General features: G+C 35.0%; 1 protein-coding gene across 1 annotated transcript; it reads left to right on the forward strand.

Annotated features, from left to right (window-relative positions):
• The first annotated feature begins 17060 nt into the window (after window positions 1-17060).
• LOC140749238 (zwei Ig domain protein zig-8) lies at window positions 17061-88884 on the forward strand. Its single transcript, XM_073082284.1, has 6 exons — window positions 17061-17177; window positions 62196-62380; window positions 82280-82490; window positions 83569-83668; window positions 86860-87017; window positions 88664-88884. Exons 1-6 carry the CDS (start codon window positions 17138-17140, stop codon window positions 88882-88884), a joined length of 915 nt encoding a protein of 304 aa, XP_072938385.1. The 5' UTR covers window positions 17061-17137.
• The last annotated feature ends 55295 nt before the right edge of the window (window positions 88885-144179 follow it).

Raw genomic sequence — 144179 nt, forward strand, 5'->3', positions numbered from 1 at the left:
GAGCATTAACATCTAAATGCCTGAAAGCAGCAAATATTTTAAGTTTTTGAATTCTTATTAAATAATAATTAAAGTCAAACCTTCGAAAAATGTCTTTGTGACGTTATCTTTATAGAATAAGGCATTTTAGAGTTGAATTCTTTAATAATCCTTAAAGTTTCAAATCATCTTATCTCAAAATAATCTAGGCTCTCTTAAAACATTATTAAATCTGCGAACCCGTTATAACAATGTCGTGGCTACTTGATTTGTTATTTTTTTGGTTTTTTGTTTGGGGTAGGTTTTGAAGGTGGTTGAATCTGCGGTTTGATTTCAGAGGCACAACCGCCACACCTATTTCTGCCTTTTAAGCGGTGCTGTGTTCTTGTTTAAAATGTGTGACAAGGGAGTGATCAGGTGAACTGCGTGGTTTTTTGTCTTAATGCTACGAGTATGTTTTAAAAAAATAAGTACTTCATTTTCGATCAACACCACAAACGCTAAACTTCATACATTGAACACATATAAGTAATTAATTATCTAGTAGAAATTGACTTGAAATTAACCGTATTTCGTCCCCTTTTAGTGCCTAAGAAGATTAAAGTTCCTTTTAATCAGCCAGGCATTATATTTAATTAACCGCAGCATCGGCAGGGTTAGAGGGATTCTATTTATAAGTAGGGGGACAAGTCTCGCTGAGTTTTCGCTACGCATAAAGGAGGCTGTTTGAATATAAAGGCACTTAAGGGAAATAATAGTAATTCTTCATGGAGAATATAATTGTTAATTTACTGAATAGAAACCGTCAGTGCGAACAAGGCACTCTCTTAAGCCTGCTAAGAATATTGTTTTTTTCGTCATGATTGATAATATTTTAGGACATCTAGTAGGTGATTAGTATGAAATTAAATTTAGTACACGATAGTATCGGCTTAATGCAAGGCAAGTTTTATGAAAAAAAGTCCTCAATTTTTCGCAAATTATTATAATTGAATTTTGAATACTAGCGGGAAACTAGTATTTTTTACGTCTTTTGTTAGTGATAATTATGATGATACGATTTATCGTTCTTTTCAATAAGGTATTAAAATAGTTTCACTTTAGTATACGATAATAGTGTAAAATCTACGCGTCCTATATTTATCAGACGGGATAAAATATAGGTTTTAGGCGAATCTGTTCAAATAATACGTATCTATCGTGATTGTTTGAAACATCCATTAAACTTTTAGATTTATAATGTTAGGATAGGATTAGAATAGTTTGGGATAGACTAGATGATAGATGGGGGAGAGCGATCCCGCTAAGTAGATAGTATTATGTTAGCTAACACTAATGCATATAAATAGGCTTAGGTACCCACACAATGTGTTATCCCATTTTGTGATATTCATTAGATCTGTTATGATTCTGACACGAATATTATTAGAAACCAATTATCGTTTATACAAAGTTTACAGCTCCATTTACACATTATATACCTACAATAAAAATATTATGAAAATGATGTATTCTAAAAATACATTTCTGTACATCACTTCCCCGCTGAATAAAAATACAGTTAGTAAAGAAAAGCAATGTTTCCATTTTCGAAAGACTTAACTCGATATAGAGTTCCCAAGATCAGTTCGAAAGAAAATAAATCGATAAGCACGAGTACTGACTTATAAACAGATAAAGAACAAATTCTTTTCTATTATATTTTGTATAGAAACAATATACATGATACATAATCGAATGACTTTGATATTCGTAAAATAATATCAAATACAACGATACCTCATATTAAAATCCATTAATCTTTTAGGGCACAGAGCCTACGCAGACATAAACAGACTGTACATTACCCTCCTTCCGGGCAGTCGGATAAAAATAAAAGCTTTTACTATTCCATTATCGACAGAGACAAATAGGCAGATAATAATCTCAGCCTACATTGGTGCGTCAAATTAACTAATACATATAGATAGATACTATATACAACCGTCGTGAGATATTGCTCCCCAGGGAGCAGTTGAATAAAGCGTTTCGGGTATTGCTCTGCTCTTTCCGATGTCTATTTATATACGACTTTGTGAATTATTCTCTTAATGTATAAACTCTTTGTAACCGTGGATTAAGTAATATTTTATATATCACTAGCTGGCCCCGCAAACGTTGTGTTGCAATATAAATAAAAAATGTTAAGGGTGAACAACCCTTATCACTTAGGGATTTGAAAAATAGATAGTAACTGATTCTCAGACCTACTGAATATGCATATAAAATTTGGTGAAAATCGGTAAAGCCGTTTCGAAGGAGTACGGTAACTAACATTGTGACACGGATTTTTTTTATATATAAGATTTATATAGCCTTCAAAGATGATAGACCATTTCGTGGTTCGGTTCAAATACGGACACCACTCCTACACTTATTTCTGTCTCGTAACAGTTTGTAACAGTTTCGAATATGTAATACGAAGAGCCGACATACGAGGCATTATAATTTATTCCTCAGAGGTATTTGAGGACGACATCAGTAAACGCACAATTCTATGAATTTGTACCGCATGCTGTCTTACAGGACCGGTACGATACCGATGCGACCGCAACATGACGGTATCGGCACCTATAGTACGAGTATGTGTACACATAAGTTCCCAAGTGTGAGGATTTATTACATACTTCAGACTTCACTTGTTATGTCTTGTCATATTACGTCGGTGTCGATCATAGACTAAGTAACTGCGGCTGTCGTGTTCCCGGTGCCAGTGCCACGCCGTCTCATGCCAATAAGGAAGTGCCCTATCCCTTATATAATTAAGTTTGCCTTACCACATTTCAAACAAGATCTCAGCGCATCTAAATTGCTAATATACGGCAGACAGGGGTGGCATTGGTGGCGGAATCACAGTTTGTGCCATTTAATATAGGTTAGAATACTTTGAGACCCTTGCTACGCCTATACAATTGTTTCAAATTAATGATGTTCTTGTGATTTGATCCCCATGACTATCTCGACGGGTCCTACGTAAACTGGTGCAAGTGCGTTTTCACAACTTTACAGTAGAGCGATTTGAATGTTCTAATGCGTGTAACTTTAACATTATTCACGTATAATGCAGTTTTTTTTTCAAAAGGACTCAATTATACCCTTTTAAAATTTTAACTATGTACGTTGAATAATGTTATAGTTACACGCATTAGAACATTCAAATCGCTCTACTGTAAAGTTGTGAAAACGCACTTGCACCAGTTTACGTAGGACCCGTCGATCTGTTGATTCATTCTCAACGCATTAATGGCCACTGCTGGGCGTGGAGCTCAAAGAATGAGAAGGATTACGCCATAGTCAACCACGGTAGCAAATGCACATTGATAGACTTCACATACCACCTTTTAGATCTTTTTTTAGATCTCTCGTGATGCTGGCTTCCTCACGATGTTTTCCTTCACCGTTAAACCAAGTAATAATTAATTTATAATACGCACATAACTTTGAAAATGCCTAGGATTTGTACCTCGGACCCCTCGATTGAACGTTTCAAACTAGGCTACCCTTAAATTTTTCTTTTTACCCCCGAAAATAAATAATAAAACCGCGTTTGACGACTTTGAGACCCTGAGTAGTAAAGAACCAGAAATCGATTTCCCAATATAAGGTGCTATAAAGCAGTAATCTATTTGGCATTATCAAAATGGAGAGGATACTTTTTCAACGAGGTTTCGGTAGAGGCGTAAACCGTAAATCATATCAGAGTTGATAAAAGGAGGGTCACGTAATAGGTCGTATAGACTGATGGTACGAAAGATTTCCGATGCCAAAATATGACTCCCGGGGGTGTTTTTAGGATGCTTAAGATACGTGTTGTGGCGTCTCTTTTTAATGTCCCAATATTATCCGTAAAAGATTTAAGTAAGGAGGATAGGAAAATACCGAATGTCTCTCATTTTATTAAACGTTAAATACTTTATCATCAAAAGTTTTGTTTATTTAGACTTCTATGCGATATATAAATAGGTATTCATATATATAAATACTATAAATATATAATTAATTACAAACATAAACACACACATTTGTATAATAATGTATATACCAATGATGGTATGTAAATAATTGATAATTTCAATTGTGTGTTTACTTAGTCACTAATATGGAGATTATAATAACTTTATGTACCTCTTTTTTAAAACTATTTTTATTGTAACTTTTTTGTAATCTAATGATGAGTTTTTCCCGCGTGCCTTGTACGCTTTTTAGTTGAAAATCTTTGTTTGTAGCATAGTTATCAGTCCCCATAGTACGAGTATGTACGGTGTAAAAAAACGTCTCGGTGACGCGATGTCAAAAACGAGTGATGGACTCGTTCAGCGGTTGTTTCCGATCGATATTTGTGTTTTTTAAAAAAGGTCGTTGGCACTCTTTTTAGGTTCTTCTTTTAGCACGTTTTGTGAAAAACCCTGTTACGTTTTACAACTACATAAATGCATAATATTCAAACTTAATGTGTTTATTTTGTTTATATTTGCTAATTGTGATAAAATATTCGTATCATGTTCTCTTAAAGGCTTTTAAAAACCTTTATATTTCATATACTGATTTACATAATCTTTTTTTACTTTTCATATACCTTTTATACCTATGTCAAGAGAAACCGAATGTATGTACCTACATACTACCTATACATACATACCATGTACTTACATTGTACTACACCAAAGTTTAAAACATAGTTACAAGTTTCATTACAGTAGGTACAAACTCCAATATAAAAAAATCCGTACACTTTTCTATTTTGTTTTTAAACCGATTTTTTTATCAATTAAAAATTCCTTAAATGTTCTACAATGATTATGATGGTAGAGTCTACCAGCTGACGAAAACTTGTAAATTGAAAAAGGATTACGTTGGCAAACAAATTGTGGAGGCGATAACTGAAAATACGCGATACAAAGTTTTTCCGCTATCTGCGCGGATCAGCCTAGATACGGTCTGATTGTAAAACGCTCCTGAAACGAACGAGCATTTTTTATGGCTTTCGACAATCGGGTAAGCCACTGATTGGTAAAACAAACAGAAAAACGACTAGGCCGAGTGCTTACGAGGTAGATACCAAATAGGTAGTTACTGCATAATATTGTAAGTCAAGTTGATTGAACTTCTTTCGCTCTAGAGTGTATCACACTTAAATTAGCACACTTAAACTATCATATCCATTAATTTGTCACGCAAATAATTATTTTTATTACCAAAATGTGAATATTAGATACTGTCTACCAAAAACCGCAATTTGACAATTTCTGGTAGGTATGATGTCGATCTTTGAAAGGTAAAGCATTGGATAGATTGATTATCGATCGGTTTTCTTATTTTGGTACCTATTGACGAGATATTATTTATCAATAAAAAAGTCTTCAAATTTTGTACAATATTTATTTTGCATTTTTATATAGCGTTTATTGATATTTATTAAAATAATATACAAACACTCTACTCTATTAAACTTTTGCAACGGCGTACGAAACTAAAAACAGATTTTTACAAATGACAGCCGATTTCATAAAATTGGATCCAATTTTGTTTGTAACTTTGTATAAAAACGTAAAATAGGCATTTTAGGAAGCAAACTGTTTTCCGGGGCAAATTTTCAGCAAAGCCGGTCAGCTCCGAACAGCGTTGAAACGTTAAATTGGTAAAATTGCGTTCACGCTATTATTATCGAATAAGTGTTACTGTGGAATGAATGTTTAAATAATAACCGGATAGTGAAAAGTTATAGTTCTGCTTCCAAATGGAAATTCTATCAGTATCAATAGAATAGTTACATTCCTACACCAATTATGAGGCTAAAACTGGGTTCAGCAGTGGGACATAAAAAAGTTACAACTAATGCAGTTCATATGTTATAAAGATTATTTAGTGTATAAGTAGTAATTTTCTGTAATTTAGGACAAATAAAAAAGTTTTTTTAGTTTTCAAGTCGTTAAAAGCTTTGCTGCCTCGCAAAACTAAATTGGAACGCCTCACATAAGCGTATCTCCCTACCACAATGCTGTTATTGGGCAGAAATAGGTAAAGCGGTGGTGTTTCCGGACTAGAACCACGAAGGCATTAAAAAAAATAAAAAAACGTTACATACATTTAAAAAATATATGATTTGCGGTCATACTATCTGCTTGTATAATCTTTTATAATCCTCTATGCTGGTTGTGCACTATAAGTGTTTTTCGAAGCAAACACTTTTCCGCTCAGCGCAAATCAGCTTAGATCTCAACACAATCCCCTCTGATTGCATAAACGCTCTCAAAGCGCTAAATTGTTACTGCGTTTACGGTAAAGATCGGGGAAACCGTTTTTCTGGATTTATATTGTGAGTGGACTCACCTATTTAAAAGAGTAAACAAACGGCTATGATTTTTTTATAATATAGGAGTAGCAGACGAGCATGAAGTTCACCTGATGGTGGCTACTGCCGCCCATGGACATCTGTAATCCCTGATGTTATTAGATATTCCTACCTGAGGTCCGCCACGGATGCGCCGCTACTCCAGAGGTTTAAACTGGTACGCCTCGGAAAAGTATGTCTCCCTTACCACACTCTTAAAATCAGAACACAGCAGCGATTAACATTACTTTTATGAGGTAGAAATAGGTGGTTTGAATATCTTTTTATCTCTGTAAATACTTATATAACGCCGAAGTATTTACAAACTACGTGAATGTGTTCCGATATCAGCACTATTCTTTATCAATACACAAGTATATGTGAGCCCGGAAACCGATATCTCGCTCGAAGGACCAAATACATGATTTGGGGTGAGTAGTTTGCATCTGAATGACCGCTCAGAATCTTGTGCACGACTTTACTGCAGACGATTTAACACGAATTAACCCTAACGACTAAGTAAAACACCTATTTTTGTTTTATAGATGTTTTTATTTACAATCTTCGTGTTTCGAGTACCTTGGTAAGCCGTCTAAGGATGGTATGGTTTTTTAAAGATAATTCGACCACACTTATTTAACTGAGTCTTCAATATTATCAATACATGTGTGGTCGAGCTTAGGAACAAAATCGACACTATTTAGGTTTAAATATCTTTATTAACAAGTTGCTTAAGCTATTTACTGAAGGGCTATTATTTTGTAACTTCAATGGATAAAAAGTGACATCTTGTAAAAATAAGCGATTAACATTACTTCAGAAAAACAGCAGCGCCTATATAAGTTTATATTAGAAACACGTTAAATGGGGGCAGCAATCAGGATGGTAATGATCCCTCATTACCATACTTCGTTTAAAGGTATTCGCTTCGGCTTTTCGTTGAGTCAATAAGTTATTGATGGGACGGATGCGGCAAGAGGAATTTACCCGGCAAGCACCCTCTTCGCCAAATACCTACACAAATGTGTAGATAACTCTTATCCTACTAAAACTTACACTTTCAACTATAAAGGTAGGTAATATGAAATTCGTAGTATCGCAGGAAATTTCGAATATTAACCTAGTAAACTTACTCGAACGCTAGAACGAGTGTGGTCCGATCGGGGAGGTACCACTGCCACAACTATTCTCCGTGGAAGGGTCTTCGGTGATGGGTGTAGACGCCGGCTGACTTTAAGGATGGGCAAGGCCCCATTGGCTTTAAGTAGAACTACCTGTATACGAAGCTAGATTACAGATGTACATGGGCGGCATTTACCATTAACCATCAGGTGAACTGCGTGATCATTTGCCATTTCAATGGAATATAATGTATTTTTGTGGTACAGTTCATATATATTATAATGGTATGAGATTATAATGATATATTATAATGAACGATGTTACTCATTGGAAAGATAATGTATGGACTCGATGGACCCTCCAACCGTAAGAAAACCTAAAATTGACAGTGGTTTCAGTGGTGAAAGTCAAAATTTACTTTTACAGGGACCCAAAACTTTGTTGAAAAGTACAAAGTAAACCTCCAGGTTCGATACTTTCCAATAAATCATTTCCCACAAATATTATCTAGGTATATAGCAGAGAAACCTGTTTTTGCATAAGCATTTTTCTTTGAAGCTTCACGAGGGAAAATGCGCAAAATATTGTAGCTTATCCAACGTATAAGATCTGAAAGATATTTCCATGCAAAAATTTAAGTTTGGTGACGAAGCTCACAGGGTGATGAGTCACTGACGCTCGCATTTATTCAGATTAGGTAAACGATGGAGCTATTGAAGACAGCAGTTTGCTAATACTCGTATATTTCATTTTCATTTATGAAATACGATACTGGTTATATATATAAATGGCTAAAACGTCTGTAGTCTTTAATACCTACTACATTTTCGCTTAAAATGGCAATGTTTTAAAAATAAAAATCTTTAAGGATACTTTGTACTATAAAAAACACCAACATTAAAATTTCATAAAAGAAGCGTGGGGTGTTACTTAATATCTTTACATCTAGATTATTAAAATTCACCCCACGCTTTTTGGGTTTAGATTACTTAACAAAAACAAATCAAAATCTTTAGTTAATTTTTTTTCTCCAATTGGTCATTACATAAAGAGTAATTTTAGTTATTTTGGACAATAAGCTATTTTCAATCACGTAATTGTTGTTCACTGGAAACCAAGAAACTTTTTCAACATTAACAAATATTGATTTATTTGGCATATCAATCAATCCATCCATCCTCCTTTTAAATCCACTGCTAGGCATAGGTTTACCTAGATTGGCGCCACTCCAACTGCTCATGTGTCTTATGTTAATCCAAATATAAATTAAATCAGTGCTTTAGTATAAATTATAAACCTTGTTTAATACTTTAAGTCTTTACTGAAACACCAGAGTTACTTCAATACATTTTTATAAGAGCATGAATACTTTTAAGTATTATTCTCGCAACAAAACCTTTTTTGCATAATCCAGAGCGTCGAGTATGGAAATTTGTTGTAAGAGGTCTTAGGATGATACACGTATTGAAAATACAGATTTCCTGAGTGAGAGTGATTGCGCAAACACATAGGAAATAAGCTGTGAAGTGCGACACCGATGATCGCCTGGCGCCATCTTGATTTTTTATAAATTGCAACCCTACTCGTAAGTAGGACTACCTACCAGATCTAGATTTATCTACCAAAGAATGCAGGCAATATTGAAATTTAATCGGGAAATAAAATTTGATTTTAACTCTAAATAATGGTATAATATGGCCACAGATGCGCCGCTGAGAACTAAGCTGGAATGCATCGGAAAAGTATGTCTCCTTTACCACACCCTTCAAATCAGAACACAATAATGCTTCATAAATGTATTATTTCTGAATTCACATACTTCAATACAATATGTTAGGTTTCCTTTACAATCCATATTTGTTTTTTATTCGATTCACAAATATTATTTTACGTACCAATATTAAAATGTCTTTATGGTGTTTCATGAACAATACGGCTTTCATTATGTGTGTAGTCTCAATTCAAAGTTCCATCTGTTTATTTTATTTTATTTTTACTTTCAGAAATTTTCCAATAAGCAATGATGGTTCTGATTATGATTAAGTTATAAGATGATGTTGACGATGATGATGATGATGATGATGATGATGAAGTTATAAGATGTTGTAGTGTAGCTTAGTTTTATGTTTAATTACTATTAGTTAGCAAAATATACCTTATATCAATTATGGTTTCTTGTTATTCAATATTATTAATGGCAAAAATTATACAGAATTGTAACTAGAAGAAGTATTAATGTTTTTAAATCTGTGAAGAAGTTAATTATGTGCATGATAGGACATCAAAATTTTAAATATACCTAAACAATGTGTAAAAAGTAACAATAAGATGAAAGTGCACGGACTCATAGACACATTTGGGACTCATATACACATTAATCATAGGTAGAAATTGTAGTATTTAAAAACAGAGAAAGAGGTTCCCGACTAAAGTCGGCAGGCAAAGGAGACGTAATAATTTAAAGACATCATAATTTGTTACCGTAATGTTACTCATGTTTCTCTTAATAATATTTTGTATTTTAAATTATAGTAACGATACCTGGAATAAGCATGTCCGAGCCCCAAAATGAAATCATGTTTGTAACCGTAATTTGTTTTTATAACGTTGTATCACAAAGAAAGGTGAACTATATTATGAAAGGACCTTTCATCTTTTATTACAGAATATTTATTACAGCAGGTACGTGAAATAAATCTCTCTTTCAAATAATTTATTTATTGGCTGTCCTACTTACACTGTTACGAGTACATAATAGTATGTACAGTCAGCTTCAGAAGTAGATGAGCTGATGAAGATTTCAAAAATAATATACAAACAAGTGTTCATAAGTAGCTAAGTACCGCTAGCATCTTAATTAGATGAACATCGTAAATTGTCAAAAGTAATTGAACAATATGAAATGTTTATTTTATTTGTTTCATGCATAACTAATTACAATGTGAATATTAATAATTGTTTTACTTATATTTTCATTCTGATATTATTTATTATTTGGGAAGTAAATTATAAAACTATTTTAGTGAACATAAGATTAACCGAGAAAATATTCATCTGCTCGTCTACTTCTGAAGCTGACTGTTCAAGATATGTAATTACATGAAAACATCGTAATGTACAGTCCTGATAATTACGTATCGTATTATTTACTTGTTCGGTACTTAGTTTCTACTGGTAATTATTTTTGAGCTTTTCTGTAACTGAATATGTCGGAATAAGTACGTAATCATTTTATTTCTAGATAATTATTAAGCAACAATGTTCGTGAGAGCTATATAATACGCATTTTTTGTTTTGATTTGAATAGCATTTATGGATTGGCAGTGGTTAAATCTCTTTAAAGGATTGTTTAAGAACTTTTGATGAGAATTGGCAACTAATTCGAATATTCTACCTGCAGTTTGCATTTAAGCACTACAGATTTAAAAACATATATTATAAAAACATGAAATACAATAAACGGTACTTAAGTACATAGTAATTATCTCTAAAAATACCTACAAAAAATATACACAAAGAAAAGATAACTTATTTTCTTTGATATGTTGAAAATACAACAGTATTTATTTTATACGAGGCCATTGACTTTTATTCCTTTTAGCTTTAATTGTATTTGTAAATAAAATTATTGTTCATTTGTCGCGTTATTCGCTGGAAATTTTCGCTACATCGTAATGTGGAGGCAATTTCAGAAAAAGTTATGTCGCTCAATGACGTCATTAAGTTAAATGTTTATTGAAATGTTTGCTTCGGTTACACAATGTGTGTGGTGCGCTTCACTTGACAAGGTTAACTTTTGCGTTTTTAAACGAACATTTTACAATATAACGGTATATTAATTAATTAACATTATTTGCAATACTGAGAATTTGTGTCTGTATTCTATATAAAACGAGCTTTCAAGCTTTGTTTCAATCCGCCAGGGTAAATGATTTTCCAAAAACCGTGCAAAAGTTATTTTATTATTTCTAACCAGTACGGTACATGCTGTTTTTCAAAATGATTGCTTTCAAATCAGCGTATTTTAAAACGTATTTAAAACTAATTTTCATCCCTTATTTTATCCTCTTAAAAATATCAAAAAATCCTCCCTGAGGTTTAGTCTTAGTCACTTACGTCATAAAAGCAATGCACCCTCCAAAAGATTCTGTGATGATGAATCAGTCAGGACAAGTCTTTTTATAAATATAGATTGACGATATATTCACGAAGCACTTAATATAATTGAAAATTGCAATTCATACAGTGATTTATGCTTGAACACTATATTTGATACCCAATAATTGAACACTAATCATACGTGAATTGGCTCCACTTCACCGAGGCGATGATCGAATGTAGTCGATAATTGCAACAAACAAGGATCTAACCACCGTTTTGTGGCTGTTGCGGTTATTGCAGATTTAGAAATAACTCAATATTTGAAAGGCTGTTTTCAAATACAAAGTACATAGAACATCATTATTTCATTAAATACCTATTGTGATAGTCAGCAATAATAGTCTAATGACTATTTCAACTATTTCAATTTCTATCCATTTTTTCATTTATTTCATTTATGTTATATTTAATTACATTTTATTAATTTTCTATTTTAACTGAAACTTGGCGTCTAAATCGGGAAGACAGAGGTTCTAATCCCACACCCACTTTTATTTCAAAGTAATTAGTCCATCTTACAAGTTATTTATCAATTGGTAAAACTGAAAAGGAAAACATCGTGTGGGAAACTAATGCTTTCTCATTCTTTGTATCGTTTTAAGTACATTTGTCCACCCGTAAAAATAACGCGAACTTGCTTAATTTTATCCCTTAAATTTTATAAAGAAAATATTATAAACGAAACTCGAAGACACTTCAGCTCCAAGAATAAAATGTCAGTTTTCCTGATATCTAAGAAAACAAGTTAAATGTGAAAAAATAAAAGTAGAACTTAAACAAAATTCGGGTGAGGGATGTTAACAACCTACGGCTCTTGGGATGTCTTTTATCAAGGAACATTTTAAATATTATAAGTAAGATGCTCCGAAAGAAATTTTGTCAAAGCTGATTAACATAATAATGCTTTAAGAAAGTAATGTTATGAAGTACGTGGAGTGAAACTGAATTCTAAGTGGCATAGGGTAGGTACTTGTTATTATGAATAGTGATTTACGATAATTTTCTTTGACGTCTACGAAAATTGTCCGATTTAAATTTACTATATAGACTTAGCTAACGAGCATGTAATCTATTTGATAGTAATGGACATCTGTAAACAGTTACAGATATGATTGCAGTCACAGAACTTTTTTGTATAATATAGGAGTAGTAGACGAGCATGCAGTCCACCTGATGGTAAGTGGCTACTGCCGCCCATGGACATCTGTAATCAACCCCAGATAGGATTAGATATTCCTACCTGAGGTCGGCCACAGGTGCGCCGCTACCCCTGAGGACTAAGCTTGAACGCCTCGGAAAAGTCTGTCTCCCTTACCACACCCTTCAAACCGGAACACAGAAGCGCCTAACACTGCTGTTATTAGGTAGAAATAGGTGTGGCGGTGGTGCAGCCGGAGTCGAACCACAAAGGGTTCTACCACCTTCAACCTGAATTGTAAAAAATAACCTATATCTAAATTGTAGTTTACATGACGTCGGCCACATAAATGTTGCTATCTCTAAGATCTAAGTTAGAACGCCTCCGTAATCATGGCAGGGGCGCCGTGTAATGTACGATATTCGAGCAATTTAATTATCCGTAATTTTCGAGGCCTGATATATTAGTAATTTCAATACTTTCTATACTACATACTAATCAGAGTATACTACAGTATCAGGCTCTTACATAGTACCACACCCTTCAATCGAGAATTCTGATACTCCTCAAATCCTATCAGGCTTTAAATTTAAATGTCAAGTTGTCACTTATCATCAAATGCTCATTGTCTATTTCTAAAAAATATACAGACAGAGTAAAAACGTCATTAAATAATAAAAACAAATAAAATTTCATGTCTGTTATAACGATTCGTTTTGAATACATTAACGTTAGCATATTGTTTACTAAATTGAATATAATGTTTAAATAAACAATTTCAATCTGTCCGTCAGCCTGTCTGTTTACACTAACGAGCTTAATTCTAAAATAGCTGATGCTATTGATATGAAATTTCAGATTTCTGAAGTTGTAGCGAGCAGGTGTAGTCATACAATTTGCTATGGCGACGCGATTCATTTCTATATTCAGAGTGGACTAGCAGTTTTATGAGGACTATACCAGGTTTATTATATTAAAATATTTCCAATAATGATATCTTAAAAGGTAAGTAGTAATGTAGGCTGTGGTACTCACGCAATTCAATGCATCGAACGACACCAGACATTATGTTAAAATTCGCCAACACGTTTACTGTAGAGAGTGCTAAATAATAAAACATACATACACACATACACACATAAATAAACGCTATTTACACTCACAGCCCCACACTAGGACTTCCTGTGTCGTGGGTGCCATGGACACACACATAGAAAAATACACAAACACCCTGACCCAGAAACAAAAATCTAAATTCATTAGTCTTAGTCATTTACGTCATAAAAGCAATGCACCCTCCAAAAGATTGTGTGATGTTGTCAGGTCAGAGTCAGGACAAAGTCACGAAGCACTTAATATAATTGTACATTGCAATTCATACAGTGATTTAGCTTGAACACTATATTAATCATACTCAATAATTGAACACTAATCATATCTGTCTGGCCGGGGATCGAACCCGGGACCCTTTGCGCGTCAGACCGGCATGGTGACCGCTCCGCCACGCGGGTCTTCATAAAGTCGGGTAAAAAGTGTTACGTTCTAATATTATTTCAATACAATAGTATTAATTTTATTCAATTGAAATATCGGTTTGTTCCAAATTGCAATGTTCCATTTGACAATTTTATGATTCAATTTACGGCAATGTTTTCAATTGTTTCAATTAACAAAATAGATATCTCGATATGTCGATATACGATAAATAGATATGTCAATCGTGTAGATACGATTCGAATGAGTTGAATTATTTGGCATAGGGCAAATAATTTTAATGCATAGCAAAGAATTTGAATAAATTAATATAACAACTATGATAAGTTTAGATAACTGAAGAAACTGGTGGTAGAACCCTTCGTGGTTGGACTCCGGAGTTTGACCTTCCTTTTAAGCTAATAATAGCAATATTAATTAATCGTAACGCATCTGATGGACGACAGTGACTCCTAGTAGATACCATTTCGCTCTATTCGCTCTATTTTATAAAAACAAAACACAAACAGTATCAAAAATGATAAAAAATGTTTTGTATGGACATATTGCGTTGTAGTTACAGATCATTTGATACATTTTTCATAAACAGAAGTACATGTAAAGACCGGTCGCTTCATAAAATGAAATCTGAAGACGAAGCAGCGTATTCATCTATAACTGTAATAATCATCCAACGTCTAACTGAATTGTCACATGTCGAAAGTTAGCGATAGGCGATAAACTATTATTCTGTTGAATGTATGAAATATTATTTTTCATGCTTACGTATTCAAATATTGGCTATCTATACTGATGAAGCTTACTGGCGAAGCTAACAGAACTATTATTATAAACGTAAAAATATAATAAACCTTAGCAGTCTTCAAAGTAAGATGCTTAAAAGATAATCTCAAAAACAACGCGATGTGATATCAAATTCTATAGGCGCTGTAATTCGAAAACGTATATGAGACAAAGTAATGTGTGTGAAAAATTGTCATATTACTATTAGAGCATCAAATGTTAAGTCTAACAATTTTCTATACACGACTTCAATGTAATTTATTTTAGATGTCATAGAATAAGATTGTGTAATGTACCTATCGAATTTAGAATATATGCTGCTTTTTACAAGAGAACTATTTCATTTTTTATAATGCTGTGTGATAGAAAACGTTTTTTAAAATAGTTGTACAGTTAATCTCTTAAAGCTCTACCTTGCCATAGAAATACAACTCGCTTATTCGCTTCTGGCTAGCTGTAGTACAAGTACCTATTGATCACCCGGAAGATATTGCATTGGAAAAAATGCTGAAAATGTTGATATAGAGATATTACATCGTGAAGAATATTTTAATATTATGATATAGCAAAGACGGGTCGTAAACGCAAAGAATTTGTTTAATAATAACATCATATTGACCAGAATCATATTGATATTGCTACTACTGCTCTGTACTTTATTAAATGTTGCCTCAAAAGTGAATATTGAGAAAACACTTTTAAAATATATATTATTATGTTATATTAAATTTATGTGTCATATTGTAGTCATGTTCGTCATTATTTTTCTATCGGACAGTTGCACGCAGCTTTAGGCAACCTACTTATAATAGTTCAAGCTTGCACATGATTAACTTTTCCTTTCTTGTCCTTTATTATCTTGAAAATAATTTATGCTTTAAGCAAAGTATGTAAGAAGATATGTAAGGAAGATCTAAATTTTATCTTCAGGCAAAATGAATGTGAATGGTACAACGAGATTTTACCGGGGACGTACCACAGCCACATCTATTTGTAGCGTGAAGGTGGTCGCTCTTTCGGTGAAGGGGTGTAAACATTATGAGGTAGTATTATAGCCTTCAGCATGCCATTAGCATAGCATCTGTGAACGGCTACAGGTAGAACCTTGTTTATATATGGAGTTGGTTACAGATGTATATGGGTGGCAGCGACTGATTATCATTAGGAGAACTGCAAGGTAGTTCGCTACTTAAATCTTATTAAAAATATCTACATTTCTGTGAGTCTGTACCAACCTCACTACAAGAAATCCTTGCGTGACATTATGAGTGAACAATAAACGTTATTAATATGGGGGATAAAATATTTGAAGGCAAAATACTGTCGCCCCGTTTACGACATTATATAATGTGGTACTTGGCACTTGGTATTTGGCACTTGTCGTCTATTTATCTAAGTAAAAAGATAAACATACAATGCTACCCATGTGTATAAGATAGTGTATTTTATACGTGATCTGAATAAAACTCGTAAATTTGATTTAGTAGAGTTATACACCATATGAATTATTCTCTGATTAATATAAAATCAATGTCACATGCATTATTTTACTTTTCTGCAGTTATAGCCGACGTCAAGACAGTAAAACGGATATAAGCAAGAGTAGTCTAAAAACATTTACGACATTTCTAAATTTTCGAAATCGTTAAGTTCCAGTCAATGTAATATTATGTAAAATATAATTAAGTAATAATATTACATATTAATGCTGATGGAGACTCCAGTAAATCGTAATATTACTAAAAATCTGTCTAATAATAAATACACAGCCGACTAGTGGCCCTGTATTTATGAAGTATTTTTTTTATTTTTAGTATTTACAAATCGACTTTTATAATATCATTATTAACCATCGTCAATATCACCACCCACATTGGAATACCAAGATTTAAGCTGGTTTACTGTAATAATAAACGATCAAGGCATGTCATGTCCAGCACATAATAATATTTGTAACACAGTATTTCCACAATGAACATTTTCTGTTTCCAGATAATCGCGGCGCTTAAACAGGGAACAGGCATGAAGTGAGAACAAAGGAGTGTGATAAGTGAGTGTGTTCGGTAATGATGTGAAAAACGACAACAGTGATGTGGCTCGTGGCGCTGCTGTGTGTGTTCACTCAATTAGGTACGTACTTGTTCGTGATAATTTAGTCTGTAGATGTGTGTGGAACATTTAATCATTGTGTAACACGCTTTTCAGTTGTTTCATAGTGCTGATAAGTTTTAAACTACTAATATCTTGTTGTTAATTAAATTATTAATGTTTTGTAGGTGGTAGAACACTCTGTGGTTCGACTCCGGCGGTACCATTGCCATACTAATTTCTACCTAATAACATCAGAGTTAGACACTATTGTGTTCTGTTGTGAACGGAGACATTATTTTTTTATGTATTCCAGCTTAGTTCTCAGGGGTAGCGGCGCATCTGTGGACAACCTTGGGTAGGAATCTAATCTTAACTGGGGTTGATTGTAGATGCCCATGCGCGGCGGTGGCTACACTTACCATAAGGCGAACTGCATGCTCGTCTGCTACCCCTGTATGATAAAAAATGTAACACATGTTGTAACACGTAACACAAATATATGAAGCTTTTTGTAGTAAGTAGGTGATCACAGGTATAATATTTGTAAGGAAAATATCGTGTTAATATTTTGTACAAAATGTTTTTTCTCATACATAAAATTTCATACGAGTAATTTTACCAAATCCCACTTTATTTAAATGGGACTTTGGTTAAACATAAACAGAAATTTAGTCATGTGTGTGTAATTATTTACTTTTCTTATTTTATTGAGGTATGTTGTTGTTTAAATGCTTTACAAAAACCCAAAAATATTTTAGGCGTGAATTAGACAGGAGTATAACTACAAAGCAGGCCTTAAAAGCTTTTAAATTAAATATCACTGAAAATTACCTTATAAATATAAAATGACAAATAAATATCGCAGACCTTATTCCAGAATACTCGTTAGAAAAACGTATTTGACAGTGAAGAAAATTTAACAGAAAAATATTTTAAACATATTTGTGACTTTCGGTTTACGAGCCAAAAATACGAATGCTCCGAATTTACATACATTAAAACCTGCAATATGTCGTGCTTAACAAGTTGAAAAGAGATAAAGTGCGCTCAGAGATATTTTTTCCCCTCCACATTTATGCATTTCAGTAAAACACATGCGTTATTCTCAGTAACATTTTCTTTCATAAATATTCTTTGCCAGTTCTATAAAATGAGAAAATGGTTAAACTGAGCGAAAATGAATACTTTCAGGCTGTTGTGTTATGTATGAATATAATACGTAGTTATGTGCTATTGTTTATTACATAAGATTGTTTTTCTAAGTACATAATAAAAGTAAGTAAGTAACCCGGTCTAAGTTATTCTTAACATTAAATCTGTAAGTTACTCTAAGTAGAATAAGATTTCCATCCGAAGTAGATCCAGTGCTACCAATAGAGACTGAATAAAAGATGCCTTTCTTAAACCATTAACCAGATAATTAAAGCAGAATACATGATGCTTACTAAAAATCCAAAATTTTGTAAGGATCGAATGAAAAAGAAAATAAAGAATTGCTTACTAAATACTTGTTTAGGAACACGAATATTAATTATTATAATGTTTATATTTATGAGTGGTATTGTTTATAGTAAACACATAAAGGCCAAGGGATATCACAGGGTCATGTCTAACTCGGTAAACAACGGTTTCGTAGGTTTATAAAACATTGTCCCTGTAACTCCGGGACTAGAATAGGGCTACAGTAGGGCTGCCTGTCGTAAGGCGACTAAATGGGGGCTCCGGGGGTTGCGGGCGGGCGAGAATGGGAGATCGAAGCGTCTAGCAGGCGACCCCGGGAATGACGGCGGTATGTGTGGTCGCATAGCGTCGCAAACACCAGACGGTATGCCGAGCCCTGAAGCTCACCTGGGCGGAGCCAGAAGGGGAAACGCGTTCAGAGGACTCCGGTTGCGTTCCGTAGGGGATCCCGGAGTCCTCTTAGTAATGCTGAGGACGGCCACCGGTGGGGTTTTAGTACGGGTTAGGGGTATCTTTTAAAGGTTCCCCCTCGTCAACAAAGGTTTATAAAACATGAATGTATCCCTATCACGATATTTTATAAACTTTTTTTGGAAATAAAACATTTCTATATTCTCCCAGTTTCTTCAGTTAGTTACCAATTCTTTAATGCATTGAAACTTAACTTTCAACATATTTTAATTTTAACATATTTAATGTTTAGTTATTTTTATTTAAATTAGACAGCAATAGTTAGCATATCGGTCAGGGAATCTAATTTTATTTATAGAGAAAATCTGCAAATCACCTGACAATAAGCGATGACGGCAGCCCATAAACATTCATCGCTGACATGAAATACGATAGGAATCTTATCTGAAATCGATCTTTCAAGCATTGCTTCCAGTATAAAATATGCAGAAAATATTCCGTGTCATATTTGACTTATGAAATCGTTTTAGTTGATTTTTATAGTAGAAGCACGAACATTGAACATATAGCCCAGCTGGTATTAAATGGTCACTAACGCTCGTGGACTAAAGAGGCTCCTAGATATTTTTATTCAGGGGCGCTTAAAGATGTCCACCGGGTGCACATGCTATTATGCTACTAGAGATTATTCATGCGGCATAGCTGCTCTTTGAGGAATTTAGGTTTGTTATGGAGTTCCTTTCACCGCTTCCTCTTCGTAAAAACCTAGTGAAATGTGAGATTACTGAGTTTCACAAATAATTCTATAAACTTTCTTGCATACAATATTTTGATTTTATTTTCGACTAATTTGAAACGTCTCGTTTAATTATTTTGACAAATTTGGAACGTCTTGTTTGATTAATTTTGACTAATTTGTTACATCTCGTTTAAGTAACCCTAAACATGCCCTTAAGACTAGAAAATAGCAGCTTTACACCGTTTAAGTACGTGAAGCGAAGGTTACCACCGAATCACCGAGTTCAACCACCTTCCGGAGGTGTCGTGCTAAATGTGAGTTAGACACATTCTTAAATATTTCGTAGCTTGTTGGTACCTCGCAAACAATAGGCTAACAAACGGGCAATAACGAGACTGTGCAAACGGGGTCGCGTGTCGTGAAGAAATGAATATATGAATAATGTTAAAAGGGCACTCACAGTTTCCAGGGTTCGCCGCTTAGGCAAATGAGTCCGACGTTGGTCCTTGTATCGGATAAGTAACTAAAAGTGGTGACATTTGACTGAGGCGTTGGTGTTTGAGAAACGTTATGTAAGTTCAGCAACATGGTTGTACCCATAAATAATGTGGATAAAAAAGTATTTTTTTATAAAATTAGTGCAGCAAAAAAACATGAGCCAGCAGAAGGTGGTAGAACCCTTTGTGGTTCGACTCCGGCGGCACCACCGCCACACCTATTTCTACCTAATAACAGCAGTGTTAGGCGCTGCTGTGTTCCGTTTTGGAGGGTGTGGTAAGGGAGACAGACTTTTCCGAGGCGTTCCAGCTTAGTCCTCAGGGGTAGCGGCGCATCTGTGACCGACCTCAGGTAGGAATATCTAATCTTATGTGGGGTTGATTACAGATGTCCATGGGTGGCAGTAGCCACATACCATCAGGTGGACTGCATGCTCGTCTGCTACTCTTATGTTATAAAAAAAAAACATGTAGTCCACCTGATAAGTGGATACTGCCACCCATCGTCACCTGTAATTAATTTGATGGCTAAGATTAGATTCCTACCTGAGTTTAGCCACAAATGTGTTGCTAACCCTGTCGAACATTGTATAATATGTTACATTATTGTGATAAAAATATCTAAAATTTAATTTGATGCACATCTCTTAAATGTTTAAATACCAATTCCTGGATTACCAAGATCCGAACCCGACCACATCTAACTGTTAAAGGTATTGCTTCCGTACCGCGTCTCAGTAAAGGTAGAGTGGCACCAACTTGTTTGAACAACTTGTTTTAGTTGCATTTACGTTGTCTTATATTACTTGTGGTGCATTTGTGTAATGGTGTTTAATAGACAGATATCGATATTCTGATCAGTATTATACAAAGTGTAACAAGATCAGTGAATAATCGGTAATATTTTGTGTATGCTATGGTGTATTACAAGTACTGCATATGCTATTAGACATTATTTGTGCTATGAAATTATCAGAAATTCAATTTGATGATAATGCTAAGAGACATCTCTTAAATGTTTAAGTATCAATCCTGGAGTACCTAGATCCGAACCCGAACACATCTAACTGTTTAAAGTTATTGTTTCCGTACCGCGTCTCAATAAACGTAGCGTGGCAGGAACTTGTTTGAACAACTTGTTTTAGTTTCATTTACGCTGTCTTGTGTTACTTGTGGTTCATTTGTGTATTGGCGTTTAAGAGGCGGATATTCAGTAATAGCAAAATTATTTGGGTTTTTTAAGAAACCTCTATTTTTGTCTATGGTTCGAAAAACCAAACAGACTATCATAATAACATCAGAAGTGATCGACTTCAGGAAGTACCCCTGTTCTATGCAGAGTTGGTAACGGACGTCTACGGGCGACAAGGACTAGACGCCAGTTACCAGTACTAACGGGTGGACTGCCTACTTATTTGCTATTTCAACGGTATTAACAACATCATATCAATCTACTACCACCACTCGACATTGAATAGCTTTGTAGAAATACGATATAACCATAATATAAGTCCATTCATTAACCTACAATTACAGAATGGAAGATCTCAGTACATAGTTAACTTGTTGAAATCCTAATTAAACACATTTCGAATACAATTCCTCTTTCCACACAAAGATCACTGCGATTCAGTACGGTCTCAATAAAGGTAGCGCAGCAAGGAACATGTTTGAACAGCTTGTTCTAGCTGCAATTCGTCTTGTGTTTGAGCTCGAGGCACATTTGTGTGTTGGCTTAGTTTAACAAAAGCGCTGGAGCTCTTTGTACTTTGATCGGATTGTTTTATTTAACGTATAGCTATTACGTCTAGTAAATGTTATTGCTAAATTCGATTAACTATGACTATCTTTAAATCATTGAAAGTATACAAAATATTTTAAAATGTTGTATTTTTTAATGCTGAATACTGCATCCAATGTTGAATCTCATATTTTTATGAAATAAGCAGTTAAAAACAGTCCACCTTGTACCAAGAAATCACTTCCATCTATCAATCTTAAAAGACATCTTAAATCAATTGGTCTAAGTAGGATTGGTCCTTAAAGGCAATTTCTATCACACCAATTGAAAAAGTTAAGCAGCAAATAAGCTTGATGTCCGTCTGGTAGAAGGTAGTTACTGCTAATTTTTTACTGTAAGTAAATTCAAATAAAATTGTAGTCCTACCTTAAATCTTCCACAAGAACGTTACTACCGATGAGAAGTTGAAACCCTTTTAAATGTCTTATCAGTTACCACATACTTCTAATTAGAATGTAGAAGCACTCAACAAGGCTATTAGATGGTAAATGTATGCTTATAACCAAATCCTAATGGATTCTAATAGTTTCAAAATAACTACAGTTTACAAGAATTACAATTCCTTGAGAAATAACCACCGAGAAACCTTTTGAACCATTTATAAACAGTTCAAAGCACAAAAACCAATTTAATTACATTTTTATTTTATTTTCAATTCAATTCTATTCCACGAAGACGTATTGTGCTTTCCTGCAGCATCTCAATATAACAAAAGCAATGCAACTAGTACCAAGAGAACAACTTGTTTAAGCAGTAATTCGTCTTCTAGTATTTGCGCTTGTACTGCGTTCCTACATTAGATTAGTTTAATGGACGCTTTGCTGTGTCTTGGTCATATTTCTCGGTCTGACTTTCACGTGGGATCCTATATCTTTTACGAGGGATATCTACTGACTTCTATATTTTAAAGAAAACGTGGTCTTGGTATCAAATTGAGAAAGTAAATCACAAAAATACAATATGATCAATGAATCTCACCCTAATATGTATCTACCAAGCTCATGTACGTAGCTTATAATTTCATTACGAATAGTATCAATTATGAAAATGTAGAGATATTTCAAAGCACTTTAGGTTTTTGGCAACAGTATCACACTATAGAATCGTACATAGTTCTTAATATAAAAGAACTTACTTAATACTTGAGAAATATATACTTACGTTAGTTTGTTCTACAAAACAATATAACTTTATCGGTAATTACATACAGATTATTATGATACAATGTATGGTTGACTGTTATATGTGTCACTACACGCTCGTGTGTACGTGGCCTAATATACAGGCATTGGTATTAAATTATGTTATGCCGAGTGAACATTATTGCCTCTCACGCAGTTAAGTGGCTGTGGCGGTGGCATATTTGTGTTGGAACAAAAGAATACTATAGGCTGTTTCAGTTTTATTATCAACGTTATTATAAAACGATATGATAATAGATAGGTTTGAAGGTGGTAGAACCCTTTGTGGTTTGACTCCTGCGGTATCACCGCCACACCTATTTCAGCCTCATATCAGCAGTGTTAAGCGCCGCTGTGTTCCAGTTTGAAGGGTGTGGTACCGGAGACATATTTTTCCGAGACATACTCGTACCAGCTTGGTTCTCAAGGGTAGCGGCGCATCTGTGGCCGACTACAGGTAGGAATATGTATACCTATCTGGTGTTGATTAAAAATGTCCATAAGCGACAGTAGCCACTTATCATCAGGTGGACTGCCTGCTCGTCTGCTACTCCTATATTATAAAAAAGCTACACGACGAATATAACGACGAACCTATTTTTTTTGGCAAGTACGTTTAAAACAGCACATCACTTGAATGGATCATGAATTTTTATCTCATAACTTTAACTTACTGTCTAACTTAATATCTGTTCAGTTAAATAAGTAATAATTTATTTCTAGTACCTACGTATAAAACTTAAAAGATTCTACTCTGGAATTTGGATAAATGATTAAATTAAGGTTACTTTCAAAACATTTACGGTTTATAAAATAAACTTTTTGCTTGTTTTTGATGGCTCTATTTGATTTATGCACGATTGGAACGGATTTAAACGGACGCTGGTTATCGAGTTATTCCACAAATAGAGCGCTTGATGACCGTAAAATGTATTATTTTTTTATTGAGACTTACGAGTCTTTGTATTTGTATCTCTATTTTTACGAGTATATAAATCCTTTGATATCAAATTATTTTTAAAAGTATAACTCGAGGTATTTTTGTAGGTCTTTCTGTAGAAACTAGATTATCCTTTATTTAATATCTGTTGCACTTTAGTAAGAAATCGTTGGTAAGCAAAACATTGGATAGATTGATTATTAATAACAGGAGATATTCAACAATTTCTAATCATTCTCAAGTGAAGCCACTTCTATTTAAAATCGCTACATAATCAATGACAACCACTTAACATGCTGGTATTCTATATTTATCAAAAAGCTACGATATCAGTTACAAAATTGTCTTTATTTTCAAACCATTCGTTACTTATTTCGTATTTTCCGAGACCGTCATTTGCCTGTCGACAATAGCTCCGGATTTCAGGCTAGGCGGTTATCGAATTATGTCAAACACAGGCAACCGACGAGCGAATTACGCAATCACACTGAAAGGGTTTTTCCAGTTTACAATTCCAAATTTGTGAAATAGGAAACTTATTTTCCTATTTCTTGATTAGGTTTATCTTTCTGTCAATGCTGTTCACTTGCTTTGAAAATGATTTATCCTCACAAGCGATCCGCTTTGAAATTTTTTTTTAAGATTAGTACATTTCTTAGAGTAGATAAGCAAGTAGATGAAACAAACCGCGGATATTGTTCACAATGAATTCATCGTTCGTGTACGATTTCAGATATAAATCACTATCATGCAGTATCTAAAACATTAAAGGTGGTAGAACCCTTTGTGGTTCGACTCCGGCGGCACCACCGCCACACCTATTTCTGCCTCATAACAGCAGTGTTAAGCGCTGCTGTGTTCTGCTTTGAAGGGTGTGGTAAGGGAGACATACTTTTCCGAGACGTTCCAGCTTAGTTCTCAGGGGTAGCGGCGTATCTGTGGCCGACCTTAGGTAGGATTATCTAATCCTATCTGGGGGTTTATTACAGATGTTCATGGGCGGCACTAGCCAATTACCATCAGGTGGACTGCATGCTCGTCTGCTAGTCCTATATTATAAAAAAGAAAATTAAGTCAACATACAACTAATATTAATGTTACGTATTTGTAACCGATTTGTAACGAAGACCTGAAGAATAGTAAATAAAGAGATAGATCTGACCAAACAAGCAGTAGGTATCTAAATTTTCGTTTTAGGGTCCCCAAAGGGTATCGATTACCGCTTCATATGTTTGGAACTGTGACGTTTCCTGAATTATACGGGCCTGGGGTGAGCGTCCAGACATACCCTTCGCTGTAAGGAAATAAACGGGTAATATATGGCCGCCGCTTATAGCTTTATTTTGTGGCGAACAGCGTTGCTTACTTAGGGGTTTATGAAGTAAATACGTTTTGTTCTGTACTTTGTGTCTTATCTTGCTATGTTGGGTGAGAGCTTAGAAAAGCTGTTAGATTTGTTGTGTGATTGTGAGTTTCACTGAAAACTGTAGGCACCTTTGGTTTCTTTCATATCTGTCTTTTAGAGAATAGAAATAACAAAATAATGAACATTGTGACAGATATCTTTATAATAGCTGCAGGCACGTGTCTTTGGCGGCCCTACAATGGCGGATAGTCTGGAGCATAATCTATAAAGGTAATTCAATGCAAACGTTAGTATTATATTTTGATACTAGCTGACCCGGAAAACGTTGTGTTGCCATATAAATAAAAAAATGTTAAGGGTGAACAACCCTTATCACTTAGGGGTATGAAAAATAGATAGTAACCGATTGTCAGACTGAATATGCATATAAAATTTGGTGAAAATCGGTAAAGCCGTTTCGGAGGAGTACGGTCACTAACATTGTGACACGAGAATTGTATATATAAGATTATCTATAAATACATCACAGCGTTCGATCCCACTCAGTGCACTAAGTGATGCGAATACCTACTGTTCAATTAACCGTAAACGATACTACTCATGATCCAATAGCATTATAGCCGTTTAAGGTGGTGTCTATAACACTATAATCTATAGGCACTCAATAGAATAGAAAGGTCGAGTGTCTCATGGTAATCTTTAAATTTTATGTACTTGCCCTCATTCATATTATAAACACTTTCTACACTCACAGTCCTACACTAGGATTCCTTGTGTCGTGGGTGCCATGGATACACAGAGACAAATACACAAACACCCAGACCCAGAAACAGAAATCTAAATTCATCATTTAGATATCTGTCTGGCCGGGGATCGAACCCTTTGCGCATCAGACCGGTATGGTGATCGCTCCGCCACGCGGGTCACCATAATAATAAACAAGATATACGTTGTAATAATCTAATACAATGCTTTAATGTATACTGGTGCAATTATTTTTTAGTTTGATATTATTTATAAATAAATCATTACTTTCGATTCCAGTCACTGTACTAAGTGACGGGAGCACTGTTCAATTAACCGTTAACGATACAACTCGTGATCCAATAGCATTATAGCGGTACAAGTAGACGCCAATCTCTGTAGGCACTCAATAGTGTGGAAAGGTCGAGTGATTCACGAAAATCTTCAAATCTCTACTATTACAGTAGGCTTATAAAGCTATCAGCGAAATGATACTTATTTTTGTGTGGTATTTGTAGATTTTTATTTCTTTAAATAATCTTACTGTATCTTGTAACTTATTTAAATCAACCTACTATTTTTGAAAATAAACTATATATTTACCCGTTTTTTCATTTATAATTTTTTTGTTAAAGTTGCACGTGTTTTTTAATGTATACGAGTACGTATAATATACCTAAAAACGTACATATATTATTTACTTAACTAAACTTTTTTATTTTATAAAACGAGCTCAAATTCGTTGAATAAATGAGCTTCAATAAATGTAAGAGTGTGTTGCCTACGAAACATTTTCATCATGTTGAAAATTTAATAAAATCCGTACTAAAGAGATATCCGTCAGCGGCCATCTAGGGAGAATCGTAATGGCGGTGACAGACAGTAATAAGAGAAAATGGATGTTGCGTTGATGCGGGCGGTTCAGGATTCTAGCGGTTTATTTCACATATAAATATATTTGAAAGGTTTTGACGGTTTCGAACACTTTGTGTTCCTGAGGAACCACCGTCACACCTTGGTCTACCTAAGAACAGCAGTGTTCAGCGCTGTTGTGTTCTGGTTTGAAGGGCGCGGTAAGGAAGATATACCTACACGTACGTATCCGGATTCCAACTTAGTCTGCAAAGGTGCATCTGTGACAAATCTCGGGTAGGAATCTAATCTTATCTGATATTGATTACAGCATGCTCATGCCGCATGCTCGTTTACAACTTTCATTTAATAAAAAATAATATAGACAATTTATAACCATTCAAAGCCTATAAATCTTTATTTCACGGAAAAGTAAAATAGCAAACTAAGTTGTTGTTTATTCATTCCTTTAAAGTTGTAATACGTACACTTTCCAACAACGGTTCTTATGAAGAAACGTCTTATTTGTAAAAGAAAATAACGTAACTAAATGATAAGGTCGGGGATATTTTTACCTTTATGCTATTACTTTTAGATTACTTTTAGATCATTATGCTATAATCTCCTTAATTATATTAACTACATGGATGAGTGGCTAGTGGCTATTACGCTCCCTTTCCTCGGAGGGCACGTTAAACCGTCGCCTCCTGTTGATATCATAGCCTAATCAAAATCAAAAATGTAATAAAAATATTTTATTCAAAGTAGATTCTTTACAGAATTATTTTTGAATGTATCTACTACCATTCCGCAAGGAGTTTTGCTATCGAGAAGAAGTAGAGTATGAAACTCTTTGTATCTTTAAAAAATGTCTACAATGATAGTTACTTCAATTTTAGCAGTCGTTAAGTCGTGGGGGACTTGGATGGTTTGAAGAGATCCTACAACATATGGTCAATATATCCTACCTCTCTCCACCAATAGATCCAATATATCATTGTGCTCATCTATTGGTGGAGGCTTTAGATCTCCTCTACATCTACGATCTAGATAGTTGTGGTGAAAACCGCGCCCAGCAGTAGAGTACAAAAAGGGTTGAAGCCGTAATAACTACGGTCGTATGATAAACTTCCCAAATTAATATACATTACAGTTACCGCTTTCAGTCCCTTAAATTTGTACGTTTCCACATTTAGCGGAAATTTGAAGTGGTATTAATTAAGAAGTTTGTGATGTAGTGTATTTAAACTTAATAGTCACAAAATATACGCTCTAGCCCTTTAGATCTAGGCCATACGGAAGCGACATAAATCAGAATACACAAGCGACGTGGCACTGACGGGCCGATTCTGAAATAAATAATAAAATTGTGCATAAAAATAAACGAATCGGTCTCGCGTCAGCGTTTCGTCCGCGACACGCGTCGCTTTTATCCGATCACATAAATGACATTCATTGTTCAAGAGATTGGATCTCTAGTATACATCTTTCTATAACGTTCTGTAGTTGAGTTCTTGACATAAGTTTTCTTAGTTGAAGAATGGAATATTGAAATAATTTGGACATACCGCAGCTATTTTTAATGCAACAATTATTTAGAATTTAGAATGAGTTTTTTTATAATGTAGGAGTAGCAGATGAGCATGCAGTCCACCTGATGGTAAGTGGCTACTGCTCCCAATGGACATCTGTAATCAAGCCCAGATAGCAATAGATTCCTATCTAAGGTCGGGCACAGATGCGCAACTACCCCTAAGGACTAACTGCTTAAAACCTCAAAAAAGTATGTCTCAGCGCTTAACGCTGCTGTCATGCGGCAGAAATAGGTGTGGAGGTGTTTCCACAAAGGGTTCTACCACCTTTCGAATGATACTTATACTGATATTTAAGTCTAAAATACGAATTACCTTTAACTTAAACAACATTCAGCTAACATTCAAGTGCTATTAGGTTTGTACAAGCCGAGAAAAAGGACAGTTACAAGTTGTTAACTTCTTTACGCAAGGAACCACTAACCCAATTCCAGCCCAACTTGTTTAATCGCTTTACGATCCTCGAGAGAATCAAGATAAGTACTTGTATACGTACTTTTGATTTCACACACAAAATATAATCAAATTCAATTGATAAGATATAATTATTGCAGAATAACTCAATTGCCATATACGCAATTTATTTAAACAATATTTATTATAATAACTTATTAGAATAAGTATTACGGATACAATAGCAATAAAAAAGTCTTATCCCATATCGACAATTACAATATAAAAAGTACAATCTAGTATGCAAATTAGTTAATATTGTAGAAAACACGGATAGGTTTCATTGATCCTTAATAATTGTAATAAAGAAGCCGTAATAAACGTTACAATTTTGCGCACAGTTTATTTCACGAAAGCTACATCCAGACTTTTCACAATTTTCAATTGTCTTTTCGTCGTATTCTATTTATAATTTTTTATATTTTATATATATTTTTTTATTAGTGTCACATTTTGTGCGTGCTACAAATAATACATTATACAGGGTGATTTTTTCAAAACGACCTTCAGGGCCACATCCCAAACTATAAGGATTAGCGAAAAATGCTGAAAAGATTTACGAGCATTTCGATAAAAACTGCATCGTAACTTTTTAAAAATATTATTGTCTCTAACCGGGAATCGAACGAGTTCATTTTGAAAAAAAATACACCCTCTATATTATTCCACTATCTGATAGTTATTCTGCTGCTTATAAGGATCGAATTCTGGGAAGTAATCATAAATGACAAGCTAAAGGACAAACCTCAATTTTAAGAAAATACATATTTTTGGCTGAAGGCCTATTTGAAAAATTCACAATAAAGTAAAAATAAGCTATAAAATAAACAATTCACAGTTAAAAATAACTTTTGACAATGTAATTAATATTTTGTACACTAATACATATTTCAAATAACTTAAGTATCAGCATGTACTTATAATCGTTATCGAACTTGATCCAAAGCACCACATTACCAGAAACTCTTGAAATTTTGCTATTAGCGGTAACTCATCCACGAAACAACTCGCCTCGGTATTGCTATGAATAGATCCCATTTCAGGGATCGTGGTCACAGCGAAGCAGTGTGGGTCAATATATTGTCATAAATGATCTTGAGTGCGGTCACTGCCTTTCCGATACAAATTGAAATGTATCCATACTTCGGTGATATTACGTCATAACGTAACTTAAAATAAGAATGTATTACTTATACGTTGCAGAAACTTTTATAACATTTCAATGTAAAGTTCGTAGAATTCTTCATTGTTCTTCATTGTCCTAAGAACCATTGATACATTTTCATATTTTTTTATTTAAATAGTGTTAAGTGCTATGTAATTACGACTACAACAGTCGTAATAAAGGCAAAGCATTCTAACTTAATCTTCAGAACTTGGGTAGGACTTTATTCTATTATGAGTTACCGATAAACTTCAGGAATACCTTATTACCTCATGCTTCATAGATAAAGTTAATCAAGATAAACCTACACAACTCACCCATAGTAATCTCCTTCATAATACACAATAACTTCAACAACTTTTTCTTTTCGATACTAACAATATATCAAGTACACGTACAATCTAAAACTAAGAAAAAAGTCCACTTATGGGCAAAGTAATCCACTTATCAACCGATCCGAAAAGTAATAACCAAGTGACTAACCCTCATAAAGATGAATGTATACTTTGTTTAAGTAAAAACTACGATGAATGCCGTCGAACTTTACTTCGCGAAGTTCCAGACAAGGTCGATTGCAGCAACTTCTTAAACAACATGGATTTAATTAAAAATAGTATTAGTAGAAGCAACAATAATTTAGTAGCATGATTGGAAAAATGAGTTTGAAAATAATTATGATGATGAATATTATTTATCCCCACCAACGTGAGACAGCATGTTTTTTTTTTAAATACCGGAGTAGCAGACGAGCATGCAGTCTTCTTGGTGGTAAGTGGTTAGTGCCGCCCATCTGTAATCAACCCCAGATAGGATTAGATATTCCTAGATGAGTTCGGCCACAGATGCGCCGCTACCTTTGAGGTTAGTCTGTTAGTCCTCTGAGGCTGGAACGCCCCATAAAAGTATCCCTCCCTTACCACACCCTTTAAACCAGAACACAGCAGCGCTTAACGCAGCTGTTATGAGGAAGAAATAGGAGTGGTGATGGTGCCGCCGGAGCTCAAAGGGTTCTACCACCTTAAATTATGATGGTATATAACAGGAAAAAGTATCGATGCAATGACAGGATGCGCAATGAGGAGGAGGCTCGCGTGATAGGAAAAAAGCCCTAAATCTTTTCATTTAAATTAAGTTTCTATTTAAGGAAATAAACAAATAGAAGATATAAGAAAAAATGTCATAGTCATTTAAACTCGGTTTGTATTCAAGGAAATAATAAGCAAATATAATCTTCGCTCTTTCCATATAAAAGTAGAAACATTGTGCGTAGTAATTCTATTGCAGAGTACTTTATTAAATACAGGAGGACGAGAGAGCTTTTTAATTTATATTCGTAGTGTTCTGACTTGTCAGGGAGCTTTTTACATCACAGCTAAGATTCGCAATATTAAAATGCCCCTGTATATTATAAGGTCGAGGCTTAAAAGGACAGATAAAAATACTTTTCTGAAGAAAACATCCTAAGGTAATTCAACGTTCATACTTTTCTGAAAACAACTTTAAATAACTAACACGCTTAGATTTAATCTGCTCTTTTCCAACACGATTTTTAAAAAGATGCTCCATTTTAATGTCCTTATTTTATTAAGAAGTCGCTTTTGTGTACTTGTTCTAAGAAGTTTCTGTTGAAAAAGACTTACTGTAAAATGTACAGTAATTAAAATATATTTATTATTTCTTTACGAAAACAGTTATTACGTATTCTACCTAAATATTTGTTTTCATTATGTCTGCATTGAAGAACTTCAATTGTTTTCAACTTCAACTTTCATTGCTCATGCTATTGTATGCATGAGCATTACTATGGTGTTACAAATAAGGTATTCTGCATGCATGCACCCTGATAGGGCATTACAATCTAATACATTCACATTAGCTTATATTTATCTTAACTTAGTATCGTCTTTGTTTATATAAAATGGAAAATACATTATTATTACATTTTAATAAGTTCACATCAATACAATGGCAATATTTATATAAAGTCAAATTAATTATACAAATATATAAAATTAATATTAACATGTAAATTGTATTTTATTAAGTACAAGGGGGTTACTACCATCTCTTAACACAATATTATTTTATTCATACTTTTACTTTTTGTGCAGGAAATTTAACTTTTTAAGCGAAATATGACAATTTCAGTTGGTTTTATACAGTGGATAAGTGAAAAATTAATAAGGGTATAAGTTTGTTCAACTGTGTATGACGGAATATTTTACTGTTTTAAGGAGGAAATAAAACTTTCCTGAACTATGATGGTTATTAAAAGATAGTGGTAGGCTCCCAGGAATGTCAATATGAGGATACATGAGGTGCACCATTACAAACTACACACAACATAAAGCCAAACACATAGACAAACAGGGACCTACAGAAAAGTCTCCAAACATATTTGAAATACACGTATTAAATCGCAATATCTTATCCTGAACAAGCTATTTAAACACCTATGTAAATTCTGTTAATGTTTATTCAACATGTTACGACTCAGAAGTGAACGAAGGTACAATGCAGCAGCACAGTTTCCATCCGGTAATAAATATTATGCTTGCAGGTATGTAAACGGAAGACATAATTCATTGCAGGCGGTGCTTCTGTACATAAAACTGAGATTTACAAATCTAGTCTTTGTTAATGAGTTTCTCATAGAAAATGGAGTGAGTGAATGTTTTTTTCAAAATAGTTATGTAGTTAAGTATGAAATTATTACGCAGTATAGATAGTAAATGGTCACTATCGTCCATGGATATAGTGACTCTGCACTCAACCAGTGATAGTATTGGACTCTTGTCTTAGGCAGGCCGCAACAGCTTCTATTAGATGATTTAATTACAATATGGAATGACTCCTACAAATATCTCCCCTAGACTTAATGTTGCTGATATTAGGTAGAAATAGATATGACAGTAATAGCACCAAATAAATACGTCAAAGAGTTATGAGAATGACATCTTTTACTGATTGCTTTCGTGTCATTTATATAATCCCCTCTACTAAGGACAGAATTAAAATAAAATATTTCTTGCAAAAGTAGCTGGAACGAATAATTTAACTTCTAGTTGAACGACACTTGTATATTATTATTATAGGTACCCTAAAACAAAATTTAATTATACCATCAGTATCGAGTTCGAGCACCCATTACGATACATTGACACCGCATGGCAAATGGAGTGAGACGCGCTAATGTATCATAACAGATGAAATGGAATTTCCCTGAATTTCCCGGTCGACTGAACTATTCTGGACGGGATGTCTGTGTGTGATTCACGACAAGCTCGTTTGAAGCAGATTTCATCAGGGGTTAATAGCCCCAAGTACTTTTATTTAAACAGAAATAAATATCTATATACTACAAAGAAGATTTTAAATAAACTTTTATCGTATTTTTATCAAATGAAATGGGGGTTTTGAACTAGTCCGCCACGTCTGAAGCAGGATGACATCATCCTGCTTCAGTAAGCTAATCGTGCGTTGTCATCCAATCTAAGCATAACTTTAGCTTAAAATTGGCCGCTCAGTGAGTTAAGTAGGTTAAAATTCTTGTTGCGTGATTTGACCCATACATACCAACGCACTAAAAAGTTAGTAAATAAAAGCTTGTAAAACTGGCCAAACATTTTATGATCTCTTACTTTTTTATCAGCGTCTAAGTAACAATAACTGTACTTTCCCAGAATAACAATTAACTTATAAACATGAGTATTACAAGACAATAAATAATAGTTAAAAAAACTAAAAAATACGCTTTTGTAAAAAATTCGACCAAAAAATGAAAAATAAATAATAGTTTAAAAAAAACTAAAAATATACACTTTTTATAGAAAATCCAACTAAAAAATAGAAAATAAATTTTTTAAAATTTGAATTAAGAATAGTGTAAATAAGATAAAAATATTTTTTATTGTAAAAAAAGCGTGGGGTGCATGGTGTCAATAGTTATAAATATTTTATTGATAGATATTGAGTAGAAGGATTATCATTTTGATAATATCTTAAAAAGCACCCCACGCTTTTTTTACAATAAAAAATATTTTTATCTTATTTACACTATTCTTAATTAAAATTTTAAAAAATTTATTTTCTATTTTTTAGTTGGATTTTCTATAAAAAGTGTATATTTTTAGTTTTTTTTAAACTATTATTTATTTTTCATTTTTTGGTCGAATTTTTTACAAAAGCGTATTTTTTAGTTTTTTTAACTATTATTTATTTTTAATTTTTTAGTAATTATTTTAGCGATTATTTTAACGATTATTACGTAGCATATTAACAAGTTTATCTTTCGAATCAGCATCAGCACCTTTGCTTAGCAGTGCAAAAATGAATATTGGGTCATTGTTTAACACAGCTGTATGAAGTGGTGTTTTACATTGGTGTTTATTTTTATTGTTAACGTGAAAATGCCAGAGGAGTTGTTGAATGACATCCGAATTGCCAATGCTAACTGCTTTCTTTCATAATTTATACCATATCCCAGGTCCTCTATCTTGGATAAAAGTAATCACGGAAAAAGGATGATAGAGCATCTTTTAAAAACAGGCGCTGATGGCAATACTCAAGAGAAAAACGGTCAACTGCTTTACATCTAGCCATTTCAAAAGGACGTCGTCCAATCATCGATTTAATATTACAGCATGATGATGTTAATATCAAAAATAATTCTAGAATTTCGTCTCTTTGTGTTGCTGCTGCCTGCAGAGATTTTAAAACTGTTGGTAGTTTAATTAATTTTACAGCTCGAGTTAATAATATAAGTTGTGACTATGACGATGAGCTGAAATCATATATGCCTTTACATAAGGATGATGAGACACCGCTTCATGATGCTATTAACAACGGACGCGTCGAAGTTAAGGTCAGGTCAGGCCGGTCAGGTCAGGTCAGGTCAGGTCAGGTCAGGTCAGGTCAGGTTAGGTTAGGTTAGGTTAGGTGATCGGCGCGCCTGGTAGATTCCTTTATTGGTCTTAACGCAGACCTTCCGGGTCTCAGGAAAACAAAAATCGCTGATCCTGATTATCCTAGTAAGGATAACGGGTCAGAATGTTTAAAATATTGAATTGTCATCGGTCCTTAATAAGTATGCCAAATTTCAAGTTAATCCGACGTTTTGAAGGGGGTTAAAATCATGTTCAAAGATTCCGTTACATACTAACATACCAACATACATACGTCTGAAGCTAATAAAAGCGTATTAAAAATAGACCAACTGGTTCAAAATATTAGACAAATTCAACGTCACCTTATGTATGAAAAAAACCGTCAATACGTTTAGCTTGTGGAGCTTGCCAAAGAATTACACATACACACATATGCTTAAAAAACGTTATACCTCCACAGTAAAAAAGTCTTGCGTATTAAAGGCGTCATAAACGGTCTACTTTTCAAGCAATATCTAACTTCAATTGCGTAGCGGTCTTGTTACCGTCTTCACCGCGTAACATAGTACAATACTTGCCACAATCTCGGCGAAGCCAGATAATATTGCAGTTATAGTTCGATGTAGACTCATAGCGTTCGATTTGTAGCTATATTGCAAAGTATTGTACAATAATACACAGGGTATTGTAGCGAAAGTGTATGCTAGCGATATTGCTAAGCTATATTTTTGTCAAAATTAAATTTTTATGACAAATTCTCAAGCTCTATAAAGCTTTGCCGACATCTAGTCAGATACTTTATACAACAAGGACCCTTGTTGTTATAGGTATTTAAATAACATTCGAAAGATCTTAAAAGGAATTTAAAGAACTTGCTTTTTTGGCATGAAACATTATAAGATTTCTAATAAAAAATTGAAATGTGGTAGAGCTGGTATGGTTCGATCGGGGAAGCATGACCACCACACTAACTTCTAATGTGTAACGGTTCTGAATTTCAGTGGAAAGGTCCGGATACCGGCTGTACAATTGTACATACCAGACGACCATCTTAGTAATCAGGAGTGCCAACGTAGATAAGTTAATCAGTGTAAAATGGAATCTGTTATATATAGAGTTGGTCATGGCTGATGTCCATTGGCAGCAATGACCATTACCATTGTTGCACCAATCCAAAAAAACAATCCACGGTCAAGTAAATTTCCAAGCGATATTACGTTCATCATCATCATCATCATCATCACCATCGACCCATTACTATCCCACTGCTGGGCACAGGTCTCCTCTCAGAATGAGAAGGGTTAGGCCATAGTACACCGCGCTGGCCAAACGTGAATTGTTAGACTTCATATACCTTTGAAAACTTTATTTTTTAAGGTTTCGCAGGTATGCAGGTTTCCTCACGATGTTTTCCTTCGCCGTTTAAGCAAGTGATAATAAATTTGTAATACGCACATAACTTTGGATAATCAGAGGTGCCTGAGTTGAACCTCTGACCCCTCGATTAAGAAGCCGAGTTTCTTAACCACTAGGCTATCAATTTTTATTACGTTACTCCTATTGTATAAAAATAAACTAAACTAAAACGTATAGAAACTCTACCTATATCGTTTCCTCTCAAGCTAGTAACTATACACTTACGTACAACGTATATTGCTGCGCGAGTGAAATTGAATTTAACGGGAATAGCCGCGTCCTATGGAAGCACTCTATTATCTACTTTCTAAATTGATGCCTTTACATACTCCAGCCTGGAAGTGACATACTCAAGTTACTTGGTTACATACAAAATATGACCCCGTTATCGCAAAATATGGTTAATTTTGTTTTTCATTAAATTTTTACTAAATGAGATTGCATAGCTTGTCCATTAGATATTTCATTTTAACATTCCAGAAACTAAATAACCTACGCTTATATGAATTATTTTCATTTAATTAACTTTCTTAACAGCATTTTCAACGAGTAAGAGAGACCAGTCAGCTGCTTTTCTTTAAGTTATTATTCTAATTCTAAATAGTTTTGGAGCAGGACAACGATTTTACAATGTTATAGAAAGATAAGTGTATATATTCAGGGTTTCTACATTTTGTAATACAAGTAGCGAAAAGGCTTTTACGTTACGAACGATAGTGTGGTCACTGCGGTCATATACAATGAGAGATTTCATAAAAGGAAAAATGCCTTTTCACATTTTTCAAACCTAAATAATGATGTACCTAATGAATGATGAAGATATTGATATGGTATGGTACCGATGCAATCAAACTCAGTACATTTTCCATATCAGTGTACCTAGCTAGCTAGTAGCATTTTATGTTAAGGAAATATAAAAGTCCTTCCTTATTATTCCTTATATTCGTGCTTGAAAACTTAGTTGGAACATTTCGTATGCCACGTTGCACTACATCTGAGATGAACATCTTCAGCTATAATTCCAGATCTGCATCAGTTAAATTATACGTGACACAAAACAAAGTATGCTAAGGAAAATCGTAAATCAAAAGTAACAGTTGAGTCGTAAATCAGCATTTTCTTATCTTTACTATACATTTTATACATTCGAGTGCAAGTTGGCTGGACTGGGTCCTAAATATTTGCAACACGACTCCCGACAGTTACAGCGTTTTTGGTTTAGATGCGCGAATAATTTCCCCGAAACCTGAAACGTAGCCAACATGGCCGCAGGAAGTTGCAATAAAAAATAATGTTCCACCATAAAAATGTTACGTATGTGGGAAATAAATTCCCTCCAAGGTTTTCTGAAAATCCACTGTTTGAAGTTTTATATAATATTGGCTTAGGCGGCAGGCTAAATTATTATGATAAAATAAGTTATTATAACAAGACTACTAAGTTAAAACGTCATACGGCACCAACTGTCTGGATTTTTTAATAACTCAATTTGCCACTTCGGGCTTTCTTTTACTTACTTACCTACGTTACACTATGTGTACCACATTTCAACTTAATAGGTTCAATTCGAAACAAATTGGCTGTTACGACTAAAAGACAGATGAACAGACAGGCAGTCACACGAGTATTCATATAAGGGTTCCGTCTTTCTTTTTCGTACGGAACTCTAATAATGGAATATTAATATTGACGACGATAATGCTGATTACGTCAAATCCTGAATAAATCATGAATGTTTCTTCATAAACGTTTGTATTGTTGCAATAAATTTTCACGTAAGTACATAGTTATAAAGCGAATAAAATGTTTCGAATGCGAATAAATAATAACAATAAATCTAGTAGTAATTTAAAATCTGCGCTAGACCGAGTATCGTGACCGAAGACTATAATCGTACGGAAGTTCGCCATTTCACAAGACAGTAAATACATACATGTACTGTATATAGGTAATGTACTCTTGGCAATAAAGAGGAGCACAATGTCCCCATTCTGTGCAACTTTAATGCTATTTCCAGAATGTAAAGAATTCCAAGCCGTTTTATAAACTCGAATATTGTGTCTTTGAACCTAATAAAGACCGCCTCTCATATACGTACCATGTAACTATGCCGTGTTATGTGTTCGACTGAAATATAGATCATCATCATCAACCCATTACTGTCCCACTGCTGGGCACGGGTTTCCTTTTAGAATGAGAAGGCTAGAGTCTACCGCGCTGGCCAAATGCGAATTGGTAGACTACACATACCTTTGAAAACTTTTTTTAGACATCTCATCGTCAAAATATCGTGAGCAAACCCCTCACGATATTTTGTTTCCCCTTTTTAAGCAAGTGATAATTGATTTCTACTATAACTTTGAAAAATAAGAGGCGTGCCTGGGATTCGAACCTCGGACCCTTCGATCAAGAGGCCAAGTTTCTTGATCCCTAGGCTATCATTGCTGAAATATAGAATAACTAGTCTCTCTCAAAACAGGGTAACGTTACGTAAAAATAAGCTTATGTGTATATTTACTTTTATTTAAGTTGTGCACCATAAATAATGGTTGACTTTTTGTATTTACTTTGTATGATATAGATATTGCATTGAAGTTAAAGTAACGTCAAAATCTTAAAATTGCAAATGAACAGATTAGGCGACATTTGTTAAAAAAATGCTGCTAGAATTGACATATACAATGTAAGTAATAGCAAGTTAATAAAAACCTTTTTAAAATAAGACCTATGTTAAGTATATCTCATTACGTAATTCTAATATAATTTCCATACATGAGCAGATTTCAACCGATATACATAATTATGACGATTCCATCACATATCTATTCTGCATACATTATTATATTCCCGTACCGTAATTGTGTGATTCATGGAACTCCCAGCTTGATTGCTTTCAGGCCGCGGGCATTAGCTATGTCAATTACACTAGCATTAGATGCCAATCCTGCCAATGATAGCTTACCTTAAGCAACTGTCGCGAAATTATTTATTCTAGCTCGGTTTAGAGAAATAGATAAAACATTGACATGTATTACACTTACTTGTAAAACGTCACACTTATTTTAAATGAATTAGCAATAGTTTAGTGTTGTAATTATAAGTAAAGTGAAGTTACAAGCACAATTTGGACCCAGATGCTAACCACAAGCACACAACCACATTAAACGGTCGAGTTACTTATTCGCGCAATAATCGTCCAATCTTGTCTCTGACATGTCAGTCAAATCAAATCAAATTAAGACAGTTCGAAAATTTTACACAAATAGGCTAGTCAACTAAGCCACAATGGACAATGAAGTCTGCGTCAGGCCTAGCTTAAGTAAGATACTCCTTTTTTTTGTTTTCGAGGGGGAAACCTTCGAAAGGTACCGTGTGCCGTGGGAGCGACACAGTTATGTGGGATTCTTACCGCACTAAACCCCCAGGGTGGTGGGTGGTGGTAAAGGACTCCGGGATCTCCAGAGGAACGCTACCGGAGTCCTCTTAGCGCGTTGCCCCGTCGGGCTCCGCAGAATACAACAATACAGGATACTCCTACTCAACGAGGTATATAGAATAGCTATAGACAGCCAAACTAAATATAATCACGGAAATATCAAATAACTTAGAATCAGACTTACATAAAATAGCTTTCAGTAGATTGCGATTGCTCGAACGTAGCGTAGATCTCAAGCGTTTTCTGCACGAGAAAGTAATTATATGAGGTTTTACTTCAAAAAAGGATCTCATTCCGTTAATTGCTATTCAGAAATTCTTTGCCGACTCATGCCTAACGAACGAGGATTTAATAAAACTTTGAGTTCTCATCGTCATCTTCATCGCCAATTTAATTATATCGACGTGATTTTCATAATATCATACCTCCCGTTGTCTTTGAACTCGCTAATATTTTGATTTTAGGGATTATATGTAAGGGTTTTTTGGCTTTACGTTTGAATATTTTTGGTGTGAAAGTTTACTTTAACTAAGACATATCTCTATGTTACTATACTTATTATATTATTTATTATAAACATTTTTGTGTTGAACTCTTCTTGGAAACAAGGGGGAGTTTCCACCGGCTATCTACTACTCAAGTTACACTCTGTACACAATATGATTTCGAAATCAAAGTTCTCGTTTCGATTCAACCTGCAACCACAGCTTTGAAAACTAAAATGCTTCCTATGTGACTACTAAAATAAAGTTAAGTAATTAATAATTAACATTTTTAGGTGCTTGTGTGAATTTGATATTAAAAGTATTTTTTTATTTTATACGAGTACATAAAAAATAAGTTTTATTGGTCTAGTCATGTCTAGTCAATGTATAGTAAAATTTTACAAGTTGGGTTTATTACAGCTATTACTCGAAGCAAAAAATATTTTTATTTTGGTCTCTTTTATTAGATTGTAATTCACTGAAGCGAATAATAGATATGGAATGAATGAAGCGGCGGCAGCGTTTTTAGAAGAAATATTTTATATAGATACGTATGTTTTATGTTTACTCATTACAGGAAATTTATTAATATTATAACCATAAATTATGTACATACATAATATCTTGAATACTGTGATAGAGTATTCTGAAAAAAAGAACTGGAAGTTATTACATTTTTAGATTAAATATCAAATGAACTGCTTTGATTTTTTCATCATTCTCAACCTCTACAGATCACTGTCATCATGTCCACTTAGAATAAGAAAGGTTTATTGCTCACATTACTCAGATGCACATTGGTTTTTGAAAAATTCGCATTATCCTTTACCATTTAAATACTTGAACTTTACATTTAAGCAAATAAAAAATAATTTCTAATGCACACATATGTCATATCAAAAATTAATAGTGCCTGAGGTTCAAACTTTGGACTCCAAGAAAGGGAAGATAAACTACCACTGTTTCTCTTTCATCAAAATTTATATACGTAGACTTTTCCGAGGCGTTCCAGCTTAGTCCTCAGGGGTAGCGGCGCATCTGTGGCCGACCTCAGGTAGGAATATCTAATCCTATCTGGGGTTGATTACAGATGTCCATGGGCGGCAGTAGCCACTTACCATCAGGTGGACTGCATGCTCGTCTGCTACTCTTATATTATAAAAACAAACGTAGGAGTAAATACAAAACTACAAGACGAAAAAATATTTTACATGTATTTCAATATTTACCATAAACCTTCTGTATTTTTGCTAAAATAACCCAGAATTTACATAACGACAATGACATCATTCTGTTGAAAATAATGATGTGCTTAGACTTTTGTCTTAAAGAAACCCTCTTCTTTTGTGGAGTCGAGGTTATGACATCGGGCACTATTGTCAAGGAAGTTAATGTTAGTAGTTAGTGATAATAAAACAGCTGGTATGACCTGTTTTATCTTTACCAGATATAAAATATTTTTAACCGATTTTTGGTGTGAAATTATGTAGGTAATTTTTTAGCACTTACCCTTTTAGACTACAATAAATCATTTCTTGGAGCTTAACTATCTTATAAGAAACTCCTAAAAATACAGATTTCAGAAAAACCCATTGGATTAAGTTTTGCTAACTTTATTTTTCACTGTTTATTTTTTGTGGGGTTCAGTATAGACCGCGCCAAACTGCTAGTCCACTCTGAAGTTGTTGCGTGCAGGTGTAGTCATACTATTTGCTATGGCGACGCGATTCATGTTTATATTCAGAGCGGACAAGCAGTTTTACGCGAACTATACCAAAAGACTAAAAACAGATCCATATTACTAAGCCTCCGCTGTCTGTCCGTTTACTATTATGTCACAAGGCTCTATCTGTTGAACCGTAATAGATAGACACTCAAAATTACAGGTTGTGTATAATTATAACCGCTATAACAACATATACTAAAAATAAGAAAATTATACACGAAACTGGTATTTTTGGAACAAAATGTTGAAACGTAATAGTAAATTTTCACAATTTACTATTAAGTATATACATAAGTAGATGCTATGATATACTACTGTAATGTCGTAATAATTGTCCATAGATTAGTAAAGATTACTCACTCCTAACAATAAAATGTACCCAGTTTTGAGAATTGAAATAGTTGCGTAAAAAAGTTTTGCCGCGTCTCCGTGCTAAAATGTCCCTAAAATATTTGAAATAATTATTTATTTATTCCGTAAATTACGTAAATTAGTTATTTATTCGTAAATTTTCTCTAAAAATATTTTTATTTGTCAAGGATTCAAAAAAAGAACTTATTAAAATAACCCGTTTGTGGCTTCATTCAATTTCAAGGCGGCGAAGTATCTTTACTAATCTATGTAATTGTCTATAATGATGCAGGTATGGAAAACATTTACTATACAAAACTTTATCACACATTGTTCCTTTGTTGTGAAATAAATTGCGATCTCTCGTCACTTACCAATATGTAGGAAATGGCAAATGTTATTGACAGCTGTCGAAATGATGTATGACGCGTATTCGCATCTCTTCTTTTAAAAGTAAGTGATCTATGAATTCAATATTTATAATGTGTATATTATATTATATTGCATTTAAGTATATATTTAATTAAGTTATTCCTTTTTAACTAAAGTAAATAATGCATTTATAGTTAATACACTATACACTACATTAATACTAAAGCAGTGATAGCCTAGTGGTTAAGAAACTCGGCCTCTCGATCGAGGGGTCCGAGGTTCAAATCCCAGGCACGCACGTCTGATTTTTCGAAGTTATGTGCTTATTAGAAATTAATGATCACTTGCTAAACGGTGAAGGAAAACATCGTGAGGAAACCTGCATACCTGAGAGATTTATAAAAAACATCTCAAAGGTATGTGAATTCTACTAATACGCACTTGGCCAGCGCGGTGGACTATGGCCTAATCCTTCTCATTATGAGAGGAGATCCGTGCCCAGCAGTGGGACACTAATGGGTTGCTGATGAGTTAATACACAATATATGGTTAAAGCTGACTATATTTTAAAGTTATCGCGTATTTAAACGAAACGAATTATAATTATAACAATAAATATCATTTTGTATTATAAAGGCACTGTAGCAATTACTATTTGAGAAAATTTACCATGTTATTTACTTTAAGCACGAATTTGTATGATTATAGCTCTACAAGTAATATAATTTGGTTGTATAATTAAAGGTGTTCTAACTATTAATGGTACAATTATGGCGGTCCCTCCGGCCCATTTATTTATTCCCTTAAGCAATTTTTAAGTAGTTGTATTCAGTTTTGCAGGGTTCAATTAAGTAGAAGTTGAAGGTGGTAGAACCCTTTGTGGTTCATCTCCGGTGGCACCACCGCCACACCTATTTCTAACCAATAATAGCAGTGTTAGGCGCTGCTGTGTTCAGTTTTGAAGGGTGTGGTAAGGGAGACAGACTTTTCCGAGGAGTTCCAGCTTAGTCCTCAGGGGTAGCGGCGCATCTGTGGCCGACCTCAGGCAGGAATATCTAATCCTATCTGGGGTTGATTACAGATGTCCATGGGCGGCAGTAGCCACTTACCATCAGGTGGACTGCATGCTCGTCTGCAGCTATATTATACCTATATTATAAACCACCTCCTATATTATAAAAAAAAGTATAATTACTTGTATTGAGACGTATTATCCTAAAAACGCTTTTTTTATTCTTAGCCGCACCCTAGGATTCCCTATGTCGTGGGTACCATGGACACACACATAGACAAATACACAAACACCCAGACCCAGAAACATAAATCTTAATTCATCATTTACATATCTGTCTGGCCGGGGATCGAACCCGGGACCCTCTGCGCGTCAGACCGGTATGGCAACCGCTTCGCCACGCGGGTCGTCATAATCAAAGTTAAGAAATGTAATGTATTTGTGGTCACCTTATACTGTCACTTTAAATTAGATAAAATTACCTTAGACATCAAAGGTACTCGTAATCACTTCATGTAAACTCTAGAACAAAGAGAATTCAATCATTAAATAAAAATCATCTATAAATAAGTTTACTCAAATAGAAGCACCCGGCGTCTCATCAAAAAGCAATAAAAAACAATCAAACATCCATTCACAGAAATGTATTCACGATATATTTCATCAGTGCAACTACCATTTGGGTCACTGGAAAAACTTCAGTTATATTCTGATCTTTTGTTACATTATAAATTGATTCACATCAACGCTACGTAATGTGTTCTATGAAAGAAAAAATGAGTGTTATTGGCAGCCGTCAGCGTGATATACGATACCTCCACGAACCCTTGAAGTGGAGTAAAATTGAAGCGTTTTCATTTACCCCTGATCTGAAAGCTTCTGAAATCTGAACTGGGTATCTTTTATCAATACAAGTAGCATAGATATAACACTGTTTTTAGGTGTTATGTTACATTGTTAGATAACAAAGATTTTAGAGAAAAAAGCCTTGTATATTAAAATTAGAATAAGTAAGTATATAACTATACGTATTTTTTCAGAGTAAAAAAAATTAAAATTTAAAAATTTGTCGTGAGTAACAAACTTAAAAAAAAAATAGTTTCGAATGAATGAAGATTCCACATTACATTAATTTTGAACTAAGTTTTGCTCTCAAAGTGAAAAAGTGTATTCCAAGATACACATTGTGAGCCAGGTTTAGATTCTAAGGCTTCACCCCTTTGAGAACCTTTAGACCCTCGAGAGGTGTAGCTTGTCATACGTAATGTTTCTTTTACATTTAGCCGAGGTTTACTTCACCTTTCCTCGTAATGATCCTATTTACTAGATTTATTGAAGCGTTCATAGTAGCCCACCGCTTCTTTCAATGTAGAAAATTAAACAGCGCAGGGAATCGTATGGGTGACTGTAGTGGTTAAATTTCCCGCTTCCGGGCCTAAGCCGTCGATCACGGTTATTATTACCATAATAGTAATAGGGGTAATATAATAATAGTAGTAGGGGGGTGGGAGGGATCTCATGCCCAGCGGTGGAACATAATAAATGGTTGCAGCAAATATTTACGGTGAAACATAATGAATGATGTCCTACTCACAACATGACGCACTTCATCATGTTTCACTTGATAGTCATTAATATAAAATCGGTACACGAGGGCTACAATTTTTCATTTATTTAATAAGCATCATACAGAGTATCGTACAATTTTCAACATAAAAGAAATAGTGCGTCAAAATGATGTACGGTACACGTCAACAGCGTGAAGTGAGTTCGAGCCCCCAGGGGCCAGCCTATCAACGGACCCATATCAACGCTATTATAACTATCAAACAATGGGAGCGTATACTTTTATGCTCCAGTAATAAAGGGACAGCGTAAAATTAGCCGGACACAGAACTTTCTTTGAGAAATATTAGTATTTGGGTAGCTGATAATGCAAATAAGTTTCATGTTATTAGGTTATAGTGTCAAGCGCTGTGTTCTGGTTTGAAGGGTGTGGTAAGGAAGACATAGTTTTCCGAGGCGTTCCAGCTTAGTCCTCAGGGGTAGCGGCGCATCTGTGGCCGACCTCAGGTGGGAATATCTAATCCTATCTGGGGTTGATTACAGATGTCCATGGGCGGCAACCACTTACCATCAGGTGACTGCATGCTCGTCTGTTACTCCTATATTATAAAAATATATATATATTACTTTACTCTTTATAATTGCTATTTGCATTAGATTGTATTTGGAACAAAGAAAAGGAATATATTTTAAGAGATTGTTTTCCTGTATTTTATAAGGTTTAGCGCAAAGCAAGACGCCTCAAAATTTGTAATTCAAATCAACATTGAAACGTCTTAAAATTGCGCACAAAATTCAATTTGGTTAATTTTGTGCTTTTGTAAAAGGTAGTTTTGATATTTCAAGAATTTTAAGATGACTTTTTAAGGAAGTAAAATTTAATTGTTTACTTACTTAAATAAATAACAAAAACGGAGTCCTTTTAATTTTATTTGTCAGTTTCTTTGTCCGTCTGTTATTTTATCCGGAGATTTGGCACTCCATAGATGATCCGAGGTTCGGCCATAGTTCACATAGGCCATAGTCCACCGCACTTAGCCCGCGCGCTGGACTATGGTGGCCTATAAACAAATTTAATTCTGATATGAGACCCATGTCCACTCTGCAGGTTGACGAAGAGATGGAGGGTGTAAAACAGGTTGCTTTGTTAAAGGTTTTAGGGTCGGTACATATTTTCCGTCCGAAAATGCGTCACGTATTATCGGTCACGTTACACCAGAACAGACAATTATATAATAAAACATTCAACCTTTCACACCTAACCGGTGATGCGTTAGTGCGTCGAGCATACGACGTCTATTCCGTTTCCGTCAACGCATTATCAGTCGGTCGGCCACGCGCCACGTGTATTTTGACATTTTTTACTAGCAAGAGATAGTTTGTGTACAGGCAAGACAAGACGCGTAATGAGGCAGGTCTAATTTAACCGAATAGACGCGACCGATGATACGCTCGGCGCATTTTCCGTCAGATATGTACCGACCCTAAAAATATTCCACACAATTATTACGGCTATTATACAGTATTAGTAAGTATTTCGTGACCTCAAATGATAGTGTTAACAAATACCTGTATCCAACTATAGGATATTACCTGCCATAAAGAAAAATAAAACTTCTTAACTTTCTATTTTTCAACAACAATGTTAGTACGTCTATCGTATTTTTTTTGTACAGAAAGAATACAGGTCAAAGTTCGTATCGTTCGTTTCAGAATGGAAATTAGGTACACGACTTGTTATGGTTTTCGTAGAGCCTAATTAATGGAAAAGTTGAAAAGTACACGGAAAGCTCAATAATTGATTATTCTGTATATTTATTTCCTTTATCAATCTCTCGTTGGAGAGTTATCTTTATCTATGCTGTTCTTTTCCCATTGGTTGGCACAAGATAGTTGACATAAGAAGCTTGGCACGAAAAAGTTTGTTTTAAAGGTGGTAGAACCCTTTGTGATTCGACACCGGCGGCACCACAGCCACACCTATTTCTGCGCTTAAGCGCTGCTGTGTTCTGGTTTGAAGGTTGCGGTAAGACAAACATACTTTTCCGAGGCGTTCCAGCTTAGTCCTCAGGAGTAGCGGCGCATCTGTGACCGACCTCCAGTACGAATATCGAATCCTATCTGGAGTCGACTACAGATGTCCATTGGCGGCAGTAGTAAGTTACCATCAGGTGGACTGCATGCTCGTCTGCTACTCAATATTATAAAAAAGTCGGTTAATAAATATTACTGTACCGATACAGTTACGACTTTACACCATTTAGACGTTATAAATTGAGAATTGTGTTGTTATTTTCATTAATTGCACGATAAATTATTTTATTTTATTTCAGTGGAACAAATGTCATAACATTACTTATTCCATTATGAACTGTAAGCTTTATAAAACTGTGCCTTTGCGTGGAGCTAACAAGTCAGTTTCTTTTATCAAAGCGTCGTGTGTGCCAGATTGCAAGATTAGCGTCTGCAAAATTACCACCTTTCCCCTAAGCTCTATATTAGCCTTTGTACACAAGCTGGGCTTTTTATTAGAATAATGAGTTAAGGTTTTTTATTTGGCTAAAGGTTTAAACGCTTTATTAATACGTTTGTCATTCACTAAGCTGTGTTAATTAAAAATATCAATCAATGACATTAGGTACTTATACTACTTGTCCCTGTAGTTCCGGGACTAGAATAGGGCTACGGTATCCCCTGCCTGTCGTAAGAGGCGACTAAAAGAGGGCTTCCGGGGTTGTGGGTGGCAAGAGTGGGAGCTCAAACCGTCCAGTATGCTACCCCGGGAAGGACGGCGGTATGTGTGGTCGCATACCGTCGTAATCACCAGATGTTGTGGGAGGAGCGAACGCTCCCCTAGGGCAGAGCCCGATTCGGGCATCGCGCTTGGAGGACTCCGGTCGTGTTCCGTTGGAGATCCCGGAGTTCTCCAACAAGCGCCGAGGACGGCCACCGGGGGGGTTTTAGTGCGGTAAAAATCCCACATAACCCGACGTCGCTCCCACGTCGTCGGGTACCTTTTGAAGGTTTCCCCCTCGAAAAGAAAAAAAAAGTTACTTATACTACTGCTATAGTGAAAAATAAATTAGGGAGTTTTTCACACACATTTTTTTAGCATATATGCTACTTAACATTATACATTAGTTTGCGTTATCGTATAGTGTGGTATTTAAGAAAAGTGATTTTTGAAGAAGCGGGATACCATAGTTGGGATCTAAAAAAATATATAAATATAAGTATAATTATTATAAGTGATAATTAATTTATTTTACTTGTGTCCAGCAGTGGAACAACAATATACTCATAATAATAAATATTTTTAACGCACGAGTTATGTAATTTAAAAGAAAACATTTTAATTACATTTTTGCGATCATTATTGCGATTAAAATGGTACTATTAATTGCAATCAAAACCGATCCCTACCATCCTTTTAATAAAAAAAATCATGTACATAGTTAAAACTTACTATATATACTAGTAAATTTTATGGTGTCGATTTTTATTTGTCGGTTTGTATTTAATCACTTTCATATTTTTCCAAAACATCCCAAAAGAAATATAACTTCAAAAATATCCAAGCAAATACTCGTAGATATTATATCAGTTCTACGAGTTTATTCAGGCATGATGGTTGTTCATAAAACAATAGAGTTTGGAGAGACGCGATGTATAGAAGTCTTTTGTCCTAAACAAAAGATAGTAAATAATCGAACGGGAAGCAATGTTTTGTTTATTTTATGTATTTCTGTAGCACTACCATGAGTTGGCATAGAAACGCCACTATAGAAATAGTAAATAGAAAACTATTGTCATTTTGCTAGTGAATAACATAACTACTATCGTTACGGTATGTCTTGACAACGTCTGTCAAATTAATGACTCATGGGACCGAATTTGTATGGCAATAGATCATAATGACATTCGCTAGCGATTTGATTTCGATAGGTTTTTTACTTATCGAGTTACGCCACTACGGATTTTAGTTCTACGAGTAACCACCAGAGGCGCTGTACAATTTTTCATACATTTATTTTACGCAGTCGCTAGCGAGTAATACTTTTGTAAACTCATGGTAGTGCTACTGAACTATACGGTACATAGATAGCATACTTACCGCAATGATAAGCGACGAATTATAATTCATTCCTTTTTTACATTTGACTAACAGGAAGATTATGTAGTACGTTGGGGACTGTAATCTATAATCTATAATATAAATCTTATTGGTATTAGTGATGCAGGTACTATATCCTGAAACTACATATTTCCACGAGGATATAGTACCAACTTCAAAAGTACCAATACTTCAGCATAATGTTCACATAAATACCTTTTTTTTCCTTTTTTTTCTTTTCGAGGGGGAAACCTTCAAAAGGTACCCGACGACGTGGGAGCGACGTCGGGTTATGTGGGATTTTTACCGCACTAAAACCCCCCCGGTGGCCGTCCTCGGCGCTTGTTGGAGAACTCCGGGATCTTTAACGGAACACAACCGGAGTCCTCCAAGCGCGATGCCCGAATCGGGCTCTGCCCTAGGGGAGCGTTCGCTCCTCCCACAACATCTGGTGATTACGCCGGTATGCGACCACACATACCGCCGTCCTTCCCAGGGCAGCGTACTGGACGGTTCGAGCTCCCATCACATAAATACCTACAAGCACAACACAATATGCACTATGTTAAATATTTTTGCTCTGCACCAATATAAGAATAATTACGACTATAGCCTTCGTCTCCCCTACCGAATTGTTTATCACCTTATTGTACGTCTATATGCATTTCAAAACTCGGATATTTATGTATATTTGCTTCTCGCCATTCAAGCATCCTAAAGGTATCTAAAATACCCTAGTAGCACTTCAGTGAAATGAACGGTTCACACTCTAAAGGTCAATAGGATTTTCCACGGTACACATACAGAAATGGAAACGGTACCAGAATAAATCACTTTAAAGGTATTAGAACTCGTCGATTTTAGCAAGGGGCACCTCCTCCGGGTCTTTTTTTGCGTCATAAGAGCAGTGATATGATGCTGTGTTCTGATGTATAGTAAGGCGGATTAACTTTTTAGAGTATTCCACCTCCGACATTAGGAGTAGCTGGGGTACTTACTACTTTTGACGACCCGCGTGGCAGAGCGGTCACCATACTGGTCTGACGCGAAGAGGGTCCCGGCTTCAATCCCTGGCCAGACAGAAACCCAAATAGTGAATTTAGGTTTCTGTTCCTAGGTCTGGGTGTTTGTGTATTGTCTATGTGTATGTCCATGGCGTCCACGATACAGGGAATCCTAGTCTGGGGCTGTGAGTGTAGAAAGCGTTAAAGCGTTATTATCTAAATAGGGCACACAATGAGAACTACGCCATAGTCTACCACACTGGCCAAGTACCGGTTGATAAACTTCACATATCTATAGTCTGATTCATAATTAGGTGTCCGAAATGTAAACAAACAAATGTCACTGTCAAAATTAACAAACTCAACAAAAAACTAAAACTTTACAATTATTCACAATTTAACAAACGCGCTATGAAAACGATAATACATTCGAGTTCGATTACAATCACGAAAATGAATAACATCAGCTGCGAAACTTAAAAATGACGGCACAAGAAATGTTTTGGGTTCCGATTGTGTTACCATTATCACATTTTAATTTTCTACCATAAACCTTGTTTTTTATTATTATTACTGTATGGAACGAAATTAAGGTAATATAAACATAAGAAAATGTGAATTGATCTTAATTTATTCAGATTATTATTTTATTATTGTTGTATTAATTTAATATTGTCAAAAATAAAAAATTACTGTTTGAAACGTATTTTCTTGATAGGTCAACACCTTTGTTTACATTTTAGACACCTAATTATGAATCAGACTATAGAAGAATATTTTATAAAGAATTGTTAGATATGTAGATTTTCTAACTACGTTTTCCTTCATCGTTAAGGCAAATGATAATTAATTTATATTACGCAAATATCTCTATCTATCAAGTAAGAATCTCCGGCCTCTCGATCGAGATGCCGTGTTTCACTATGCTATCGCCGCGTATTTTAAAGTAATCGTTTATTTAGTTGATATTTCATACAGCATACTATTTTATTCTGAAAAGTGTGCACAGTTTACTTCACGTATGTAAATATACGTGAAGTACTTTTTACCTTTTTCTCTCGTATCTCGCTTCCACAAACTTTGGGTCGGCAACAAAAACGCCAAAGGGCAGCCGACCACATGAAAGTCGAAAGTCCTTTACTTCCTCATTTACGTGGAACTTTTTGGAGTAAAACATTTAAACATTTGCCTCTGGCACATATGATTTATTCTCAGAAACATACGTATGAAAGAGATAAGCAATTATTTTCGTTAATATTAATATTCGAGTCGTGCGTATTCCGTCGGGAAAAAGGAAAAATTTAATAAAACTCTTCAAAGCAATCTGTTTACCCCCAAGCAATATTTCGATGGCAAAAGAAATCCACTGTTTATTAAGATAATTCCTTGAGAAAGTCGTAGACAAAGGTCATGAAAACGTATTTACTGTAGGGATGTGATGTAGTTCTTAAGGAGCCCCAATAAGCTTCGACATGATGTGAACGTGATTTCGTTACAAAGAAGCGCTCTTGAGTAAACGAGACCGCAAATGAACTACGAGTGGGTGTTGATAAAACCAATCTTAAGTTATGTTTTATTAATGTTTAAGAAGATGCTTTTTATACTCGCAGCCCCACACTAGGATGCCCTGTATAGTGGGTGCCATGGATACACATATAAACAAATACACAAACACCCATACCTAGAAAAATAAATTTAAATTCATCATTTAAGATATTTGTCAGCCCGGGGATCGAATTCGGGACCCTGCGCATCAAACCGATATGGTGACCAATCTATGGTCGTTACCGCAGATGTCTTACTACTCTAAAGGAAAACGTTGCTTATATAATGCAACTTTACAGGTATGTTTTTTTTTTATATGTAACCTAACGATAAGACAGACGGGCTGCCTGATGGAAAGCAGTCACCGTCGCCTATGGACATTTGCAACACCAGAGGAGTCGCCAATGCATCGCCGGCTTTGAAGGAGAGCTCTTTTTACACCCCTCTTGAAGAGCCCCATGTCTTAGTCCTGAGGGAATACCTCAGGAGGAAGTTCATTCTACATGTGTACATAATGCCCATTGACGATTCATACAAACTGCTTACATATAACACATACAAGTGGATTTTTATGTGTCAAAAACTAGGAGCTTTGCCAGCGTTAAAATTTTTCATAACTATTATACCATACATTCTATTAATACTAATGAATAGTAGTACAACAGGATTTTTAAAGGTTTTTTTTATGAGCCGTTAAAGGCTATACCGCTTATTTCCAGGGCATCCACCGATCTATTTCTGACCTCGAATAAAATTGCTTCACAAGTTTGTGGTAAGCGCGTTAATGGATTGCCACGACCATAATTATAACGTTCTACAAACCGACACTATGTAACATGAAATAAAGATTAATGTAATGAATACAAATGAGAATTGTTTACTATTTTCATACAATATGATGCGATAATTGCATTTATGCGGCATTGTGTACATATACGACAATTTATTCATGTTTGTGCATGGTTTTAAATTATTCCATTTAAACTCAATTATCGAGAGAAACGTATTATAAAATTATTTTATTTTATAGGTAAGTACTTACAATAAAAATGATATTATAGTAGTGAAAGTTTAGTGTTTTAAACTTAGTCTCTTAATGAAGAGTAGCGACGTTCGAATCTCTCTGATTATTCGAATTTACATGCGTAATAGAAATTCATTATCCCTTGTTCAAATGACGAAGGAAAAACTTCGCAAAATCTGAGCCTGAGTCCTAAAAAAAGTTCTCAAAGGTTCGTGAATTCTACCAATTCAAATTTTGTCACCTGTAAAGGAGACCCATGCCCAGTAGTAATGTTGGGCATGTTTACAATCAAAATAAATATTTTATTTATTTTTATTGTAAACATGCCCAACCATTGGATTGTTGGATACCATTATAAAAGGCATGCATTAGGTTGACAGCGTCACTTAACGATTAACCGTCGTAGAGTCAACTTACCCTGATGATGCTCCGTTTTGGAGCGAAACACGTGTTGGTGGTGGTATGTATGGAGGTGTATATTTTTAATTTTTGCATCTGCATGCATCCTTTGAGGGAGGGAGAGTGGTACATACTGCATGGTTTAAAATATATACCATCATACATATTTGTAGCGGATTGTTGCAAAGTAGTTTTAATCTTAACTTAATAAATATATATTTTTGTCTGATACATATTTAGATATGTGCAAAATGCCAAATTATAATAAGTTTTTTTTTTTTTTTATTTCGATGGGACTTTCAAACAGAGATAGGTCAAAGTGCGAGGGACATAGCTATGTCCCTCGCACATTGACTTTTTATCTGGTACAGTGGCTATTGTGACGTTACTCTAAATAGAATGAAAACACCTAAAATAAATTACAGTTACATTGTCTCCCGGACTAAATTGAAACGCCTTGTTTTTTTATAATATAGGAGTAGCAGACGAGCATGCAGTCCATCTGATGGTAAGTGGCTACTGCCACCCATAGACAACTCAAGATAGGATTGGATTCGCATCTGAGGTCGGCCACAGATGCGCCGCTATCTCTGAGGACTAAGCTGGAACGTCTCGGAAAAGTATGTCTCCCTTACCACACCCTTCAAACCAGAACACGCTTAACACTGCTGTTATGAGGCAGAAATAGATGTGGCAGTCGTGCCGCCGGAGTCGAACCACAAAGGGTCTACCACCTACAAATCATTTTATCAGAGTAATACGTCTTTATTCAACTCTTAAAATATTGTTAAGTGTAGTTGTAGTCCTCAAACCTTGAAGAAAAACCTTTTAAAATTTCACAACAAAATAAAAACAAGTACTTAAAACAAAGAGAAACCACATAATTCTACCACTTGGAATATTGATTTAACGGACAAATAACTAAACAGCAAGGATCTCGGGTCGAGATTGAGTTCATAAATCTGTTTTATTGTATTTAGCTGGAAGTTGTTGTTTTGGTTTCGCGGTAAAATAACATTACCCTTATTTAATATACGGTCAGAATGTAAATAAGTAACTATTTACTGATATGTTTCTCTTTAATTTTCATGTGTGTTAATTAATTTCTAAGATAGATTTACTCAAATCTAAAATGAACTCTCATTTCTAGAAAAGATTGTAATTATATGTAACATAGTGATAACAACAATATCACATATTGTTGTATTTGTAGTTATTTTTGTAATTGTAATTATATGTTTACAATATCTAAAATCTATTTGTGTTTTTGTCATATTGTATTTACGCCAAACTTAAGTATTACTATGTATGATGTTAATAATCACACTAATCTATGTTTTGTGTGTCGATTATGGAAATTTGACAATTTCTATACAAAACTAGAAATGTCAATTTTTGATCTTTGGTAAGCAAAACATTGGATAGATTGATTATTAAAAACACGTTAACTATGTAGTTTTTTATTATTTATTGCATATTATTCATGAGTTTCAAATTCCTAGAGGAACAGTAGAATTAACATTCTAGTTATCGCATAGCGAAACTTACATAACAAAAGCAAACAATTGATTATTTGTAAAAGTATACTTCCATAAAAGCTTTTAACAGCTGTATGGTAATTTAATACTTTAAATGTATCAGGAAAACCAAGTATCAACATTGAATTAAATCAACAAATTGGCCGAGAGCTCCAATTCCGCTCCTTTTTCCGTTTGTCGTACGAGAACGTGATCTGAATTTGGATTCCTGCAATCACTGTTTGACCCATATAACTGGTTCGTAAAGCCAAAACAGTAAATAAAATCTATCGTGGAGTAAAACTCACAGGGCCCGGGCAACGGCACGATCAACTTTCGGAATTGCATTAGAACTTAGACCGGGTATTCGTCTGATTTCGTCTTTGATTATCTGACGCGACTTTGTCGACTTTGGTCCAGTTGGATCTGGCTGGCCCACTTTTATTTCACTATTTTCTTTGGCAGTAAATGCAAATGCCAAATGAGAAACCAGTCGGCTTCCAAATCCAATTTTGAATCTGTTCGTTTAATTTATATTATAGTTTTGGGAATGCTTCTTATGTCGTAAAGACTACCTTGGATCTTATTAATTCCACTATATTTACTAAAACCATCGAACTTCAAAGTTATAAGTGAACAATAATGAAAAAAACATTGTGCTTATAAGTTAGATTTCTTTTCCAATACGAATTTATACGAATGTTTATTTTAGATAGTGCCATCCAAACAATAATAATCTAACGAAAGTTATGAAATGATTAAATAAATACAGACGTTGGTTCAAATAATATAGCTATTTTTAGGACTACAATAAAGAAAATAGTATGTAGGTTCTAATTTGTTTGTTTTACTTAATCGAATTCTTTCGACGTAGTTAAAAATGAAATAGAACCGTTTTACCCCCGAAGGGCATAAAACGGATATTTAGGTTTCAGCCGTAGCTTGAACCACATTGAGATTACCCCTTCAATATTCGTCATAATTATCTGCTATCTCGCTCTTTCTATAGGTGTTCTTCAACATTATTAGTATCCTTGTCTCTTTCTCGCATATGACAGGCAGCGCGCGGCGGCCATTTGATTCAGTACACAAGCCGGCAAGGCCCTTAAGGTGTGGTTCAAGCTACGGCTGAAACCTAAATATCCGTTTTATGCCCTTCGGGGGTAAAACGGTTCTATTTAGGTGTTCGAGCCTTCGCTTGAACCACATTGAGACGTGTTTACTATCTGCCGGCGCTGCCTAAGCGTACTGTGAAATCTCTAGAAAGCTGTAATAATCTTGCCATTTTATTATACTTAATAAAAATAATTAACAAGCTTATTGAATACACAGAACAACATAAAATTGAACCTGGTTACCCAAAATTAGTTCAACCAAACGACTTTTAACGACTAAGGATTTTAACTATGCAATGATTTTGCTTTCAGCCGAAAACGAAATCCTATGTCACAATAGTTGGAATAAACGAGTATGATTAATTGCTTGTTAAAACGAATTTATAATTATAAATAATCCGTCAATTTCTCCATATGAAAAGAAACTCTCTAATTTTAGTAGCGTTAAAATTTATATTATGTGGGTATATTTCTATTACTTGTATGTTATTCAATATGAAAATAAATTAATCCAATTCTATTTTGTTGAGAAATATTTTAAAATCTTGGTGCTAATTGCTCCATACAAGAAAAATATTAATTTTAACCTGTCTATATGTTAGGCTTCAAACTATGAATTTCGTAAAATACTGTGTACAGAGAGTCTTTTAGATAGTTGACTACTTTAGTGTCTCATGAGTTTTATTTTCTTAATTACCAAACCAATTATGTTTTAAGTAGCAAGCACAAAAACTATGCATGCGCATATTCTTATCATGGTAGGTATGCGATACAGGTCTGATAATTCCTATTTAAGTTAAGAAATATTTATGCCTTTTTGTTACAATATTCCTTATAAACTGTTATAAATCTTAAACTCTCCTTACTTCTTTCCACCTTTGGGTAAACATCCAGACCATAAGAAATCAAATCGGTTTTCAAATAGAATTTTGTAGAAAATAATATTTCATCACATCTTTCATTGAATAAACACTGAAGTATAAGGAAATAAAATTTCTTCTTGACACTTGACTTCTTGAATAAGAATAAACCGCACGTGTATCTATAAACGACGAAGAGAAGAGCATATAAAATCTTTCCTCTATTCTCTACTTGATTATTATTTTAGCTACTGATAGATAAGAAGCAAAAATAGCTTTTTAACCTTGCCAACTTAGCAAGCTGATTCAATTAACAAAATGATAGATTAATGGCGGGTTAAAATTTTGGTAACTAACTTCGGAACAGTATTGAACTATTGAGACCTTGAGCTACTTGATCCATTCGATTTGATGTCTACAATGTTTGAATAACTTTAAAATGTTATAAACTATAACGCATAAAAATTTTAGAGTCGACTTCCTCTTATAAACTCTCATTAAAAAGTTTTAGGTCTTAAACAATCCTTCCACATGAAACCGTCAGTCTAAAACTACCCAAACTCAGGCCAGTGGTTTAGAGCAGTCTGTTTTATTTGTATAACAAAAATATTTTCCCATCAATTGGGAATCAAGTGCAGAGCCTACTTGACATTGAAGTTTCGGTAATCCAAACTGATTCTCCTACAATACTTCAAAAGCGGAAATACGGAATGCGGAAAAGCGACGTGTGCAAATATTCTATACTATACCAAACATTATGTTATTAATGATGTATCTGAGGCGTTGGTGATGGTAAAGGAAATATACACTACAGTCTGGACCGTCACTTCTTGCTGAACGCGTCAATATATTATCTCACTCAAATAACGAGATTCCGATGCATGTAAGTCTATCTCGGGTTTTCTTCATTGCATGGATACTTTCTTCTAGATGCATCTTTCGTAGAACTTTTCCTCTCAACGGCGATCTCATCGTATAGTCAATAGTGTATTCAGTCATTTTATAGTCATATCCGTGTGTTATTCCACTGTATAGGTCAGGAATACATCGAGCTACTAAATGAAATAGGTGGCGCAGAAGCAGCTAACTTCTCAACTTCTCAATTTACTCATAATAATTTTAGTGATATCGTACTCGTTGATATGTAGCTTGTTGATGTAAATCATTGGGTTGTTCAATTAAAGCATTATTATATTATGTCCCCATCTAGACACCGGTAAAGAAGAGCACTGATGAAGTTCCTGCGAAAATAATTGTCTAAATCTTTCTGTAAAGTTCTGTAGAAAGTAGATAGGAAGTTCTGTAAATAGAAAAAAAATCTAAAATTTTGTAATCTATTTACAGACAGATGTAACATTTCTCTACCTTAAAATTTATTTTAATTTTCTTCAATTCCGACGATTCTTTTGCAGTAGATATAATATACTATTCCTTATTCGATTCACATTTATCATTATGAATGACAAGTTGTTGGTATTTTCTATCGTGTCCCAGATAATTCCCAAGTATTCTAATCTGGTTGCATTTGCTCAGGATGATTATACCTGATTCATTTGCCACCACAGTCTTCCTAACTAATCTTTTGTTAAACACAACATATTCTATAGGGTTAAAGGATCTTCGTGGGACTCCCGAAAGTTGTTCAGATAGACGAGTCGTAAATATTGCTTCCAAATTTAATGCGCGACTTAAGTCGTCGCGCTGATGTTGCGCTCGCCGAACCCAAAGGAAGAAGTGACATTTCGTAGGCCTACCTACAGGTCAGGTGTACCTTTACACTATGAAACCGACGATCCTCCGACATTAGAGAAATGTGAAAATGTGCCTGAAAGACATCCCGTCATATAATGTATTTAGTACCTACTGTTTTTGTATTGCTGACTGATCAGGCGAAAGGCTGGTGTGTAGAAGCACTTGTTGTGACAAGCCTACGTTAGATTTCTTCCTAATAGCCAGGACTGAGGAAAACAACTGTGACAAAATCGGATTAAATTTTGAAAGACGTAATCAAATAAATTCCTCAGCAACAATACATAGATATATGTGTAAATTAATTTCTCATAGAAGAGAGATATAAAGTACTTCTATACTCTTAAAGTCATCTTAAGTCGGTACTATGTCAACAAAAGCAAATTTGAGCTACAAAGTTTGTGAATTATATAATTATATACCTCATGTGTTTCTAATTGCTCTTAGGGGGTATTTTCCCATTAAGGCCGGTAAGGCAAGGCAAGGCGAACTAAAGGGAGCCATAGGTTTTGCTTACGCCCCCCCCCCCCCCCTCTGTAACTCTCAATTGAGTGTCGAGTACTCTGAGATCAAATAACTTTTAAGAGCGATTCTCTGTGACCTCTGGAATGTGAAATCTCTTCAAGAGCTTTGATTTTTATTAGGGTAGGGTAGAGGCTTTAGGCTTTTGTAATGAGAAACAAAAATATTATTGGCCTATATTACTCATTTTCATTTATATAACCTTATATATAATAAGTCATTTTATAAATCTCTTTGCGGTTTTCAAGGACTTTTGCTCGACATCCGCAAACATAATACAAACTAACATAAAACTAGGGACCATCGTGAAAAACTAGTTACTTTTTAATTACTGTGGGTGGAAGGAGTACCTGAACCACCATAACCACATCTGGATTTATTTACTCATGATTGTTCCCAAAATATAGGTTCTTTTTTTTTTTTTTTTTTAACCGTGTATAGTCTTTGGAACAATACACTAAAAATTAATAGGTTTAAGCATTAAAAAAAACTGAAATAGCCTGCAACCGTTACTGTGTCCCAGCGTTCTAATACAACAGTTACGAATTTATGACACAGTATACTGATCTCTATTTACAGCCTCTGGTGCATAAGCAATTGAGACACAAAAAAATTTGCCGAGTAACATATGATGTAACATTAAACGTGCGGCTCGACGGTCGCCGCTGAGCATTAGCTATTATAGTATAGTATAGCTCCGTTTCTTTAGCCAGGACCAAATTCGTGCCTTTTCTCATCATACAATTGTCTCTGGAATGGATTCAAAAGATGGACCCATATAGACTTCAGTAGAACAAAACAGAACTTTTGTTGCAATCACAATTTAATGTTATTTTTTTTTTTTTTTTTTTGTTTTGCCTGCATGACCGTGATTTTATTTGTTGACCAATTATTGTATTCCCTGTCGCAATGGTCTTGGATCCACTAAATTGTCTTTGAAGTCCCTAATTAGTTTAAAGGATCCTTCATATTTTTAAAAGTGATATGATAGAATATAAATTCCCTTCATCACATTACGAGAAGAAAACGACAGCCAAGAGGACATTTTAAAAATTTTACCTCTTATAGATTTATAGCTAGGATAGGCTATGATAAAAGTTGCAGATGCATTCCATCAATAAATAATTAATCTTTCAAAAGCGTCATAATAAAGCAGCTAACTCTGAAAGCAATGTTGTAAACTTGCGTCTACGGTAGTAATAACAGCCTTAATTAGCACGACTATTTCGCTTGGACATGTTTTAGAAGTAAGCGTATACAAAGTAATTAGTAAGAATTTCTGAAACCAAGCCCTGAATATGACAGAGAGCAACCAAGTCGTGAAGGCATCTTATATGCATTGGTAGGTATGAAAATCGTGGAGTTTCATATATCCTAAAACGTCGGATCACTTCAATGCAGGCGACTCTCATCCCGATATCTCTCGGCGAGGTATCTCCTTATGAGAGAGTATGTCGTCTCATGTACCTATGCCACATCGTCGTGTTATATGACCAAGGGCGACATATTGCTTTATGAGAGAAAATGTCGTATCTCTAAAAGATGCATGAAGCATCTAGGCCTGTTTATCGTTCCACCCCCGCCACGGTGGGATTCGAACCCACAATCTCCGGTACCAACAACCGGGCCGTTCCCATTGGGCTACAAGGCGGGTTAACATATCACCTCATATATACCACGCGTCGAACTATTTGTGACTTGAGACGACATCACAAGGCGTCGTTTCGCGAGAGAACATGTCGTCTCAAATATGCCAAAACGTGAAATTATCTGAATGAAGGCGTCGCCTCGCGAGACGACGTGTTCTCACATGACATAAGTTTTGTGAGGCGACTGGCATAAGTTGTGTCAGTTGAGACGACGTCGTCTCAATTAAAACGACACGTCGTCTGACATATTTGATTATCCAATCAAGGCGACATGACAATGTCATGCTGTCGCCTGATTTTTGGATGCGTCGAAAGAAACCATACTAAAAGTATGTCTCGACTCATCGCTGGGCCAGTAGGCGCCGAGCGGCAATAATTCATCGCTGAGCATGAAGCGTCGAGCGGATGAATTACGTTAGGTATTTTCTTTTGACAATTCTTCACATACGTGTTGATAGCATGAATATTGAAAGCGTACTGAATCAAATGGCCGCCGCGCGCTGCCTGTCATATGCGAGAAAGAGACAAGGATACTAATAATGTTGAAGAACACCTATAGAAAGAGCGAGATAGCAGATAATTATGACGAATATTGAAGGGGTAATCTCAATGTGGTTCAAGCGAAGGCTCGAACACCTAAATAGAATCTAAACATTATTTTAGCGGGCCCTATATTTCTGCCTTATTAAAATAAGGCTAGATTAGTATAGTAGGTACCAAAAATAAACAGACATGAAAATTTTGACATAAAGTAATTAAAAACCTACATGAATACTTATTCTTTAAAATACGTGTTTAAATAGTTTACTATCCTAATCTCTTAACCCACCATATATTTATTTTTATACGTATAGTCACAAGTATCTAAAAGGTCTATTTTACAGGTCACTTGTCAGGACCAAGACCTGTATTTATTTTATTTTACTTACATAAACTTTCAGCAATATTCTTGTTCTTAACTTTCTGAACTTCTTATATTTCTCGACCCTTCCTCAACTCGAGTTTCCACGTTTCTTGATTAGTTTGCTTATAACTTAGTCTTATCAGTTGGTTCTTCAAACTCTGCACTTATTCACAGATTGCTAATAAATTCCTTGTCTTCGATAGGTTCTTCGGTGGATGGAGGGAACAGCGAGGATGTCACAGACACCTTCTTCCTCAGCAACGGCACGATGTCTCCCGACATCGTCGTGCAGCCGACCTTCGACAACTCCACCAAGAGGGAGTACACCGCAGCAGTGGGCCAGCCCGCCTACTTGCACTGTCGAGTGAAGAATCTGGGTGATCGATCGGTAAGCATGTTTTGAGGTCTTTTTTAACTACCACATTTAGTAGTACCACCACACCTATTTATATCATCAAGCACTTGTTGTGCTTCAGTGGAAGGGGGTGAATACCGGTCCACCTACATATGAGGCAACATCTTAGTCCTCAAGACTGGCAATACATCGGCTTCAGGCAGAAGCCCTCTCCTGTATGAAGTAAATTAAAGATGTTCCTTTCATTATATTATATACAATTAAACATACACACCACATAGGTAAATATGTACTGGAAAACTCAAACTTAACAGGTAAATCAAGATATTTAACCACATAAGCAATTCATATAAAAAGATCGAAAATGAAATCACATTGGGACCCTTGCTTACAAAGTAATTGCGTTCTTTGATCTCAAAGCTGTGTTTTTGCATTTCTTTTAATCGATATTCCAAACGATTCACATATTTAGAAAACGTGTTTTAATACAAATGCAAATATATATAAATATATCGTCATATTTATATATTTTATTTTTTTATTAATATTTTGGTGATAGCGATGCAATATTTTAAGGGTCAAATTATGTTCATTTGTAGTAAGTGTAGAATAAAAAGTGCAAATTTAAAGGCAGAGTATCGCTTCAATGGCTCATTTTGAAAATTAGCGCATGCTTAACAAGACCCCTCTGTATGTCAATCCTTGACCCAAATACCCTTAGGCACCGTTTATGGAGTCGCGTAGCGTAGAATGTGGAGTGCAGCTATTGGCCAAAGATGCATGTTATAGTAGCTTTTAGATTTCGCTGTTTGCCACACAGGCAAATAGGTCGAAACGTTGATATAGGCGCGTTATAAATGCTCAAATCTATCCAAATTTTGTATAGATTATTTGAAATTTTGTATAGTGTATGAAAGATCGAAATTTGACAATGTCTAGTATTGAAAATATTGTCAAGTGTCAAAAGATTGATTAATTATAATAATAACTGTGAATATTGGATATAATTATGTTGCTCACGAATAATACAAACAAAAAAAACCATTTAAATTTTAATCTTTCAGTACCTACTAGTATTTTAAGTAAAATTTACAACTTGACTGTGATAAAGAAATACGCAAGACTCAATAATCTACGTTAATATTTCAAAAAATAGCTTCCGTATGTTTCTTCGTAAAAGTCAAAAACTTGTCGATAAATTGACTTGTTTTACACAACGTGTTTTATACACTTTTTCATATAAGTTTCAACGGCAACGAGAACGAAACTTTTATTTACTTCCCTAATAATTAATATCAGACTGAGCCCCGGCGGAGCGTGGCCCGGTTTAGTTAGTGGAAAATAAAATTTCGAAATAGATTCTTGCCATTCATTTGTACTTTTTGTCATAACTACTTTCTCGTTAGGTTTAAAGACTCAGAAATCTAGCAAAAAATCACTTATCACGACTATTATGAACGTCTCCTACGTTTGTTTGGTAGCGATAATCGAAATTAAAATTTACCTGAAATGCATTTTCAATTTTCATGTTTATTATATATTTTACTGCTCTATTTCAACTATAACTCGACCACGAACCTAAATTTTAGAATAATGTCTAAAAATTGTCTATTTCATGCAGAATATATTCCCGCGATGCTCAGAGCAAACAATGTACAGGAAGTACCAGGAAACCCATCATTTCTCTGAGAGCAGAGCAAACAGACAATCAAATCGACAGTTTCGACGAAAATCCTGTGAAATTTTATTTTTCCGTTAGCATGGTCAACAGATATTCCATTAAAAGACCTTAATCGTTTTGAATCTTTCATGTGCCACATGAAATTTACAATGCGTTCAATTTTCATTATGTTTGGTCGGCTCAAAGAAGATTTATCTATTTTTCGAGCAAAAAGTCTGTTAAAGCTTTTCGCTTTTCCCTCTGTCCTCATTCTCGAGTTGCCTGTAATCTGCGAGAATCGGGGTTTGTGTCAAGAAAAATGAAAATACCCGCCGCCGAATTCAGAGAAACGAGTTTTCTCACAAAGAACTTTAGCCAATATACGGAATAACAGTTCGGGCCTTGATTTCCTTTCTTTGAACTTAGTTCACCAGAAAAAAATGCGCGGTTCTAAGAATAAAACGTATGTGAATATCGGCTCTGAAACCTAAAGATAAGCCTATTTTTCTTTATTTCGAACACAGTATATATTATAAGAAATATGATATTATTATAAAATTTGTGTGCAATTACAATATACTGAAGTTGTCAGGTAAAATAATGCGCCTTCTTTTATGTGTAGATATGTATTAACTTTAACAATACAATTGTACAGAAAATGTTTACGGCTCAACGTCTCGAATCGCAATGGCCGCCCGTTCCGTTCCCACCCTCGGGTTTTAACAAGGTCAACAATTAATATTTTTATACTAAATGTGTAGGTATTTGGAAATATTTTTACGTAGGTATTCAGAATGATTTAGCCATGTAAATTATTACTTAGATGTAGGAATCTCTAACAAATGCAACAGTTCAAGAGTAAGCAACAATGCAAGTAATTTGTAAATGTATTCAGATACCTTAAATTTGAAATAAGGAGAAATGTTCTTTGCCTTATTTGTTGCTTTAATAATGAAACACGTTCAAAATGTTAATTGTTGTTGGTTTCCAAAGTTTAAGCCCGCACGGACTGAGTATATGAAAATTCTCACCCAAACACTCCGAACTAGGAGAAATTCGCAGAAACCCATATGAAAGAGACCCTCTGTTAGTAAAATTAATTAACGTCACATATAACCTCGTACGGTGTGTTTTGTATGGCCTAGGCTTGTATTATACATGCCCTAAGACGCCCTAAGACGCTGGCGTGATAGGCTCCAGGAGCCACGGGGCGCACGCCAACGCGTGGTCCGTGCGATCCTGCCCAGCTTCCGAGCTTGGCTAGAAAGGAAGAAACGCGTCACCTACCGGCTGACACAGGTGCTCACCGGACATGGCTGCTTCGGTGAGTACCTGCACAGGATAGGCAGGGAGGCCTCAGCGCAGTGCCATCATTGCGGCCATGCCCAGGATTCTGCGCAGCACACCCTCGAGGACTGCCCAGCGTGGCAACCCGAGCGGCAGATCCTGGTGCAGAATATAGGGCCGGACCTCTCCCCGGAGACTGTTGTTGCGGCAATGGTCCGTTCTGGCGAAGCGTGGGATAGCGTGGTCGCGTTCTGCGACCGCGTTATGCTCGCAAAAGAGGACGCCGAACGGGCCAGGGAGCGCGCTGATCCCGCGCGGAGAAGGAGACGCCGAAGGCGTAGATAGCGCCCCCCGGCGCGGTGTCCCTGTAGTCTCGGGAGTAGAATAGGGCTACGGTATCCCCTGCCTGTCGTAAGAGGCGACTAAAAGGGGGCTTCCGGGGTTGCGGGTGGCAAGAGTGGGAGCTCGGACCGTCCAGCAAGCAACCCCGGGAAGGACGACGGTATGTGTGGTCGCATACCGTCGTAAACACCAGATGGTGTGGGAGGAGCCAAAAGTGCTCCCCCAGGGTAGAGCCCGATCGGGGCATTGCGCTTGGAGGACTCCGGTTGTGTTCCCTCGGAGATCCCGGAGTTCTCCAACAAGCGTTGAGGACGACCACCGGGGGGGTTTTAGTGCGGTAAAAATCCCACATAACCCGGCGTCGCTCCCACGTCGTCGGGTACCTTTTGAAGGTTTCCCCCTCGTAAACAAAAAAAAAAAAAAAAAAAAAAAAAAAAAAAAGGCTTGTATTATACATACTCGTGATCTTTATTATTTATAACTCGCAAAGATCGCAAGTGAAATTGCTCAAAGTAAAGATAATCCGTAATCAACCCTTGATAGGATTAGATATTCCAACCTGAGCTCGGCCACAGATACGCCGCTACCCCTGAGGACTAAGCTGGAACGCCTCGGAAAAGTATGTCACTCTTACCTCACACTTCAAACCAGAATACTGCAGCGCTTAACACTGGTGTCATTAGGCAGAAATAGATGTGGCATTGGTGCCACCGGAGTAACCACAAAGTGTTTCTACCTTCAAAACTTCACATCACGTCGTTGGATTCACACAGATGTTAGAAAGTGCTTATGACATAACGTAAGTTAGTAATCGTAATGTTAGTAATCGCTAACAGATGCACGTAGCACCACATTGAATAGGAACACAATCCATACACTATAACCTTTCCACTTGATTGATATGAATGATAGGAACGTGCCAAGAGTAACTATATCACGTTGGGCTTGTGACGTGATACGTTTCAAAACGACAGATTAAAATCGTAAGACATGTCCTCGGACTAATTCTTGTAGCTTTTGTACTAATACCTACTAGTACTAATTTTGTAGCTTTCAATGATGATGCAAGAAGTGAAGTTTATTATAGACACAGCTTAAATTAATATACTATACTATCTTATATATTTATTTCTGAGATACTAAAATAGTATGTTATTGGCCGCTTTTATAAAAATATAGAACGCAAATATCGAGGAATTTTCAAAAATGAATATCGCTTATTTTTAGCCAAAATATATATATTCGAGGTTCTATTATAAAGCCGAAAATAAATAAAAATTGGTCAATTAGGCGCTTGCTTAGTATTCCATACAATATCTACATGAGCTCATATAATATATTTTTGTTACTCATTTCTCAAAAAAGAGTCGTCTTTCATTTGTATGAGTCTGATTTCTTATTTTGCGCTCACATAATTACAGATTTGACGCTTGCAGATATTTGTTTCTTTTTGAGGACAAAAACAAACAACGTTAAAGTCGTTTGTTGTATGAAGATAGAGGTCCCTTAAATCTAAATTTTTGTTTTCGTTTGTATACCTTCATTACTAACACAATTTCGGGGAAAATTTTAAGCAAACTATAAAGTTTTAAAATATACAACCCATTAAATATAGGACAGACCGCCAAATAAAACAAAAATGGTTACACTAGCGATGCCGTGAAGCTCTTTCATCATAATAATTATAATGATCATAGTAGCTCTTGTGCTCGAAACACTAGCCCATCAAATTATGTTAGGGGCGAGGCTTATGTTATTCAATTAAGCATCGAAAACATGTTGATGACTTAATCGGTCTGGTACGCAGAGGATTCATGGTTCGATTCCCGGTCAGGTATATATATTTTTAAAAGTTTGAAATAGCAACCAATAGTGGTCACTGCCTCTGATGAACATCTATAAAAGAAACTCCCCGTAGGATAATCATTCTATCTGAATCCGATCACAGTTGCGTTTCCATCTCTGGGAACTCAAATGGTCGCCTCGCTAAGTAAATCAAGAACTACTTCACGCTAGGTGTGGTGGTAGTAACTCTCTGGTCGAACTATTAACTTCGATCTAAGTAATCAATTTAAAGTACCATTCTAAGTTTCAATATTTTATACATTTCTGTATATCTGTGACAATCAGAATACACATAATGCTGTTTGGGGTCTATCAGTCTAAAAAATGTCAAGTTCATTTCTCTTGAAATCTCAGAATTTGTACAATTTCTTTATCAATCGGATTGAGAGGTCGATCTTTGCGACAAATTCGGTTCTGACGTACATACAAAACATGGTATATCTATTGATTTACTATGTACAGAACGCTACAATGTGGTTCAGACGAGTCACATTCATCCATTGAGAGGCGGAAGGTTCGGGAAAACGAGGGTGCATGATTTATCGTTCTATTACAGTTTTCCAACTATTTGCTGATAGCTTTCCTTTCGAGTAAAGTTTTGAGCGAAACCTTTTATCGCTTTCAGGCTTACGGATTAGGCGTTAAGTAATGATCTACCTATACAGTACGTTTTTTTACTTATAGAGTTTATTAGGTACAGTAGGTTAGGTTAGGTTAGGTAAGTGTATTGTATTGAGAATTAGTAAGGATGTGGAATACAGATTACAGTAAAATTGTTTTAAGCGGATTATCGGATTTTCGTATTATACTTTGATTACAATGAACATAGTAGTAATCATAAATAAAGCTTTAAAATTAAAGTCAAAAAAATGTAAAGACCACATACTATTTTACTGCATTTTTATGTAATAAAGTGTAGCATTGATAAAACACACAGGCAGGTGAAACAGAATTAATTGATTCTTGAGGTCAGCAAAATATATATTGCTTCTCCAAGAGAATAAATTGAAATGCCCATTGTGTATATCATATCCCGTGTACCATATAGAAACCCTTTTTATAATATGGAGTAGCAGACGAGCATGCAGTCCATCTGATGGTAAGTGGCTACTGCCGCCCATGGACATCTGTAATCGACTCCAGATAGGATTAGATATTCGTACCGGAGGTCGGCCACAGATGCGCCATTACCCCTGACAACTAAGCTGGAACGCCTGGGAAAAATATGTCTCCCTTACCACACCCTTCAAACTAGAAAACAGCAGCGATTAACACTGCTGTTATGTAGGTGTGGCGGTGGTGCCGCCGGAGTCGAACCACAAAGGGTTCTACCACCTTCAACACTGTTGTTATAAACAGAAAACAAAAGCGAACTTCGGCGCATACAAAAAACACAATTTAAATTTCCAGGGGCTTACATATGAATGGAAGCTAAAGTTTATGTTAAAGCGTCTTACACGTGAAGCGAGTTCATGAATACTTCGTATGTTTAAGTTAAGACGTCATTTGCATTGTTGTTTCGTGGAGTTTTGAGAATCCCAGGAGATTTCACTGTATTAAGTTCGGGAACTTCGTTTGTTTTGGTCTCAAAGTTTTCTAACAGAAGTCTAGTATACACATACTGTCTGGACTTCGTGTCCATTTTACAGACAGCAGTGTTTGGAAGAGCCACGTTAAAATGTGAGGTAAATAGACTAAAACCAGTGTATATAGTATCAACGTTTTATCTTTCTGAAATTATTTCTATATAACTGTTTCATTGTATTTTTGGTTTCCGTTATAGTTAGTAGTAATGAATTACTAATACGAATATTAGTATAAAAATCAGATGTCATATCTACCTAAGCTTCGAACCTTGGATCTGCGATTGAGAGGTGGAGTTTTAACCATTAAGAGATCATTGCCTTTGCAAAGCTATCAATGCCAAGGATCTACAATATGCCCATAATGCTATTAGTACCTACCTACTTAGTACTCACCTCTATAAGACAGAAAAAAACACTAATAAATAAAAAGTACAATTTCAAAGAAATTGATAAAGATATCTCTTTTAAAACTCCAAAAATTACCAGCGAAATACACGGAAATAAAAATAAATACCGCGCTTTGTCCCAGTAGACAAACGTAATTATATTGCACGTTATATTCACCGAGATGTCTCGTTTCACAAAAAACCCTGCGCTCAAATTACGGTTCCCCGACAATGGAGCGGCACTTTTGAATTTCATAATTTCAGGCGTGAAAGGAGGAGTATAATAGCGTAAAACAATTTCAGTAAGAGTTGCCGCAAACACGGCCATAACTTCCGAGGAGGGTAACCGTAAAAATCGGGCGAAGGCGGCAAAGTCTCTATTTGTCGGCATCACGCCACGTTAAACACATCGCGACCGTAAAGATTCGCATACATTGTAGCGAAAGCTGAAGGTATTGAGTAAGGGCGTTGTTTGACCGCAATCGATTAGCTAGAGATTCAAAGGTTACTGCAATTGTTGTTGATTTCTTGTACCTCGTTGTCAACTGCTTATTGTCCCACAGCTGGACATGGGTCTCCTCTTAGAGTAAGATCACTAAGGTGTGTCCTTACTTTAAGATCCATAGTTCATTACTACTCGGAAAGGGCGTATTGATATATTCTACACACCCCTGTAGTTCTCAAGGGTTTCTTAAGACCTCTCAACCAATCTACCATCCAACCAACGGTAGGTATAACATAGGTATTACTTTACAGTTAAATCTTCCGGCAATTTAATGTTCAATACATCGTCAATTAAATATAAATAGAATAATTATAGTTTAAAAACTAAAAACCACACTAAAATCGCACAAGTAAAATGGTTAATCCTGATTCCTGATGAACCTGATGAGGTGAAACGGATTAAATTATTTAAATCGTGTATTGTCATCGGTTCTTGATAATTGTTCAAAATTTTAAATTAATCGGGATGTTCAAAGTGGGTAAAAATCGAGTTCAAAAATTCAGGCTAATAAAACCGTGGTAATGACAAATTATATCGTCATCATATTAATGTATTTGTACTATATTACAACGTTGGTGACACAACATTTACATACGGTAAAAGGATGTTCTCCCGAAAACGTATAGATTACAGTGTCAAATCGGATATTAAGACTTCTCGGCTAGGGAGCGATATGTCTTATTTACGTATATAATTTCTTTTACATGAAAATATTTCCTCTCTTAAACTTTACCAATAAGTGGTGAAACAAGTCTGTGAAAATAGGATTAAGTTTCCCGAGTTCGACTCCCAGTCAAAATAAATCTAAATAAAATAAAACAAATTATATAGATGAATTTAATTGAATATAATAAATACAAATAGGAAACTTACAGTGAAAAAAGCGCTATATACAAATCCTTATGGTGAAACACGGCCTAACACTAAACGGTTGTAACACCGATAATGTGGCAGACACGTGTAATAAAGCAGTCATGTGTGACGTGAACACTGCCGGCTTGTCTGTAAATATGCCGAATGAACGGATTTGCGTTATGTCTACACGAGAAAGCATCTTATAGGCATATACTTGTAGTTCTATACAAGTGTTCCATATGAAATATTTTTGGGACAAATGGTATAAGAGGAGATAAAGCGGACTTCGTGATAAATAATAGTACAGGAGCTAAATAGGTAATAACTGATGATGATACTTAAAATGATAAAAAAAAATTTAACGTTAAAACTACTATTAATCTTCACAACATTGTATGTAGATAATTTATTGTTACGAAAATCTTACGTAATCCTAAATAATAAATATTATTATGATAAACAGTCCAACAAACAACTTCTTAAAAAATAATGTTTCCGAAATATTAAAATTTTGCACGCAATAATCTTTTAAGCGCAGACCACGCAGAAGCGACGAGAGGCTTGGTCGTGGAATAGAGATATTCTTTAATTAAATATCAATATTACATACACACAAAAACGTTACAACTATATAAGTAAACGTAAAACTAACAGAAGAACTATTTTTTCTACTTGTTCACCGCTTTAGCGAAAGTATGTCAAAAATACAAGTGTCCAGCCTTTTTAGGTATATGGTCTCTGGCTTAGCCACTCCTTAGAGTTTCAACTTTTTTCTTTTTAATGTACATTTAATTATTCTATCCTAGCCTTTACTGACATTTAATTATTCTACTGAGTGTGGAACGATTATTAGTCTTAAATAATCTAATTTATCGTAGGAAGTTTAATGGAGATCATAAACTTTTACAAGGGATTGTGAAGGGATAAGTATTTAACTCTGGTTATTAATGTTCAATATTCAAAAGATAATAAAATAATTTGATTTTATGTTCATTTTCACTGTAAATAAATATGTACCTAATATTGATAGTTGCTGTGTTTTGTGAGAATAACAGCACATTTATTTGTCACGAGCTTTTGCCCGCGGCTTTGCTCGCGTTACGAAGTAATATTTTCATCCCCTATTTTATCCCCTTGGGAGTAGAATTCATCAAAATCCTTTCTTAGCGGATGCCTACGTCATAACATCTACCTGCATGCCAAATTTCAGCCCGATCCGTCCAGTGGTTTGGGCTGTGCGTTGATAGATCACTATGTCAGTCAGTCACCTTTGAGTTATATATATTTAGATTTCTAAGTATATGAAGGGGTATAAATTCACATTTTATATTAATGTAAGTCGTTTTGTATTTATTATCACTTATTACAGCGTACTGTTTAAAGACTTCAATTCAATTCAAAGGTGTTCACTCGTCTAAAGTCTTAGCATATATGTATGAACATTGAATATGCTGAGTAATGCTAAATAAGAAAATTTAGTAGCAAAATAATACCAAAAGTACAAAATACTTACGAAATTCGAGTAAATCTACCTCCTAATCCCTAATCCTAAAGACAAAGCAGGTCCAAAGTAGTCCAAACATAACGTTATAATTAAATTACGAAGTTTCCAAGCATAACTCGTCTTATTTCTCAGATTGACAAATTATTGTTATAACAACTGTTCGTATTCTCTTTGCGTAACAATTTCCATCATTTCAAAGTAGCTTATTGACTTGTTCCACCTGTAAGATGCGCAAGATAAAAGATAGAGTTTAAATAGCTTTCAATTTTATAAAAATGTGTAAAAGTATTTGAACGTCGTAGAATTTCGTGGTTTGGCTCTGGAACTACCTCCACGATCACTCCTTGTTTCTGCCTAATTCTAGCACTGTTAAGCGCTGCTGGTTTAGTGTAATAGGGGACACGTAGTTATCCAAGGCGTTCCAACTTAGTACTCAGGGGTAGAAACGTATCTGTGATAGGCTTCAGTTATAACTTCTGTTCTCACCCTTCTCATTCTGAAAGGGAGCCGGAAGAAGGAGTTTAATGTGTTGATAACGACGATAACCTCTGTTCAATATAGATTTGGTTACAAATGTCCATCGGACGTGACCACTTACCATCAGGTGGACTGCATGCTCTTTTACTATTTCAATCTTATAAGACCATAAAGGGTTGCAGACGCATATCTTCTCGCTGAGCATGGTACCCATTCTTCGACGGATCTGAAACAAATCCCTTTCCCGAAGAAGTCAAAGTAATATCAACGTAACAAACGCACTTATAACTTTGCGGGGAATAAAAAAGATTTATTCACATATTCCAAAAGTTGACCGGCTAAAGCGATTTTTTTCTGGGACAAGTTATGGATTTCTAACATTAAGTTCTGTTGTAAGTTACAAGGATTTCACCGCTGACCGCTCCATTAGTACAATTTTTTTTGTTAACGAGGAGGAAACCTTCAAAAGGTACCCGGTGCCGTGGGAGCGACACAGGGTTCTGTGGGGCTCTTACCGCACCAAAACCCCCCCTGTGGCCATCCTCGGCGCTGCGTTAAGGGCTCCGGGATCTCCAAATGAACGCAACAACCCATTAGTACATACCTAAGTTTCTTGTAAGTCAACTTTTTTTTACGGATCTTTATTCATACGGTGCATTATGGGTATGTGAACAGTTTAATATTAATTTTGGCAAAGAGTTTGGTGTCAATAATTACGCAGGTACCTATACGGAAGAATGTAACTACAATTTTGAAATTTATTTAATCAAACATGCATCATTGTTTATGCATGTAATAGTAGAAAAATAAAAAAAAGCAATGAAATAAATTTTTACTACAAAAACGCTTCGAAATCACAGAGATTATTTTTTTGTAATTACGTAAAAACGTTACATGTTACATTTCGATGTTGACACATTGCGTCCCAAATTGAAATTTTCTGGCACGCCTACACATTTTGTAGTCTGTTTGAAGTGAAATACCAAATTACACCGTCGAAAATAAATCAACTGTACTGTAAGGTCAAAAATAATTATAAGTGACGCTAATGGTGTAATCTTATGTAAGAAAGAATTAGCAGAAGTAAGCGAGAATTCAATCCATTTTATCAAATGGATTACCGTAAATGGTCAATACCATCCATGGACATCAGATCTATAGTCCATATCAAATGAAATTGCAATCTTACCTTCTAATTGCAGTGTTACTAGTCCTTTCACCGTTATAGCAAATGATAAATCAATTCTAATACGCACATAATTTAAAAATATCGTAGATACCTGGAATTCGAATCCCATTGCCCTCAATTAAAAGACCGAGTTGAAACCAATAAGGCTATCAATGCTTGTTCTATACATATTTGATATCCTTAATCATCATAAAAAAAACATCTTAACATTAATCCAGTAAAAACATCTCCTATTTTCAAAGGTAAGTCCAATAATTTGACAAGCGAAACGCGCGCCCCTAAACAAGCTAAGATTCTATTAGCCCGTTCCGATTTATCGAACGTGACCTTTCGACCGCTTGTTACAGTCATGTGAGATTTGATTTTGTGTAAGTGCTATAGGAAATGTCGCGTGTGGTGGCCAAACCTCGCCGGAATAAAGTAAAGAGAATTGGGTCGTTTGCGGGCAGGCAAGTACTACATTTTGGAACAAAGCCAGCCAAAGCCGCGGCGATTTTGTTTATTTTTATGCTGTAAAAATATTGTAGTATGACGATTCTGCTTGTAATAATGCCATTGTTCCATTTGTTTTATGATGGGAGTGACAGCTATGGGAAGCCAGATACTATAGGCTAGAATTCAAATATGCTTCGAAAGCTCTTTCTACTCGTAGCTCACGAGACAATCCACGAAAACGTTTGACAGTAAATCCAGTTTTGCGGGCACGATAATTTTACACAAACATACAAACACAAGAATAGATATCACCATTTAACTAGATATCTTTTAGGCGAATGATCAAACTTGGGAACCGTCTCAAAATAGATTCCGCTGATTCACACGAATCATCTATCTCCAAAAATAAATATAAATATTGATATCGTTTTACTCAATGTAATGATTAGTATATCCAAGCAGAAAAATAACGCCTGCTTTTAAGGGCAATTGGTGCGGTAAAACTGGGGTTTAATAAAATATGTACAAAGAGGCAACACTTTGTTATCTGTTGCCGAATAATGTTTCTCCGCAAAAGATTTCGAAGCCAAATTTTGCGGTTCTCTGTCGTAATTTCAAATAAGAAACCAGTACGTGAATTTCCCGGGGGACAAATTACGTAATCGTGTGTGCTCTCTAGCGGTGACTTGGCAAAATAAATAGCTACGTTTTACTTGTAAATATACGATGTAGGCCGATGTGTCACTTTCAATATACTGTTTATGGAATTAAGATGTACGAAAATAAGTTTGGCAATACAACGAGGTAATGCTGCTAGTGTCTTGGGTACACTACCGCGGGGCAGCGATCTGGCTCATTTATTTTATTTATTATAGTTTTAGTTATTTTTTGATTACTGTAAATATTTTTATTTCTATTTGTTTTTTATTTAGGTTAAGTTATTATAATATTGTAATAAGGTTTAAATATTGAAGTAAATAATTAAAAATAAAATTAAAAAAAGATGTATGATGTTTTCTTTTATATTAACAAGTTAAGAGAGTAAATACGCGTTGTTTTTGTAAAAGTAGCAGTCTGTACGCGACTTTATTCCACCGTTGATTTAAGTTAGAGGATGTAAAGATTTTCATATTTCACTTTCCGTCGTCGTTTAAGCTGATTACAAGATTAGTAGACAGATGAAAAATTTAATAAACCGAGTTTTGGTTTTGGAATTGTGAAAATTAATCGCGCCAAAATTATTTGTCATTTACTAATGTAATGTAATCCGTATTGTGATTTTGATTGTGATTATTCTCTTTCATTTTATCATCGCACAAATTAATTGTGACAATTTGTGATTTTTGATTCAAAAAAACTAAATTCAATAATAGGTACCTAGGTACTCGTACAACGTATATTACATAATATATGTTGTAACATTGTACCGTCTAGTTTGCGTATACAATACTTAACTTTTATAAGTAATCCACTTTAATTTACATCAGTATCAGTACAGAATCCTAGAAAACGAATCGTTGTTAAAACTTTATAGCAATTGGAATACTTGCAAAATGCAATAACTAAAGTTACCGCGCTCTTATCGAGAGTTACTCGTATATCTTTATACTTATGTGTCGCTTTTAGACTCGTCTAGTGAGTCTGTTTTATTATCAAAACTATGTTTATGTAGAATAAGATGCTATAACCGAGTTTATTATGCTTTACGTTGTTTTATAGTTAGAGTTACGACATTTTTGTATAAACTAAACAACGATGATAAAAAGGGAGTAAAAAACTCTTTAATAGCGGTTTTGTAATACTATGATAACTTTGGTTGTTGTATAAAGACATAATGGGGAAAGGAAGTGTCTGAAAATATGGAGAAGAAATTAAAATAGATAAGTGATGGCAAATTACCATTATAATAAAATATATTTATTTTGGAAGTGTATGGGCCTTTGAACATTATATAACTAGACAGACAGCTTACCCAATAAACTAAATTGAACGATTAGTGTACTCATCTAATTGATTTCTAGGAAATCATTTAATATAATATAATTTGGATAATGTTCTGTATTTTGATGACGTTTAATCTTTCAAGTTTATCGAGATAGACACCACAAAAAAAATCCGTTTTGGTCACGCTATTACTCATACAAATACTAATGGACATTTTTCAGAGAAACATACAAAGAATTAATCTAAGAATTGTGTCTTTAAAACACCATAATTTTGCAGTCATATACACAATTCTGTAATAAAATATAACACATATTCGCCCTTTCCTAAAACAAGCTTACTGGTACATGTATGAACACTTCATAAAAGAAAATAGCAGTTCCATTTGCGCAATACGTCCAATTCCTGCAACGAACAGCCCAACATGTGTCAGAAGTCGCAGTAATTAGCTGTCGCGGTCGCCCGTCCGGGGAATAAAGGCAATTCGGACCAAAAATATTTATGTATGAGCGAAATATATGTTTACCAAATATGTAGCAGCTCTTGCATTTATGTAAGTAATTGTTTTTTTTTGGAAATCTTTGTACGTAATATAAATTTGATATATTTTTTTTTATTTAGACAATGTTTATTGAAACATCATTTACATACAAATAATGAAACAATTCGGTTTTTGTAAAGCAATTTACATAGTATATAAATACTACAATTTAATGTACAGACAGACTAATATACATAAATATTTTTGTCTGATTTTTTTACACTCAGCATCTTGTAGGTAAATAACCGAGCTTCCTAAATATGTATTTCAAAACATGTAATCACATATGTGTCAACCTAACGCCTATTCGTCCTTTTATAACACAGCTTACTCGTATATGCTGTATGAACACTTCATAAATAAAAATAGTATTTCGATTTGCGCAATACGTCCGATTCCTGCAACGAACAGCCCAACATGTGTCAGAAGTCGCAGTAATTAGCTGTCGCGGTCGCCCGTCCGGGGAATAAAGGCAATTCCGACCAAAACTACTTATGTATGAGCGAAATATATGCGTGAGAATTACTGAAATATAACATTTCGTCCTTGATATCCTTTGACGCCTATATGGCTAGTTTCTATGACGTTAATTACGTTTAAATGTTGTTTCAGCGTTCGATTAATGTCTTAATTAATTAATTAGAGAAATATTTATTACTACAGCTCGGATTACTATGAATGCAAGAATTCCGGGAATGATATTCCTTTGTTTGATCCACAGTTACGTGAACAAAACGATATTCACATTCAATATTTCTCGAATAAATATTTGACCCAAACCAAATCAAGAATCGAGCCAAAACATACATGCGGAATTTTACATGTCTATTAAACGTACATAGAACATAATTTATTGAATCACGAGTACACAAAGAACTTCTTAATATACGAATTATGTCTCATGTAAAGTTAATTATATATCTGATCGAAGTTTGAGCGAAGTCGTAATGAGAATAGATCCCGTAGGATACATCTTCGGTAAATAATATTACCATTCAACGTAGTAAAAGATACTGATGTAAGAATTGTTTCTAGATAGAATATTTTGGATGAATGATAATCGAAGATCGAACGTAGCGTGGAAATAAAGTCTTGTAGATACATACGGTAAATCATATTCACATTCAACGGGCCTAGAATTTATTTATGACTAGAAGATAAACTACAAAGGTATCGGAAAAAATACAAAGAATAAGGTAATATCTGTCTAAAGAATTTTATCTAAAGGTATCATACACTTTTCCAGAAGGCCCGATTTATGATTGATACCTACATTACCTGGATTTATGAGAAACGTTTTTACAGATTGAGTTTGATCTCCGTTTACCTTTTTCGATCCCAAAAGTTATTGTTATCGGCTTTCACTGTTCTTCGAAATGAGATCATATGTTCTCTTAACTTTTTACGACAGTTCTAAATTGAACAGAAATTTAGATAACAATGTTCAAATGGTTTACTTTCTTATTTTTATGTAAGTACTAGTTTTTTCCCGCGGCTTCACCCGCGTGTAAAAGAAAATAATATGACATACTAACATACATAAAATTAAAAATTCGTACCTTCAATGGAATGACAGTGGCGCCATCTGGCGAAAATTGGTCTTACCAACTCTGAAACCTTTGTGGGCTCATAGACAACAACTTTGCTAAAGATCACTCATCAAATCACTTGATCAAATGCATAGTTTACGTTTAGTTCAATCCTTACTAATATCGATTAAAATAATCGATTTTTTTGGTCCAAAAGATCGATTCTCCGATTAATCGATCTTAGATCGTCATCCCTAGTTCCCGTGGGAATTCCAGGATAAAAACTATCCTATGTCCTTTCTCGGGTCTCAGACTATCTTTGTACAAAATTTCATTAAAATCGGTTCTGTGGTTTAGGCCTGAAGAAGAGACAACCAGACAGAAAGAGTTACTTTCGGATTTATAATATTAGTAAGGAGTAAGGATGCGAGGTAAATTTCAAGAGGAGGAGGTTTTCATTATTATATTTCTTAAACTCTAAATTAAGACATTATAGAAACAAGATTGAAATATAAATTTTCAAGAGAAACATTATTACTAAATTAATATACAAACAATATTCCATGAAAAGTGATAACAATTAACCTTCGTTGGGATCTCAATTTAATTTAATTATCACAAATTCCTTATTACGAATTTAGCCAAAATAAGCTTTATTTGCTTTATGAGCTTTAACCATTTGTACTCTAGCATAAAGGTATTCTAGAACAAAGGTAGAAATATGCAGGTAGAAATAATTCTACTGCAGCAGTATTATCTTCACATGCGAGTAATATGTATAAGACAGGAATGTTCGCGTTTTGCAAAATGGAAGGATAATAAAGTTACCTAGCTTGACCATAATTTTAAAATAAATACCATTTTCTAAATTTGTACAATAGTCAAATGTAAAGAAAATTTATTATTCCGTCTATTCATACTGAGAGCGTTTCAGTTCAACACATTTAGTCGAAAATAGGATTTATTTATCTCAACGTGTTTAAGTATCTTATTCAAATTCTATGCAGAGCACGTAGAGAAATCACACTAAAAAGTTTATTTATTAGTAACGATCACTTACAATCACTTCCTTAAGTAAATGTATTGATTTCTTGCCTTATTACGTTTCTCACATGGTCTACATTTAATTAAATGGCGGTAGTATGACGAGTTCCTTATACTTATGTAACAAATGGGTTAAAGTGATACCGCCGTCTACAAAATATAAGGTGTAATAAGATCTTCCGATAAATTTGACTTCGTTAAATTGATTTCAATCTATTATTAAGTCTTAATATATATAACTCAAAGGTGACTGACTGAAATAGTGATCTATCAACGCACAGCCCAAACCACTGGACGGATCGGGCTGAAATTTGGCATGCAGGTAGATGTTATGACGTAGGCATCTGCTAAGAAAGGATTTTAATCAATTCTACCCCCAAGGGGATAAAATAGGGAATGAAAATATTACTTCGTAATACGAGCGAAGCCACGGGCAAAACCTCGTTTATTTATATAATCATATTGTAAATAAAATGCCTGAGTTTATAATTAATTACTAGCTGCTTACTGCGACTTTAATTCGAATTCATTATAATGATGTATTATAACGTATGTTAGGTACTTACGTAAGATACGTATGTCATCGATCTACTAACGATAGATTTCGGGTGTGCCCTGAAAAATCTTTAAAACACCAAACACAACTACGAAGTGAAAAAAGCTAGAACGGCATCAACTATCCAAATTTTTGTTGAAGCTTTCCAACTTAAGCGATAGCAACTCAACTGTGGCCAATCTTTGATACAAATCTAATCTTATCTGTGTCTGTGTTTTGGCAGTAGCCACATACCATTAGGCGAACTGCACGCTCCTCTAACCCTTTACACCCAAGATGATATGAGCGTGAGTTTCACTTTAAAAAAAATCCCACGTATAGCTTCTTATTTTTCGAAACGCAACCGATGTCGATCGATCGTGAGGAGAGTATCGCACGTGCTACCGGCAAGTGAGCGGGGTGCAGGCGGTCAGTTGTGCTAGGGACTCGTCCAAAGATGGCAGATTTTTTCGACCCGCGCACTGTCACAGGTATATAATTATTTTTGGTATTAAATTTTTAGTATCTATTATTAATTATAGCTAATTTGAAAACTAAAAGAACACTAATTACGTGGAATTTAGTAGTTTATTCGATTAACTTGCAATTTAGATACAATTAGGTTGCAAATTTCAACTGTTACGATCGTGTGCCTACGGTTGTTGGTGCAGAATAACGTTTGATGAAAATGCTTTTATTGCTATTACCAGTTATATGTAAGTTTCGTCAATTTCAATTTTGTTTGTTTCAATTTTAGGGGTACATTTAAATGACGATCAGATTTTGCCAGTGCGGGGTGAGGAGAAATGTATCGGACATTGAAGATCTTCATGAAAGTGAAGAGCTTCAACCAAATAGATTAGAAGAGTTTCAATTTGAAGAATTGTGCCCTGAAACAGATCCAGAAGCACATGCAGACCCTCAAATAGAAACTGACCTAGAATTGGATCTGGAACTTGAGCCTGAACCTCAACCATCTACTTTAAAATCATCCCTAGAAATTTCTCGCCGCCGAGCATCTTCACGTCCAACACATCGAAAAATAGCTTGGAAAAGAATACGATTTCTGTCTTGAAAAGGTCTACACATCCCTACCAACATCTCCAGTAAAGTTTCCAAAGAAATATTTTCTTAATATTTTAATTATGAGGCTCTTGATATATAACCAGATGCACAAATTTATATTATCTAAGAAGAACCGGTCGAAAACTTAATTTAATTGCAATAGATATGGCTAAAGTTTTCTCCATCTGCATTATCATTGGATGTATTCCCTAGCCAAGAATACCTACGCCTTGGAGACCTGGATTTAAGACGGAGGCAATAACGGAAGAAAGAAGAATGTTGATTTTCATAGAATTACGTAGTTTAGGTTTCATTGCCAAGACAAATTTTTTACTAATGAAAATAAAGACAGTGATGTTAAATATCTCCAAATTGTTTTAATTTTCTAATATTTTTTGATAAAAAACTATTTTTTTTTTGCAATTTCCACGATCGTGAGTGTGATAGTTCCCACCGGAGACTCACAATCGTGCGGGTCGATTTCTGGATTACGTATAAACTCTGGATTTTTTTTCGTATTTTTTGTGGATCCCTTAAGCTATATAAAAAGCCGTAATAAACGTTTTGAATCGAAAATTGCGAAAAAAAATCTTCGGGTGTAAAGAGTACGAAATACGAAAGTATCTTCCTACAGATAAAAAATATATTTTCGGGAAAGTACCACTAGACTCGCTGTCAAATTGTTATAAGGTAACGATTGCACGTATTTATAAATTACGAATTAATACTTTACCTCGTCCATGAAATATAATTCAATTTAGGCTGTCACCCAACTGTATATCACGTGTACAAACAACCGTTATTATATCAGACTAATATTTGTTTATACGCTGAAGCGTCTTCAAACACGGAAAGGGGGCCTGATTATTATTTTTACCCGGATATACTTTACTAAGGGGAAAATATTACTTCACTTTTACCGTGTAACAAACATTACAAATATAAACATCCATAGATTAAAGGATAACGTCTCTACACTTTTAAAAAAATGAGTGAACTTGATGTTTATCATGTTAAAAATTGATGAACAAAGTTGGAGAACTTATAGTATTATAAAATACTTGTATCTCGATTATCTTAAAAACAAACTCAACAAAAACTATTGTTTAAGAGCGATTTCCAACCTAACCTAATCTAACCTTTACCCAATACTAACCTAACCTATCCTTAAACATTGGTACTTAAGAATTATTTTCTCTACAGGTATCCTGGATCCGTAAGCGAGACCTGCACATCCTGACAGTTGGAGTGCATACATACAGCAGCGATGCCAGATTCGCAGCTCTCCACACAGATAACTCTGATGAGTGGACATTAAGGGTTGCGCACGCGCAGCCCAGAGACTCTGGAGCATACGAGTGTCAAGTGTCAACTGAACCGAAGATCAGTTTGTCGTTCAGACTTACTGTTGTAGGTAAGCAATTGTTCACGCTGCCACTACAAAATCACGTTATCAGACACAGCTAATATCTGTTGTTTTATAAGCATACTTAATTACATTTATGCCAAATTTATCAAACGTAATCATTAAAAGTCAATCTTTGAATTGTAACAATTTTCGTAAATGTTGAATGTACGAGTAACTGATAATATTTCGTTACATGTATTTAAATAGTTTGAAGTTGTTTAAGAATTATTGCTTTCCATAAAGTACAGGCCTCTTGCAATCTTAAACTTTGCGGTAGTGAAACAAGAAATTTTTTTAACAAACAATAAAATATAAGATAGTTAATACAAAACAGAACTGAATTTTCTCCCAGAACACAGCAATCTCTTTGTAATTAGAGACTATTGTTTGAGGAAGCACAAAATCGGCGTAACAGCGAGCTTCCGAGATCTCCCATTTAGTTAAACATCCGGGTATAAAACCACACTATATATGTGTTTTGGGAAAAACTTCATCTACTATTCACAACAGCTTTCCTTCCTTGCTTATCTTAGTAAACTTCTTTCTTAGTTTGAGCGAAACAAACGATATTTCATTAGCGTTGAAACTTGGTCTTATAGTTGAAGATGTCCTCTTGTAACCAGCTAGTAATTAATGCAATAATATTTGTATAATTTAATCAAATAAAACAAAACTTAAAATAAATGGATGTTCAAATTAATCAATGAATGTTATTAATATATTAAATAATAAATGAATTGATTGAATATTAATTGGTTATTAAATGAAAGAACATAACAAATTTAAAAAACGAGATTCATGCGACAATTATTTACTTTAGTTGATCATTAAACATAAGAGTTATATGTCCTTGTAATGCAAATAAGCGATCACTTATTAGTATGGAGTTTAATAGTGGAGGCCATAATGCTGCCAGTTTTAACCGAAGCTCTCACATATTACCAATAACCAATATCAATCTAGACAAACAATATATTTGCTACGAAGCTGTTACTCAGCCGGGCCAATCCCAGCTGTCGTTAGTTACTCCGTAACTCGTTACTAGTTGCTCGGGAGACTTGCTTATTCAATTGTATTATTCCAGTGTCGAAAGCAGAAATTCTCTCCGGGCCGGAGTTGTTTGTGCGCGCGGGGTCTGACATCAACCTGACCTGCATAGCGAGGCACGCGCCTGACCCACCAAGGTAAACTGTTTATAATATAGAAGTAGCAGAGAGTATGCAGTCCACCTGATATTACTTGCCGTAACTGCCGCCCATGGACATCTATAATCAATCCTAAATAAGATGAGGTCGACCGGCTGAGGACTAAGCTGGAATGCCTTAGAAAGTATGTCTTCCTTCAAACCAGGATACAGCAGCGCTTAACTCTGGTATTGATGAGCAGAAATAGGTGTAGCAGTGGTGCCGCCGGAGTCGAACCACAGAGGTCTCATCTTCAAGGCTGTCGCTCATAAGTTTTGGAATATATTATAAGCCAAATTTACATATATATATTTTTAGTTCTCAACTATCTTATATTTACTCGTATATAAAGAATTCAGTAAGTTAGTTTTTAAACATAATACGTATTTGATTAAAAATCGTATGTGTAATACAAAATAAAAAAATGCTTATTACACATACGACGATTTGAAATATAATTCTCATTTTTTCTTTTTTCTCTTTAATAGTGAACAATTCACGCCAAAGTGAGTATAAATAGTGATAATTAGTTAATTAAACTATTTAATTTTATATCAAATTTTAAACTGTAAATAATTTCCTTATTTCAACACATCAGACATTTCGAATAACATGCAACTGAAGCTATACAAGTATGTATATGTTGTGGGATTGTGTCGACCACAAATTCTGTTAGACAGACATTGCATTAACTAGATTAGATAGCCGATTTAGTGAAACTGAACTTTAATGCTGCTTAACAATGCATTACTGAACGGGGGTAGGTGGCGCGTGACCGTTAAGTCTAGCACTGATTTTACCGGCTAAATCTCTATAAGCCGAGCGGCTAACGGTAAATAAGCTATTAAGCCGTCACTTGCGCTTAGCTGCAGCATTTAGAAATTGAGTGCAGTAAATAGGAAGCTAACCGTGATTTCTGCTGCACAATTCTAAGCTGCTAACGTTGTAGTGAAGTGGAATTTGAAACGATTTTGTTTGAACGGTACATACGAATATTGGCTCAATCTGTTTACCGATAGACTAGCCGTTAAACATTACTTAGGGGAAACGAGCCGTTCTATCTTTTACTGTTTGTAAGGTAAAAGTAACAACATTCTGTGATGTGTTATTTCATATTTCTGTAAAAATTGAAAGTACAACCATAACAAAACAATTTTCAAAACCGATTAACCTGATAATTTAAATCAGTTGATTGGAGCGTAAATGTGACGTAATCATTATTTTAAATATATTGATTTAAATTTCCCTGGAAATAATTTGTATTGTTATTTTTTATATATTTGACATAATATTTTTATAACTGCGTCAATATAAATAAGCCATAGCCACAACAGCCTTATCCCAGCCAATAAACAGAAAACAATACATTCATTTATTTGTTAAAAAACTAAAGAAATATACCATATAATTTGCCTGGTTCTCATAATCAGCATTTTTATCTATGTCATTTGTATACAAAATATTGATAATATATTGGAAGAAATTGAAATGAAAATAATAATAATAATAATAATATATCTTTAATATTGATAATCATCCACTTTTACGGCGAATACATTTTTGTTCTGCATGAATTGAACTCACGTGATCACAAGATCACATCGGCTGATACATCTAAATATTATTTTTAAAGCGGTTTTCGTTCAGCAGCCGACGCGAGCTTAGAGATTGAATGGCTGTGGTAGAGCTTATGAAGCGAGTTATATTCACAAATAAATTGGAAATACGTTTTATATGAACTGGAAACACGTGTCTAGCTTCTGTTAAAGGGTACCGTATATAAAGGAACTAAACCTCCTGTTATTATGGATTTTTGTATTTGTGATGACAATATAATAAGAGTATTTTGAATCGTAATAGGAAGCCACAATATACTAAATATTCATAAAGTAAGTATGTAGTATACTCGTAGTGTCAAAAAATAAGTAAATAGTTCAAAATGTCAATATCAGGAATAAAGTGTGACTTAGGTTCGTATAAGGGACTCATGACAGGAAATTTATTTATGAAACGAAATAATACAAATGGTAGATACGCATGCGGACACGCGAATACGACTGAGAAAAAAGTTCTTATGATCTTGAATCCAATTAAAAAAAACTAAGTTTTTGAGTAAATAAATAAATGTAACACGAATATTGTAACTTACGGAACCCTCGATATACGTATCCAAGTTTACCGCTTAATATTTATAAATATAAAATTTGTAACTTTAATTTTTCACTTGACTTAATGTATCTCTAAAAGTACTTAACTAATATTTTGTTTTTATATTATAAAAATATTTACACTTCAATGAAACAAGTCGATAACATCGCAACTGAAGTTGAATTTAGAATTTTTGTGGAAAATATAAATAGAGAATATATTCTCACCCTTTTCAAGTTGTAACTATGTAACATGTTTGAGGTAAATATTTTTTCCAGAGAGATATAAATAATATTTTATGTTCCGGTGACAGACTGGTCACAATGATAAATTACACCTAGTATTAGATTATTTGGTACCTACTATAAATTTCCCGTAATACATGGTCTTTGTTTTTTCTGACAGTAAGCTATAATCATTAGGCATTTTACACAATAAGTAATTGACGCGAGTGGCTTTGTAAAACTCTGCTATGCGATCGATAGAGTGATCCAATTTGATTCTTGGAATTCTTGGATATAAGTAATGAAAAAGTGTATATAATGTTAGATCATTCATCATTCGTAATATTTATTTATTTTTAATAATTATCTTTATATCACGGCGTGCGTAAATTGACGTTTTACGCACGCTTCGCGTGCGCAAAACCCCCATTTCCGACCCCGTAATATAAAATTTTATACAACACGCGGACGAAAAATGTTTTTCTGACTCGTGTGATTGCAGTCCTCGCCTGCGGCTCGGCCTGCAAACTCACACTTGTCAGAAAAAAATTTTTCGTCCTCGTATTGTAATGTACTATTTTAAACATCTCACAAGCGTACGTTTAACTCGTTCTACTTTCTTTAATATCGCGTTCAACTTATAATACAACGCAATAAATCCATTAGTAGCATGTCATTTTAATAAAATATTATAATTTTTAATATACATTTCCCAACATTTTTAATTTTTAATTTTTAATATAAAAAAAATACAAAAAATGCCTCATCCATTTTCGATACATTTCTTGATCAATACAGCTCCATGTATTTTCCGTACAGTTTCATCTACTGGTACCGTGGAGCGAACGTGGTGAACTACGCACAGCGAGGCGGCATCAGCGTGGAGACTGAGCAGCGTACTAGGACCAGCCGGCTGTTGATAGCTAGGGCGTCGCCACGGGACTCCGGGAACTATACCTGCGCGCCTAGTAGCTCGGGTATGTATTTATTTTTGAAGATTGGAATCTTGGGGAATCATACAAAGTGCACAATAAGTAGCAAACAAAGTGTTTGTTTCAATTATTTTAAGCATTTTTTTTAGATATTTATATTTTATTTAGGTATTTAGATACATTGAATATGCACATCTGTACATATAAATTAACATTTATTCACATAAATTCTGTTTTTAAATAATCCTCATTTAATACAGATACTCGTACTTTCTATTCGTCTTACAATATTTAACACTTGTATTTGTACATTTTTTACCCGACTGCCAAGGAAGGGTTATGTTTTTCGCGCGTATCTTGTATGTTTGTCTTTCTTTATTTGATCCGATCTAAATAACGGCTGGATGAATTTCAACAGTTAAGGTGTCATTATATTTGTCTCAATGACCCGAGTGTCCTTAGATAGGTGTTAGTAAAAAAAAAATCAAAATGGCGGATTTTTGGCGCGAAATAGTAACACATTTTAAAAAAAAAGGTAACCGAACCTATCGAGTAGGGTATCAAATGAAAGGAAATTAAACGGAGATTATAAAAACATATTTGTATATATATAAAATAGCACGATGACTGACTGACTGACTAACTAAATGACTTTTTCATTTTTCAAAAATCAACGTACACCCTAAACCAAGGACCTTACAGTTCTGAAATTTTGCACATAGGTTCTCTATATAGCGTGAATAAGTACTAAGAAAGGCCTTTTGGAAATTCCACCCTTAAGAGGGTAAAATAGGGGAAACCAGTTTTTTTTGAAATCCTTTAATTTTGAAGCAACTACTATAAAATTTTGTATTTGGCTTTCTGGACAGCGACAAGGACACACTTAGTTATCCCCCTCCGAAAAATCAACCTCTTAGAGGGTAAAATAAGGGTTAAAAGTTCATTTGAACAATCGTCAATTTTGAAGCAAACACTATGAAATTTTGTATCAGGCTTGTTGGACGTTTTAAAAAAGTTAACCAAACCTATCGAGTAGGGTGTCAAAATAAAGGAAATTAAGAGGAAATTACACATACATTATATGTATAATATATCTTATATATAAAATTCTCGTGTTAGTTACCGTACTTCTCCGAAACGGCTTCACCGATTTTCACCAAATATTATATACATATTCAGTAGGTCTGAGAATAGGCTACTATCTATTTTTTTTACCCTTAAGTGATAAGGGTTGTTCACCCTAATTTTTTTATTTATATGGCAACACAACGTTTGCCGGGTCAGCTAGTACATATATACTCGTATAACACATCGAGATGACTGTCTGACTAAATGAGTGAGTTGCTGTGCCAGAGATCAACGCAAAGGGAAACCGCTGAACTTAAGCGTGCTGGAATTTTACACATAGGTTGAGCACTACCAGGATAAAATAGGATAATATTACATGTTTGAACATCTTTTGTTTTTGAAGCAGACACAGCTATGAAACTTTGTATTTGGCTTTCTGGATAAAAATAATGAAATGCCTATTTCACTGCTTTTGGAAATTCTATTTCAGCCCTTTTGGTGCAGTCGGGTTTTTGATTTTTTTAATTAATTACTTGTTTTCCGATCAATTCAACCATTACAATATTCTGTCTTCTTATCTTTTATTAATTAATAAATATTTTATTTTGTCATTTCTTTACCAGATTCTGCATCAGTGGTGGTCCATGTGGTGAGCGGCGAGCGGCCGGCGGCGATGCAAAGCGACGCCATCAAAACATTCCCGACTTTGCTTCCCGTACTAATCCTCTCAATTACACTGAGTCATAGCAGATTCCTTATAACCGACCTGCTACAAATCGTGGCGTTCAAAGTGAATCTGAAATTTCTATGGCCGCATTTCATCAGAACGTTTGTCCCGAGATGACCTGAAAGTAGAGTAGAAATTGTAAAGGCATGAAATGCGTAACATTTTTAAATTTAAGTAGATAGCTTAGATGTGTATAACAACTTAGAGTGTGAATAAGAACGCGTCAATGAAAATCTGTTCGCTCTCCACTTGGGTCGGTACCAGAGACTATCAGAGAAATATTGTTTCTTCTACATTTGTACTTCAATTAAACGTTCATCTGTGTAATGGAAGTGTTCTGGTTCGAAAGATGGTGGTGAGAGATTTCATGAGGTATTCCAACTTAGTCCTCTGTCCAACCCATCTGTGATCGACCTTAGCTAGAACACCAATCATTTTTGAGATTGAGTACAGATGTCTATGGTGGACGTTGCCCATTTACCATCAAATAAAGTAAATGTTTCGTTACTACTGCCTTTTTGTAAATTTATTTGATAAAGAAAAAATCATTCATTAACGAAAAATATAAATAAAGATAAGGATTAGAGCCCGTTGTCATTGATTAGATTAAGATACCTTGAGCACGGTCAGATTTTACATCATTGACCGCTAGTAGTATGCTCGACAGAATTCGGGAGACTGACAACATGCGTAATCAATTTTGTTAAGGGCTCATCATTCAAGTATTACGTAAGAAGATTTTTAGTAATTTTTACCTCTCCACTCTCCTCCCCTTTGTCAGAGAACGTAGGCAAAAGTCTTCCTCTCCTATTATGCTTATGTAAGGTACAGGTATATATACAATATGTATTTTTAAATATATACAAACTTCTCTAATGTGAATTATATTTATTGCACATTTAATATTTTCAAGATTTTTTACCTTATTTTAACTTATTTCATCATTCTTAACGTAATATTATAGCACCGCCTACCTCTTTGGTTTTAACGTAATACTTGAACGATATGATGATACCCCAAAGGTTATGTTCATCTTATTCATACTCGAAGTAACTGATGTACGAAGAACGAATTATTATAATAACATGTCTCGTCATTCTAGTACATTATCCCATTATCCTGGAGATTGACGCGTAAATTGGAGGAGCACTTTGTACGGACGGTTAATTACGTTACGTGTTTTTATATGGGACATTAAATTCGTCGTAAAATCGGGTCATGAAATTGTACCTGTAGGTGCTTGGGCAGATAAGGCGAATGACGCAACTTTGGTTATTTCCACCTTTTGTTTGGTTGAATAAGTAAAATTACTATTACTTTTTATATAACTCGCAAGTATATAATACATATAAGTGCGACATGTTTTAAAGCGGACTATACAAGAGATGCACACATAAACAACTAAGCCTTCGCTCATAATAAACTTCACAATAAAGTAACAAGTAGTTACACAATCTTGATACACACTCACACTTTGACTTTAACTTTGCAATGAACTCACACATACATTAATTCAACAATATCAATAAACTCCCACTACTGTACAAACATATGATTATGCAAACGCACACTACAATAAACTTCTAAGACAATATAACGAAGTGGTCGAATGCATCTTCCTTCAGATCTCTCATATTTCAATAGATCCAATACAAAGGAGTCGGGAGGTACTATCGTCAGACTATACTTGTTGTTTATTTTGTTAATAAAGTATTAGACGTCGTTAGACAAATATAGTAATGTATAGAAAGTACGAAAGTAGTATGAGACTACACAAAACCGTCGTATTCCAGTTATTATAATGTTATGTCAGTTCTGAATTAAATATATCTTCTTTTCATCATCAATATCGTACCTAAGGTTGAATAAATACACGCGTATTTAAGATTTCCCTTTCCAAAAATAACCCTTTTTAATATATAACCAAGAAAGAAATCTATATATATATATAAATCAATTCCTGTTCGTTAGTCTCGCTAAAACTTGAGTATCGCTGGACCGATTTGATCAATTTTGGTTTTCAATTTTTTGTCGAAGTCCAGGAAAGGTTTAAAAGTTGAGTAAATATCAAATATATTTCACAAATAGATTCTGAGGCGGTACGAAGTTTGCCGGGTCAGCTAGTAATGAATAAAGATTTTTTTTTCATGAAGAAGAATTAACATTGTATAACATAATTATTTCGCTCTTTACATCTGTATCATAATCGTAGTCGATGCGTGTTTCGCCTTATCTGTACAAGGTCCAAAATTACTGAGAAAGCCCTACCGTAACGCGATAACGAGGTCATTTGATAATGGCATATTTATGGTTAATTCTATGTATTTTATTATACTCAACAATACATGGGCACTCTATTCCTGTAACGATAGAGCTCACGTCATAACCGAGGTTGAATAGTAAGTGTATGCTGATAGTATTCATAGGGTATTGTCATCTAAACTATATCGTTATATGGCATACTGTTATGGCCTAGAAAACCGTTTTAAAGTCATGATGGTCGTGTTATCTTGTCACACTAGGGGTTAAAGGGATTACGTTGTTTTAGTTTGTTGGTTTCTTACGTATCTCTGTATAGAACTGCTTAACCAGTAACCTGTATTTCATTCAGTGATATAACCTTTCAAGATTCGACTGTAGCGATACTATCATTATACTACTTTGGCTAACGACAGCAATGCTGTGTTTTGGTTTAGATGGTATGGCAAGACAGATCTACGAAGGGTTCCTACCACTTCCTCCTTAGTACTCAAGCGAAACTCCTATCTTCTGTAATATATTTTAAAATTTCCATGACCAATTTTGTTTAAAAATTCTTACAACTTGCTTATTAACGAAGATTATATTAAAATTAAATTTGAAGTATCGTTAATATTATTTAAAGTGCTCCTCCAATCATAAGTAGTTAGTATTAAAGGTTGTGTTAAAATAAAATAAATGTCGGATAATTTTGTGTACAAGTAATTATAAATGTAAAAGTTAACTCATTTAATATAAAAGCATTTTTAGTTAAATGTGCTTAAAATTTTATTACAAACAAAATATCAAAGCTGTTGGGAGGTCAAGGCTTATTAAAACTAGGTCAAAATGCATACAAAATATAGTTTAATGAGTTACATGTTTACATTGGGAATATATATTATATCACTAAAGTATCTACTTCTTTATTTAATAATTTAATTATTTTCTTGTATACTTCTATTGGACTATTACAGGGTTATAATGTTGTCATTTTTTGTTCATGTTCATTACGTGATTAGTAAGTTAAGATTGAAACAACTTCGCATTATTCCGCGCAATAGTATTAATCGTAACTTAATAGCATGGGTTTTAGCAAAGTAACGCCTGATACAATTGACTACGTGATTAGTGCCATTTTCAAGCTAATATTGTATAATTCGGTATAACTTATTTTCACCTAAACTCTTCTGATATGAGACCGACACCTAGTAGGGGGACAATATTGAGCAGACGATGATGATGACAACCCTTCTTTATCTATTTGCATTTGTATGGGCTTTTGGACTAATACGTTCGATTTTAATGGCATTTTGACTGCAATAATGCTTTAATAGAGAGTAAATTATGTTACTTACATCCAGAAGTCTCCAGGTACGTAAAGATGATTATAATGTTGCTCTCCATAGTAAATAGACATATTCAATCACATAACTAAAGTGAGCCTTAGCTTGCGAAACAAACAGCAAGCAATATAAAGTAATCTCCTGATAAAAATTGTTGCAACAGTTCCCAAGTCGATTCTTATTACTTAACTGGGTCGACCACTACGTGAGCTGCACTTTAACCAACTGTTTAAAATGGAATTTTCCAATAAAATATTCTCCACTGAATTATATAGTAGCAGTCTTATCATTTTCATACAGGAAGCCACATATCCAAGCCGAAATTGAAAAAGCGTTTTTATTTTTAATCTACCTTCACTTCGCGATATTCGAAAATGTCGTTTCGCTGTAGGCAGTAGTTTCTGTGGCATATTCATTAACAATCGAATACTTTATGTTTTAATTTTAACTAAAATATTGTTATTGTCATTTTGAAATATTATAAACTGAGAATGGAATATATATTTTTTATATTTTATTTTAAAGTTTACTATATTGTCATTTTTCTTTTTTTTATATATTTTAAATAAAGATGCTGTTACAACAACTTTTCATGTCTAATAAGATTTTTTATGAACATTCGCAATATATCCAAAACGTAAAATTTCCATCAAGTAAAGTGACCAAAAATCCAATCATGCGGCTATAAGCCGTACCATTAAACCCAATTGAATGAGTTATTCCAGAACAACTCTTTTTTATTAAGCTTGACAATTTTTTTGCCCAACATGACCAACAAATGAGGTTAGAAATTTTCAGATCCTCTCAGCTTCCAATAACGTCCTTGTCACTTACTATACCCGAATTTGGAGCTGCAATTTACTTCCGACAGCTCTGCGCACTGAATTGTGATTTAGTGTTCATTCCTTTACCTACGTGCCCTGTCAACTTTTGGTACCGTGACCTAACTTGGTGTATGAAATAAATATCAGTAAGACAAGCCTTGGCAACAAGAGAACAAGTAGAAAATAATACATCCGTCGTTGCATCGTTCATATCAATTTTTACTAGCAATTTTTGGAAACGCTGGAATATTTCTTTCTCTTCCTTCATTTCTTGTTCAGCATTAGGGCTTTGTTCTCGTTCATACAATGACTAAACTGATCGGCAAACAATATCTAAATTGTTCAAATATCAAGCCCAAAATCGATCTCAGACCTTTCTCCTTGGCAGTCTTCTTATTTTTAGACAAAATTTTTGCCTTTAAAGCTCTAACAGAAATCGATTCTAAAACCGTCTATGGTAAATGATTTCATATGATAAATCTTGATTTGATTTTTAAAAACCAGTTAAGATGGGCTATAGATGAAATCAGTTTCATCGTATTTTCCATTTCCTTAAGTTGTATCGCGAACGCGGGACAATTTAGTTGCGGCGTTTGCTGTAAATTCCAGTTTAGTGTTCAATACTGTAAGCACAGCTGTAAACTTATGGGCTCTCTAAAGTACTTACAGTTTTCAATTGAACACGACATTATTGAGGATGCGAGCTATATTTTTATTATCACAGTATTTTTTACTAATAATGCTTTATTTGTAAACCAATGACGTTCAAATATATATGGATAATTTAACATTATAACAGACAAGCCAATGGGACATAAAAATAATTTAGTCGGAAATAGTGAAATTAGTGCAATAATTCAGCAAAATGACTTTGCATTAATTATAGAACACTGGAAATTGTTTAGTTCCATTATTCATGATTCATGAATGTTCGTTTCAACCGAGTACAAAATTGTAGCAACAAAATGACCTAGTAGTGTTCACGTATGTATGGTTGACAATTTAAATAACAAAGAAAATATATCCAAATTGAAAATTTCACCTTGTATGTGAGTACTCTACCACGGTGTTCCAGTGAAGTATGCACTGAAAGTCTCCGAAAATGTGCCAAGCCGTAGGAGTAGGAGTTTGTTAGGAGGAGGCCAACTACTAGGGTAGTTATGAGTAGTATTGCATGCCAAACAGTGGAACACAAAAGTGATTGCAGCCAAAAATTACACCAAGTCATCAGAATAAGCAACATAAGAATTACAAGAAACTTGGCAAATGAATTATTTATGTCAGCTGGACATTACAATATTTCAGTTAGGCGACGCGAACACAAATGATTTCATTGGCGATGTCACTTGATGTTATACCAACATCATATTGATCTGACTCACACGGAGTGCCAGATTCAAACTCTGGTTCTGAGTATTAATTATATTGTTTTGTTTTATCTGGGTAGTATAATAATTTTGGCCACTGATTTGGTTTGACATCAAAGATTTTTAATTTAACCAAATTTAGGATTTTATATACCAATTCATATTCACATAGCACATACAATAATCAAATGCTAAAGTCGGAATCATTTATTAATTTATCTTTGAATTCACATTATCTTTCCTTTCATACTTAAAGTGCTGCGTTAAACGTTGCTACCTTAAACGTTGCTACCATAATTAATCTTTTCTATCTTTCATAATCTTTTTAGGTTCATCTTTTCTGAGTTAACAAGGCCAACCTCTAATATGTACTGCATGATGCTTTTGTTTATGACAGCCTTGACATCGTCAAGCAAGATTAGTGAACACTTTTACTTAATAAGATTTTGATGGTGAACGTGACTCTACATAACACTCGTGCATTTAGTAAAGTTCAAATTTACAGAAAGGAAGCTTTCATTTTCAAAATGTAGAGTTACTTTCGCAGGAAATATTTGCAGATTAACTCTTCCGAAATTCTTGTAAAAATAATTTTGTACTTTTGAGACAAATCTTTAGAAATTATTATTAATTATTATTAAGTGTCAAGTCAGTTTCACTACGATAATTAGTACAAACTCACTTAGGTTACTTCTAGTCCTAAATTGGAAATTACGCAGGAATCATAAAAGAAAATTCTATTCAGTTCTGTTCGGTAAATTTACATGTAAAAGTAACTCTTTCAGGTACATCAAGACAGTTGAAACTTAATAAAATCGCACATCACACCACACCAACCAACAGCTTGCATGATTATTTATAAAACACTTAATTTTGCGGATTTTTACATTTATCCACCCTAAGTTGTAGGAAAATAAACTTAATGTCATCGCGTAATAGCTTCACTTTAATTGTGTTAAATTCATGAGAACGAAAACAAATATACGATCCGTAATTGATAGTGGACACCCTAACATATTATCCACATATATTCTAGTGCGATGACGTTTACTTCCGCTAGCGTTAAGCTCCATTGTGGTTTCGAAGCCCTCGTTACGTGTCACGCTCAGCCAAGCGTTCTTCATTCGGACAAGTGACATCGGCAATGAAATCATTTGTGTTCGCGTCGCCTAGCCGAAATATTGTAATGCTCAACGGACATAAATAATTCATTTGCCAAGTTTTCTTGTACTTCGTAATTTACTTATTCTGATGACTTGACGTAATTTTTTACTGCAATCCTTTTATGTTCCAATGCTTGGCATGCAATACTACTTGTAACTAAACTAGTAGTTGGCATTTTCCTAACAAACTCCTACTTCTAAGGCTTGGCGTATTTTTGGAGACTTTCAATGCATACTTCACTCGAACACCGTGGTAGAGTACTCGTATATAGGGTAAATGTTTCGAGTGGGCGTGGATGGCCAAATGCGAAACTTTGAGAAATAGCGAATAAAATTGAAAATAGTTACAAGAACGATGTAATTAAAAACTGACAGTGCATAATTTAGATTAAAAACTATCTCTCTACCCATAAAACAAATTAATTTTGCAAAGCAAATAATAAACTCTATAATATAAGGCATCTGATAGATTCGCTGAGGAGGATCGAATTCTGAAAAATAACAGTAAGTGGTAAACCGTAAGTGGTAAACAGTAAGTGGTAAAAAAAAAGGTCAGTTTAAAGAATACTATTTAATTCATACATTTATTAGACCTTGGTCGAAAACATGTCCATTGCATCAGTACCGAAGTTTACATACCCTATACGTGATGCAATTGCTTAAATTTGTTAATTTCCTGTGACCGGATAATAGGGGTGATAAGGATTAAAGGGTGGATATAGGATGATGAAGGTTGCAAGACATGGGGTAAGAGAGGATACGTTAGAGACAGGGTCGTCTAAACCGGATAACAACTAAAGTTAGCCATTATACGACCGGAAGAATAGTGCATAAATCAACCAAAAGCACTGGCATATTCTTCAATAAGTATAGCAATAATACAAACATTGTAAATGTTGGTATCAGGTGGATGTGGTGATCTGATATATTGATGTAAATTAAAGTAATCTGTCCACCCTGCTTTATTTTTTTATTTTCAATTATTTTGATCACTTGCAGGCACCAAAACTTATCTTAAGTTAATGTTGTGCAATTTAGATGTGAACATATTTCTGTAATTCATAGTATTTGTAAAAATCACTACGAAATACTAATTATATTTTCTGCCATTAAAATTAATGTTTTTTCCCTCTACAGAACCCTCCAATATGTCTGGTCCAAACTTACTTAGCCGCTTTTTTCTGCTCACAAAACAGGCTCACAGTTCATCAACTTTCAAGTTGTCTTGTTTACTAATGAATACACAGAAAAGTTTTGGAAACTCAAGTTGAAAAGGGCAAAAGTAAAAGCGGTCTTAATATTCCACCCTTAATTTTCCGAACGCAATTAAAACTTGAAACAAAAGATACCTACAATTAAACTACTTATCTTTTGTACAATTAGTGATTTAACGTAATGAATTTCTACTGCTATCTAAAGATAACACCCGTTAAACCTACTTGAAGGCCTCGTGGACGATTTGAAAATATCTGTTACGGTTGGGCACTAAACCACACCACCCTCTTCCAATGCGCGTTGGCGCAGAATGGGATGACCTCCTCACCTTCCCCCGTTATGGGGAAAGACTCGTGCGTAGCATAATAAAAATACATAGTCATAAAACAGCGTGAAAGTACATAGAAAAATAAAAACCTTCGTGGTTCGATTGAAGAGTATATTTTTGTGTCACATGTATTTTCACCTTAAGTGTGTGAAGTCTACAATTCGCATTTGGTCAGCATTCTCAAACACGGTCATACACGTATTGCTACCCAAGAGGAGTCAAAACAACTCGTAGAATTTGTACTCACTACGAATAAAAAGGAAGTGACACTGCATTTCTGCTTTTCCTGCTTCTATAAGGATAGTATCAGTGTTACCTTACTTGGATCAAAAAACACAACTCTTTTATAAATTAAAAAAGTAATCTTTCGTAAAATCAGGAACAAAAAGGGTGATGGAATTATAAAAGGACGAGTATCTGCTCTTAGCGCCGACCGCTTGTTAAGTTGAACTTTCAAAAGTTCAGTTATAAAGCACAGACACGCTTCAGACACGTAGAGTGCAGCTTTTAAAGTTTGCTTCATATTTAAAAGGTTTACATTGTTTGCTAAAAAGCTTAATCATTTCAATATTTTAGGGCGTCGTATTCTACTCTTAACGACTACTCTATGATTCCCTATGATTGTGTCTATGTGTCGTGAAGACACATAGACACAATTACGTCTGCGTAATAAAAAAACTATCTTTATCGCAGTCTGATTTCTGAATCAGACTGCGATAAAGATAGTTTTTTTTTACTTTTTCAAACTTATCTACTTTCTTGTAAAAATGACAATACAAAAGATTCAGTTTACACGCGTATAACGATTACCAGGATAACGATAAGTAAAGCGAAGGGAAAATACTTATTTAGAAAGGACAGACATGTACCATAACCTTATATTAATGTGTAACATGTATGTATATCACATTGAAATGTAGATTAAAAAAATACCGTTAGAATATTTTCTCGCTGGTCTAGCAACTGTTCCGTTTCTTTATTAAACTTTAGTAACTTCACAGAAATGAACAACAAAGGAAGACTTACTAAAAGCGTTACCTGTCAAACAACTTGAACGAAGCTTTTTTCTTCTACTTTACTTCACTAAGAAACTGTAAAATAAAGATTACATCCATAAACAGTATACGTTCTTCTTATGTCTTATAAAATCAATCCGTTAAAAATACGGTAAAGTACTTAATTTTTTTTCATGTGGACATATTTTAACAAAAAAAACCCTTTGAGTCGAATAAGTCAAAGTAAAGAGGAAGTAAATAAAAAGCCTTGACCTCCCTTTAGTCTTAACTTCCACGTGTACGTGAATGAAGAACATTTTAATTTGCTAATTTCCGTTACCTGTTGCTAAGACATTCTAGAACTTTTATATTTTATTCCTTTTTTGAAATATTTTAAGCTGCTCTAAAAAGAGGTTACACGTTTGTATTTTGTATTGTAATATACTCATAGTTATAAACTTACAAATAAAGAAAAACTGTTGAAAAATGTAGATTTATTCAACATTTTCTGATGTCAGAACGGATTTTTCTATCAATAAACGGTTGCATTCAAATCAAAAGTGTACATATATTGTAATCGGAATCTTATTGAAATATCTGTAACATATTCTTACGTAATCGAAAATATTTTATTCCATAAACATTTCCTGTAAATATAGTGTAAATCATAATACGAAATAGAAATGAGTGTTATTAATTGTTTCAAAACATGTAACTTTCATGTTAACTATCAGAATTAATAATTAAAATTATTTCAGAGCTGCTCCACACGATGCTTACAGCCGCGGCGGTTTTTGTTTTTGTAAAAACATTCCTTTAAATTTTTAATAATAAGTAGGTATTTAATTTTGACGGCATATGAAAGAATTGTGTAATAGTTTAATGGGAGTTTTAATGCTGCGGTTTATAGCATCGTGTGAAGCTACCTTCTGATTATGTACTTAGTCCTAATTAATTGTGAATACATTTTGTAAATAAAACATGTTTTAAGTGTTCCATATCGTTTAATTTCATCTTCCTATGTAGTTATACTAGAAATATTACCGTTCTACATTATATCATTTGAAACGTGAATTTTAGTTTTGTCCAATCCTTGTCAAAGTCAAAAAGTGGGTAGATGTAAAAATTCCATCAGATATCTTTGTCACTTCGTGAGAATGACGGACTTGCACTCGGTGAGATCATACAGACGTTCTGTATATTCCCTGTCGCTCCCGATTTCCGCGTGGACTAGCTAGTGTGAGTGTGTGTGTGTGTGTGTGTGTGTGTGTGAAGTGCATATCGTCTAGTCCTCAGACAAGCCATGCCTACTTCTTTGAGCCCTGTGACAGGGCCGTGAGCATCACCCCTGCCACGATTCGTCTGCAGATCGCTTGGAAGGCAAGGTTGGTGGTTTTATTTACTCATTTGCTGAGACGACGATTGTATCATACCTTTTATAATTTCATACATAATGCATTCCGCTATATCGTTAGGCGGGCGTTCAACGCCCGAGTGTACCACAGAATGTTTGTTGTCATATTCATCTAATTGAAGAAAATTCCCGAAAATTCCCAGTATTCCAAGAAAAATATTCCTCACAAAATTCCTGTTCACACAGCCGTTTTTCGTATTGAAATATACCCTAATAGGCTCACAAAGGATGAGCATATTATATTGCGAATTGGGTAAAACCTGCCTAGGAACCTAAAATGTCCATATAAATACATAAAATGTACAATTTTACATACATTATTCGTACCTAACCACTCAATTTCGTACTAATTAATTAATAATGTCGTCAACCCATTAATATTGGGTACTGTTGGGTACGGGTCCCCTCTCACAGTGAAAGGGATTTAGGACATAGACCATCGCGCTGACCAAGTACAAATTGGTACACTTCACACGCCTATGAAAACTTTTTAAGAGCGCTCATACATATACGATATTTTTCTTCGCCGTTGAATCAAATTAGAATTAATTACCAATATACACGTCATCTTATATATATAAAATTCTCGTGTCACAATATTAGGTACCGTACTCCTCCGAAACGGTTTTTCCGATTTTCAGCAAATTTTATATGCATATTCAGTAGGTCTGAGAATCGGCTACTATCTATTTTTCATACCCCTAAGTGATAAGGTTTGTTCACCCTTAACATTTGCCGGGTCAGCTAGTAACTTTATAAAATCAGAAGTGTCTAAGATTCGAACCGCGGCCCACCAGATTGAGAGGTCGAATTACAAATAAATAGGTTATTACAGTTTTCTTTACAATTCCCAACGTGAACAACAAATATGCCATATGTAAAAGTCCGATATACTAAAATAGGTTCTTTTAAAATTCACTTAAAAGTTCCAAATTAAAACACATTTAGCAAACCTCATTACTGTTATTTAGCAATTTTTGCTACACGGCTCGCCCGCTAATTCTTTCACAAAAGCAATTTGGGGCGCACGCTACTGTTACAGAATTAGCTTTTAATTAAAATTATTTCAAAAATTTATGTCATTATTCCGCTACCCTTTGTGTTTGTGACCCTTTCGGGGATTTGCCGGTGCTTGTTTCTGAGAAACTGTAAAAATATTATTAAATCTGTTTTGAGATAGCGACACCAATCCCAGATAAATATGACAAATAATATAGTTTGGGAGGTAGGTAGATCCAGAATAGGCTGGGGAGCTCCCAGACTAGGGAGGTGACACCGCTACATCTACATTTATAACGTGATTTTTTTTACGTTTTTGTGGAAGGTGTAGATGCCGGTTGACGTAAATACGAATAAGGTTGAAATCTTTGTCCTCAGAAGTGACAACAGTTGATTACAGATGTCTGTGGGCAATTGTATTTTTGGCTATGCATGAATCACTCCTCACCACTGGTCAGTGGTGGTGACCCATATCCACCACGCTGCTCCAATGCAGATTGGTAGACCGGTGGTTAGTGGCGACTCGTATCTTTCTTTAAAATTGTAATAATATTTCTATTTTTGAATCTAAATATATATAACTCAAAGGTGACTGACTGACATAGTGATCTATCAACGCACAGCCCAAACCACTGGACGGATCGGGCTGAAATTTGGCATTTAGGTAGATGTTATAACGTAGGCAGAAAGGATTTTGATCAATTCTACCCCCAAGGGGATAAAATAGGGGATGAAAATGTTACTTCGTAACGCGAGCGAAGCCGCGGGCAAAAGCTCGTTTTACATATAAAATTGCATAAGATTTCATTCATTTCTCTCCACCGAGCACTTCTCGTATTTAAGTCGGTAATTGACGTCAAATTATATGACGTCAGACAGGTGGTAGGCTTAGTGAACGGCTTAAGGTAGACTTGTCTGGTACTGCAAGCTTAACTAACTTGACTGGATTAGGGACCTGAATTAGATTCAAAACGTTATTTGAATAGTTTATTTAACCTTTGAATTTTAAGCAAATAAGCAGTATATTGTTAGTTGTTACTGTGTTCAAATGCATGCATCGGTTGTTAGGCAATTATTGCTATTGTTAAGCGAACTGTGAAGTATCATGTTGCAGGTATTATTCCAATATTCTAATCGAATGCCAACTAAGAAATTGACTTAGAATGCACGAAGGAAATACCGTTTGAAGCAATAAACACACAGCAAAACCCTATAGAATTTCAATAACAGGTTTGAAAATTAATTTCACTGTGTATAAAGCGATGTTAGGTTGAAAAGGTAAAAAAATATTATTAAAAAAATAAAGTTCAGTAAGAAACTGATAACAGCAAAGTACTGAGAGGTATATATATTTTTGGAGTTTACTCCTTAAGAAACGATTTGAGTTATAAGGCCCGGTACGGAAATTTTATGAGGAGTAAAATCAAGTGTAACACGAAAAGTTGAGGCGTAACGTAGAAAGAGACAAACATATATATCTGTAGGATTGAACGTGTAAAAGAATGAGATGGAATACATTACACAGCTTATCTCATTCTCGGGGTCTCTTCTTTGCGCGATACTTCGTAGTCTCACTGTATAGTTCACTACCTCCAGTCTGAGAGTTGAATGTGTGCGTATGTTTGTACGTGTGTGTTGCGCGCTAGATATGGTACAACTATTGATGCGGTGTTTTCACGATTCATAACTCATGTAACTTCCGAAGTTCACGTATCGTATTTCAGTTACCACAAACCTATAATTACAGTATTTAAGAATGATATTATAATTCAAAGTAAAAGAAATCAATCATCCTAAAATTGGATTTGTATAAATTGAACACAATTATTATTATTATTTATATTATTTTGTAACATACTTTATGTAATACGCATTATTGAAGTAATATAAATAATCCGAATAATTATAGATATATGTTTGTTTCTCTTATCATTTTAGCAGATGCGTTCATTTACCCTTTTTTTCTATTCGATATATATCATAATTATCGTTCGTAAGGAGTAAACTCCAATCGTGCGTCGTAGCTGACACACACACACTTTTTTTCTGTTATATTACACAGTTTATTACTAGACAAGCATGCAGTCCGTCTAATAGTGGTAAGTGTACACTACTGGCAATAGACTGATATAATCAACCCTAGATAAGATTGGTAGATCCCTAAGAACCAAGTTTGAATGGCTCGTATATGTTATCGCACCCTTCCAAAGAAACCCTTCAAATCAGAACACACCAGTCTACGTATAGTGATGCCTTCAAACGAGTCCAAACTCGAAGTAAGAAAGGTTCAGCCTCTTAAATCAATTGCAATCATTTTAATCAATTGTACCAACCCTCTATAAATACAATAGAATCTTTTTTGATCAAATGTTATCATCATCGTCATCAACCCATTATTGTCCCGCTGCTGGGCACGGGTCTCCTCTCAGAATGAAAAGGATTAAGCATGTGTGTTGGTAGACTTCACATACCTTTGAGATATTTTTTTATAAATCTCTCAGGTATGCAGGTTTCCTCACGATGTTTTCCTTCATCATTTAGAGTAAGTGAAAATTAATTTATAATTTCTAATACGCACATAAATTCGAAAAATCAGAGAAGCGTGCCTGGAATTTGAACCTGGGACCCCTCGATCAAGTGTAACAATAATTTATAACGTAACCAACGTACCAATAATGTAACAAAAGAAACTTTTACTTACCATGATCACTGTCCAAAATAGGGATCCCTACAAACGTACAAATAGTCCTAAGTTTCTCGTCTCGTGTTTGAAGTCCTTTATCGAGGATCCAACTGCCTACGTGTTTAATAGGAGTCGTGTACCTGAATCTTGATGAAGGCTTTGTGTTTCGACGGGTTCGTGGAAATACACACGCGGGGTGACAGATTTAGGGAAATATGTATTACCTTTTAATGGTTATGACGATGGTATTTATTAATACTCATATTACCTTCTCGAAGGGACCAATTCCCTATGGCTTGATAATGAATTAAATGTTGAATTATTTATTAAAATCCATTTTACTATTTTTAGTTTTGAGTTAATCTTGTTTATTAAAATGAGCGTGAATTACTATCAGTTCTACAGCCTTATATTTTCGTTAATTCAATTATTTTTTTCTTCAAAACGTATCGTTTTTAGTTGGCATATTGTAAATGGCTATTAATACACATAGGATTTCGTAACGTACCTGGTATATTATGGATACACATTATATAGGTATCGATACACAAAGACGACACGAGTACAAAGACACCAAGACCCAGAATTGAACAGACTTCATCTGATGAAAAGTCGAACTCAGGACATTCTCATTTTAGAGTTGGTAAATTTGTAGTATTATTTCAATTTGTATTACGAGTATTATATTTTGTACTCTAAATAAATGTCGAAATCGGAGTGCCCATAAGATAGCAGATTTTCGTTTACAAATTTCCGCATTCTTGTTAACAAAAGAGTGCAATTATATCGGAAACAAAGCCTTTATCAGGATTCAGTTCCATGTTTCCAGATAATTACAAGTTGGGAAGCGGAAAATAAAATGAGCTGCGGAGAAGATAAATACTAGTGCATTTACGCTTTTGGATAGATATTATTCCACCGGATCTATCTTGTTTATGATTACATTTTTAAGGTTCCATACCTAAAAGGTAAAGTGGAACCCTATAACTAAACCTCTGTTGTGTGTCCGTTTGTCACAGGTTTCTATAACTGGAACTGTAATAGATAGATACTTGAAATTTTCACAAAATAATACAGATTACATACATTTATGCTATTAAAAATGTGCGCTCTGAGAGCTTTCCAATTTGTTTTTGTAAAATAACCCTGCTGTTAACTGTCAAGTAACACTGAAAATTAAATAACATAGAGTATACTAGTTTTTGCCCGCGGCTTCGCCCGCGTTTAAAAGAAAATAATATAACATACTAACATACATAAAACTGAAAATTCGTACCTTCAACTTTTCTAAAGATCATCACTTGATCAAATGCATATTTTACGATTCAATCCTTACTAATATCGAATAAAATAATCGATGTTTTGGGTCCAAAAGATCGATTCTCCGATTAATCTATCTTAGATCGCCATCCCTAGTTCCGGATTTCCGGGATAAAAACTATCCTATGTCCTTTTTCGGGTCTTAGACTATTTTTGTACAAAATTTCATTAAAATCGGTTCAGTGGTTTGGGCGTGAAGAAGAGACAACCAGACAGACAGACAGAGTTACTTTCGGATTTATAATATTAGTAAGGATTAACGTCAGTAAAGTACATTTTGCTGTTTCTATTCTGAATTTAAATACTTCTTTACTAAGCGACAAAAAATAGTACGAAAGGCAAACTTTTATCCCGAATTTTTTCAACTTATTTTTAGACGAATTTTGCTTCTTTTATAGACAGAGTAAACTTTACCAAGTGATTGATAACATAGTACACTCAAAATACTCTAAATGGAAACTATTTCAAGGTTTACGAAAATAAATCTGAATAGGAAAGTAACGAACTAGTTGCAAACCTTTTCTTGATAGATATCTTCCAAACCTACAGAAGCCGTAAGGCGTATAAGAATGACTCTCCCGGGAATAAACTTGACAATACATACAAATAAAAGATTTCAACTCAAAGCTTCGAACAGCACAACGTTGCCAGGAATAAAACAGGAATGTTTTACGAATAAAAATAAAGATGAAAATACAATTTATTCTTTGTTCGTGCGGGCTTCTGACTATTGACGCGTTTATTTTTTATATAAAAAATATAACTAAATATCAGACGCGGTAGATCTTTTCATCAAATTCAACGTTACGTTCATTAAGTTTATTCCAACTCTGCGTCTAAAAGTTGTCGTGTTCTTATAGGAAACACAGCAAACAGTAGGAACATAAAGGCGTAAAGATACCCACACTTCCTGATGACTTCTGTTTTATTTCAGATTGATAAAATATGTTCAAGATTATTATGATTTACATTTATAACGATATGGACGAAAATCCCCACGATTTTCGACAAAATGCTCACGTCGGCTTCCAACTAAGTGGACCCATAACCTAAAAATACGGCAGGAAACTGCTGGATTTAGAGGTTAAGGGCCTGGAATAACGCCAGTTGGAACTCCAAATGCTGGTATATAAATGCTGTTGGTTTACAGAATATTTATCCTTACTTATAACATACAAATTCATAGACAGTAATGATCGGCTAATTGCATAGCCGTAGTATTTCTAATATGATTCTATTTTTTTTTCTAAAAAAAGGAAAAACACATACTACGCGGTTTCAAATGGAGTTTTGTTAGGTACTTCTGCAATTGTCCCTGTAGTTCCGGGACTAGAATAGGGCTACGGTATCCCCTGCCTGTCGTAGGAGGCGACTAAAAGGGGGCTTCCGGGGTTGCGGGCGGCAAGAGTGGTAGCTCGAACCGTCCAGCAAGCGACCCCGGGAAGGACGGCGGTATGTGTAGTCGCATACCGTCGTAAACACTACATGGTGTGAGAGGAGCGAAAACTGCTCCCCCAGGGTAGAGTCCATTGGGCATCGCGCTTGGAGGGCTCCGGTTGTGTTCCGTTGTAGATCCCGGAGTTGTCCAACAAGCGTTGAGGACGGCCACCGGGAGGGTTTTAGTGCGGTAAAAATCGTTTCAGTCGCTCCCACGTCGTCGGGTACCCTTTGAAGGTTCCCCCTCGAAAAAAAAAGGTACTTCTGCAATTATTATTTGTATTAGTACTATTTACTATATTTCATAATGATATCCATATTGTTATGGTAAAAATTGAACGCCATCCATCTGCTTTCTTTTTGCAGATGTTATATTGTAAGAAAATCCTATATCCTATGTCACTCCCACATTTGTGACGAATCCAACGACACGCCATATGTTAAAATCTGCGAAGCAATTTGAGGTCTAGAGCGTATAAAGGAATAGGACATGCAAACATACATACGTATGCTCAAAAACATTACCCTCTTTCGGCGCAGTCGGATAAAAAGAAGTGCATATTTGGGAGTCAAGTCCGGACGTATAGTCAGGCTATTCCGACCACTATACTATTTCCTTATTTGTATTAACCAACTACTTACGTTGCATACTTATATAACCGGAACATCTAGAATCGTACAGAGCGGCATCTAGTTGTCAGTGTGCAGTAATATTTCCTTGTGAAAGGCTGCATGAAATTCACGAAGCTGTATTACTTACGTCTTGGCACGACGTACTGTTTGCTGTAAACAGTTGGATTAAATGTCAGTCTTAAAGTTTCCGCTCAGAATTGTATATGTTCATCCCGTCTGTTGGATCAGGACTTCGGAACAATAAAACTGTTTATGATAAAAAAAGTTTATGATGTCAATAAAAGTTTAATTTAAGAATATGACATCATTATTATGATATAAGATGTTTTTTAATTTAGATGATTAAAGACTTTGAATGGCAACAACACAAACATATTTAGCGTTATGTATAACACAATCTAATACTTGCTAAGATTTTTTTACAAATTAATATAATAAGTACTTTATGTTATGTTCAGTACACAATAGATAAATTTGTAGAAAAATAAAAAATAAATGTTTGATTCAAATAATTGTATCTCGATAGATTACGAAATTATTATTATTCGAAGTTATGCAATGTATTTTTGTATTTTATTGTATTACATATTTTTGAACTACAAATTCGGAGAGTAATTTTACTTGAACCATACAATTTTATATTTATAACTATGTTACCTGTTCAACACTACACAACACGCAAACAAAACACACAAGACATTCCCTAGAGAATACTTTCCGTACTACAGAATAAGCTTCCACTATTCACACTTACACGGCAGTTCTGCAGTTTTATCAGATAGCAGGTATCTACACTGCAGGTACTACTGGAATGCACAAGTAGTCGCAGATGTTCGGAACTGAGATCGTGGGATAAGAAAGTTGGCAGTGGACTACAATCGATACAATCTCAACTTGTTATCCGTGCACAATAATAACAGGGAAATACAAGATACAAAAATAAATTTGCTTAACTTGCTTTTAGAGGGTGTTCAACCAGGAGATAAGTTTTATAATACTGAAGTAGCATGTAGTCCTGATGGTAAGGCTACTGACGCTCATAGTCATGTACCATATAAAATTTGATTCCTGCCTGACTTTGACCACAAATGTGTTACTGAGGACTAAGTTTGAGCGCCTCGGATAAGTATGACTCCCATACCACACCTAATCATCACATGACTAGTAAATCTTAATATCGTATACTAATAACCAAACACCTTGTACGGTAAAATACTTTGAACTTCTGCGGCAGTACTCTGGCAAAACCTATTACAACAACAGTGTAGCACTGTTGTTTTCAGATTTATGGGGGGAGATACGGCAAATACACTTTCTTCAACGTTCCATTTCAGTCTTTAGGCATTGCAACGCAACCGGGGGGGTTTTAATGCGGTAAGAGTTCTACATAACCATGTGTCGCTCCCACGTCATCGGGTACCTTTTGAAAAAAAGAAAAAAGACATTGCAACGCGTCTAAGTTAAGACTTCTTTTCAAAATATACAATAATTATGTAAATGTTCATAGAATTTGACTACCCAAAATCAGATAACATGCTCATTTGCCACTTAATTAGATAAAAATATTACCGTATCAAAATTCAAGTATCCAAATATGATGAGTTTGATTTATGTGCAATACGCTACCTGTAATGATAGGTATTAAAATTAACCGCGATGACATGGTATTTTATTTAGGTTGCGACCTCACGGCTCTGTTCAAATTTCATGTGGTTTTTTACATAAACAAGCCGTAATTGGTCATATAATGTGGCCTTTTTGTCAAAATTGCAACCGCTAACCACAAAAGATTTATATTCCGTTAAAATGTTGCTAGTAGGTAAGAGTTGTTTATTAAATGAGTAGCGTAAATGGATAGAAGTATAAAACATGTACGGGATTCAAGTTGTCTTGCAATGAGAAATGATCATAAAGAGGCAAAAAAGATACTACGGGGTGGCGCAAATTTAATCACCCTATTTTGTTTTTGAATAACTTTTGTACTGAATAAAAAAAGTTATTTTGAGTAAAGAAATTTTTGCCAGGGCCTGTAACTTTTTTTTACTAATTAGAAAATATGATATCTGTCAAGTGTCTTCCACCAGCGTTGATACAAATCATTACTGTACTGATCTTCGTATCTGAGGGTTCGTGTCTGTAAATAAAGAGTCAAACATTCTTAAAGGTGCGTTTAGTATCTAAATCACCGTTTGCCAAACTGGACCTTCTATGCTGGCCTAAGCCCTTATTTCTTTCTCAACCCTTCTCTGAAAAGAGACCTATGCCCAGCTGTGAAGTACAAATAGGTCATGATAATGGATAAATATTATTGTAAATTGGTACAAATACCAAATTTCACTTACCAAAATTTCTGAGGTTACCATAAAATGTCTCAGTAGAAAGTTGACCTCCTTTCGGTTGTTAACGATGATCACGAAAAGAACGCCACTAGAATCGCCAGCCATTGACATCACCGCGCCTTCCTTAAGGAACTGTTATACTATCGGCAAGTAATGAGCAGCGAGCGAGTGAAGCGATAATATTAACCAATAGTTATTTTACTAAATAAATTTATTTTAGTAATCGAAATTAGTTAAGGTAATCCTTAATCCTTAATAAAGCATGTTAATACATCCAATAGTTAGACGTATTAATATGATTATTTATGCTAACCAGTAAATGAAAATAAATAAATTGTTAGCACAGTTATAAACTAAAAGGATAAAAATTAAAATAGTATACCATTTTGAAGTTTTAATACTGTCTGTAATCACACTTACTTTTCAGTCATATGTGTCATCTATTCACAATATTAAATATGATCAATAAATACACGCAAAGACCCATAATCTAATAATAAAAAGTGGAAAAAAAGGGTGCCACGAACACATACCAAGATGAGTGCATATCCCAAATGATTTAATGGTATTTTCATACTTCTATATCTATTATAGTATAGTTAATAAAAATGAATGTGTTATCGTAATCGAGAATTGAACCCGAATTCTTTACTTATCAGCCTTACTTATCAGCCAGTAGGTACCTACAGTCCTACAATGAACGCTCCCAATTTCATTTTTTTGTTTTTCTTGACTACATTATTCATATTACATCGCTAATCCATACATAGTGTGTTATATGGCCTTTACGGGCAAGTTCAGAAGGAAATAGGTCACGTTTGCACTTAAAAGTTCTACCAAAATTACACGAGTGTGACAAATTCGTTAGCGGACTCAAACTTTCTTTTTGAAAAGGTCATGGTAAAATACACGGAAGTGTAATTTATTTTACTAATGATATTAATATCTTAAATTACATTTTCTAAATGAGTATTATGCAAATGTAGATGTAACTTTTAAAATTTAAGTAAAAAAATATTAAATTTAATTAATAATTAGTATTAGCTCATCCTTAATGGTGATTATCTGTAGGTGGCAAGTTTTTTTATAGTATTTATGTAGTAAACGAGTATGCAGTCCACCTAATGCTTAGTGGCTACTGCCGCCCATGGACCTCTGTAATCTACCCCAGATAGGATTACATATTCTTACCTGAGGTCGACCACAGATGCGCCGCTACCCCGAAGGACTAAGCTGGAACGCCTCGGAAAAAGTACGTCTCCCTTACCACATACCACACCCTTCAAAACGGAACACAGCAGCGCCTAACACTGCAATTATTAGCCAGAAATAGGTGTGGCGGTGGTGCCGCAGGAGTCGAACCACAAAGGGTTCTACCACTTTCAAGATGAGAGTAGAGTTTTACATAATGTCGAACTACGTTGCAAAGCCTGGGATGTCTCCCTTACCTAACCTGTAAAGCGAAACACAGCAGCGCTTAACACTGCTGTTATAGGAAAGAAGTACGTGTGTTATTGTGCTAGTTGGTGTTAGAACCTTCTATTTGCATACTTCTCGTCAAAACGAGTGAAAGTATTACAGAGATTATGATATAGATTACATTACTTTCCCACTACTGGGCACGGGTCTCCTCTCATAATGAGAAGGATTAGGCCTTAGTCCACCGCGGTGGCCAAGTGCGAATTGGTAGACTTCACATACCTTTGAAAACTTTCTTTTCTTTTTAAGATACGAGTATCTCAGTTTCCTCCTTTTCTTTCACCGTTTAAACAAGTTAAAATTAATTGCTGTGTCTGGGATTTGAACCTCTGAACCTTCGATCAGGAGGCAGAGTTTCTTAGTTACTAGGCTATCAATGCTCTTTTTTAAACATAAACATCATAAACGACAAATATTTCGAAATTGCAAACAGGGAATTGTTCAGTTTTATTTATTTGTATGAAACTCCTATTATTCCGCTTTTCAACAAGAACAAAGTCACGATGGCAGTCGACGTTAAAAAATAAAATGCTAGAAATCAGAACGAAAAATCGGGAGCAGAGAAAAGATTTTAAGTTAACTATCTGGAGTGTTTCATGGAAATGTGTCCGCGGGGGGACGATTGGCCTTATGCTCGAGAATAGAATCGATGCAGTAGGACTGCACTTTGAAAGAGGTCGATTTTCGTCGAGGGTCGAGCTCAGAGGATAGGAGATATAAATTGGAATTTAATTTCATCATTATGCCATGCATTGTCAGTTATTTGTAAGATATAACCGCGTATCACTACGTATATCCGTATATTTTTTTTAACCGACACAAAAAGAGTTTTATAGGTGTATCGTACACGTGTCTGTGGATCTGTGTGTCTGTCTTTTTATTACGAAATAGAAGTACGTACTAAGTGGACATTCAGTCTACCTTATGATGACTATCCTCTGAATTTGTAACCAACCTTGGATAGAATAAGTCCTGCCTGTAGTCGGCCACAAATGCATTGCTACCCAAAGACCTAAGCTAAAATGCCTCGTATAAGGGTCTCTCTCTTACCATGTTCTTTAAATCAGAAAACAATAGACTTACCACCGCTATACACATATATACATTTTTTGAAGGTGGTAGAACCCTTGGTTCGCCTCCGGCGGCACCACCGCCACACCTATTTCTACCTAATAACAGCAGTATTAGGCGCTGCTGTGTTCCGGTTTGAAGGGTGTGGTAAGGGAGACAGATTTTTCCGAGGCGTTCCAGCTTAGTCCTCACGGGTAGTGGCGCATCTGTGGCCGACCTCAGGTAGGAATATCTAATCCTATTTGGGTTGATTACAGATGTCCATGGGCGGCAGTAGCCATTTACCATCAGGTGGACTGCATGCTCGTCTGCTACTCCTATATTATAAAAAAAAATACACAGAAATAATAGCGGCAAAAAGTTCCACTGTCTCTAAAATGTATACCTAAGAAAAAAGTAATTGATACTAAAAGGTACTTAGCAATGTGTTAGTGAATGTCATTAACATTCCAAATAAGAGTGTAATAGTTATGTTAATGCAGTGAATATTTGACTTAAATGTATACATTAATTTCACTACTTAGCAGAGAACAGCTGGGAGTTGTAATTTAGTGATACCCGGGGGAAAGCTGAAGAGAAATGTTCCAACAATCTGCAACATGCAGATATATTTGCATGCATAGTTTACAATGATGATATAAATCGTTGCTTATTAATAAATAATTAGTGCAGATTTTTATAGCATAAATACAAAACTCTTTATCGTACAACAAACTAAAAGTAACAAATACTAAATTAAAAACATATAGTAAGGCATAATTGGCGGTCTTATCACTATAATAGGGATCTATAATAGTAGCAAATGGGTGTGGGTTCACAAAAAATTCTAGAAACTTAAAATTAGGGGCAACTGCAACTGCTGTACTTTTAAAGTCTTATGGATAGATGGTTGATTAAATAATGTTCTAATTTTCGTTCAAAGGCCACTATTTGACAAAGCCTTTCCCTATAAAGAAGGGTTTTATCTTAGTTAATGCAGTTAGTCGTGTTGGAAATCAATTTATGCAATCCACTAGTTTTTGCTCGCGGTTTCGCCCGAGTTAATAATATGACATACTAACAAACATACTAACACGAGGTAATAATATGACATACTAACAAACATAAAACTGAAAATCGTACCTTCATTGGTATGGCAGTGGCGCCATCTGGCGATAATTGGTCGTACCAACTCTGAAACCTCCGTGGGCTCATGGACTACAACTTTGCTTTGCATCACTTGATCAAATGCATAGTTTACTAAAATCGATTAAAATAATCGATTTTTTTGGTCCAAAAGATCGATTCTCCGATTAATCGATCTTAGATCGCCATCCCTAGTTCCCGTGGGATTTCCGGGATAAAAACTATCCTATGTCCTTTCCCGGGTCTCAGACTATCTTTGTATAACCTATTGCCACTTTAACTATCCCAGTTTAGTATATAATCAAATATTAATACAAAGCATATTTATTTATACGAAATATAGTCACTTCACAAAGCTTATCACTCAAAATACAATTTTGGTTATACCATATGTATATATTTGTTTTACAGGCAATTGCTTTTACACAATACTATTAGTATTTTAAAATAATAACCACCATTATTACCTTAAACGCATCAATTACTTATCAAACATAGTTTCCTCTTACTTACAAGCTGTCTGCGATACGACTACAAACCGACTAAACGAGCCGACGTTATCACAGCCTTTTTATAGAGATTTTAGGTGCATGCTACCCGCAATATAAGTTTATTTTATTATAAAAATATCTTTTTTTTTATAATATAAGAGTAGCAGACGAGCATGCAGGCCACCTGATGGTAAGTGGCTACTGCCGCCCAGGGACATCTGTAATCAACCCCAGATACGATTAGATATTCCTACCTGAGGTCGGCCACAGATGCGCCGCTACCCCTGAGGACTAAGCTGGAACGCCTCGGAAAAGTCTGTCTCCCTTGCCACACCCTTCAAACCGAACACAGCAGCGCCTAACACTGCTGTTATTAGGTAGAAATAGCAGTGGCGGTGGTGCCGCCAGAGTCGAACCACAAAGGGTTCTAGCACCTTCAATACCTATTTTATGTATGTGAAAGATAATATTATTTAAGGCAATAAAATATTCATAACTGAAAACAAATAAAAACCTATAGTGATTCATTTAATTGATTACCGTTTAACGATGCTACAAAGCACAGTATATGTGTTTGACGTAAAACGGAATTTCGAGAGTAATTTCTTGTGAATATTAAAAATGACAGGTCATTTAATGGTCTATCAAAATATGTCGTTTGCATGGTAATGTCATTCACAATATGTTGCGGAGGCGACCTATGGACAAATAAGTGCGATTATAAGCTTTCTGATCCGATCAGTTCCGAGTTTGGTTACGCAAAAGTTACCAGATGTGGTGATCACAGCTAGAGACCAGCCGTGCACCATACGCCGATTGCGATGTACGAAAATTTGGGAAAACCTGATAAAATAATAAAAATGGTATAGATACATCATCTAAACTGATATTGAAAACTCAATCATCGGCCTTATATCTTATCTGTCTGCAATTTAAAATAATATTTATATTTATGATACCTATACCAAAATATAAAAAAAATAGTATACCCTTCGTTAAATTTTGGAAATGGTTCAACCCTTTTAGCGGGATTTTTTTTAATAATGGCAGATTTCACAGGGACTAAAATCGTTAATGTATCGACGTAAAAGATAAATATCTACTAGGATTTCGCGAGGTGAAGACTTTATGTGGAATTGTATTAAAAGAAATTTAAAAATCCGGATATCGACATCTGTATAAACGCACCAATCATCCTGAAATCATAATTGATCTGAACGCATGCGCGCAGATTTCGCTCGCAACCAAATTTAAGCACGGCGCTGGAACATTTTTCTACACAACTTTCCAACAACCATCCAACACACTCGTAACCGTAACACACTCTTCAAAGCAGTTTATTCTCCATTACCAATGACTCGGTGTCAGATTTTGGCTATTTTGTGCGCCGCTGTAATTGCTAACAGCTATGGTAAAAATAGTCTAAGTTACACGTTTGAAGACACCATGCCGTTTGCAGAAGAAAGCTATACGTTCCCTCAGTACTTCTCAACCACACCTTACAAGCAAGTTTTGGACATTGAAAACGTAAAGCGTTCGAAACCACCGTTTTCTGTGAACCCAGCCGTGGAGATGCTACAACGTGCTGCGTACAACAATTATGTGCAACGGCTAGCGCATGCCAATCGGAATTATTTAACGCATATTGGCAAGTAAGATCAGAGAGAACCGTGGAGTGGAGTGGAACCATGAAGAACCAGTCGCCTGTGAAAGACTAAGTTAATGCCCAAATTGTAACCAGCTGACAAATGATTATAGTTTAAACACGATATAGAAGAGATCAACCTTCCACCTCCCTGGTCACCAAGTGTTCACCTTCATCAGAAAGTGCAATGTATTAGACTCGACAGAAGAATTCAAATGAGCCTAAACTCGGCGGGTTTAGTACTAAATGAAGAGTTCTATAGTCCACCTCCTAGATCCGACATCAGATCAGCTCGATGGTATTCTGTTGAATTACTGAATACTGCTACATAGAATCTCGATGTTTCATCGTAAATATAATGTTTAATTTGTAGAACTGAATAAATAAAATTATACAACCAATGAAATTTTGCATTTTATTCTTATAATCTACTAGAACTAGAATATTTTGTCGGCGCATTTTAACAACCAGTTTTAGACTTACAGATTTGAATAAAGTATGATAGGGAAATTAAATCTTGAACTACGTAGGTATGTTAACATCTGCTTCTCCTATATTAAAAAAAACATAAATATTATATGTTTTCCTTAGTAACAAGACGTGTTCAGACAATGCTCATTCAAATCAGTAATTCTCTCTTCCATTTGTTAATTTCTCAGTAGAATTTACTGTAATGGAAGTTATCGGCTGACAAATTTGTTACAATTATATTCGATTGACATACCACGTTAAAGTCAGATTCTAATATAATTTAATTTGAATTCGTTTCGTTTCAAATTCCTTTTAGTTAAAATTAAAATAAAAGGTTCATGGTTTATCTCTAATTTATAAATGTATTTTATTATAGACAATTCAAAATATTGGAGTATTCCGAATACCAGAATCGAAGTCCTTATGTTTTAACAGCTAATATTATATTATTAAAATAAAATTAATGTTTTTTAAAAGTTGATCGTTCTACTTCATGATGTCGAATTGTAACACTCAACTTTCTACAGCTCCATGGTACAAATTGTATTATAATATAGGAGTAGCAGACGAGCATGCAGTCCACCTGTTGGTAAGTGGCTACTGCCGCCCATGGACATCTGTGATCAACCCCAGATAGGATTAGATATTCCTACCTGAGGTTGGCCACAGATACGCCGTTACCCGTGAGGACTAAGCTGGACCGCCTCAGAAAAGTAGGTTTCCCTTACCACACCCTTCAAAACAGAATACAGCAGTGCCTAACACTGCTGTTATTAGGCAGAAATAGGTGTGGCAGTGGTGCCGCCGGAGTCGAACCACAAAGGGTTCTACCACCTTCAATGCTGCTATGATCTTATAGTTGTAGTGCTGTCTCCTTCAAATCTTATCGAGGTGGATTACACTTATCCATCAGACTCACTGCATACTAGTTTGCTACTTTTATTTCTTAAACTAATACTCTTATATTTTCCATTACGTGCAAATGCATAAGCAAAAATACAATAGAAGCTTTAATCTGTACGGACGTATCAATTTATTAGCCTGCTGAAAGCACTGTTCAGTATTCCCGTATTGTTCAATTATTGTTTTGGAATCAGACGGCCTGTTGTGACTGTTTCAATACTGCTAGTCAGATACAAACGTGAATTAGGACGTATAGCTTCTACAAATTGTGCAGTGATTATTGGGGCAGATTTGATTCCAACGACTACTAAATACAGAGAACATATGTACGTATGACTGCAGTATACAGACTGCAATATGCTATTGACTTTCTAGTATATCTTTTGTCACCAACTTTTTGTAATCATTTGGCTATGGTCGACGATCTTTTAAAAGTGCGTAAGTTAGGTTAGTTTAAGTCAGTAGCTAGTATATACAAGAACTCTCAAAGACTCTCAAGATCACAAAAAATCTCTGCAGCATTATCCTTCCAATATTTTACATAATACATATGAATGTAGGAAATTATTTCTATTCTATATGACTATAAAAATATATTTATCCTAAAGTTACAAGTTGGATCTGTAAGAAATTGCGGCAAGCAACAACAATATATTTTTATTTAGCGCAATGTTAATATCTTGCTGAATTGCCAGCTTTATCGGAAATAAATTAAGGGTGCTTGCATCAGATTAGTGTTTAAACAGCGATAAGTGGGAACGTACTGGGCATTTCTTGCAACGTCAGCTGCGAGCTGGCGCGCGCCCAAATAGTCCATGTGAGTTTAATTTGATGTACAACTCGATCGGATTAAATAGAAACCTGGCGGCGCTCTGCGTTTATAGTAATGCGTAAGCCTATATTAGTAAGAAAATATGGAGTAACTTATCTTAAGTAGAACATTATTAATACGAATGTAAGTTTGCTATTTCGTTTGCTACACTTTAACGGCTTAACAACATAACCGATTGACATGAAAATTTCTTCTCACGTTGTCAGAAAAAAAAGAAAAGAAAAATAGTTGAATATAAAAATAGTTCGGAAAATACCCTTTATCCCGAGAAAAAGTACCGTACCCGAGTGATAGATAAAAACCTCTGACCACGGGTGAAGCCGCCGGTAAAAGCTACATATATATATCGGTTGATGATTATTATTTTAGTAAAACAGCTTCAAATGGTATTAAGTGTTAAGTAAAGAAAGCGAAAGATGTCTCGTACACACATCATTTCATTTTAATTACTTAAGCCCCAATACAGAAACTTGATTAATTAAAACTAGACTAGAATTCTTAATTAGAAATCTATGATAACTTACTTTAACGGTGAGGATAAACGTCGTGAAGAAACCTGTACAATATTATCTGAGAGATATGTAAAAGACAATATGTCTACCATATATGCCAGTGCGGTGGACTATGACTTAATTGTTTTAATTCTGAAGAGACCCGTGACCAAAGTAAACAGTAACTATAAGGTAAAAACATAGCCGTGACAGTCGCTCAATAACATACTTTTCCGAGATGTTCCAGCTTAGTCCTCAGGGGTAGCGGCGCACCTGTGGCCGACTTCAGGTAGGAATATTTTATCCTACCTGGGGTTTATTACAGATGGGCTGCAGTAATCACTTACCATCAGGTGGACTGCATGCTCGTCTGCATAATGCTGCAAAATCCATAATCCTATATTATAAAAAATAACACACAAACTTAGTGATCTACGATACCTTTAAAGTACCCATTTCTTATCACAATTTAACTTTGTTTCACAGTGTACACAAAAAACTCTTAGCGTTTTACGAAAACAGAAATATTCAATCTGTCTTTTTCAAGGCGACTCCGAGAGTTCTTTAAAAGTTTGAGCACTCCTGAAACTTCTCGTAATACTAATTTGGGTCCTTATTCAAACTGACATTTTTGTTTTTAATGAACATTGCCAAACTGTCTTACCACTACAATAATTGAGATATTATATTTTTTAGTAATTTAGGAGCCAATAGAAATAAAAGTGTTGCTGTGCTGAAGCGGTTAAAGATAATATACTAGTGACAACCTGCGTCGGCGACAGTCGACAACAGTCGGTGGCGGTTGCCCACGATCGCTGACGATAGTCGCCTAAAGTCGCAGAGTATAGTGAGCTGTCGCTAGTGACCGCGGCAACAATTGCTAGCGTCAGCGCGGGCTGTCACTCGTGTATCAGCTTACTGTGGTTCGCAAGTGCAGCAATCTGCGTCAAGCAGCTCCTCGCGTATGCCGATCGTAGCTTGAAGAATGGTCGCGGTATGCTTGTATATCAGTCCTAAGAGTCAGTGTCCGTATTTTGTTCAATATATTATCTGGTAAGTTTGAAACATGTTTGTATGAATATTTCTGAAAATTTGAACCATAATTTCTAAAGTTACCGGGCATACGAAACATTCATTTTAAAAGCCGAATTTTTAAATACTTTAGCAACAATGACAACTGAAGCGAAAGTACGGTAATTTTTCATTTTTATAGTACTTTTAGTACGGATGATTTTTGAATATAATGGTATAAGAGTCTTTGACGAATATGGCATAGGATAGGATAGACTTAATATCTGTCCCAAAATTGTTGTTTCCAGTATATTAAGGCCACGTAAGAACAATATACCAAAAATAATAATAAAATAGTTTTATGTCTGTCAATCGAAGACATACGAGTAGTATAGTATCTTATTCGCTAATCTTTCTTGCTAGTACGTTACTAGGCTGTGAGACACATCCCTTAATCTCCAAAGTGTTTCCATAATCTGAATGAGCGTTATATTGTCGCGGACTTTTGTATTTAAATTTCGAATGAAACATTAAAACTTGGTGTAACGTCGCACTTAAAATTCAAGTTGAAAACACTTTTATCGCTATTTCTACAGCATTATATCTCTTGAACAAATGAAGAGTTTTATTTTGTTTAAAATTCGGCAAAAAATTTGGAAAGCGTAGTTTGAAATGAAATGAAAATGTTCCGAAAATTTTTTGCAGCTCTTGTTGGGAAATAAAGCCTGAAATGTAGAAGCCTAACATTCAACAGTGAATAAATGCTTCGTTTAAGATACTTTCTCAATGAAAAGGGCCTAATTTTGTATGCATCCCGGATCCCTTACAAAGTATTGCTTTTATTTGTAGAATTGCTCCAAAAGCCAAACCCACTTTTTATCTGCGTCAATTTTAAAGAAAATGCGAATTTTACTCCTCTCAGAAAAAAATCTGTACTCTACAAATACTATTGGATTTTTTTATATGTATACCTAACGATAAGGCAGAGGTGCTCCCTGATGGAAAGCAATCACAATCGCCTATGGACATCTGCAACACCACAGGAGTCCCCAATGCATCGCCGGCTTTAAAAGAGAGCTCTCATTGCACCCTTCTCGAAGAGCCCTATGTCATAGCGCTCAGAGAATACCTCGGGAGGAAGTTAATTCAAGTAAGTAAAGTGCAAACCAAACCGTGAAGGACCGCCATGGATTCATTTGATGTGGATGGAAGTGGAAGGATGAGGATCCTTCTGTGATCTATGTTCTGATATTAAGGCCACTTTTTTCATAAACTATACTATCGACGTCGTAAAAATATGTTGATCCGTCACTCTGTTACTGATACAGGAAAAACAGAACAATAAAGCAACGAAATAATACATTTTCACGTTTATATTATTCGCAATATATATTTTATATTGTCACTGGTGTTATAATACAGAACAAATAATATTAATTAATACACTTGTATATTGAAATTTAATAATTTAATGAGCTCGTTAATGTCAATCATAATTACTTTTAAAATAAATTATTATTGTCTCATATGAGCATTATATAACTGTATTACGAGAATATGGCGAACATTTTACGGCTAAATATGTAAATTGATTTGGTTTGAACAATAAGTGTGACGATGGTGCCATTGTACTCAAACCAGAACGGGGTAATTAAAATTATTAAATAATTATAGGTATTATTTAAGAATTGTTTTGTTATACTTGCGCGTAATTTTTTTTTTTAATTAAGAACCGTGTGACTAATGTAACAAAGATTTTAAATATAGACTTCTAGTTTTGAAGGTGGTAGAACCCTTTGTGGTTCGACTCCGGCGGCACCACTGCCACACCTATTTCTACCTAATAACAGCAGTATTAGGCGCTGCTGGGTTCCGGTTTGAAGGGTGTGGTAAGTGAGACAGATTTTTCCGAGGCGTGCCAGCTTAGTCCTCAGGGTTAGCGGCGCATCTGTGGCCGGCCTCAGGTAGGAATATCTAATCCTATCTGGGGTTGATTACACATGTCCATGGGCGGCAGTAGCCACTTACCATCAGTCGGACTGCATGCTCGTCTGCTACTCCTATATTATAAAAAAAAATAGTATTTGAAGTAGGTTAACATTCAGTAAACAAGTTTGCAATTTTAACAAAGAATTTTTGCACTGTACACGATAGTAGAACAGGTCTTATTTCACCTGGAATAGGAAGCTGGGCGTAAATCAAGATATTATGGCAACACTGAAAGCATTAAGGGTGGCAGCGAGTTCAGATATGACCTCTTAAATCAGCGTATTCAGTGAACCACGTAAATGTCAGTATTTGTGCTGCTTTTAACAAACAAGTCGACATTTTTGAACTCTGGTAGAGGAAGTTTCCAGTTTTTGTTCTCTAGAAATATAACACCATACTGACGTAAATGATGGCAAAAAAAGCCTTTGAGATTTTTTTAACTCTCAGAAATGTGGATTTCCTCGCAATGCTGTTCTTCACCATTAAAGCAAACAATAACTCGTTTTCATATACGCGCTTTACTTTATAAATAAGAGGCGTCGGGGATTCAAAACGAGAACAATTTTCAAATCATTAGACTACAGCAGCTTTTTCTACACTAATATTATGAAGAGGAAATCTTTGTTTGTTTGGTTGTAATGAATAGGCTCATAAACTAATGGACCGATTTAAAAAATTATTTCACCACTCGAAAGCTACATTCCCTGCGAGTAACATAGGCTATATTTTATATGAAATATATTTGATAAATAGATTTTGAGGCGGTACAAAGTTTGCCGGGTCAGCTAGTAAGTTAATAAATAGATAGTAAATATTATAAACACTACGCTAAAAACTCAACATTTACATTTCTTATTTAATAATATAGGCACAAATACTCAGGCATAAACCTAATACCTATCTAAATTTATCACGTAGAAACCTATCAAATTCAATTCGGACGTTTTTAAACTATCTTCAACAACATTTAAGGACAGGAAACTCAATAATTTTTCACTAGTTACCTTTTTATAGTCGGGTGAGACATGTGGGCGGAGTTATGTATCGCTGAAACCGACATGTCGTTTGCAATACGCCAGTGCTATAAGGGTATTCGCGTATTATTATTATTTACTTATTTATACAAATACCTAGACATAAAACCAATATTTAAATGTGTGATTTTGATAATTATCTGATCAAATTCGTAGCTATTTGATCTGTCTTTAACAACATTTAAAGAGAGGAAACTCAGAATAATTTTCCACTAGCGGTTACCCTTTTAAAGTTGGGCGAGACATGTGGGCGGAGACATGTATCACTGAAACCGACATGTCATTTTCAATACGGTTTAAGGGTATTAGCGGCTCTGTTGCAGTTGCAGAAATAATAAAATTAAGGCTGCAGTCTCAATCACATTTCTTGCAATCACAATAATTACCGTGATTACAGAGGGATATAAATCTCTGCATTTAATTGGAGGTCTTATGTAAACGGATCTGCTAATGTACGTAATGATTTGTATTAATAATTCAAATGGGTTTGCTACTAGCTTGCTCTATTAAAAGCATGCATTAGTCACTACCTTTCATCAAACAAGTAATGTGTCTTAACATTAGGTTCAGCTATTTAAAGGAAGTCAGTTAAAAAACGCATATTTTGCTAAAAAGCAAGTAATGATAACTTGCTTCTAAATTTTTCGTTATTTTTGAATAGAACGAAAGGCCTCATGCCAATAACTCAACCACAAATGTTACTGGCAAATTATTTAATTACTTATTTTATCAATACATATAATTATGTGAAACATAATGTTTTTCCTTAGCAATTACGAGCTCATTACCGTGCTGTTTAATTAACAATGGTCTGTTATATCGAGTTCTGATTAATTAACATAATGTAGTCATTAGATGTAACGAATTTCATACAGCAATAACATTATTTCTGTTATACGGTATTGTTTTAAAAGTTGATAACTTGGTATATTCTTACGTAGCGCTACAATTCAATGTCTTTACACTCTTTATCCGACTGTGGAAGGTAATGTTCTTGGAGCGTGTACACTAGAGGTAAGGCGTATATACTAGAACAGGTTCAGGGACTAGTTATTTTACCGGACTAGGTAGGACCTAGTCCAACTTTTAATATGTACCTAGTCCAAGACTAGATTGTACGCGTGTCGCGTACACGAACCATAAATAATGAGACTTTATGGGACTAGGTGGAACAGGTTTCTGGATCACGTATTTTTAAATACTAGGAACAGGCATACCTAGTCCATGCATGGCGAATTTTAACACATTTCATTGGTTAATTCTAAATTGTGGAAGTGACACAAACTATTTCTTTTTTCATATTTTAAATGGATTTTGAAACATAATGTTTTTTTTTTCTTTAGTAAATTTATAAGTTTGCACGTAGGTATATGTAGGCGACCACAGTGACCACTTACTGTTAGGTAGACTGCATGTTCGTTTATTTCAATCTCATAAAAAACATGTCCGTCATGAGAAGTGACTATTATATTCCCTTTTCCTATTTATCCTGAGGAAAGCCCTAAAAACTTTCTCGTATCGTACTAAATAATTCGTGCATAGAAAATAATTATGTTGGCTCTTAAACTTATATGGTAATCATATTAATAAAATTACTTCATAATCTACATGATATAAGCACAATTTCCGCGCCACGTCGACTTCAGGCAAAGAGATTAATATGCCCCAAATAACTCATAGACACGTGTCTTGAGAATTTCGCAATCTCAAGAATGTGGTTTGAGATGAGAATATTCTTTATATATACAAATATTATACCTTTGATATGCAGAAGTATCTGGATTCATCTTCCAGCCAGTTATCTATCTGAAGGTGATAGAACTTTTTGTGTTTTGACTCCGAAGACATCGGCACTACCGTTCATTTCGGCCCAATAACAGCAATGTTAAGCGCTGCTGTGCTCCGGTTTGAAGGGTGTGATAAGGGAGACATACTTGCCCGTGGTATTCAAGATTCCTCAGGGATAGCAACGCATCTGTTGCCAACCTCAGGTTCTTCTTCGTCTTACTTTATCTGTGGTACAATATAAATTTCCATGGCCAGCTGTAGCCACTTATCATCAGGTTCATTGTAAGCTCGTTTGCTAACAGCTTAATTGCTAAACATAATCCTATCCTTAGTCATTATTCGATATGGCCAATTTTTCATATTATACATATCGATTTCTACCTAAAAAGAGATGATGCGCTAATACTTGGAAACCTACATCCCTCTGACTACGGGCACAATTCTTCGTAATTCGGAAGAATCGAACCCGACTTTAGGCTCTTGTTCCACAAACTAATGATTTTAGCGAGAAATACACATTTATACACTGTAAACATTGAACGAATAAATAGACTTTGTTCGTTCAATGTTTCGAGGTAAATTTAAAGGAGATAAAACTTTCCTTTGTACAACTACATTTTGTTTAAAGAGAGATCCTTCAAAAGGTACCCGGTGCCGTGGGAGCGACATTTGGGATTTTTACCCACTAAACCAGGTCGCCATCCTGACGCAACCTAGAGGGCTTCGAGATCTCCAGCGGAGAACAACCGGAGTCTTCCGAGCGCGATTCTTCTATTAGGTTCTGCCCTAGCAAATAACACTCTCACACCATGTACTTAAAATCACGTAATTACTATTGCTTTGGCAAAGATAAGTGTATAACAGGTCATTGTACGATGGCGTGAAACATATAAGACAAACCTATTTTATAAACTTACAACAAATAAAAAAAAAATAAGTAATAAACGTATTCCAAATCTACTAATTCTATGGCCTAATCATTCTCATTCTGAGAGGAGACCCGTACCCAGCAGTGGGACAGTAATGATGATACGCTCACTACATTGGTGACAAGCGGCTACCATCCTTCATATAAACTGACCATCATTATGTCGTGTATTAGCTTCCTTAACAAATATAATACTGTACTGTACTCGCTTCGCTTATCACGTTCTCTAGTTTGCGGTGAGGAAAGTCGGTAAGCGGCGGAAAATCCACCGCCACCGCAGTTCGTCCTACATTAGAGCTCGCCTTATTACGATTCGATACCATTGTTCCTCCGATTTTTCACAAACTTTTATCTCCGTCTTCACGATTTATAACAAAGGATCGTTATGAGCTAACTAGACTAAAAGATTTCAGATTGAAGTCGTCGTGAAATGAGCGTATCTTTTTAATTGTTTACGTGTCCTGCTTTTGTTTTTGTACTAGATTTTTATATTTAGCTTTCTTTTTTTTTAATTAGAGTTTCATAAACCATTAATTAGGTTATAAGCAAATTTATTTCGTTTGAACAAAGTAGTGTGCTCAAAAATCGCTTAGTGCTTTATATTACTTATTATCATTTATTTTTAACTATGTGACAAAGTTTAAAAATTTGTGTGGTGGTCTACAAATCTGTTTTGTTCCAGTCAATATATTCTAAGTTACACCAAAAACATAAGAGAAGAAAAACATAATAAGGTTATATGTTCCCAAAACATGAGAAATCTTCCATAGTATCTGAAGGTGAAGAACCCTTTGTGGTTCGACTCCGGCTGTACCAAAGCCACACCTATTTCTGCCTATTAACAGTATATAGCGCTGCCGTGTTTTGGTTTGAAAGGTGTGGTAAGGGAGACTTTTCCGAGGCGTTCCAGCTTAGTCCTTAAGGGAAGCGGAACATCTGCGGTTGACCTCAGATAGGAATATCTAATCCTATCTGGGGTTGATTACAAATGTCCATGGGTGGCAGTAGCCACTTACCATCAGATGGACATGCTCGACTACTATTTCAATATTATAAAAAACATATGATAGAAGAAATAAATATAGTTCAAAAACTAAAAAACACGCTTTTATGATAAAATCAACTAAAAATTAGTAAATAATTTTCAATCTAGGAATCAATTAAGGAACAGTAAATTGTATAATTGCAAAAAAGCGTGGAGTGCTCCACTTATCAATTTTCGAAAAGCACCCCACACTTTTTCCACAATTATACAATTTTATTAATTTTTAGTATTTGTTGTCATAGCGACCATCATTATGCATCGTCTGTAAAAAAATCAAGTGTTTATCTATTACGGTTTAAGAGATAAAGCCCTGTGACTCACGAACAGGCAGCGGAGGATTTCGTTTTATCCTTTGAGTACGGAATCCTAAAAATCATTATACAAGATGGCATTATAGATATGTTTCAGTACATTTGAGTTATAGGGAAATAACATTATTATTTTAAAGCTAAAAATCAATCTAGTAACTTTGCCTGAACGCTCCATAAGGCGCTTTCTCTCGCCTCGAAAATCGTTAATCCTGAGGATATTGATAAGTACAATGGTACAAAATTATTAAAAGCGTGTATTGTCATCGGTTCTTGATAATTCTTCAAAATTTTGAATTAAACTGAACGTTCAAAGTGGATAGAAATCGGGTTCAAAGATTCCGTTACTGTTACGTACATACATACAAACGTACAGCCCAAGCTAATAAAAGCGTGTTAAAAATGGAATTACCCAACATTATTGTTCCTCTCCATCGCAAAACTATATTTACAAAAGGTTTCAAGAGCAAAACTAAAATAACTCTTACCAGCGACGTAAAAATACAAAAGCTTTTGAATAAAAAACGGGGTGTAGACAAAATGCTAAGCTAACAAAGTGGAGCCGTTCTCAAAAATGTTTCCCTTAGGAGTTTCCTTATGGCCGGGAATAGAATACATGCAAATAGAATTGCAGCTCGGGAGCACACAGATACTCTCGGGGAGTTTCGAGTGGTGCAATAATACTGTGTGACTCGTATTCAGTGTTCTGACCTCTTGTAAATGTGGCTAGTTTTTATTGATACTCATATATAATATAATTATGTTTAAATATGAGAAGTAATAGCCTAGTGATTAAAAAACTCGGCCTCTCAATCGAGGGCTCCGAGGTTCAAATCCCAGGCACGCACCTCTGATTTTTCAAAATTATGTGCATATTAGAAAATAAATTAGTTATCACTTGCTTAAACGGTGAAGGAAAAATCGTGAGGAAACCTGCCTACCTGAGAGACTTATTAAAAAAAACTCAAAGGCATGTGAAGTCTACCAATACTCACTTGGCCAGCGCGGTGGACTATAGCCTAATTGTTCTCACTTTGTGAGGAAACCCGTGCCCAGCAGTGGGCCAATAATGGGTTGATGATTATTAAATAACAAAGCAACGGTACCATGAGCTTGAATTGTTTTAGATTTTTTATCAATTGGAAGCGAACAAAATGTTTCATGTATGACGTAGACAAATCAAATTGTGATGACCGTTGCTGCCAGCGCCTATGAATAAAAATACACATTACAAGTTATATAACACAAATAGCAGCTTCTTCCAGACCAACTGCTTCCAGAATTCCAAACATCTCCCCATTTTTTTTAAAGTTACATGAAGCCATGAACAAACTATGTTCAAACTATATTCCACTATTCTTGACCAGAATAGTAGAGTATAGTTTGAACTCTTCTTATTCTGAAATAAATCCGTCATTTTAGACATTAATGCATCGATTTAAATAAATTTTAAATACTAACATCATTACACGAATTCCCCTCATTTAAATGTATAAATTATTTCACATGTCATAAAGCCTTAACCTTCACACGTACCGTGCCTCATTTTCGACATTAAGTAGATAAATGTAATACAATTTTTATGTTCATGTTTCACCGCAAAAGCCTCATCAAAATGTGTCGCCAGAGATACGAGATTCACGTCCAGAATGAGATATTACGCCTACGTGTTGATGATATTGATATAATAAAAGAACGCTACATATTATACATCTGTTTGTAATGTAATAGAAGCGAAACATGACTAGAAGGGTCTGTAAACCACGAATCGTTATCAATATTATTACCGTTACCACTGCTAGACACAGGTTTTCTCTCATAGTAGGAGGGTTTTATACCATAATTCACTGCGCTGGCTTTGTGTTGCGCTGGACACCTTTAAGAACTTTGAACGAGCTCTGTCTCTAAATACTTGCCAGGTGCAGGTGCTTGAAGATGGTAGAACCTTCTGTGGTTCAATTCCAACTCCTACCTAATAATAGCAGTGCTAAGCGCGAGTTGTGACAGGGGTGTCGTAAGCGAGAGATACTTTTCCAAGGCGTTCCAGCTTAGTCCTCAGGGGTAGCAGTGCATGCGGTGCACTGCATGCTGGTCTGCTACTGCTATTTGAAAGAAATACTTGCCAGCAAATGTAAACAGAAAAGGCCTATCTTAAGTTGTAAGCATTGCGGCCCCCGAGATTAAAGTTGAAGTGTCTCATGTATATGAGAAGAGAAAATAGCTCCCTCGGTTTATATAAAACGTAACTGATATACAAAGATATGCCACGGGTGACCACTAGTGGCCTATTTTCATGCATGCTTTAGTCATTAAGAAGACACGTTAAGTCGTAAATTATTATTATTTTAGTTGTCAAGTCTTTTCGGTGCCCTTATGGGCAGTTTGAGTACGAAACATGTTGGCTACTAATCTGAACCCTTCACATCAGTACGCAGAAGCCAACTAGTAGTTATCCAACCCTTCGTTGAAAGAATAACTGTATTCTGGTTTTAAGCATATCATAAGTCACTTTTACGAGCACTTACATTTGGCATACCTAAATCAGTTTTAGTACATTTGGTTATCATAAGAAGTGATCAGTTTTAAATCTTGGATTTGAACTACTCATTTGCTTGTCTTTTTTCACATCTTTCCTCCACATTAGAAGAAAAACTTTTATGTTTACATTAACAACAATAGCAACGCGATTAATTATTGTACCACGTTTTGCAGCACTTGCAAGAGAACAGCTGGTAATTGTACATAATTTAGTGAGGCTCCGGGGAAATACTGAAGACAGCAATGCGGCGCCAATCTGCAATATGCACGAATTTGCATACTCACGGCGCCAACGATTATGTAATGTGATTGAAGGGAACTAACAAATTAAGTAACCGAGGTATTCCGTGGTACGCTTTGTTTTGAAGAGTTTGCTACCTAAAGCAGGTTTATCGCTATGTCGGTTTTCTTAATAAACCAGCAAGCTCGTAGCACTGGAGACTAACAAGTTGAAGTGGCAATGGGCTGGACATATCTGTCGAAGTTCCGTGGGAGTAGGCGGCTCTAGTAATGGAGACCGCTTCTAGGGAAAAGAAGCGTAGGACACTCCCCTGCAAGGTGGCGTGATGATCTGCGCCAGGCAATCCCTCTCCACGCATCCAGTTACATCCCACATCCCACGCGATGGGAAGATACGGCGTTGCGTAGAGCATAGTAGAGTAGAAGCGTAGACCAGAAGACGGGGCTCAAAGGCATTCCTTAGGAAGGGCCTATATCGAGCAGTGGGCTAGCGTGGATAAAGATATAAACGAACATGCAGGTTGAAGTGGTAAGTGATCCCAACCTCTCAAGAATCAGATAAGATTGGCGTCCTACCTGATGTCAACAACAAATACGTTGCTGCCCCTAAGAACTAAACTGGAACGCATTGTTAGAGTATGTCTTCCTTATCACACTTGTCAGGTCAGTTATTATTTATATTTTTGATAGAGACAATTTCTGTTTATAATTTCTACGCTTTGGAACATTCAAGGTCACAAAGTGAATTCCTCTTTGAGTTGCTATGCTACGGAAGGACACACGACCTCAGTAAACATGAAACATTGGAAAATGCCAGCGATTAATTACCAACGGCAGTTCATTAATAGGTTGTCAAAAGCTTTACAACAGTGACAGTAGGGTAATGACAGCGGAGGCGGCTGAGATTGTGCCATAATTTCATGCATATTCGCGACGCATGCGCTCCATAAAGTTTTTACGAGATAAAAGCGCGCTGCTTGAATCTATCATTCACACAATTTCGAAGCATCGGTAGTTCTACAGAACACATTCTAACATATTACAAAAATAAAAATAAAAGTTTTAATTTGAACAAAGACATCGATTTATTGGTACCAGTATCAGTGATTACATACTTAGATTTACCCGACTAAATCCAAATTCCGAAAAGTTTTGAAGAAAGAAGTAGTCATGATTTGTAACGCAAACATGATGCTGTGGATATTTTCCTTGGTCGTTGTGGTAAGCGAAACCTACACTGTCTCCGTTCCTGAGCTGACAACAATATTTTCCGGTGACGCTGAGCAAGACTCGAATCCTGCTGAATATGATAGACCAACAACAACAACAGACGAGGACTATTACATCGTGACTCCAGAAGTTCTGACAGATTTAGTCCAACTAAACTCTAAGAAAGGTTTCACGAAGCGTTCATCGCCATCTTTCACCCTGAACCCAGCTGTGAAGCTGTTACAACAAGCTGCATACTTCAACTACTTGCAAAGACAAGTCAATGCTAATCGTCTCTTCCTGGACCGTATCGGCAAACGGAATTCAATGCAGAGTTCTGGAGAGAATACGGGAATGGGTCACTAATGTGCAACTAGAAACTATCATGAGTGCCAAAGACAATTGCTCCTATCCTGACGTGTTTGATATTTATTCGCTGTTGTGAAGGATATTATTGATCACAATTTTTACTACGAACCTAGTCAATTTTAGGTCTTTGTATAACTATGTAAACTATTTCGTATAATAAATAAATTATTACAATAAAAATGTTTTTTCTTTTTAGTATCTGCTTAGGACTTAAATTTTATATTCGTAACAATTTTATGGAAAAGACTGTTGCTTTTATAAATACTCGTATTATGTTTCTTATTGTGAACTTTGTATATTTTAGGTCATATTACCTTTAAAGCGTTACATTACTTTTAAGTTTCTTTCATGTATGTCACGGGCATAGACTTAGAATTTTTTCGCTACGGTCACGGGAGTAGCAAACGAACATTGTAGATTAACAATCTATGAAGTGGTGTGGTTATTGATGGTAGCCTTAGACACGTGAGGAACTCCTCATGTTGTTGCCACAAATCTAAACATAGCAGCAACACACTACTATTAAATCACAAATATAGTGTTATTGATGCCGTCGCACTCGAAAGTACAAAGATTTCAAACCACCTTTAATAATAAACGCCTTATTAATTTTACACGGAATGCAAAATAAAGATAATATGTTTGAAAATTTTCACTGGGGCGCGTAATTTCCTTTTGAAATATTCAATCTGTCTATTTTAAAGCAACCGCGAGACTTCGTGCAAACTTTGAGAATTCCTGAAACTTCTCATAATAATAATTCGAGTCTTCATTCAAACTGACACTCTTAATGAATATTACTCCTGAAACTATTTTCATAATCTAAATGAACGTTACATAGCTGTGTTCTTTAGTATTAAAGTGTTTAATGGAACTTTAAAGCTGTTTGACTTATATATAAGTTGAAAATATCTTTATGATGCGGTAACTGCTATATTTTGGTTCTTTGACAAATAATTTAACAAAGAACCCGAAGAAGAAGAAGGTGGTAGAACCCGTTGCGGTACGACTCCGGCGGCACCACCGCCACACCTATTTCTACCTAATAACAGCAGTGTTAGGCGCTGCTGTGTTCCGGTTTGAAGGGTGTGGTAAGGGAGACAGACTTTTTCGAGGCGTTCCAGCTTAGTCCTCAGGGGAAGCGGCGCATCTGTGGCCGACCTCAGGTAGGAATATCTAATCCTATCTGAGGTTGATTACAGATGTCCATGGGCGGCAGTAACCACTTACCATCAGGTGGACTGCATGCTCGTCTTCTACTCCTACATAATAAAAAAAAAAAAAATATAATATAAAATTTGGTGAAAATCGGTAAAGCCGTTTCGGAGGAGTACGGTAACTAACATTGTGACACGAGATTTTTATATATAAGATAATGCGTCTCGTAAATTAATTAACATTTGTATTAACGGTGAAGCTTACTAAGTACGTTGAAAACTGGAAACTAGCGAGTTCTCCATAAAGTTTTAAAACTGTGAGAAGTCTAGCAATCTAAACTTTTCAAGGATCTAATTTCAAGGAAGCAATCAAACAACACATAAAGTCCTTATAGAAAATAGCTGAAAATACTAATACTTTAAATAAACTATTAATTATTGTCAGCACAAAATACTTAAGTGAAAGGGGGGATAATGTAGCCTACGTAAATCCCATAATTTAGACGAATCCAACGATAACAGTAGTGTTAAACGCTGCTGTGTTCCGTTTTGAAGGGTGTGGTAAGGGAGACAGACATTACCGAGGCGTTCCAGCTTAGTCCTCATCCTATCTGGGGTTGATTACAGATGTCCATGGGCGGCAGTAGCCACTCACCATCAGGTCCACATGCTCGTCTGCTACTTCTATATTATAAAAAAAAGATACCTCATATGTTAAAATTTGTAAAGCCGTTTGGCTTTAAGAAGTGCCTAATGAGACATACATACATACACCCATATAGGTATACTAACGTACAAAAAAACTTTACGTACATAAAATTTATCAAGAATTGATCTTACTCGTACCTCTGAAATTTTGTACTTTTAGGTACTTTTCAGCATCGTAAGCATGAAATCTTACGCCTTTCATTACCACGCGCCGTTTATAAGCTTCGTAATCTCTTGGTGTAAACATTTATCAATACGATGTTTGCGTATCACGATTACGCGTTTTAATACCAAAATTGAACCGTAAGTAATAAGTTATAACACACGTGAAAGGCCTTCGTGAGATGAAACCCTTTAAGATTACGTCGACTCGTAAACACGGTACGTCGTTAAAAGCATTTATGGACCAATTTACATGTATACAGTAATTAGGACTGTTAATTATATTGTCCACTAATTAATTGATAGGTCATAAATGGTTAGGCGTAGCAATATACGGATAAAATAGAATTTAGTTAAGAATCATAAAAAATGGAAACTATAATAAGTATACAGGGTGAATTTTTAAAACGGGCCTTCAGGGCCAAATCGGAAACTATAAGGATTAGCGAAAAATGCTGAAAGGAGTTACGAGGCCGATTTTGATAAAAACTAAAACTGCATCATTACTTTTTTAAAATAACTTTTTCCCTAGCCGGGAATCACACGAGTTCATTTTGAAAAAAAATGCACCCTCTATATTATTCCACTATCTGATAGTGTTGCTTATAAGGATCAAAATCTGGGAAGTAATGATAAATGACAAACTAAAAGAAAAGCCTCAATTTTAAGAAAATACATATTTTTTCATATTAATTTGGCAGTTAAGTTCCCGCCATTCATCAATTTAAACATTTCGTGTATTAACATTTTTTTTGGCTCAATGTTTCTATACATTCGAAATGGACGTTTTGTTTTCCAAAAATTTATATTTTTATGTCCGACTTAGCTAAGGTTATTTTTAGGACCATTAAAATAGATTTACTTGCTATGGGCGGAGTTTCGTTTAATACAGATGTAAAGTTGACAATTCGCGAGAATTACTTTTTAGAGTCAAATCCGAGTGATTACTAAAAAAAGAGATAAAAAATCATATTTAACGTTGTTGAAACGAAGTTGTAATCAACAAACAATAAGAATTTACTATTTAATCAGTTATCTATTTTCATTAAAAAATCAATCCTAAAAACGGCGGTAACTTATTTGCCAAACTTATTACTTTCTCATACTAAGCCGTATGTCATAGTCATAACATCGAATAATTAGTTGATTAACCAACAAATTCTTCAATGGTATGACTTATGTCTGTTTCTAAAGAATTATACATAAATCATTTGTTATGTATAATCCTTAAGGATTAGTATACCAATGTATGGAAAAATACGTATTTTCTTCAAAATTTTCCTTTTCCTTTAATTTGTCACATAACATTACTTCCCAGAATTTGATCCTTATAAGCGACACTATCAGATAGTGGAATAATATAGAGGTGTCATTTTTTTCAAAATGAACTCGTTCGATTCCCGGCTAAGGAAAAAAATATTTTAAAAAACTAATGATGCAGTTTTAGTTTTTATCAAAATCGGCCTCGTAACTCCTTTCAGCATTTTTCGCTAATCCTTATAGTTTCGGATTTGGCCCTGAAGGCCCGTTTTAAAAATTCACCCTGTATACCTAAATGTATGATTTACGGTAGTGCTAATTCAGAATTTCAGATTGTTTTTTTAAATTTTTGGATCATTTATTTGGGCTATTAATATCTTATCTTATATATTATTGTGGCTACTACAACCCATGGCCATCTCTGATCTACCCCAGGTAAGATTAGATTCCTATCTGAGATCGACCACAGATGCACCACTACTATTAAGGACTAAGCTGGAATACGTAAGAAAAGTATGTCTCCCTTACACCTTTCAAACCAGAACACTAATAATGTTTGTGACACTGAAAATTTATTTCGTATTTCTCACAATAACTCCTTTTAAAGGTAATCCAGTTATTTCAAGAGCAGTTTTTACTATAACCAAAATACAGACAGTTATGAGATCGATCGTATCTTTAAAGGTAGCATTTTACAGCTAAAAGTATAAAAGTGAATAACTCGTCTCTATAACAAAATTATTTTAGACGTGAAGGATTGAATTGAATACGCTTTTAAGATTAAATGATTTAGCGTTGTATCAGTCTTAATGTAATCTTCGCATAAATCTAGTTACTATATCCAAAAGTAACTTGTATTAATGGCCTGTATCATGAATATTAATAAGAATATCATCTGGATTATATTCCACAGCTGAGATCTAAGGAATAATTAATGAATTCATTTCGAAACACCTTTCTTGTTTTTGGAATTCATATTATCGTTTTAACAATTAATTTCTGAAGATATTGTATGTGTATTTCGTGTTTTCTGTTTTTTTTTTCGAAATATTTTAACAACCTTTCAATTTTAAGAGCAATTTAAACCCCGGGAAGCAGAAAGACTACTCAGTACATTTGCATGATCAGAACACACATAGGCGCGGACGAGGCACTATCGGTTTCACATTTTTTTAATAAAGGAAGTATCGTCGCGATCACCGGAATTAGATTACAATCTCTTTATATTTTATATGACAGTACTTAACAGAACGTTATCCTTGCTCGCCGACTCTTCTACAACGTTTAAACATTTTGACAGCTAAATCCACGTTAGTTAATGAACATTTTTGCAAACAGTCTAGTACTTAATTAAGTAGGTAATATAATTCACTACACTGATTACTGCGTACATATAAATTTGCTCATAAAGGTGCATAACGACGGTGCTTACGACGTCACGATGTGTTTTAAGTTGAGTAAAGTCTTTATTCTTAACTTTTTAAGGTTGCAATTCTACCGTTTAGTACGTTCCCAGATCTGAGAAGCAAAAGTACTCTTACAAGACCAATATCGGTTAACGTAATCGTAAAGATAATAATATAAAGTTTAATGGCTTATATCGTGATGGCAAGAATTTCGTAACGTTTATAGGAGCTCTGTGTGCGCGCGGTGAAGCGGTCAACATCCTGGTTTGATGCGCAGAAGGTCCCAGGTTTGTTCCCGGTCAGACAGATATGATATATGATGAATTCAGATTACTTTTCTGGGTCTGGGCGTAACATATTGCATTTGTATGTAAAGAAATAATTTCAAGATCAATCCCAGAAAATCATTAAAACGGCTGTTATATTATATGTATAGGTACAAAAATCGTAAATAATAAAAGCGTAGTAAAAAGTTACTTTACGACTGTTTTTTGTTTGCCAAAATTTTGTCAAAATAGAAGACAAAACAAATCATACTTAATAAATTAAAATAATCTTTCTAGACAAAGTTACCGAAATTTGAACATCAGATCAATCCCGTGAAAACGGTTTGGATGGCCGCCAGCTTGCGTTTACGTCACACAAGAAAATGCAGCCAATGTATGGTAGACCACCCTTCAAGTTGTAAACTGGTGCAATCCACTTAATTTATTTCAGTATCGAAGTTTGTCTGCATTAGCTCGTATATTTTACAGCTCTGAAGTAACACACAGGTCTGTGTATGCTAAATGGGTACTACTAAATTTTATTTATATCTTGCATCTACTCGTACTTAGATCGACTGAGGACTTGACAAGGAAGGATTGCTAATAGTAGTCCTTATCAATTTGTATAGGTGACAGCATCCGGATAAATAAGAAGGTAGTCACAACCCTCGGTTACTTGAAAACAATCCAGATAGACCCAATTTGAAATTGCTAATAGATGCATAACTTTTGTAACTTAGACAACCTTTACGCAGAGAATAAAGGATCTCAAGTACTAAATATTAGAGATGCGTCAATATATCAAAAAATAACAAAATACTATCACATTATCTAAGACGTTACGTCAGAAGTTATATAAAATAACATAAGCAAACAAAATAATATATTAACTAAATTATTAACGAAATCTTAATAAAAGCGTAATTCTCATTAGACAGCTCAATACTCCTCAATCACAATAACGTGCATAACTGTTTGCACACTGAGTATGCAAATTTGTGCATATTGCAAATTGGGCCGCAGTACTGTCTTCTGTATTTCCCCGGGGCATCACTATATTATATACACTGTCGGTTCTTATGTAAGTAATATTTATACATCAACCCTATGAATAAATACGTGAACAGCTTAACACGATGTACTTGCAATGTTTTAGAATTCTATTTCTTAATCAACATTGTTCTCAAACAGATATCTATATATATATTTATATTATATATATATATATATATTTATATTTATAACATTGAAATAGCAAACGCGCATGCAATCCATCTAGTGGTAAGTAGGTACTAACCGTGGCCAATGGAAGTATGTTACCATATAAAACGGGGGGTTCGTCTTCAAGCTGATACGGATACGGTCGTTTGTCCACCGCACCGTCACCGAGCCGATACTGAGAACGAGATTATTTTGGGCCGATTTTAATATGTCGTGACGGCGATAGTGTGTCCACCGCGCCCGATATCGGTAGTTTATTTTGTTCCAGCCGCCACGCATGTGACGGCAGTGTATAGACAAGTTCCAATGTGTTTTATATTGCCGGCACATCGGCCCGTCAAAATCTCGGTGCCGATCTAGCGGTCACGCCGATCTACTAGAAATATCGGCGGCCGGGATGACGGTGCTCGGGTGACGGACGTGCGGTGGACAATCGGCTATAGTAAATGTATGTACGCTACTGTTACGGCGGTGGACAAACAGCGTACGTTGCTATTTTTAATGACAAAAATGATTCGGCATCAATTCACCGAATATCTTCTTTACGCTAGAAATAGTTTAATTTCTAGCGTTGGTATATCCCCGATCGAACGATGCTGTTTCTTTACTATCTTTTCAAAATACGCGAAAATTACTAAGTATGCTACTTTTCATTTGAATATCAGTCCTAATGGCAAACATTTTGCAGTGTATAATATTTCAGGCAAGACACGTAGAATACTTATAATGAAAAGAAGCGCTTAAGTAAAAAAGAATGAACAAAACATTAGTCCACATCATAAGGGATTGTCCCTTTGGACACTTTTACGCAAAACACTCCAAATTAGCTTGGCGTCATTTCTCTCTTTTTTCCCAACGCTTTTATGACACCTCGCTTGTGGAATTCAGCCAAAAACAATAGAGTCAGTCGTAAAAGCCATGAAAGCTTTCACAAATGTGATATAAAATTCGTTATTTTGTTAAAGTGTCTGCATAATATAAAATGAAATTGATTAGTGAATTTTATAAGATTTTCAATCTCAAATACGGTTAAAATTCAATGAGAATAAAATGAATAACTTATTTACTGAATCTCAAAACTAAATATAGGCATAAGGGCTACTAGTACCTAAAATGAAATTGATTATAAAATAAATGTCCATAGACGGCACTGACTACTTAGTTTAATCTTATAAAAAGGTGGTATAAATTGGCGATAACAAATCATGAATAACCCCTATTATTCTTATGAGGAATTTCTCTTTCATAAATATAAAGACAGGCTTAAAAACCCAGCTTATTTTCTTTCAGAAAAATGAATAAAACCTGTTTTGTGTTCGTACAAAAATTAAATATAATGATAAATGAGAATATTAATGTTTTATTCTTTTAACACATTGACGATAAAATTATAGAGCCCAAGAATGATAAAATTAACAAATTCACACGTATACAGCACCTAAATGTTAATATTGAATAATTGACCAAGTGCGAGACGAACGATACGGAGTTTATGTATAAAATTTAAATTTTCTTAGGATTTATTAAAGAACCCACCAAAATGAATAGTGCTAATTTATTAGTTATTTATAGTGCTAATTTAATTTAACAGTTGTTGATTGTGTTGGTTTTTTTTGGTAAAGCAGTGTAAACTTATGATTTAAGTATACAATCTTAAGTTTTACAAATTGTTTGCTGATATAATTACTATATGTTTCTCGTGCATAAATCAGTTATCAGTTATCACGAAGTAATAATTTCTATGTTTTGTGCATCGTAAGTCGAATCGTGCATTATCAGGTTTGTTCAACAATAATCGATACGTACCTTTTATTTGTACAAAGAAAAATAAATTACGGACCTAATCGGATAGTATAACATGTTATGACATAGCATGACATAACGTGGCATACCATGAAATAAAATAAAATCGACGAGCACAAAGAATTATATGAATAAAAATATTTCCCTAAGGAAACTGGGTAAAATCAAATTTTTATAATGTTGTATTAAACGACTTGGCATTACAACATTGAGTTAAGAATAATAACTCCAAGGCCGGAAATTATGAAGACCTCTCGTCAAGTTACTTCCGTATTAACCCAAGAAAATAAACTTTCACATTAAGAATTTTTGTAGCGAAACATTTTATGATTATACAAGTTGCATGGTAATTTAAATTAAAAGAAATACTTAATGTTTTATAAAAAATGTCTTCTAATACTACTTTTCTAATAATACTTTTCTAAATTCTGAAAAATGTTAACTTCAGTCACTTGTCTCACTGGTAAAGCGATGGCGTGAATGAGACATACATGTTAAGTCAGCGTGTACTATAAGTCGCTCGATAGTCGCGAGTGATCGATCGATCGAAGTCGATCAATCGGAGATCGGGAATTGATATCCTTTATTATACCTAAGAACATTGTGTACCTGTCACGAAAGTTTCAGCAAATTTTAGTAATCTTAGTAATCTGTCATATTCAATAAACTTATTAGCATAAAAACTACCAAAGAAAATTGACGGAACATCAATAAAGTTCCTCGATTTACAACGTAAAACAGGTTGTCCAACTCGAACTTCATGTGAAACGATGTATGTGCGACTAACTTCAGATACTGAATACCGGTAACAGATTCCTATTGACAGAAGTGATAATTGAATACAAAGTTGACTGCATACTCCCTTGAAACTTCTAAAGTACTTACCTATATAATGGATATCGGATATCAGAGAGACAAAATAATGTTGTCGCCCGCTCAGCACATAACTCGTCAGTAGTCTAACAAATTCCTAAAGTGGATACTTGCACTAAAAATTGATGTCATGCTAACAACATTCTACGTTGCTTTCATGTCGTCAACTTTGAAGATTCGCCCCAGTTTAAAATGTGCTTCTTTACTGTAAGAAAGTGATAGTCAAATAGAATCTGTGAATACATAAAGTATATGATGTTTTAAATATCAGTACACTTTTTCAATTCAATAATTTCCGTATATTATATGATTTAAGGCTGCTGAGTGGTCTAACTGCTTTTTAATGACTTTTAACCTATCTGTATTTTCGTAATTTAAAAGAGGCCTCTGAGGCTCTGAGGCATCCTCTGAGGCTATTAGAACCAGAGTAGCCTAACTACAAAAAAACATGATTTACAATGTGGAGAAAAGTAAAAGGGTGCAACGTTTTTAAATTACAGAAAATACGGATATGTAAAAAGTCATTAAAATGCAGTAGGGCCACTCTGGTTCTAGCAGCCTCATTTACAAAAGATATATACAACTCGTATTTATAATAGTTTCTGCGGTGCGATAACAGATGGCGCCGTGCCTAACTAAAGTATCGATTTTAGTATATTAATATTGATAGATTTGTTAAGACTTCTACATTAAAGTTTCATTTGCGACCAGAGAGCTGAGTTATATCCACCGCACATGAATGGTTTAACATATTATATATGGGTACAGGAGAAAATATATTAAAAACTAAGTACATACAAACTTTTCGATTAAAAATATACATTTTTATTAATAGTTTACCAATGAATTTATTAATCCCGATTGTTCGTTATAGTATAGTGCTGTCCCACACGATAATTCCGATTAATATTCATGACAAAGGCTCTCTCAGAACTTTGATAGATAGATTTCGCTGACGTATAATCTACACCAGCCTATCCCATCAATTTTACGATAACAAATACGTATTTTGGTTGTTAGTTAGAATTTTCGAATTATAAACGTAATGTAAAATAAAATGTATTGAGAGCGGATTTACGTCCGTTCTATTCGAAATTGGAAAATTTCTAGTAGCCGGAATCAAAATGTTGATCTTTACTAGGTAAACATTTGATAGATTGATTATTAACAACGGGTGTGTGTAAGAGCGTTAATAACTAAACATATTAATAATTTGCACGATTATTTCTGTGCGATCTAATTAAACATACAAAGCGAGCAAAATAGTTACATGATAACTCTATTTCATCATCAATCCATTAATGCTCCACTGATTGGCATAGGTCTCCTCTCAGAAAGAGGAGGATTAGGCCATAGTCCACTGCGCTAGCCAAGTGCGAATTGGTTGGCTTCACATACCTTTGAAAACTTTTTTTTCCTATAAAATAATTAATAACTTTCTTTATATTGCTAATCTATAATATAAAAGTGTTAAGTTTAATTGTAAAGTGTGTGAAGAATAAAGTGTCAAATCTTAAAATTCTCATTAAAAAAGCATAACTTAATTATTACAAAATTATGGGCAGGTTGGAATACGATATTTTCATCTCTCTGGGGTAAAAGAGCCGTAAAAATATGTATAGCGTCGGTGAACTAAGAAGTTGAACCCCTTAGAAGTGGTCACGTCAGATGGAATATACATTTATGATAATTCCACACTACATTGACCTATGAGGCTGCATCTGAAGCATATTAATCTCTCATCCGAAATCAATGTGACGACGACCAATGAATATAAATGCTATGAACTTAAATAGAGGGGTTATATTAAGTTATATTCACTGAACAAAACCTCTTTGAAGTCATCTTTACCTACTATTTCTCATAATCATTGAGATCCACACCTATTTCAGCATTATTGACAGCGGTGTTAAGTGCTGCTGTGTTCTGGTTTGAAGGGTCTGGTAAAGGAGACAAACTTTTCTGAAGCGTTCCCGCTTAATCCTCGGTGGTAGCGCTGCCGATCTCAGGTAGGAATATCTATCTGGGGCTGACTACACATGTCCATAGGTAGCAGTAGCCACTTACCATCGGGTGGACAACATGCTCGTCTGCTATTCCTATAATATAAAAAAGTGTTTTACCATAAGTGACATATATCATATTATGATTATGATTATGTGAGCAAGAGCCCGCGGCTAACAGATCGTTATTTTATAAAAGCTGAAAGTTTTTCTTGTTCCCCAACATACATAAGAACGAACCTCGACTAAGAAGTTTTTTGCCTCCCTTGAGGACTAAAACAGTTGCTTCACATATATATCAGTCGAGTCTTTAGACCTTTACTTAAAAAAAATATAGCCAATTTAAGCCTCATATAGTTGTACGTATATTGACTAAGCCGTTGCTTCGCCAATGTAACGACCCACTCATTTCCTACAAAAAATGAAAATGCATAAGAGATATATTGTCACGGTAGGTATTTACATTATTGTCCGAACCGCCCGGCTAGTGACCCCGGGGTAGGATGGTGGTATATGTGTTCGCATACCGTCGTGCCCACCAGACAGTGTGGCGAGCGTCAAGCTCACCTGGGCGGAGCCCAATGGGGGCACGCGCTAAGAGGACTCCGGTTGCGTTCCTTTGGAAATCCCGGTATCCTCTACGCAGCGCCGAGGGTGGTCACCGGGGGGGTTTTAGTGCGGTAAGAATCCCACATAACCCCGTGCCGCTCCCACGGCATAGGGTACCTTTTGAAGGTTTCCCCTCGTAAACAAAATAAAAGGAAAAAAGGGACTTACATTATTGTACGTTTTTAGCTTGAACAGGCAAGTTTTACCTGAGTTTCCTCTGGAAATTTTTGGACATTTTTCAACACAACACAATTTATTAGCAGCCGTTAACTTTAATGGTACCTTAAAGTATTTCAAAAAGTGTGGGGTCTTTGGTTGACCGCTACACTCTTTTATTTAGTGTTGATTAATTTAAACGCGTGGATGTATTTAAAGATTTAATGTCCTTGATAAAATAAAGATTTATTGATACTTGATGTTACTAATCCTACATGGAGCTTGATTAATGTATGATTAGTGAGCACGCGCGATCGCCTTGGTGCTAACGAACGTACTGACTTTTTGGTAACAATTAAATAACCACGCGGCTCACGTAAATTGCTGGCGCAGCAGAATGTACGACTTGCCTCGTACATGCTCCCACGCCGCAAAAGATGAGTTAGTGTTGATGGGATGCTATAAGGTGATTGAACAATATATTTTATCTACTATTGTTAGTAGATGGATTGATATAATATATGAAATTAATTCTATAATGAGTTACACCTAACACTTTCGTCACCGACAACGTACACTGCACGAAAAGCCGGTGACGTATATTTGTTTGATTTGTCGGCGTAAGAATTGTACCGCGGAGCCCTAACACCACACTGCTTGTTTTCACTACCACCACTTACACTGCACTGATTGTTTACACTACACTGATTGTCAATTTCGCATCGAGGGGAGGTGGACTGCAGACGTGATCCTGCAGCCTCCCCCGCCGCCGATGTCACCGCTGCTGACGAACAATTCTTCCGAAGACGCTTCACCAACCAGATAATTGCCACTATGGTAATGACACTGATGATGACATACGTTACCGCATAATGATGTATATCATGGTTGTTAATATCACTGTACAATGGCACAGTTTCTTTCATCTCGTTAATTTGCTTTTGAATTTTAATTAACGATTCTTTATGCTGGTTGATATCTTCTTGTGTAATGTTGGTGGGAGGAACAGGTACTGATATGTTAATTAAGTGATTAATTGCTGATAATGTAGGGACTTCCAGATCTGCTCTGATATGCAGACTACTCATGTCTTGCTTATGAGTGAGTACTGTAAAGTCCTTAAACTTAATTACACAGCCTGAACTTGTGCTTAATAGGCCGGCATTTGATAACTGCAGTGGGGTAACTTGATCTTGGCAAATTAATTTGACTTGACATTGGTAACAGCAAAAATAAAAATAAGTATTTACTTGATTTAATTCGGACCATCTGGTTTTGCATTGATCTTGATAGACGTTACACTTGCCTGTAACAGTGTTGGTTTCACACAAACTCTCATCATCCTTCATATGATATACTGGAGACCTTGTTGAGCATAAAATTGTACCTAAATCTTGCTGTAGGCACGACTTTAACTCGCTTTCTGTCATTGGCAATAGATAATCTTTCTTTAAATTATAGGATAAGTAACTTGATACGGGTTTACTGCTTATCATTTTACCATTGCGTAATTGTGGTACGGGAATAACTTTATAAATTTCGTAAGTATCCCGGTGAACTAGAGGCACTTTTGTTTCAAATATGAGGTAATTTGAGGATATTCTTGCTTTTACCTTTAAAAGATGATATATGTTAGGCAACGATACGCTGTCAAAGGGTAGAGTTAACTCCTTTGAGATTTTTCTAGTGATAATGTTTAACTCACTATTAAGCTGATCTGGCGTGAGAAGATTAAAAGTCAACTGACCGCTGTAGATGTTTGTTAACGTATCCAATATAGTATTCTGCATATCCTTTAGATTTTGTAATATATTATTTGCGATTACTGTTGAGAGAGTGAAATCACTTATTACCAAGCTTTCCACGTATTTAGAATTTAGATCTCTTACTATATTCTCTAAACTGAACAACCGTTGGCTTATGAGTTTGTGCTGCTTATTCATCATGATTTCGGTGCGTTTGAGTAAATTAAATTCCGCTTCAATAACTGATGTTTGGTTTTTCCAGAGTAACGCTTGATGTTCTTGATTTCTTTTGAGTAGTTGTATGTCTTGCTCATATTTTTCGGCAAAATTACTGTCTAAAATTCCAAACAAACTATTTGCTATAGATCCAATTCCGTTTATGAGACCGCGGCGCGTACGCGATTTCTGATTGCTCAATAATATTTCATTGTAATGCGACAGCTGTTCGGTGCCGTGTTGCAGCTGTAACATAATCGCGTCGCAATGTGAGAGGCTCTTTATCTTATTACATATGTTCTGCAAATATTCATTGTATTTATTTAATGCCTTTGAACCTTCCCAGTAGGGACTCATGTCGTAGTAGACTACTAGGCGCCACTCGTCTCCAATTACATGCATGTCTGTAACCTTATCGAAATATAAACTTTGATTGTTTTGTAAAGATTTTATGTTATATGAACCTTCTGTGTTTGCTATAAGGGTCATAATAAATATTAAAAGTGTAAATGCCATTTTTGTAAAACTGAAAGTGGTCCCTCTCCTTGTTTGAGAAACA

The sequence above is a fragment of the Epargyreus clarus genome, unplaced genomic scaffold, assembly GCF_041222505.1.
Source record: "Epargyreus clarus isolate Ecla_fem2 unplaced genomic scaffold, WU_Ecla_fem_2.2 ptg000017l, whole genome shotgun sequence".
NCBI classification, from domain to species: domain Eukaryota; kingdom Metazoa; phylum Arthropoda; class Insecta; order Lepidoptera; family Hesperiidae; genus Epargyreus; species Epargyreus clarus.

Coding starts and splice junctions, on each gene's coding strand:
- LOC140749238 (XM_073082284.1), top strand. CDS start 17,138: ATGTGGCTCGTGGCGCTGCTGTGTGTGTTCACTCAATTAG. Junction 83,669..86,859: donor CACGCGCCTGACCCACCAAG/GTAAACTGTTTA, acceptor TTTTCCGTACAG/TTTCATCTACTGGTACCGTG. Junction 87,018..88,663: donor CTGCGCGCCTAGTAGCTCGG/GTATGTATTTAT, acceptor TTTCTTTACCAG/ATTCTGCATCAGTGGTGGTC.